General features: G+C 38.8%; 2 protein-coding genes and 1 non-coding gene across 3 annotated transcripts in view; 1 reads left to right on the forward strand and 2 right to left on the reverse strand.

Moving 5' to 3' along the window:
* Positions 1-2,882, reverse strand: part of LOC106074391 (uncharacterized) — a 9,421-nt gene extending 6,539 nt beyond the window's left edge. Inside the window, exon 1 of the mRNA XM_056005216.1 lies at positions 2,699-2,882. The gene's annotated coding sequence lies outside the window, so the exon portion shown is untranslated. The remainder of the gene's footprint in view (positions 1-2,698) is intronic.
* Positions 2,883-12,789: 9,907 nt separating this feature from the next.
* LOC129922168 (uncharacterized) lies at positions 12,790-82,279 on the reverse strand. The gene is made up of 3 exons (XM_056007049.1): positions 79,992-82,279; positions 75,865-76,038; positions 12,790-13,306 (listed from the first exon to the last, which is right to left on the reverse strand). Exons 1-3 carry the CDS (start codon positions 81,644-81,646, stop codon positions 13,111-13,113), a joined length of 2,025 nt encoding a protein of 674 aa, XP_055863024.1. The 5' UTR covers positions 81,647-82,279; the 3' UTR covers positions 12,790-13,110.
* Positions 71,367-71,438, forward strand: Trnad-guc (transfer RNA aspartic acid (anticodon GUC)). Its single transcript has one exon. It is a non-coding gene; the product is annotated as a tRNA-Asp (tRNA).
* Positions 82,280-144,179: the final 61,900 nt, after the last annotated feature.

Genomic DNA, 144,179 nt, shown 5'->3' on the forward strand with positions numbered 1-144,179 from the left:
TGTAAGACCTCAGACATAAGACATTAGACATAAGGCAAAAGACATCAGACGTTAGACATGAGACATCAGACGTAAGACATCAGACATAAGACACCAGACATCATACATAAGACATCATACATAAGACATCAGACATAAGACATCAGATTTAAGACAATCAGACATCAAACATCAGAAATAAGCACCAGACATCAGAAATTAGCGTTGTAAAAAGAAGCAAAGTAATCCGCTAAATTCTCCAAATGTGCGAAGTGTTCCGTTAAAGAAAAAGTTTGGGAACCACTGTAGGCCTACTATAGTACAGTAAAGTGAAAAAAAGATTATCTTTAAAGAAAATGTGATATATCAATTATCGCCAGCAGCTATCGCGCCAAAAGGGACCGCTTCAAAACGGCCTACTTCAAAATGGCTTCATAACAGAAAGATAGTTACGTTTCGATGACAAGAGTAAGAGTTTTGGGTGATAAAGATAAGATAAGATAAGATCATTTTTATTGGTCCGATCAAATGGAAATTCAATTTGACTACAATTGACCACTTCAGCGTAACTACTGTAACAATAACAGCATACATGCAAATATGAACAACATTCACACGCGAAACACATACACACTCACAACCAGCGCTTTATGAATTAGACTTCTATGGACTTCTCGATGACGACAGCTGATCTTGTAACACTCTGACCGATAGTGGGACGAAGGAGTTTTTTAAAATCTTTCTGTTTTAGTCCAAAATTGAAAGGAGACGACCACTTCGTTCAGATAGTAAAGTACTCTTTTCAGACCTTGGCGATCTATAGGGCAGATGACCACTTAGCCACTTATTATTCTGGACAATGGATCTCATTTTTTTTCTTAAAAATGTATAGGACAAACTGTAACACAGCAGGAGGGCGCAGTGTCTGAGTGGTTAAGCGCTTGGCTTCCGAAGCTGGTGTTCTGGGGTCGAATCTCGGCTAAGACTGGGATTTTGAATTTTAGGATTTTTAGGGCGGCTCTGAGTCCACCCAACTCTAATGGGTACCTTACTTTAGTTGGAGAAAGTAAAGGCAGTTGGTCATTGTGCTGACCACATGACACCCAACTCTAATGGGTACCTTACTTTAGTTGGAGAAAAGTAACGGCAGTTGGTCATTGTGCTGACCACATGACACCCAACTCTAATGGGTACCTTACTTTAGTTGGAGAAAATTAAAGGCAGTTGGTCATTGTGCTGACCACATGACACCCAACTCTAATGGGTACCTTACTTTAGTTGGAGAAAAGTAAAGGCAGTTGGTCATTGTGCTGACCACATGACACCCAACTCTAATGGGTACCTTACTTTAGTTGGAGAAAAGTAAAGGCAGTTGGTCATTGTGCTGACCACATGACACCCAACTCTAATGGGTACCTTACTTTAGTTGGGGAAAGTAAAGGCATTTGGTCATTGTGCTGACCACATGACACCCAACTCTAATGGGTACCTTACTTTAGTTGGGGAAAGTAAAGGCATTTGGTCATTGTGCTGACCACATGACACCCAACTCTAATGGGTACCTTACTTTAGTTGGGGAAAGTAAAGGCATTTGGTCATTGTGCTGACCACATGACACCCAACTCTAATGGGTACCTTACTTTAGTTGGGGAAAGTAAAGGCATTTGGTCATTGTGCTGACCACATGACACCCAACTCTAATGGGTACCTTACTTTAGTTGGGGAAAAGTAAAGGCAGTTGGTCATTGTGCTGACCACATGACACCCAACTCTAATGGGTACCTTACTTTAGTTGGGGAAAGTAAAGGCATTTGGTCATTGTGCTGACCACATGACACCCAACTCTTATGGGTACCTTACTTTAGTTGGAGAAAAGTAAAGGCAGTTGGTCATTGTGCTGACCACATGACACCCAACTCTAATGGGTACCTTACTTTAGTTGGGGAAAAGTAAAGGCAGTTGGTCATTGTGCTGACCACATGACACCCTGGCCAGAGAAACAGATGACCTTAACACCATCGACCCCATAGATCGCAAGCCTGAAAGGGAAATTTTACTTTTTTTTTAAAAGAGGCGAATTGAAAACAAACAATTTTGTAAAATGTTTTACATGTTTCGGATGTTCCTTCAGAGTCGAAGATAATTACTTCCTAGTCCAAACCTCCCGCAGGACGACGGGGGATGGGAGCGGGCAGGGTTTGAACCCTCGACCATCGATAAATGTGAACGACAGTCCAGCGCGCAAACCGCACGACCAGGTATCGAATACTTACAGGTTTTCGTGTGTAAGTTATGTATCTCTTCCTAGAACATGTCATTGCTTGAGGTAGATACACATTTTATAAGAATTGTATAACATTATAAGATCTATAACATTATAAGATCTATAACATGATAACATTATAAGCAAAACATGTGGTGTGGTAATTTTCGAGCCTCAAATGAAGGTGGCTTTTAGATATCTAGATCTATAGCATTATAACTTTATAAGATCTATAACATTATAATAAGATATCTAACATTATAGTATCTATAACATTATAATATTATAAGCAAAACATGTGGTGTGGTAGTTTTCGAGCCTCAAATGAAGGTGGCTTTTAGAAATCTAGATCTATAACATTATAACTTTATAAGATCTATAACATTATAATAAGATCTATAACATTATAAGATCTATAACATTATAACATTATAAGCAAAGCACGTGGTGTAGCACTTTTCGAGCGTCAAATGAAGGTGGCTTTTAGAAATCCAGATCAAGTTTCATTCTTGTTTTTTAAACCCAGCATACACAGAACTTACTTACACACCAACACAGGCTTAAGCAAGCGCACACGAGGAAAAGTGACTTGAATTAAACCTATATAAAAGTTGTATGTGTTTATTGATGTACAGTTATACATCTCTTTCAGTGTTTCCCACAATTTTTTCCTCAACGGAACACTTCGCACATTCTGAGTATTAAGCGGAACACTTTGCACATTCTGAGTATTAAGCGGAACACTTTGCACATTCTGAGTATTAAACGGAACACTTCGCACATTCTGAGTATTAAGCGGAACACTTTGCACATTCTGAGTATTAAGCGGAACACTTTGCTCATTCTGAGTATTAAGCGGAACACTTTGCACATTCTGAGTATTAAGCGGAACACTTTGCTTAATTTTTTTAGAGAGATCAATTCACCTTTTAGTTAATTATTCCAGTAGTTCTTGGAGCACCTATTCAGGCCGCGCGGAACACCAGGGTTCCGCGGAACACAGTTTGGGAAACGCTTATTTATTTGAGATAGTCGTTGCCTCCCCTTGACTAAACAGAATGTGTCTCGTGGTCTCCATTAAAGTCGTCATCAACTTGTCGGATGGAGTGCTGAATTTTTTTTCGGTGCGAGTGTTGATAATGTTGAATTGATCTGCGCGTTTGTGTTATTGGCCAGCTAAAGAATAAGGGATGAGGTGTGACGCTGTAGAACTCTTGGTGTATTCTTATCTTATCTTTTCTTATATAATACAGACGTTACTTATTCTCGGGTACAGGAAACCTTCTCTTGGGAGTCTTCAGCCCACTATTCAACCTTTTCAAACAAAAACAAAAAAAAAAAAAAAATTGAAATAAAAACAAGAAAAAAATACTTAATAATAAAAGCTGATATACGGGAAAGAACTGCACATTTACAGCAAATATCACTCGATACTGTAAGATTTATTTCCCTATTTCTATAACAAACAAAATTTATTAATTATCACTAATTTATAAATAACTTGGTTAATTTTTGGATCGATTGATGTTTTGTACAAATTCCAGGGCCGGACTTAGATAAATGTAGGCCCTAGGCGAAGTGAATTTGGTGGCCCCAAAGGAAATAGAAAACTAAAAAATAAACAGCGAAAGAATAAAATTACGGAATTTATTTTAAAAAATCAATTTCATCTTTTTATTTTTTTTAAATTGGAAATTGGACAGCGCAGACCAATTCCGCTCTTTAGACTAAATGTTGACTACTGGCAGAGGATTCAGAAACAACTGTGTACAACTGATAGCTATTGCTTTTGTTTATCAGACTAGCTGCCCATCATTTAATTGTTGAATGTTAATTAATTAAGTGTTATGGTGCGTGTGTGTGTGTGCGTTTGTTTAGACTAAGGAATTATGACGTAACATTGTGTACAATTGATTGCTGATGGGTTACATAACAGGAGGGAGTTCAAAGTTGGTGAGGACTCTTTTTTTTTTTTAAAGGACCTCAGCATTTGCGTTTCTCAAATTTAGCTTGGTCATCTTAGGTATCCTTTGGCCACTTTTGTTTGCCTCTTTTAAAGCCCTCCTGGAGAGGACTGTCACATTATATGTAAACTCTGTAAGAGTCCAGAATACAAGACGTAATTTCATTAAGTATTTTTACATAACTATACAATTAAATTAAAAGGTGTAAGCATTTATGAATAAAAATTTATCTTCTTTAAAAAAATTAGTTTTCAAGCTTTATGTAAGATTTTTAGATTTGCGTACCGTCAACGATTTTGCTATCTCATAATAATAATAATAATAATAATATGGGAACCTAGGCTTGGAGATTAAGCGTCTATGGAAATTGTCCAAAATAACAATATACCCCATTGTTATATCAACCGAGGGGATAATAACAACCGACCTCACAGACACCTTCAAGGCCCTTAACATTCCTAGGAACATCTTCGTTGCCTGTCAGAGGGCGGTACTGCTGCAGACCTGCCACATCACCAGAAAATTCCTCAGTGGAAACTGTTAAAGGGACTACGATGAATTTTGTTTCTCTTTAGCGAAACTCGACCCTGGCAGTGCCAGAGAATGACTACTCGTTCATTTCTAACATAATAATAATCTTTATTAAGCTCAAAACTGACAAAAACAATAATTCAACTTTTTTTTTTATATACACCAATAATCTGTAGTCTAAATACCTGTGCCTTCACATGCTGGTATGATAATACTTCACTGGCACAAAGACATCGACAGCTACCATCTCTTCAAAAAAATATGTCATGAACTTTCACCATGAACTTTCATGCCTTTACGAAACACATAAAAAAGCGAACAGTTTTAAAATTGATTCGAAGAATTATTATTTTTTTTTAAAGAATAGCTTTTATATTACGCAACTTTTATGCTTAAAGCGCCATGGTTCAATCTCATCTGTGCCCCCAGTTGGATTTGGGGGGGGGGGGGGGGTAATCATGTTTTTTCCATGATGCCTTTAGGCGCTCAGTAAACACAACTCTGCTCGAGTCGAGTGTATAGCTTCGGACCTCAAGCGTACTTGGCCACACATCCCATCTACAGACACCCTTTGAGCTAAATATAAGGTTCAGTAACCAAAAAAAAACAGAGGCGTAGACGGACCATGGAAGTCTGGGATGGGAAGGGGTTCAAAATAGTATTTAAATCAAAATTATAACTTTTAATGTGTGAATTTTTTCATTCTCATAGCAAACCAAAAGCAACAAAAGAATGGATTTTATGATGACTTAGACTGAAATTTCGAATTTTAATAATACAATACAAATAAATGATTAAAAAACAAAGATTTAAAACAAATACCTTTAAATCACAATGTACAAGATGTTTTATTCCAAATCGACTCAACATGTTAACACCAGTTATCTTCCTAACAAAACTAGAAGAAAACAAAAAAACTTTGCTATTTGCTTATCAGAAATTAAAATGATAATAATGGCAATGTCTTCGATTCCGAAGATTAAGGATGCGTGCAGTGATTCACATGACTATGTAGACCCAGTCGTGACCTACATATTTTCTCGCAACTTATGCAGACAAAGCCGTTGCCCTCTGGCGCCTATTTTAGCTTTTCATTACGTCTTCTGTGTCTGTCTTCAGGAACAGTACATCAATGAAAGGGATTTCGTTTTACAAGAAAATGAAACTAAGGCATTGTATTCGATTCTGAGGATGAAGGACTCTATTAAGTAACATCGTATCAATATAAAGTGTCAAAGTTTATGTTCCTACATTACTTTATTATGTGGAGTTTTTTTGTTGTTTTTTTTGTTTTATGATTTCATGGCTAAGTGCTGCCCATTCTTAAACTCCTTAACTCCCTTGTATCTAAACTTATCTTATAGCACGTGAGATTTTTAATTTCAGGATCTGTAGGGCGCCTCTATGAGTCCACCCTGCTCTAATGGCTAAGGAAAAGTACAGGGGTTTGGGCGTTGTGTTGGCTACATGACACCCTTGTTAACTTTGAACCACAGAAACAGATGACCTTTACATCATCTGGGTGGCTGGGTGGACTCTAAAAGTAAAAATCCCAGTCTTCACTAGGATTTGAACCCGGGACCTCCGGTTCAGAAGCCAAGCGCTTTACCACTCAGCCACCGCGCCTCATCCAGTCCCATTGAAGTTCTCAAATAGGTTAAAATAACGTTTTGGTACCCCCTTGTGCACCCCCACCCAATATGCCCCTCGACGTCCAAAGCAACTGTCCCACCGTCCCCTCCTCGTTACGCCACTGGTTCTACTTGTAAAATTTATTTACAAATATGTCAGTTAAATAGGAATTCTCTCCCTTGAGTCTTAGTTTCAACGCAAAGTGTATAAACAACAAAGAGAGCGTGCTGAGTGTCTCTAGGGAGAGACAAACCTGTTTTCTCTTGGTGACAGAAGTCTTAATTGTGTCTCTTTAGTACCCCGCTATAACATTGGTTTTTTTTTAAATTTAATAGGTTAGAGCTCTTCCATTCATAAAGATAATTATGTGCTACGCTTATCCAAACTGTTATGGTTTTTGTTTATTTAGGGAAAAACTGTACTGTTGGTTTTCTTGGCTGATAGTACTGTTGGTTTTCTTGGTTGATAGAACTGTTGGTTTTCTTGGCTGATAGTACTGTTGGTTTTCTTGGTTGATAGAACTGTTGGTTTTCTTGGTTGATAGTACTGTTGGTTTTCTTGGCTGATAGAACTGTTGGTTTTCTTGGTTGATAGTACTGTTGGTTTTCTTGGTTGATAGAACTGTTGGTTTTCTTGGTTGATAGAACTGTTGGTTTTCTTGGTTGATAGTACTGTTGGTTTTCTTGGCTGATAGTACTGTTGGTTTTCGTGGTTGATTCGGGGAACTCCATGTTTGCATTAATACAACTTGTCATAACATATAGAAACTTGAATTTGGGACTGCGTGGGATCGTATGTGTGTAAATGTGCTTATTCATGATTGTGTGTATGTCATTCATGATTGTGTGTATGTCATTCATGATTGTGTGTATGTCATTCATGATTGTGTGTATGTCATTCATGATTGTGTGTATGCCATCCATGATTGTGTGTATGTCATTCATGATTGTGTGTATCTCATTCATGATTGTGTGTATGTCATCCATGATTGTGTGTATGTCATTCATAATTCTGTGTATATCATTCATGATTGTGTGTATGTCATTCATGATTGTATGTACGTCATTCATGATTGTGTGCATGTCATTCATGATTGTATGTTTATCATTCATGATTGTGTGTATATCATTCATGATTGTGTGTATGTCATTGGGGCGTATATTTCTTACATTAATAATCTTTCTGACATTTCACATTACAACATCAACACACATCAACACATATCAACACACATGAACATATTAAAAATTATATTTCACAACCTTTCATAATTATAGAATCAAACAGACAGAAGTACAGTGTATATAACATCTACAAAACTGAAAAGATATTGAACCAGTGTAATTTTCACACACACATGTGTGCAGTATAAATCAATCACACGATATAAAGTCACATCATTAACTCTATCGATGTGTGTAGATCAATAAAAAAAAATGCATAGATCTACAGGCCAGGAAAGAATTGATCTTTCATTGTCATGATGATACAGCAGTAAAACACAATCTGTTGACCAAACATCGGGGGTCAATTTACTTACTGACGCCAGCTACACGAGTCATTCTTGTAACTGTCAGCCAGGTAAAATGTTATTACTAGGATCAAGCTGCCTGGTCGTGCGGTTTGCGCGCTGGACTGTCGTTCGGATTTATCGACGGTCGAGGGTTCCAACCCTGCCCGCTCCCATCCCCCGTCGTCCTGCGGGAGGTTTGGGTTAGGAAGTAAACTATCTTCAACTCTGAAGGAACATCCGAAACATGTCAAACATTTTACCAATTTCGCACATTTATTTTTTATACTTAACAACACAAGAATCAATAAAAAAGAATTAACCAATTAGTTAATTAACTATTGGTAATAAATTATTTTGTTTGGTATCTTGAACAAGGGAAAGAAGTGGTGGTGTAAGTTGAATTAGTCCCTTTAATAGGTCACCTCTTAAAAGTAAGTTTGAAACAAACAATACATAACTATACAACTTCTATAGTAATAAGCACCTCGCTAGCTGAGTGGTTAGTACGCCAGCTTGTGGAGGCGTGAGCCATGAGTTCTAATTCAGGTCGTCCCCCCCCCTTTTTTTTTATCTAAATGTTTTTTAAAACCTATTAGGGTAAAATGACCCAGGTATCTCTTCCCCTCCCCCACGTTGAACATAAGTGATAGGATGATGGCGTATTGAGAAAACTAAAAGCATGAATTAGCGCTCACCAAAAACAAATGGTAATTGCACAGATTTATTGTTGTTGGTCTAGATCTATTACAGATTTAATTTACATGACTGATCCAAACTAGTGGATACAATTACATTAATTTTTAAATAATATATTTTTAAAAATGTTTTTCTTGTTTATTCATTTAATGAAAAGCTGTCTTAAACAGTGATTGACTCTAGATATCAAGACATCATATCAACACCAGCTACAGCCTGCACTAGATAAGATGAGACTGTACACTTTAGTTTACATTGTATTTGTATCTATTGAACCGCTTTACAAAGTTAAACTAGTGCACCAGGATGACCTTAAAGATCATTGTAAACAAAAAACGCAAGTTTAAATGTACGATCATATCCCGACTTTCCTGCAGGGAACAGTACCAGGAGAAAAAAAAGGAGGAGGCAGACAACAGAAGCGATGGGACGACAACATTTAGGAATGGAAGGGCCTGTCTATAGAAGAGATTCTAATCCTATCAACAGACAGATTGATCATTCAGAGATTCACACATTCAGACTGTTGTCAGCAGTAGACGCCTTGGCTGGCTTGGACATGTACATCGAATGCCTTAAGTTCAGCTTCCAGAAAATATATCATTTGAAGGCGGCAGAACTGCGGGTCGTCCACTCCTAAGATACGCTGATGTATGACAGCGTGACATGAGTCTTTTGAGAAAAGAGAAAGCACAGACTAGATCAACATACAGGGCAATCATAAAGGAGGGAACTAACCTCAGAATCTTATGAACTGACCAGTAGTAGGACATAGGTTGAACACGGTGATCGCAGACGTCCAGCCTGTGCCCTTGGAAGTGTGTCAAATGCTGGTCTCTATAGTCACGCGAAAGGTAGCAAGGACAAAGATTGTCCCTCCCCCTCCCCCGAGACGTAAAATGCCATTAAAAAAAATTGTAGAAATGAAAGTAACTTCTCTCCTACCTCCAGGAGTTCCCTGTGGGATTTTACGTCTCGAGAGACGATCTTTTCCCTTTGCAACTTCTTGTGTGACTAAAGAGGCCAATCCTTGATATACAGCTGCTATCGCAAGTTGGGCATATGTTATCACCAGGCGCCATTGCATTTTCACCCTTCTTTCTGCTTCTGTTGTGTATGACATCTGCAATCTGTGACCTTTCCTTTGTGCTCTCTCTCCATGTGGATCTGTCCAGTGCCACCTCTTCTCAGTTGCCAGTGTCGATTTTGAAGAGCTTCATGTCGCGTTTGCATACATTCGTATAACGTAAGAGTGGGCGACCAGCGGCTCTTCTGCCTTCTATTAGATCTCCATACAGGATGTCCTGTGGAAGTCGACCTACTGGCATTCTACGAACGTGGCCAAGTCAGCCAAGGCGTCTGCTGCTGATAACAGAGCGGATGTCCTGGCACCCTGCTCTTTGTAGGAGGAGTTCTATTCAAAGAAAAACATACTCAGAAAATCAAAACTTGCTCTAGGGCAGCATGTAGCTAATAAAATATGTTGACTGAAATAAACTAAAATAAACTTTGAGCTATAACCAAGTAACACTTCATACATCAAAAACGCTAAAACATTCAAAGTTCAAGAAATCTGCATCCTGCACCAATTCAACTTACACCATTTCCCACATTCACAGAACATGCGTCTAAATATAGAATTGACCTTTGAACCTCCCCCCTGCTCAAGTACGGAGAGTAATAATAGAAATATCTTTACATTTCATATTAAGCTTGCTAGCCTACTCAAAATATAAAAAAAAATTAAGAAAGACAACTCATGAATACACAATAACTTTTCCTGAATTACTCCCCTTACTCCACTGCTTTTTTTTTTTTTTTTTTGGAGAGTGGGGGAGGGGGAAATTGTGCAATTCGTTCTACAAATTTTTACCCCCCGGCTAGCATCAGTAGCTTAACTCTGGACTAGCTGGACAAGGTGAAACTATGGGTGGCTCGTTTTCTTGGTACCCCCCCCCCCCCTTTCTCTGTTTAGAAGCGCTAACAAATGAAATCCCAAATTCGTAACAGGCCTGATCTAAATCTGTCAATCCATATAGATACATAATTTTGATCTATTTATAGCTTATAACGCAACTAGGTCTCTTAGAAAGGGAGATAATCTAATCATTATTTAAAACAAAACAAAAAAAAAACGGTGTAAAACAGTATTGTCACACAATGTTCCCATTTCAATATTTAGATATTGTATAGAATTAGATAACTGCTGCTGGTAAAAACATTTTAAGCATTTGTCTGTATTAGAGAACCTAATAGTCCACGGCCGTATGTGTAGTTTCCATGCATTTACTAAGCTTAAGTTTTCAATTGTGTATTTCGAACATTCATTTGGAAGTAACAAAGAAGTCTACACTATATACATATATGTACAGGACAGTAAGGTGGAAGTGTAACTGAGTTGTTTATTTTCTGCGTGTGTCCAGCGTGCCCGAAGGTCACGGTCATGTCCAGTATGTGTTCATAGTGGTTAAGCAATAGGGGAGAAAAGTCCTGAGAGAGGACCACACGAGCGGGCAGCTGTCCCAGTAATACACAAACAACCACAATCTCCCTCTACGCATGGCAGTGATTAGGGCAGATAATATAAAGATTACTGGTGTCAGGTAAACTAGGGTGTTGTGTCTCCTGCTCATCGACCCAATCGTCTTTACCTTTCACAGCAGAAGTCAGTAATTATGTCGAGTACAATGAACTAACAAGCCTAGAATCACACACACACACACACAAATAAAAAAAATCGTCAAATATTTAATATTAATAACCTAAACATATTTAATCAAATTCTACTAAAGAAGAGTTACACCAGCGGGTCTCAACCTTTTAAGCTCGGCGACCCCTTTTTACAATCCCCCACTCTACCGCGACCCCCCCCACACACACACACACAGTAATAGAAGAGTAGACAATAACAATCCATATTTTTATAGGCGACCCCTGGCAAATGGTCAATCGACCCACAAGGGGGTCGCGAATCACAGGTTGAGAACCCCTGGGTTACACCGTAAATAAACAAGTTTTGACACGGTATGAGAGTATGAACTATTTGTGTCGTTCCAAGAGAGATACGCAGCATCCCGAGCAGTATTAGATATCTCCACCATTAATAAAATCACTTAACTTAGAGACACTTCAGGACAGAAGAATACAAAAGTCAAGTAGCTATAATAATACATCAAACACTAAAACATAATTTACAAATAGAAAAACAAAACCTAATGAAATACCCAGAAAGACACAAATACAGAGGCGCATTTCTTATTCCATACGCTAGAACAAATTCTTACAAGTGCACCCGCTTCCCTAGTAAAGTAAAGTAAAGTTCCCCTTTCAGACCTTGTGGTCTATAGGGCAGATGATCTGTTTCTGTGGCCTACGGTTCACAAGGATGTCATGTGGCCAGCACAACGACCAACCGCCTTTTACTTTTCCCCAACTAATGTCAGGTAGCCATTAGAGCTGGGTGGACTCAAGAGGCGCCCAAAGATCCCATTAGAAAATGGAATGGGTAACCTGGAAAGGCCAGGAAAACCAACGACTTAGCAAGCCATTAACATGCATGGCTATATGGACACATGAAATGCATAGGACGTATTTATCTACTTTTTGAAACAACGTCTGTAATATATAAGATAAAATAAGACAAGATAAGATAAGATAAGATAAAATAAGATAAGATAAGATAAGATAGGGACACTGCGATATAGTTTTAATGACTTGCTACAAGATGCCAAAGAAGTGCCTAACTGTTCATATAAAGTGTAATTCTAACAGTGATGGGAGCAAAAACAAAAAACAAAATTAAAACGTCTGCTTTGATGACGATAGGGACCAACTCTGGTTCTTTAGTAGAACCAATCATTGGTTATAAAAAGATGGCGCCACCCCATTTTGTGTCAATGCCAAAGTCTTAATGAAGACGAGAAAAGGTGAAGGTCATTTCCTGTCACACGTTTGGTGAGCTTTGCATTCGTGGATACTTAACAGTTCGAGGCTGTGTGCAAAGGTCAAACTATCTCCTGGGGGAGTTTCTTGGTGTGGGAAGGTGTTAGAACATCTCTGTCGTAAAGACTTGAAGAGACGAGACAAATGCTTCAGGCTTGTGGAATTAGCTTCAGAAGTTCCATGAGAAGCACCTTCAGAAGTTCCATGAGAGGGACCTTCAGAAGTTCCATGAGAAGCACTTTCAGAAGTTCCATGAGAAGCAGCTTCAGAAGTTCTTTCAGAAATGAAGTTTATTCAGACTGTGGAGGGCAGCGGATAGGTTTCGAACTAGCGGCACTCGAGACGACAGTCCAAAACACATAGCACTTGTCCTGACAGCCATCCGTGAAGAAACGATAGTTTCAAATAAGATTCAGCAGCAGAGCCCCTTACCTCCAATCTGAGAAATTCTGTACACACAACTCCGCCCCTGCATACACATCTAATAATACCTTCAACGTTATTCAAACAGTTACTGAGTGTATGTTTCCTACTGAATGTATCCCAGGGGCGTTTCAAAAGCTTTAAACTTGTTGAAGTTTTGAACTGGGTCATTTAAACCGCCGCTGTCTCTTCACAAAGGCCACCTTCGTCTCACTCCACTCCCGACAGCCGCCCCACCAGAACCTCTGGACGCACGTCGTCTCCTGTCTGAACTTGAAGCACTGTGGGCCCACGACGTTGAAGAAAATCTGACCAATCAGATGAGCTAAAGGTGACTCCGAGGCTTTCAGGCACTTCCGGAACCTGGAAATAAACAAAATAAAAAAAAAAGTTCGTTAAGTTTAAAGGTCAACATCAATGACGATTGTAATGGACCTCATTCACCAATCGTAAACAAACAACAATTTGCTACGTTGTTCTCTATCTCTTCTATACAAAATACGTAATCCATAAAGGCTGTCACGTGATACGTAATTTTCATTGTTTTATCAATATTGTCACGTGGCTAAATGTTGTTTGTTTACGATTGGTGAAGGGGGTCCATTCAGAAATTAAGCTTTATGTTATTGGGGTGGGGTGGGGTGGGGTGGGGGGGGGTCTCACCGAGAGGAACGGTTATAGTGGCCTGAAAACAAACCTGTGACCTTTCAACGAACTATTGGTCTTCACTGACTTAAGGTAGCTACGGTCAAAGAAAAAGAGAGCTGTTAAGATAAATAGTCAAACTAAACAGGAAAACTAACCACTTAGCAGAGTTTAAGTAATTGATTAATACGCATGACTAGATTGACACGAAATGCGTAGGACATAATTATCTTCTTCTTTTTTGACGTAACGTCTGTAATATAATAGATGATAAGATAGGATAAGATCAGATAAGATTAGATTAGATTAGATTAGATAACAATGTCCTGGGTTTGAATCTCGGTGAAGACTGGAGTTTGAATTATGAGATTTTAAGGGCGCCACTGAGAATGGGCGCCCGATTTTAGTTGGGTAAAGTAAAGAGGGAAGGGATGAAAGGGAGGGGGAATTTTTACAAACAATGTCAAGGACATCATATTGAAAGGTCACTGCTTCCAACTAAGTATCAGATAATTAGTTTAGAACATTTAATAATACATTGCAAAATGCTCAGAGTGTATGGCATACTTGTGAATTACAAATGTGGACATTGGAAGTAGAAACACAATGGCCGTTGCGCCCACGGCGACCCGCTGACCGAAGACCCAAACGTAAACAGTATGGCCATATCACAAGGTCATCGGGGCTCGCAAAAACTTTCATACAGGGGACAGTACCAGGAAAAAAAAAAGAAGAGGCAAACAGAGAACACAATGGCAATAGTGCCCACGACGACCTGCTAACCAAAAGACCCAAACTTAAACAGTGAGGCAATATCACAAGGTCATCGGGGCTCGCAAAAAACTTCCTTCAGGGAACAGTACCAGGTAAAAGAAGAGGCAAACAGAGAAAGCGATAAGAAAACACAATCGAAAAAATGGAGGGACAGTTTTAGAGTTTCTAGTTAAGTTGAAAGACAGAAATGGAAAAAAAAGACGCTGGACAGATCATGTGTGGTGCCCCAACGGTCCAACAGACTAATGGATAGTGGGCGGTGAAGGTGGAGACAATTATCACTTCCTAAATCTTGTACATTGAAAACACGAAATAACTTTATAGGGTTTTCCGCCATAAATGTTTATTTGACGGGGTTTGTAACAGAAAATGTGTAACAAACACCAACTTCTCTTCTCCAGGCTTGATACATACATATTAAAGGGAAACTCCGATGGTTTTGACAATTTTTGATATAATATGTGTTTTGATTTACAGATAATGAATACATTCTTTTTTTTTAATTTGCAATAGTAACTAATTAATTGATGTTTTTTCTGACGTAATTTTCCTGCGCATCCAAAACAGTCAGACTTTCACCGGGTTTCTATTTGACGTCACACTAGCCTACTAATTTAATCTATTGACTTATTGTATAACAGGAGACCATACAGTAAAGTTTACATTCTCGTAAAGGAAATATATCTTCGTCTATGCAGTTAGAGCTAGGATCTTGTAAGCAAAGAAAAAATGCGTATTAAAAGTAGATTTACATGCTTGACTAACCACGGCAGTGTGTATCTTCTCGCTTGACCACTCAACACACAACAAACATTATCGCTTGGTTGTCTGGTCATGACCGACTACACGTAGTCTCGACTAGCCTTACACTGACCAGTTTGTTCGAATCAGTCAGACATGTGATCTATTTACTTCTTGGAACAGGGAGAGAGGCTTAGATGAAACTGTTACTTCAGTTGCTTATGCTAATTCTTTTAGATCTACCAATACATGTATTTATAACTGTACCATAGCTCTGGAATAGGCCGTCACTAAGCCCAAGAGCCTGTAAGAATGAAGCGATACGATTGGTTAAATCTAGTTTCCTTTTTAGTGTTGTTGATGGAAGTGACGTCTGCCTAACCTAAAAACAAAATATTAAAGAACCCGTTTTTTTTTGTTTTGTTTTTTTTTTGAGATGTCAAGAACTTTCTGTTTAATTTGTTAAATATAAATGTTTCTAAGCATTGAAATAAAAAATGGTAAAATGTTTACTATTACAACTTTTTACGCAGAATTCAAATATGTCAATAAATCAAATTTGAAAAACCATCGGAGTTTCCCTTTAAACATAAACAGCAGCACCAGGGACTAAGTTTTTAAATGTGGGAGGCGTGGTCGAGCGGCTAAGTTCACTTGAACTTGGCTTGGCTTGGCTACCTAGGAAGGGGGCTCGAGGTTCGACACCCAACTCGAGCAGAGTTGTGTTTACTGAGCGCCTTAAAGCAGCACGGAAAAACCTACTCCCAGATACCCCCTCCCTCCACTGGTCCACAAATAAGATTGGACCAAAGCGCTCTGAGCATGCTATAAGCATGAAAGTATCGCTATATAAAAGCTAGAATTTATTTTATCATTTCTTTCAGCACCTAGCTTCACTTCTATATCTACGTTCTCTTGGCTTTGGTAGATAAAATGCAAGAGTCTGTCACACGTAGGTGAGTTCAAAGACTCAAAAAAACAAAAACAACCGTCTGCAGATCGAAAACAAACTTATTTACATGTCAGGCACCCTCCAACCTAACGGGATCAACAACCAGCACACTTTTATTTAATACGCGATGGGGCACTAACACTACGGTACCCCCCTTTTCCCATTCATCTTTGCCTGACATCTCAGCCCCCTTCCGTTTTCCCGCGCTTTTACACCAGCGTAGCTCATTTCTTTTCTGCCTCGATAGAGAACAGCATCGGACATATAAGTTTAACTTAAGACTATTTTGTGTTAATTGTTTGTTATTTTTTGTTTGTTTTGAAGCTGATGAAGGCCTCGTGGCCCAAACGTCCTTTGTTTTACTTGGTCAGGCAGGGTTACATATATGCATGTTTTTCGTATTTTCCACACATAGGTGAAGAAGAAGATTTTGTGAAGAAAGACAACACGTTTCCTTGCTAGCTCAGAAATGTCTCTGGCATAGGTGGCTCCTTATGTATGTGGGTAGCTATAAGTGTGCACATATAAATTGTCCGTATAAGTGAGAGTATTTATGTATGTGTATCGGGTTGGATTTGATTTTACGCTATGGGGGAGCGAAAAAAAAAAAGGAGGGTGGTTTGGGAGGAAGGGTGTTGTCTGTTTGCCTCTTTCCGACCCGTGAAACACTAGAACTTCTACAGTTCAATATAACTCTCGGGGGTCACGTGATCTATCAATGAAACAGTAGCCGAGTTTCAACACCATCTGTGACTTAGCGAAAGTGACTCGAGTTTCTTTGTAAGCCACCCTCTCTTGAGCGTACCTCCCATATTGTTGTGCCTCTGTTCTCCTCTTTCAGCCTCTTTGAGATCTCTTCTTTCAATCTCTCTTTTCTCCCGCGCACGCAGCCAACACAACCAATCACGCAGACAAAGCCTCCCCCCCTCCACCCATTCTCACCTTTTTCTCTCTCCTAAGAGACAGCACTGACCCATATTGTCTCTGCCTTAAAACCACGCCCCCCAATCAAAACGTACAGTTCAACGTCCTAACAAAAGGGCGAGAACAATGCACGCAATATTACTGTAACTGGAGTGCCATCAAAAGTCCACAGTCTCACAGACGGGGAAAGTCAAAAGGGGGAGAAAAAAAATAAGATACGAAGATGATAGTCCGATTAACCCCCCCGAGTGTCATATGTCACAATGTGTGGGCATCGTCGAATGACAGTTGACATTGACATTAGCGTGTCTTCGTTCAAACTCTTCAAACGCTTGAGCCAAAGAGACACGATTCGTGTTCTGGACAACCCCTATGATTTCGAACGACTCACGTTTTGGACAACCCCTATGATTTCGAACGACTCACGTTTTGGACAACCCCTATGATTTCGAACGACTCACGTTTTGGACAACCCCTATGATAAAGAACGACTCACGTTTTTTGGACAACCCCAATTTCGATTCAAAGACAAATGTTGAAATTGCTTTGTAGTTTCATCACTTCATATTACTTCCTGGATCACACATCCCTGATTGACCCCCACTGCTAACCTCAAAAGATGCTGATTGGGTAGGTTACTAGAAAGAAGGGTGAAAACGCAACGGCGCCTGGTGATTACATGTGCCCAACTTGTGACCTCAGCTGTGTATCAAGGATTGGCCTCTTTAGGCAGACAAGAAGTTGCAAAGGGAAAAGTTCGTCTATCGAGACGTAAAATGCCACAGATTTTCTTAGTTCACAGCGAAAACAAAATAGAAATAACCAGCAACAATAAAAACATCACTGTAACTCTGTCTTTCTATCTGCTTCTCTCTGTCTGTCTGTCTGTCTGTCTCTCTCTCTCTCTGTCTATATATATAGACAAAAAAGTGAAATCTGTTCACATATATATATACTTGGCTTTCTAGAATTTAACAGATTAATAACCATAGGGAACAAGAGGAACACAAAGTAGCAGCATATAGTAGAAGGCAACGTTTAGGTAATGTAGCCTAGATGTGGCCAATGTGTAGCACTAAGCAATGATACTTGTTGCAATACAAATAACAATACGTTATAAAAAGGAAATATCGGAAGAAGACAGCAGGTTGCTAGCTCTGAGGTAGCTAGGGTAGCACATGGGGTAGCAGTAGCTCTGAGGTGGCTAGGGTAGCAGTAGCTCTGAGGTGGCTAGGGTAGCACATGGGGTAGCAGTAGCTCTGAGGTGGCTAGGGTAGCTCATGAGGTAGCAGTAGCTTTGTGGTGGTAAGTGTAGCCCATGGGGTAGCAGTAGCTCTGTGTTGGATGGGGTAGCAATAACTGCGGTGGCTAGTGTAAACACATGGGGTAGCGATAGCCCTGGGGTAGCATTAGCTCCATGGTGGATGGGAAAGCACCTGGGGGTAGCAGTAGCCCTGGGGTAGCATTAGCTCTGTGGAGGATGAGGTAGCAGTACCAGTGTGCTACAATTTCAATGTGCATTATTTAACACTAAAACACAAAAGAAAACCTGATTTTGAACTATCTACGTGTAAAGGTCAACTTCTATTCTCCAGTCTCCGACATAAACTTATACTACTGCGCCCTGATAACCTAAGCGCTTCAGTCAGATTTATGGAAAGAAATATGTCAACATTATGAGAGGGTAGATGAGAGATTATGTGCGTTATGTGTTTTTTTAATATGCACATTAAAATTGATGTAAAAAGATAGCTGTGTGTATTTCAAGAACAGAGAACTCCGTCGTGAAGTAGCGTTTATTGCCCTTGGATAACAATCGCATTAAGCCACGACAATGTCCCATTAGAAGACATATGTAAATGATATGTAATGATACTTCACTCCCGAACCAACTGAGCTCATGTATCACCTCCCTCTCTTCCCCTCTCTCTCTCTCTCTCTCTCTGTGGATTTTTATTGTAAACGATTGCAGTGGAGGACACTACTTAAGGGCTCTCGACGGCAGCCAGTGGCGGATCTTGGCGTAGAACTGGATCTTATTACTGTTTTTATTTTATGACTATTTTTATGTTGATGGTAATGATGATAGAGCCTAGAACTTTCTCGTGTAAAAACAAATATTGAAACCTTTGTGCTATTTAATACAATAAAACAAAAAAGTGAAATCTGATCATAAGAGGGAACAAACACAAAAGTGTTTCTTTCTACTAATTCAGAATAGAAAAAAAAAGTAAAAATACATTTAAAAATTTTTAAAGGCTTATATAATGGATAAAAATGTACATTTATAGCACGGTGGCTGAGTGGTAAAGTGCTTGACTTCTGAACCGAGGGGTACCGGGTTCGAATCCTGGTGAAGACTGTGATTTTTTTAAATTTCTAGATCCTTATGGCGCATCTTAATCCAACATGCCCTAATGGGTACCTAACGTTGGTTGGGGAAAAGTAAACTCGGTTGGCCGATGTACTGGCCACATGACACCCTCGTTAACCATGAGCCACAGAAACAAAATGACCTTGACCTGACTGCCCTATAGATCGTAAGGTCTGTAAAGAAAACTTTTTTATACATGAAATGATACAACAATTATATTAGTAAATTAATGAAGAATGATTGCTAAATATAGTCTCTTACAGATAAGGTGATGGTCAAGGCCTGTAATTATAGAGAAACCAATGAAAATGACCACAAAAAATATTGATTGTCGACAGATCAACATGACCGAGATCTTGACAACACTTTATCGGTTACTCCATACTTCACTTCACGGCAGATTGATCGATTACTTTATCCAGACGCCATCGTAATATGACCTTTACCTTTGTCACCTTACCAACAGGAAGTTGTTTTAAGCTTGTGGGAAGAGAACGCTATCACCCAAGTTGAAAAAAAAAATTAAAAAACTTCAAAGGCTTTGATGTGAAAAAAAATGTTTTCTTTTGTTTTAGAAATAGATCTACATAACGCTGGGATTTCTGACAGAATGTCATTCGAAAATATTTCACAAAGGGAAGCTTATCCATCTAAGTCCAAATGAAACCTCAGAACCTATTTTTCGTTGTTGCTGCGAAATGTTTATTTTTTTTAATGCCGAGAAGTTCTCACAAGTCTGAAGTAGTTTTGTGTTTCATACTATACTCCAAACTTAGGCTACACCGAGTGGAATACAAAGGACGCAATCCTTTTGGGCGGGAAACTAATCCAAGAATTAATGTCCTTGCTGAGCTTGCCAACATGGAGCACTCTAGCAGACGAGATGGGGATCTATGAAGGCATTGAAAATCGAGCACTGTTTTAACTTTCTGTAGACGCAAAGGTAATCTGATCAGGGGAGTATCTCTAGCTCCTTGTTCATGTTGGGTCTGGGTTAAACTTTTTAACATTTTGAATTGATATGGGAAAAAAAGTTTTTTTTTTTTTTTAATTATTTCGTATACAGCTACAGGGGATTCAATTTTTTAATAAAATTTCGACCTTGAAGTCATGTAATAAAAACTTCATTGAAAGTCAGCTAGACTATTTTTTTATTCGAAATATACAAATAATATCAAGTTCTGTCTATATATATATATATATTGATAAACTAATTGAACCACAACCACATAAACCTCAAACTACTGAACCTCACACAACTGAAACCCCATCACTGAACCCCAAACTACTGAACCTCAAACAACTGAAACCCCAAACAACTGAACCTCAAACAACTAAAACCCCAAATAACTGAAACCCCAAACAACTGAAACCCCAAACAACTGAAACCCCAAACAACTGAACCTCAAACAACTGAAACCTCAAACAACTGAAACCTCAAACAACTGAAACCCCCAAACAACTGAAACCCCCAAACAACTGAACCTCAAACAACTGAAACCCCAAACAACTAAACAACAAACATCTAAACTTCAATCAACTAACTTTAATCTACTAAACCCCAAAATAGCTTAGCCCAAAACCACTGGTACCTACTGAAGTCGGAATCTGGTCAAGGTGGTCATTGTGTTCAAATTTTTTATATCAAAGTAACTAAAGAAGCTTACGGGCCTATTACCAAAAAAGAGATTCTATCAAAGGCAAAAGACAGAGAGGAATGGAGAAAGATGGTCAACAGATCCTGTGTGGTGCCCCAACGGTCCAACAGACTAAGTGATAGGTAAAGCTGTAGGTAAACCAAAGAGGAAGGACCTTTGATTCATGATCTGTTTTTAAATAACAATAAGGCTTGTGTTCGAGGAATGCAATATTTCCTGTGTCTACGAAGCCCCAGCTGTGACCTACATATTTTGCCAGATCAAACGCAGGCATAACACTTTATTTAATAACTTTACTACATCTCCATATTGCATTTCTTTATTATAATTTTGTATTAGTTATTACATAACTTAACAGCAGCTCTGTAACATTGCTAACTAGAGCACTGGCTACAGTTACCTGTTGCATGGTGATCACATGACCCCCTGTGACCTTTGACCCGGGGCGTGGACTAAGCCTTGTTGACCATCAGATCGTTTGACGACTTTCTAACAATATCGTTTGGCTCGAGATCAAATATTGACGGATCGGATGTCCTCCCTCGGATACCCTCCCTTGGGTGTCCTTCCTCGTGTCGTAGGAGGGGCTGGGGCGTGGCAGGTACAACGCCTTGTCCCCTGAGATCTCCTTCCCCACCTTGTTGACCCCCCCCCCTCCAATATTTACACGTTGAGAGTTCTGAAATAATATGGAATGGACATTAAATGACCCTTGCCCCGTGACATTTATTATCACTTTGGCCTTTAAGGCGGGACATTTTTAAAAATGATTTATGATGTAGATACGAGCCTGGTCGTATGGAATGCGCTTTGGACGGTCATCACGGTGGTCCTAGGTTCAAACTCTGCCCGCTTCCAACCCCAGCCGCCCAACAGGAGGTTTGACCTATAACTTAATAGTGACCATCTCTGAAGGAACATCTTGACGTGTCTTGAACTCCCTAAACAGCTCAAGGAGCAGTCTGGGGAGTCTCTATCTATCTATCTATCTATCTATCTATCTATCTATCTATCTATCTATCTATCTATCTATCTATCTATCTATCTGTCTGTCTGTCTGTCTGTCTGTCTGTCTATCTATCTAACTATCTATCTATCTATATCTCTATCTCTATCTATCTATCTATCTATCTATCTATCTATCTATCTATCTATCTATCTATATATATCTATCTATATATATATATATATATATATATATATATATATATATATATATATATATATATATATATATATATATATATCTGTCTATATATATATTCTGATCACAAAAGTGGTTGAGCGTAACTGGTAACCTTCTGACCATTATTAAAGCCAGTGTGGCCAGATTGTTTCATGATATGCCAGGGCAGCGACCAACCACCTTTACTTTCTCCAGCTAAAGTCAGGTACCCACTAGAGTTGGGTGGACTCAGGTTCGCCCTAAAATATCCCGAAGTCTACACTGAGATTCGAACCCTGCTCGTTAACCGTTGTCCAAAGAAATAGATGAACTTACCATCATCGCATGGTCTGAAAAGAAAGGGGGTGGGGGCTTTCTCTACTTCAAGGCCAGATTACGAGATCCACGGGATTCACTAAGACCTTTCTGCAGGGAACAGTTCCAAGAAAGAAAGAGGCACACGGCATTAAGAAATGGAAGGGCCTGTCAATGAAAGAGAATTTAATCCTGGTATGACGCAAGGAGGAATGAAGAGAGATATTCAACAGATCATGTGTGGTGCCCCTACTGTCCAAAAGACTACGGGCAGAGGAAAGTAGAATATCTGGACACTAAAAGCCTACTTAAAGTTTCAGTTCTATTTTACGTCTGAACAGATTATCCTCTCCGTTCGTATCTTCTCATGTGACTTAAGAGACCAATCCTTTATACACAGGTGCTGTCACAGGTAGGGCACCTGTAATCATCAGACGCTCTAGTACTTTCACTTGAGGTTTAGCGTTCTGCAAATCATGTGCAAAGTCTTTCAAATCTCGTGTCATTAAGTACGTGTTAATTAAGCATCGTTCTAATTGGTCTTACGTTAAGGACGTCACGCTTGGCTGCACATTGTCCAGTAAAACTAGTTAACCAGAGAATAAACAAAACAAACAATATTAAGATCTAAAAAATCTAGTTGTCCAGCGAAGCTTCAGGCCGAGACCATGTCCAGTCGTAGCGCAGGTCACACTCCACTGCACTCTACGTTTACGAGCGTGTGAAAATGGGTCAGTGTTTGTGTGTTCAGTCAATCGAAACACGGAAAGAGATATTATGTAAACAATAAGCAAAAACAAACTAAAAAATACGTTAAAAAAAAAGAAAGTTTATATGAGGGGAAAAACGGCACATTTACAGTCAAAATATCATGATGTAAGATTTATTTCCCCTTTTTCTTCACCAAAGAAAACTTATTGATTGAAACCAATTACTTAATAAATTTTTTTTTTTAAAGGACAATGATGATGGGTAGCGTGGTCAAGAGGCTAACTGCGCTTGAACGTGGCTTGTCTTGGTTACCTAGAAGGGGGCTCGAGGTTCGACACCCGACTCGGGCAGAGTTGCGTTTACTGAGCGCCTAAAGGCAGCACGGAAAACCAACTTACAGACCCCCTCCATCCCACTGGTCCACAACTGAGATTGGACCAAAGCGCATGCTATAAGCATGAAAGTAGCGCTATATAAAAGCTATAAAAGCTAATAATAATTATGAAATATTGTCAAAGTTACAGTCAGTTACCCGATTACAGAATTGATTATAGAATTGAGAGAAAAAAACGTGTTCAATTAATCTATGAGAAGGCATGAAATTGCGCTCAACAACAAAAACCATTGGTAAAAATATTTCTAATCACACAGATGTGTAATTGTTAGTCTAGATCTATTACAAATTCGATCATATGACTGCTCTGTAGCCCCATGGATAAGGCACCGGCCTCCTAAGTAGGGGATCGCAGGTTCGAGTCCCGCATGACTTTTTGGAGGCGCGGTGGCTGAGCGATAAAGCACTTGGCTTTCAAACCGGGTGTACCGGTTTCGAATCCTGGTGAAGACTGTGATTTTTAATTTCGGGATCTTTGAGCACCTCTGATTCCACTCAGCTCTAATGGGTACCTGACATTAGTTGGGGAAAAAGTAAAGGTGGTAGATCATTGTGCTTCCCACATGACACCCTCGTTAACCGCAGGCCACATAAACAGATGACCGTTACATCATCTGCTCTACAGACCACAAGGTCTGAAAGGGGAACTTTAATTTTTTATCGTATGACAGATCCAAAATATATGATACAATTACACTTAATATAATCTTTGTTTTTGTTTTGTTTTTTAAATTATTTGTTTTGTTTTTTTCTTGTTCGTCTGCTAGTGAATCAACCAATAGGAACGTAGACAATGAAAAGACATCAGACGTCTAGACTTACGAGAAACGTACCCCTGCTTTCAAACTCAATAACTCTCGTACGCGCTTCTTAATGCGTCATATTACACCAACTAAAAAACAACACCAACAAACTATCAAAGTTCAAATCTATCCATAAATCAGTTATTAAAAACAAATTCCAAAGCATTAATTACACCTAAATGCAGAACTGCATCGGAAGTTTGGAGCGGCAAATGGCGACGAAGAGGTCGTCTGCTGGCGTCAAAAGGGTCAATAGTTGATTGGCGGAAACGCAATAAAGTAAAAAAAAAGCTGACACCGGTTTTGATAAAGAAACGAAGTTGATCTCCCCATACGGAACACCGTGAGAGTCAAGAATGAACTGGGGTGAAAAAAAAATTATACGGAGAGATATGAAACGGTCTATTGACACCGGTGCGTATAAAAATTGTATACTGAGTTTTTTTTTATTCTTCCTTGAAGTCCGTCTGCTTGATGCCCCCCCCCCCCGCCCCCTTTCATTTATCCACAACTCTCGCGAGATACAGGTTAACACTGTCAGAAAACATTGCAATACACACAAGGGGAAGTGATTCATGTTCATTCAATGACATTTTTTTTCTCCCCTTCTGTCAAAGAGGAGGTAACTCTCTAGTGAAATGAACTTTAAGATACCCTTTTTTTTTTGGTTTTGTAGTGTTCATGCCCTTGATTTCTCGAGTGTGGTAGAGTTGTGGGAACAAGGGCCGTGGTTCAGTTAAAACGTATTAACAATTCAAACGGGAACATGGGTCCACCGGTGGGAACCAATTAACATAGGACCCTCCCCCTGTAAAGTCTTTCTCCTAATAACCCCAATTTGAAAGACTTTTATTTCCCCTGATATTTCTACCCAACAGGGCTTTAAAAGGGACATCAGTGTCAGTAGTTTCCAATATGTGGGAGCTATCGTCTCAGATTAAAGAAACCAAACCCGAACTACAGGCCAGAATTGCACAGTCCACGGCAGCATTTGAAAAACTTAAAACAATAGGAAAGACAAAGGCATCTCCAGCGACACTGAAATCAGACTCCTTGCTCATGACCACATTCATATATCCCTGCAGAACTAGAGGATGAGGACCCTAGCAATAAAACTGAGATGTCTCGTCCGCATTTTCTGCAATTGTAACTCTAGAATTTGTAACGCCACTGAAACTTAAGGTTCTTCTCAATCCTTGACTTATCTGATACTTTCCCTTTTTGCGTAGATTACAACGAATAAGCTTATGTCTTTTAATGGTCACTCACGTTTGTCATAGATAATCCGATAATTTCAGTCCTATATTTAGTACTTTCAGTGATATTTTCCAGCTCTTCCTCGGTCTGCATATTTTGCAAACTGTCATTTTAAAACTTTGAAAGACGTAATTTAACTTTACAAACAAAGAGTTCTGGTGTCTAAATATCTGAATTAAAATGCCTTGAAATTTCAAAAGTCAATCAAAGCGTTCTCTCACAATTAAGCAGCCCATGTTTTATTTTTGGCATGCAACTGGGGCAGCACATTTTCAATTTCTTTAATAGCTCTTTCAATACCACCCCTGGCACTGCAAGGGGTGGGGGCTTCCAAAAGGTCACTCTGTAATATAGGTCAGTAATCTTTCATACTGTTTAAAACTTTGTTTTGGAATTCCTGACGCTTGTCCGTTTTAAAATCAATGAAGCATCAGACGATTTAATAAATCTATCGAGGTAAAAACTATATTGAAGGGGGTCAAAGAACTTGACGCTTGTCCGTTTTAAAGTCAATGAAGCATCAGACAATTTAAATAAATCTATCGAGGTAAAAACTATTTCTTGAAGGGGGTCAAAGAACGTGGTAAGATGATCCCCACAAGCCATAATAAACGTGTCTTTTCTGTCAGGATAGAAATAAAAAAATGATTGATCCACCTGCCAACTACAATTAAAATCAGAAGGTACCAAAAGATTCTGACAAGGAGTGTTCTTGTATTAGGAAACAAGCTCTATCCTAAAATAATAAAATCATTTTTAATGGATCTTTCAGACTTTACCTATACAAATATTAGCAGTGGCGTAGCAAGGATTTCGCCATCATTTTGGGGCCCGGTGCTGGCGGGCTTGACCTCTTTGGGGGACCCTTCATTTCGCGTAATATTTAATATTTAATGTAAAAAAAAAAAAAACTCGAACACTCACTTCTCCCCCCCCCCTTACCACCACCCTGGCTACGCCACTGAATATTAGTCATCCATTATTGAAGATTTTCACGATAAACTAGACATTGTCAAGGAAACTTAATTAAACGTCAACATTGACAACTAATTAAAGTTAACAATGGAATATTGTTGAAAATAGTTGATTCACCATCGCTAAAAATAGTTGATTCACCAGCGCTAAAAATAGTTGATTCACCAGCGCTAAAAATAGTTGATTCACCAGCGCTATAAATAGTTGATTCACCAGCGCTAAAAATAGTTGATTCACCAGCGCTATAAATAGTTGGTTCACCAGCGCTAAAAATAGTTGATTCACCAGCGCTAAAAATAGTTGATTCACCAGCGCTAAAAATAGTTGATTCACCAGCGCTAAAAATAGTTGATTCACCAGCGCTATAAATAGTTGGTTCACCAGCGCTAAAAATAGTTGATTCACCAGCGCTAAAAATAGTTGATTCACCAGCGCCAAAAATAGTTGATTCACCAGCGCTAAAAATAGTTGATTCACCAGCGCTATAAATAGTTGGTTCACCAGCGCTAAAAATAGTTGATTCACCAGCGCTAAAATAGTTGGTTCACCAGCGCTAAAAATAGTTGATTCACCAGCGCCAAAAATAGTTGATTCACCAGCGCTAAAAATAGTTGATTCACCAGCGCTAAAAATAGTTGGTTCACCAGCGCTAAAAATAGTTGATTCACCAGCGCTAAAAATAGTTGATTCACCAGCGCTAAAAATAGTTGATTCACCAGCGCTATAAATAGTTGGTTCACCAGCGCTAAAAATAGTTGATTCACCAGCGCTAAAAATAGTTGATTCACCAGCGCTATAAATAGTTGGTTCACCAGCGCTAAAAATAGTTGATTCACCAGCGCTAAAAATAGTTGATTCACCAGCGCCAAAAATAGTTGATTCACCAGCGCTAAAAATAGTTGATTCACCAGCGCTATAAATAGTTGGTTCACCAGCGCTAAAAATAGTTGATTCACCAGCGCTAAAATAGTTGGTTCACCAGCGCTAAAAATAGTTGATTCACCAGCGCTAAAAATAGTTGATTCACCAGCGCTAAAAATAGTTGATTCACCAGCGCTAAAAATAGTTGGTTCACCAGCGCTAAAAATAGTTGATTCACCAGCGCTAAAAATAGTTGATTCCCCAGCGCTAAAAATAGTTGGTTCACCAGCGCTAAAAATAGTTGATTCCCCAGCGCTAAAAATAGTTGATTCCCCAGCGCTAAAAATAGTTGATTCACCAGCGCTAAAAAATAGTTGATTCACCAGCGCTAAAATGTGCATGAAAAGTATTTCACTTGAGAAAACACCTAGCTTAGCAACACTTCCTTCCGTTTGTACACCCGATATACCAAATAGCTTTGCTTTGTATATGTTTTCCGCCATGTACGAGAATCTCAAAACAAAGTTTCGGCATTCTTATCTTGGCGTACTATACAATGGCTAGGCTAGGTATGAAATAGCGTAGCACTTTGCCTAAAAAAGAAAGAGGCAAAGATAAAGGCACATTCCTCGTTCCATATGCTAGGACAAATTTGAACAAATACTCCTAGTTTCTTCCCTAGTGCTATTAGAGCAGCGGTTCTCAACCTTTTAAGCTCAGCGACCCCATTTTTACAATCCCCAACTCTGCCGCGACCTCCCCCCCCCCCACACACACACATAGGCTACAACAATAGATGCATAGACAATAACTGTCCATATTTTCGATGGTCGTAGGCGACCCCTGGCAAATCGTCATTCAACCCCTAAGGGGGTCGCGACCCACAGGTTGAGAACCCCTGTATTAGAGCATGGAATGGGTTGCCTGAGCTAGCCAGGAAAACCAGTGACTTGGCAGAATTTAGGTCATTGGTTAATATGCATGACTGAATGCATGACGCGTAGGACGTAATCATCTTCTTTTTTGAAGTAACGTCTGTATTATATAAGATAAGAAGAGTCATTATTTAGATTCCATAGCCACTACACAAAATGACGGATTTCCTAATTTACCGGTAATATATATATATATATATATATATATATATATATATATATATATATATATACACACACACTATAAAATATGAGATAAGAATAAAAGAAAAATAGTTTCAAAGTTTTTATAGTAGAGCGAGCTAATAGCGCTATGCGACAAGCGAAACTTGGATCACTAGTGCACAAATACACAATGGCTTTTTAAAACGCCGTCCTCTTTTGAGATAAGCCCCCCAAATTAGATCATCTTTACGAAGCTCATATCAATTCTGTCTGTCTGGTACAAAGTTTGTACACGTGATTTCTCCCACACCCAATCTCGGAGCAAGCTGAAATTTTGCACAATTATTTCTTGTACCTGACAACACGAGAATTAACACACACAAAAATTAACCAATAAGTTAATTAACTATTCGTAATAAATTATTTTGTTTTGGTGTTTCAAACAAAGGAAAGAAATTCTAATTGACTGAAGTGGTGAATATGTTCTTTCTAGGTCTTCGTCTGAGTGTCAGCGAACACAAACCTGAAAAATAGGTCGAGACTATAGAAACATAATATAACTATACACTCTTCCATGTTCATAAGCACTCGACTAGCAGAGTGGTTACCGTGTTTTTTTTTTTTTTTTTTTCTTGTTTTGTATACGGTTGTCCCCCCAATACGACATAGGTGTCCGACCCAGCAAAACTGTGGAATGGTAAATATACTGTCCACACCATCCTCTAGTACAGCGGTTCTCAACCTTTTAGGCTCGGCGACCCCTTTTTACAACCACCCACCACTCTGCCTCGACCCCCCTCCCCCTTTCCGTATACACACACAGCAATAGAAGAATGGACAAAAACAATTCATTTTTTCGATGGTCTTAGGCGACACTTGGCAAATCGTCAATCGACCCCCAAAACGGTTGCGACCCACAGGTTGAGAACCCCTGCTCTAGTAGAACTTGGTAATTTTGTTTTAGATTAACATGCACGACTGGATTAATACATGTAAGACGTGATTGTTTTCTTCTTTGAAGGACGTCTGTAATTGATAAGATAAGATAAGAGTAATACAAAAAAAATAGCTTGTCCTAATTTAGTCATTAAACAAAAAAAGTCTTTACATAAGAACAAGCTAATGACGCTCTGCGACAACCGATACTTGGATCACTTGTGCACACATTCAGGATTGATTTTTTAAACGAAATAGGACAGTGTGTCAGGACACATTTTAAACTATCTTTGTATGCAGGTGCACATGGGGACAAAAAGTAGTGAATGAAAAAATATACATTTACACACACACACACACACACTCGTACACAAATATGTTAATAAATTCAGCTTCTCGTCTCCAATATCACGTGTCATTTCCCAAGGACCAATCGTCTCGTAGTTAACAAAACTAAGGACCAATCGTCTCGTAGTTAACAAAACGTTCAATGCACACAAAGGGGTAACTCAAGATTTCATGCAAATATTGATTCGTTTCATCTGCAGCCCAAAGTTTGAGTTTTTAGAAGCGATCATCTTGAACGAGGATTCTCAAAGTATTCCTTCGAGAGCCCCAATTGATTAGAACACTGTGACAATGAAGTAACGCGTTTACAGCAAAGCGCTCGTCTGCCGAATCGAGGTGTCTTAAGTTTGAATCCCTTAAGGACTGGAATTTCGATCTTGAATATTCATAGGACGCTCCAGAATCCACCCACCTCTAATTGGTATAATGAGTCTGATTGGTACAAAGTAATGTAAAGTTTCCCTTCCAGACCTTGAGATCTATACGGTAGATTCGGGTAGATGATGTAAAGCTCATCTGTTTCTGTGACCAACGATTAACGAGGTTGTCGTGGCCAGCACAACGACCGACCGCATTTTCTTTTCCACAAACTAATGTCAAGTACCCATTAGAGCTGGGTGACCTGAGAGGCGCCTAGAGCTCCCAAAATTAAAAATCCCAGTCTTCACCAGGATTCGAACCCGGGACCCCCGTTTCGGAAGCCAAGCGCTTCACAACTCAGCCACAGCGCCTCTCTAAACGGTATATGAAAAGTAAAAAGTGGCTGCTACAGGAATGTGCTAACGATGCCTCCACACAGCACTACGTAATTCCAATATTGCTTTTGTATAGTAGGTCTCCAGTGCTCATCTAGAATGCGTGCTATGACCCAATGGCTGCCTGGTCGTGCGGTTTGCACGCTGGACTGTCGTTGAGATTTATCGATGGTCCCGGGTTCAAACCCTGCCCGCTCCCATCCCCCGTCGTCCTGCGGGAGGTTTGGACTAGGAAGTAATTATCTTCAACTCTGAAGGAACATCCGAAACATGTAAATCATTTTACAAACATTTTACAATCCTTTTGCGAATGACAGTACATCAATTGGGTAACTTCATCTCAATACAATCGAACGTAAATGTTATAGCTTCAAACACATAAGGTCTCATCAACATTGTCATCATCATATTATTGTCATCATCTCATCTCATCATGTCTCATCTCATCGCCATCATCATCATCATAATCATCATCATCAGCAACATCATCAGCATCAACATCATCATCATAATCATCATCATCAACAACATCATCAGCATCAACATCATCATCATAATCATCATCAGCAATAACATCATCAACATCATCATCATCATCATCTACATCATCACCATCAACATCAACAACATCATCCTCATTATCATCAACAACATCACCAACAACATCATCTTATCATCATCATCATCATCATCACCAACAACAACAACACCACCATAGTCATCATCACCATCGTCTTATCATCATCATCATATCATCATCATCATCATCATCGATCGTTATTTTATCATTAACATCATAATCATCATCCTCATCATCATAATCATTATGTCCCTTTCTTGAGTCGTTAGGGTGCTGTGACAGTTTTCGAAACCAAATCCCTCCACTTTTCCCTGTCAGCAGCGGGTCTCAGAGGCCTGTCCATTCTTTAATGTTGTCCAGCCAGCTTTTCTTTGGACCATCCTTACTTCTTGCTCCATCCACTGTCCCTTCAATGTTGATATTCAAAAGTGAGTCGTGTCTTAAAAAATGACCTCACCAGCTCAGCTTTTGTCCCTGCACAGCTTGACCTATTTATTCCATTTTCCCAGCCAAAGTATTCACTTTATATTATAATTATTATACATGCGAGAGCTGCAACCCAGCAGTGTTCTGTAATATCTACTCTCAAAGGAATGAATTATCCAAGATCTATTATTAGATCTAGGTGAGACTAAATAAAAAGTATAACTCCGAATACTGTCGAAGTACTATAAATGTGCTTGTATATCGGAGGTGTTTTCTTTTTTCTTTTTAAGTTTACGAGTGTTTGTACCTAACATTTAACATTGTAAATATATTTTAAAATAATTCTTCATTACTATCTCTCCATTTTTTTTCCCTTTGCAAAAAAAAAAAAAAAGTTGACCTACTTTTGGTTGTGACCCGCGGGTCTAATTGGTCCTGATTTTGTCGAGTGTGTAAACAACAGTAGTGAAATAAACACATGAAATGAAACGGATATATTTGCGGGGAGTAGGGGAGGCTAACGAGTGCCCTTGCTCTCAGGACCGAGAGTTGTCGGTCTTCGATTCAGTGAATGAAAGAAATGTCAGAGCTATGCTAACGGGTTAGAAGAAACAAACCAGGGCGTCCCCTCCACCCCCCTCACGCCCCCCCCCCCCCATAATATTTTGTAGCGCCCTCAATCTTTCGACAGAACCATTAATAATTTCTTCGATTTTTTTTATTGTAATACAGTGTTTGAATGATGTGGTGGTAATTACTAAATTACTTTTAATTCAAGAATGCCTATGGATTAGTTTTCAAACTCGTCGGATGACGTAAAAGAAGTCACGTGCTCAGACAAGATGGCGACAACAAGTAGATTTGAGAGACAAAAAATCTTTTAAAAAAAAATGGGATTTGATTTGTATTTTTTGTTATAGTTCTACACTAATATTAATAGCTGCCCGGTTTTGTGGTAGGCGCTCTGGGCTGTCGAGTCGATATCGCGGGCTTGAACCGTCCCGCCATCGTCCCTCACCGCCCTGAGGTATGATAGCGATGTTAGAGATGTAAGGGATGTTAGGGCTAGGATGTGATCATCTTCAATTCTGAAGGAACAATCTAAACTCTAAACGTTAAAAATAAAAAAGCAAGCCTGTATATATTTGTAAACAAGTAAAATATGCAAAATACATTTTTTTTTTAAATTCCTCCCAACCAACCTTTGTAAGAGCGACTACTAGAGAGGAGGATCCTAGCAACGGAATTGAGATGCTACAGGAGGATCCTAGGTATCACATTCAAAGACCGCATCACAAACCAAGAGATTAGAGACAGGGTTACTGCAGCGATCGGACCCCATGATGGCCTGCTAGCTATAATAAAGAAACGCAAGCCAAAATCTAAGGCCATATAACAAGATCTTCGGGCTCGCAAAGACCTTCCTTCAGTACCAGGAAGAAGAAGAAGAGGCAGACAGAGAAAGCGATGGGAGGACAACATTAAAGAATGGACGGGCCTGCCATTGCAAGAGGTTCTGACTAAGGCAAAGGACAGGGAGGAATGGAGAAAGACGGTCGACTAGTCTTGCTTGGTGCCCCAACGGTCCAACAGACTAAGTGATAAGTAAAAGTAAAAAAAAAATATATCTACTGAGAGTATAAACAGGCCTCTAGATCCGGACGGCTTGCAAAATGATCCTGTGAGTTTATTTATTTATTAAACAATTTAATAATTAAGGCCTGTTATGCTTGCTCTGGATGTTGCAAAATATGTAGGTCACAAATGGGGCTGCGCAGCCACAGGAAATTGTGCCGTTTTCAAGAACCGTGTCCGCCCACCCAGATTCCATAATTTTGGCCTGATGAAGAGTTTGTAGCCTGATGCAGGGGAATTGTAATAGAAATTGAGTTTATTTTGTTCTTAAAGAAGGATTTCAAAATATTGCCAAACCTGGGCAACGAATTCATAAATACATCTACAGGGCAGACGCCAGCAACAATCCTACTTTTTGAGATCACTTCCTTTACACGGAACCAGACGACGCCGGTCGAGACTATTATATAATATCAAAGATTTTAGAATTTCACAAAAAAAAAAAAAAGTCTGATTATGTTTAGCCAGTTAAAACGGGAGTTTTATTACGTGGAGAATTTATGACAATTTTTTTTCCATTACTTTCATCTAGAGTTTTATGAATGAAATCTCGTGTAACGTGATCCAGCCCTAGTGTAACGCCACTCCTCAATCAGCAGACGATGCGCATACAAGATGCGCAAAGAACGTTTTCCAAAACACAGGTTCTCTGTGTTCCTCTGTTTGTTCCAAACTACCGTTCCCTTCTAAATCTCTCAACAAACTTCCACCGCTTTACGTTGTAATTCAAGTTTTTAAAAAACCCTCCCCCCTCATGAATATCTTCAAGGGCAGATAACTAGTATATCAGTTTCATTGACAGCAATCCCTGGCAGGCATTGGTAAGACATGTTTGTCTATATTTGCTTGCAGTACAAAACTTTTTTTTTTCCTCATGGGGAAATTTGTGGACATGGCAAATTTATGCAACACTTGACGTCAATACTAGCGTTTTATATATATATTTTAGATCGTCTGCATAAAACTTGATATATCACGGTGACTAATACATGTATAGTATATCCAACGGTGTCTACAAGTGCGAGTCTGGAGAGGAATATTTGTATATCAGTTTAAAACAAATGAAAGCGAGTTTACATTAACATTACTTGATGTTAGGTGAAGTTAATATCCGTGTATATGCGTGTCTATTACTATAGTTATATTTTTTGTATGGTTCTGAAACATGGAGAACAACTGAAGCAACAGCAAAAAAGTACAGACCTTTATCAACAGATGTCTGAGAAATATCCTAAAAAATACACTGGTACGACAAAGTAGAAAACACCAAACTGTGGGAGATGAGTGGACAGAAAAATATAGAGGTGCAGATCTTAGAGAGGAAGTGGAGATGGATTGGTCACACAATTAGAAAAGATACCAACAACAGAGCTAGGCAGGCCTTAGAGTGGAACCCCCAGGGAACAAGACGTAGAGGAAGACCAAAAAGAACGTGGCGACGAAGCCGAGAAGACAGGAAAGAGCTGGGAAACCATCAAAAATACTAGCAAGAGACCGTGGAGAGTGGCGTGTTTTTACTAAGGCCTTATGTTCCATGAGAAACGCAAAGGAAAGATGATGATGATGATGAGAATATAGCCAGAAGTTATACTGCATGTGTCGTATTGAATACAGAGCAAGAAATTGTCAAATCTTTTTTGTCTGGAATAATGATTGGTCAGCAGAAGATACGTTTGGGTCTAAGCCAATCACATTCATTTTTTCAAAGACTATAAGTTTGAATACTTATAAGCTTCTCGATCTGTATTTAGAGACAGTATATAATTGAAAAAAAACGCAAGCTTAAAATCTATGGCGATATTACAAGGCCCTCGGGTTCGCAAGGACCTTCCTTCAGGGAACAGTACCAGGAAAATGAAGAAGAGGCAGACAGAGAAAGCGATGGGAAGACAACATAAAAGAGAGGAAGGGAGAAAGACGGTCGACAAATCTTGCGTGATCTTGAATCGAAATATGATAAATTTCTCAAAATTTCATTAGCACACCAGAGATATTTTGCACACAAATGACGACTGCCTGGTCTTGTGGCAAGTGGTTTGTCGCCTCGAGGATCACGGGTTCGAACCCGGCCCACAGCAATCCTCTGTTTCCTTTGGGAGGTTTGAGCTAGGAAGTAGATTCTGAAAGAAACATACATGTAACACAAACAAACAAACAGACTCAAAACAGTAGGCTTCCAACAGAACAAACAATAGCCTAGGGAGTTAAAAATAAGCATGGATCTTTCCAGTAGAAAATATCTGGCTCTTTGTTGTCTATTTAAGAAGCTTATTTTTTGAGAGGTTACATGCATATAAAAAAAAGCTGGATCAGTCAGTAAGTATCAAGCTTCATGTTAAGTCTTCTTTTGTGACTCTGTCATTGAAATTAACTAAAGAAGACTCAACTCAAGAAAACATAAAGAAACAAGAACAGACACAAAATAGAGCAGTGAGATTTATAACTAACGAATATTACAGTTTGATTAGAGTAACGCCAATTGTGAGGTCACTAAGCTTAGAGACACTCCAGGAGAGAAGAATAAAGAGTAAGGTAGCTATAATACACAAAACGCTGAACCATAACTTACAAATAGACAAAAAAAATGAAATACACAGAAAGACACAAATATAGAGACACATTTCTTGTCCCAGACGCTTAGGATCAAATTCGTACAGGTGCTCCTTCTTCCCTAGTGCTATTGGAGCATGGAATGGGTTGATGAGTCAGCCAGGAAAACCAACGGCTTAGCAGAGTTTAAGTCATTGATTAACATGCATGACTAGATTGACACATGAAATGAGTAGGACGTAATTATCTACTTTTTTGAAATAACGTCTGTTATATATAAGATATTTCTTTACCTAAAGAACATTTAGCAGCATACATCGGTCTTTTGGTCATCAACTGTTACCATTCTAGGGAATTTTACTTATATTTTATTTATATATTTTGGATCAGTTCTATGATTTAGGTTTTCAAAATATGAATAAATATGAAAAGAATATGTCCCCATGTCGTCTACTGATATTTTGTCTGTCGCGACGCGGAACTCGTAACGAGTCAAATATTGACTCGATATTTCTGTGTATATATATGCAATCTTTAAAGGTCACTTCCTGTCAAACAGTTTGAAAACCAAACACACGAGCACATAGCAGTGAAACTGTTTGAATGATACAAAAAAATTGGAAAGAGAAGCCAATAGACAGGGGGAGGTAATGTACAGAGGGGGAGGTAATGTAAATATAATTATGACTGTACTTCCGTTTTAAACCAAATATTGACTTTTTTTTTTGATCACATAGCTTATTATATGTCTGGAAATTTTTTCTTAATTATTAACCTTTGATCTCGGGACAATTAGCTGACATAAATAATACGTACTCGGGGTTGAATAAACTTAAAGTCATCTTAATCCTTTTCAGTTAATGACTCATTAAACCAAATTGAATTTAAAATACTATAAAATATAAATCTGTATTCCTTCCTTTGAGGACCTTGATACCATATGTAAAACTGCCTGGGGTTTTTGACCCCCAACAGATAAACTAAACATATTTCTAAACTACTATAAAGTAGACTCCCTTCAAACCTTTGTTAGTGATACACTGTTGTTCTCGTTTTTATGTCCCAAGTATATAAGAGATATTTGAGATTAACCGCTCAGTGGTATCCAGCTCAGGCAGTTCTCCATATAGTTTTTCTTCTATTGGAGGATTTCGGGTCCGGTGTCTTGTCATGATAAAGTATGCACCTTGAAAGGGCATGGTAGGCATTCTCTGGTGATGCTCTACAATTGCAAGTTTTACTAGCAACAATGTTTAGCTTTCGGAATATTCTGTTGTGTTCGTTTTATGGTTATGTGCGCACTGTGTTGATCGTGTCGGAACAGTTTCTTATAGGCATCGCATTTGTTTTTAAAATGGTGTGATAGCTTGTCCATTTCTAGTTTATTCTAGTCTCTCATTCTCTACATTTTTTTCTGGGTAGAGAGATTTTTCATTTGTTTTTTTTTTCTCATCTTTGGCCAGTGTGTCTGCCTTTTTCATAACCTTCTATTTCAATGTGTTCTGGGTTCCATTCAGACCTTTGGATCTATAGGTCAGATAATGAAAAGTCAACTGTCTCAAGGGCCGGCTGTTAACGAGGGTATCAGGTTGCCAGTACAATGGCTAACCGTTTTTACTTTAACTTAACACAGCTAATGTCAGGTGCCCCATTAACGTCTGATGGACAAAGGGCGCCCTAGAAATCCTGAAAGTTTTCACCGAGATTCAAACTCGAGATCTCTAAACTCTAGGACTCATTACTACTATTGTTTCCCCTTTCAATAACCAGAGGTCACAGTATAAACACTTTCCTATTTCAATAACCAGAGGTCACAGTATAAACATTTTTCTATTTCGCTGTCAAAAAATGTGACATTTTATTTATTTGGGAATTATTGTCTTCAAAGCTTAGTGTAGATCCGTCGTGTTACTGGCGTGACACTGTCCCATTTGTTTGACATAATCTTTGGACTTAATCGTGTTTCTTGAACAAGGTATCGGGAATCGCCTCAATTCGTGTTAGTTTTAATGGCCTCAGAAATTAGGGACATGAATCATAGACGAATGTTAAAAATCATTAGAGTTGAGTATAGGGACTTTAATATCACTTTATGTACAGTGGCAGATAATGCTCACACATACACACTAACACACATGTACACAAACACACATCTACACAAACACACCAACCGAAAAAAAAAAAAACTCTCCAATGTAAAAAGGGAAACTACTCTTATAAATATTTGCCAACCATTTATTTATACAGGCCCTTATGTTTTATGAAATTGCACAACCAGTGCGTCACATGGGTCGTTACTGAGAGTATTTGGGTAGACACCCAGAATGTGTACTTCTATTCATGTACATGGCTATGTACACTTTTTATTGTTGATATTGTTTTGAGTACACACGGTGCACTATATATTTCTTAGAATAGCTACCGTTTAAAAAGAGGGGGGGGGGGGGTCTGGCGCGGGGAGTGGCTGAGTGGTAAGGCGCTTGGCTTCCGAACCGAGAGGTCCCGGGTTCGAATCCCCATGAAGACTAGGATTTTTAACGTCTTGATTTTAAGGGCGCCCCTGAGTCCACCCAACTCAAATGGGTGCCTGGCTTAAGTTGGGGAAAAGTAAAGGCGGTTGGTCGTTGTGCTGGCCACATTTCGCCCTGCTCGTTAAGCATTGGTCAAGGAAACAGATGACCCTTACATCATCTACTATATACCTATATTAGCATGTGCTCTTTTCAAGGTGGGTGTTAGGAAGGGGTTGTAAGGAACAATTCTTGCATTTATATAAATTTTATTTCGAAAACGACTCTTAACGATTATCCAAAAAATTTGACTGTATCAAGTTATATCTTTGGTATGACCGCTATAATTTTTCAGAAATATGAAATCATCTTAAAATTAAATTTGGTTTGCGACTTTTCATCAATGAAAATTTCCGAATAACGTAAAAAATAACAAGGATACAAAGACAGTTTCTTATCTCATCTTATATAATACAGACGTTACTTCAAAAAAGAAGATGATTACGTCCTACGCAAACTCAAAATCGGCCCCCGAAGTGGTCCACCCAGGCAAGTAAAAAGGCAGGTTTCAATAGTTTCAGAAAGAATATCAGAAGGAAATTCTATCAAAAGCTAATGACAGAGAAGAACGGAGAAAGAAGTTTGACAGATCTTGTGTGGTGCCCCAACGGTCCTGCAGATCAAGAAACAGGTAAAAGTGAAAGGTGTAGTTAGATGTGAACCTGCCTTAACTGATTTAATATAATGATTATCTTATTGATCTAATTGTTTTGTACATGGCAAATCTCTCATTCAAAGCCTCATTTTAAAAATCCTTAGGTGTCCTATGGATTAAGAACCGCTATGCAGTTTACGAAATTATACGAAATACTACTTATTAATTGTTGTTTTAAATTATGTTCCACTTATAGGCACATTAAAAAGATTGTTTCTGTTTGAAAAAAATAGTAACCATTTTTTTTTCGTAAATGTAATAGTAAGCATGACATAACGTATCTAACATTGCACTACATTTGTAAAACAAATGACCTTTAAATGTGTTTAAAATATGATAAATTGCTATCTCCCTTACTAAATAGCCTCCTGTGCTTGTTACTATTAAAAGTGAATAGTTGTAAAAATGGTGTATTTTTTATGAAAAATCTGCTTGCATATATGATTTTAAAAATTAAAATTTTCACCTTCAGAAAACAAAAAGGTAGCCGTTGCATCCGAACTTTAAGAAGGTCTAAAATATCATGATGTCGTATTTTCAATACCTTTTCTAGTTTAGGAGATCTAAACGGGACGGACGGACGGACGGACTGACATACCACACAAAGCTAATAGCTTCTTTTCCCCTTTCGGGAGCCGCTACAAATACATAACGTCACAAGGGAATGCTCCTTGCAAATAATGAAGCATTACTTTGTTTTTAATGTAGTTTATTCAGATTATTATTTCATTTACAATAACAGACATGACAGGCATGTTAAATAAGGCGCATCCACGTCCAGGCCATATGATACTGTTTGCTGTTGAGCAGTTTAGGTTGTTGAGAAATTATTAACAGTACAGGATCATTTGTGCTGTTTATATTAACATACCCAATGGAAACATAGAGTTGAAGCTAGGTGCTGAAACAAATGTGATACACACATATATTACACATAAATGAATAACAGCACCAGGGACCAAGTTTTTAAGAGAGAAAGTAGTGAATTAAAATGCTACGAAAAAAAAGGGCATGCGCCGATCCGGAGTCACAGGTTCGAGCCTCGGTCGGCGCATGCCCTTATTTTCGTAGCATTTTAATTCACTTCTTTCTCTCTTAAAAACTTGGTCCCTGGTGCTGTTATTCATTTATGTTTAATATATGTATATACACACACCCAATGGAGTACAAGAAATGTGACTTATAAATATGATGTAGAAGTAATACTTGTGATTATTTTTATTTCTTAATAAAATTATTTCATGATATAAAACTGGTAATTTAAAGTTTGTTTCCCCCAGGTTAATTACATCGCATGCTTATTAGATTTGAAACGCCTCTCGCATGAGGTCATAGGATACACCCCCCCCCCCTGATGTAAGTAATTTACGTCATCTATACTACGCCCAGGCTTAATTTTAAACGCATTGCAGTAGTACGAAGTGACGAAACTACTTTAAGATTCTGCCTGGGCTGTGGGGGTCTGACGTCATATTCCCAGCGCGGCAGGAACATGACGTCACCTGGCGAGACGGCCCCCCCCCCCCAACCACATGTGCGGACAATATGGTCGCGTGTCACAAGGGCTGCCATTGAGCGAGGCGGCGACCTTATCATTTGCATTAACGCCCCTGTCTTGCGCAAACAAACAACCAGGCATTTAGCGCGCTGTGGCCTTCCTGTTAAGTTACGATCCCAGAGATGCCAAAATTGGTTCTAGAAAGAAGGGAAGTAATGAAATCCGTTACGTGGAAAGAAAATAGTTACAGGGGCTCTATCTTAGCTATCTATAATTAGCTGGGCTCGCTAAACAGTATAGAAATCAAAATAGAGTCCACATTGAGTCTTAGTTGAGTCTATATTGTGTACCAGTAGAGTCTATTTTCAGTCAGTAGGTCACAATAGAGCTAATAATAGAGTAGACTCAGTAGAGTACTTCACAGAAGAGTCAATATTTAGTCTTAGAAGAATCTATCTTGATTTACAGAAGAGTCAATATTTAGTCTTAGAAGAGTCCATCTTGATTTACAGAGGAGTCAATATTTAGAGTCTATCTTGATTTACAGAAGAGTCAATATTTAGTCTTAGAAGAGTCTATCTTGATTTACAGAAGAGTCAATATTTAGTCTTAGAAGAGTCTATCTTGATTTACAGAAGAGTCAATATTTAGTCTTAGAAGAGTCTATCTTGATTTACAGAAGAGTCAATATTTAGTCTTAGAAGAGTCTATCTTGATTTACAGAAGAGTCAATATTTAGTCTTAGAAGAGTCTATCTTGATTTACAGAAGAGTCAATATTTAGTCTTAGAAGAGTCTATCTTGATTTACAGAAGAGTCAATATTTAGTCTTAGAAGAGTCTATCTTGATTTACAGAAGAGTCAATATTTAGTCTTAGAAGAGTCTATCTTGATTTACAGAAGAGTCAATATTTAGTCTTAGAAGAGTCTATCTTGATTTACAGAAGAGTCAATATTTAGTCTTAGAAGAGTCAATTTTGAGTTACAATAGAGTCAATATTAAGTCAGAGTAAAGTCTATTTTTTTTATTAGAGTCTATATTTAATCATAGAAGAGTCATAGTATAGTCATACTCGTAGAAAGGTCTATAATGTTATAACCCTATTCGCGACGCAAAAGGGTTAACTGTGTGTAATCAGCTGACATATGTGACACAGGCCAGTAATACAGTTTGGCGTGCTATATCGAAAGGCAAGGGACAGTACTGGCATGAACTTTGCACGTGAATAGCGCCCGTGTTATGGTCATCTGATCATAAGCCTGCGCAGACCAGAGACACAGTGTGTAGGAAAAGTGTCAGTTCAAGACCGGAGAGCGTTGAGACCGGGACTGTTAGTCAGCCATGAAGTCGGTCCTGGTGCAGTCCTCCAGTGAAACGTACGAGTCCAGGAAGAGACGGTAGAGTTTAGTAGAGTGATATACAGTCTAACGTTGTGTTAGTTGATTGTGTTGCCAATTGTGTCATATTGGCTGTTTGATTCGACCCTTATTAAAGTACCAGATTATTTGGAGCCTTGTTGTCAGGTTCTTGATGTGTTAATGTGTTGTGTTGTGTTTAGCAGTGTTTACAGAAGGCCTGATTAGGAGAGAAGATCGTAACAATATTTTCGAATCATAGAAAGGTCTAGAGTCATCGAAGAGTCAGTCTTGAGTCATAGTAGTCTATCTCGAGTCCCAGTAAAGTCTGTCTTAAGTTAAAAAAAAAAAAAGAGTAAATATTGAGTCATGGTAGAGTCTATATTTAGCTCTAGAAGAGTCTTATATATTAAGTCACTGTTTAATCTATCTTGTTGACTCGAGAGAATGTGCACCACGCTAATAACAGGCTTTACCAGGGGCAATAACAAACTTCACCAGGGGCAATAACAAACACAACAAATGATCTCTCCGACAAACAATGCAAGCAGTGTTCGGAGGGGAGAGGGGGAGGGGCTGACTACGTCCAGAAGCCCAAACCAATACACTGTATTTGGGGGTGGGGGCCTCCACAGCGCCCCGCCAACTGTCTTAACTTCACAAATTGACACATCAGTACCAAAGTCAAGAATAGTGTGTGTGAGGGTATGTATAGTGTGTGTGTGTGTGCGTGTGTGTGTGTGTGGTTTTTCGCTCCTTCTTTAACCCCCGTTTAACCCCCTCCCCCCCGCAGACCAACTTAGTTGTTCTCCTCACTACGTGCCAAATACTAAATGCTCAGAATTGGCAGCCCCCTTTGCATCAGCGCCCACTCGCGCCCCATCCCCCCCCCCCTCCTGCTTTTTCTCGTTGAAAACAAGGGATGACAACTGCAGCGCGTATTAGCCAATGTTAACACAGTTGATCTCCCCTTGTGAACTTATGGTGACGTCATTGTCATTGAACTGACATGACCCTCGACTGTCAAGACGTTAGACTTCCACCGCAATGAGTCATTTATTTTTTAGTCATTTTCTTAAAACCACAATTAGGTCAGCAATATAGCTAATATAACTTTATTTTCACTATAACTACTGTGTTGCACACAGGGAGCCTAGACCAACTACAGCGATCTTTATTTAAAAAAAAAAAAAAAAGATTTTTTAAATTTTAAATTTGTTTTTTTTTTTCAAAATCTCCTATTTTCATGTTCTTTCTTTTTTAAGGTCTATCATATCGCCCCAACATTTCTTCATATTGCTTGATTTCATTTTCCTCTCTTAATGAATTCTATTGCTTCAAAAACCTAAATAGATTTAACAAGTCAAAGTGTCAACAAAGATAACTGTGATTAACTTTTAAAGTGAAAATCCCACAATTCTCTAGCAATGTCAGGATCGAGATTCTTTAAACGGTTAAAGAAACACGATTCCTTGCAATTTTTTTAAATGTGTATACTAAAGAATGATCTACTAAAGTGGTAGTGACTGCTCCCTGATTGTATTTTAGTTCAATGGTTAGTCTGCTTACATAATACCAGTATTATCTAATAAAATACTCTGAAAGACACAAAGATAAAGGCATATTCCTCGGAATATATGCTAGGACAAATTTGTACAAATGCTCCTTCTTCCCTAGTGCTATTAGACCATGGAATGGGTTGCCTGAGCTAGCCAGGAAAACAAGTGACTTGGCAGAATTTAAGTCATTGGTTAACATGCATGACTATATGCATGACGCGAAGGACGTAATAATCTTTTTTAAAGTAACGTCTGTATTGTATAAGATAAGATAAGATCTACTATTTTTACCCTCCATAACGTGGTGGCTTATCTTATCTTATAAAATACAGACGTTACTTCAAAAAAGAAGATGATTATGTCCTACGCGTTATGCATTTAATAAATCCTAATGCTTTGTTTGATTTTTTTTTTTATAGTTTTTCATCAATATGTGGCTTATCTGATATTCATCTTCTCACTCTAGAAGGAATCAACGTGATATGCCTCGCCAGGGGCGTTATCGCACATTCATCTCATTTCATCTCTACATGTGGACACCTTGTCGATCGGGGACTGGTGTGGTCTCAAAAGATCTCTTTCAGCAGTTCTTTTTTTATGGTCCTTCCCCCCCCCCCGGATATTTCCCCCCTTTTTTTCCTTCTTCCTCTAGAAGGATCTACAGTCTACAGTCTTCTTCATCCAGGCGTCTCGGTTTAGGGTGAGTCTTTCCAACTGTTCCCACTTCTTGCCAATCTGCATCCGAATCTCGGCGCCATGCATTTCTGGGCTGCTCCTTCTTCCACAAGCGGGTTTCAGGTGAAGTCCTGTCTTGTCAGGTTGGATGCAAGCTGCTGCCAAGGGTGTCCTATGTATCGCCATAGTCTCTGAAGAATATCATCTTCAATCTGCTGTAGCTTTGTTCTTTGCTACAGTTCCTTATTAGTGAAGCTGTCTGCAGTGTACAGTAGCATAGCATAAACACAAGTAACAGAATGATACAAGATCAAGACCCCACACAGATCGTTCACACACCAAGGGGGGGCGATCAGGGCAAGTGGGGGAGGGAGGGAGGGAGGGAGGGAGGGGAGTTTACAAACACCTTACAAACACCTCCTTGTGCCCTGAGGAGACAGAAAACCGGCTTCTAAGAGCGTGTTGTTTCCCTTTGAATGTGAGAAATAAATAAAACATCACAACATCAAAACTGTTGTTGTTTTTTTTATCAACGCTACAATATCAACCATCTTTTATCAACTCTCCTCAGTGGGACAGATTAACTGCGCTCAACGACTACAATTGTGTCGCCATTAAAACGATTGATTATGGTAATTATGCTTGCAATTAAGAAAACAAGTCTCGCGGGAATCAATGCAAGTGGGCGGGGCTAAGCCCACTTAATGGAGTTTGACAAAATGTTTCTCCAGTGAGACTCTCAGAACGAGGCTATGAATGGACTCTTTTCAAACCCAGCAGACGATCATGTATTTAACCGCCAAAAGAAGTTGTTGCGCTTTCGTTCCCCCTTGTCGATCGGGAACTGTTGAGGTCTCAAAAGAGTTCTTTCTCTCCAGCAGTTCTTTCTATGTTCCTTTTCTTTTTTTCTTCCCCGGATATTTACCTTTTTTTTTTCTTTTTCCTCTATTAGGATCAATACTTCGTGTACCGTCAATGAAATGGGGTCAGAGGTGAAAACCTTCAAAGGTGTTTTCTCTTTTTATCGGCGCCATACTTAACCCTTGTCACCCGGGGTGTAATTAAATATTGGTCTTGTTCTAACCTTTGACCTTGCACTGCTTTCAACCGTCTTGGTGACATACCCCGAGCGCCCCCCACCCCTGAGTGGAATATGTTATGGGTATATGGATGGCTGCCTGGTCGTGCGGTTTGCGCGCTGGACTGTCGTTCGGATTTATCGACGGTCGAGGGTTCAAACCCTGCCCGCTCCCATCCCCCGTCGTCCTGCGGGAGGTTTGGACTAGGAAGTAAACTATCTTCAACTCTGAAGGAACATCCGAAACATGTCAAACATTTTACAAACATTTTTATATAGATATCTACATATGCATAAATAATATATAAAATAGTGCATTACACTTTAGATCCATGTAAATTAAGTATGTTTATAGCAATTAGGTTCTCTAGACGCCGAACTCCGACTTCTCGCTACTGTCATTAATGGATATTTATTATTCTCTCCCTAGAGATTGTACCGCCTTTGTTATTTGTAAAGAAGCTTGTATCAAAGCCAGAAAATTTGTTATTTAATTAGCTTGTATCAAAGCCAGAAATTTTCTTATTTAAGAAGCTTGTATCAAAGCCAAACATTTTGTTAGTTAAGTAGCTTTTATCAAAGCCAGACATTCTAGTTACACAAAAAAAAACGTAAATATTTTAGGAAAGCTTTTACAAAGATTATATTAACTCACTCTGTCTGTCTGTCTGGTACAATTTTTGTTCGGGTTATGTCTCCAACACTCATTATCGGAACAAGTTAAATATGTACACAAATATTTATTGTACCTAACAAAACACGAATCAATCAGAAAACTTAACCCTCTAGTTAATTAACTATTGGCAATTAATTATTCTGTATAGTAGTGAAAAAAAAAAGAAATAAATCATACTTATTGAGAGATGTGGCTGTATATGTACACATCAAGCAAGTTGTACTGAAGGGGCCCAGTATTAATATGAAGACTTGACTTGCTGTATGTCGCTAATTTCTCACTGGGTATAGGTTCAAAAGAGCTACTTTGACATTCTAATTTGCACTTCCAGTGTTGACAACACTATTTTTATTTCTTTTCTATTTTTATGCCAACATTTGGCACCCATTGCTGTCTCTGTTAGGACAATATGCAAGAGTGTTGTGTTTCGCTGTTCCTTGCAGTTAGTCCCCCTTACCCAGACCTGCACAAACTTAACCTGGTTTACAGACTGGATCTAATTGTGTCTGTAAAGTGGGGGCGGAGGGGGAGCATTGTTGCAGTTTTGGGGAGGGGAGTCATGATTTAAATGCATGTCAGTGAGTTAATGTGTGAATGAAAGTGTTAGTGTGTGTGTGTGTGTGTGTGTATTTGGTACGCATTTCTTAACAAGCTCTCTAGATCGGGCGGTTGAAGTATTAATTATGTGTGTGTATATATATTTGTGTTCGATTGCGTTACCAGTGTACCGTAAAGGTGAACATAATTGAATTTTTTTGAAGGCTAAATGTTTACATTTATTTTGGTGAAAGGGTAATGGCATAAAAATATGGTAACGTGGCTAATTTAAGCCGGGTATGTGTCAAGAGGTGCCTAAATGAATAGGCAGATGTGGTTACATGTGTGGGCAGATCAGCTAGATGTGTGGTTATATGCAGCCAATTGTGAGAGCAGATGCAGCTAAATGTGTGGGTAAATGCGAGTAAACGTGTGGCTGAATGTGTGTGTAAATATGTGGATTCGTGTGGCTGAATGTGTGTGTAAATATGTGGATTCGTTTGACAGAATGTGTGTGTAAATATGTGGATTCGTGTGGCTGAATGTGTGTGTAAATATGTGGATTCGTGTGGCTGAATGTGTGTGTAAATATGTGGATTCGTGTGGCTGAATGTGTGGATTCATGCGGCTAAATGTGATGTAATGATTTAGAACAGTGGAACCTTTTAAAAGCTTACATGTTCATTTCGGACACTTTCGTTTAGGCGAAACACAAAATTGTTGATCTGGCCAAAGGCATGACATTAAGATGTGGCCTCTCTCAGTGTGATAACATCAAGAATTCACCTATCAATGTCAATGACATCCAGAATTCAACTGTCAATGTCATGACATCAAGAAGCTCCCTATCTCAAATTTGAAATACACTGTAAGATATATACAATGAACTCTTTTAGTAAAAAAACGTTATCACAAAATGAAAATGTTTGGACTGTGTATAAGCGAACTGCACAAACTGAGTCTATACACTATCAACTTGTTTTGTGGTTTTTAAGCTAAACTTTGAGAGACAGGATTACACTAGCTTGGCTTGCGCCCACTTGGTGCACTAGACACAATAGGATTAGACCCGTATTATCATCTCTCATAACATAGACAAGCAAAGTGAGTCTCAAAGTTTGGAGATGCAGACCTAGATTCTGTATTAGTGTACCAATAATAATATCCCATATGCTAGGACAAATTTGTACAAATACACCTTCTTCCCTAGTGCTATTAGAGCATGGATTGGGTTGCCTGAGCTAGCCAGGAAAACCAGTGACTTGGCAGAATTTAAGTCATTGGTTAATATGCATGACTGAATGCATGACGCGTAGGACGTAATCATCTTCTTTTTTGAAGTAACATCTGTATTATATAAGATAAGATAAGATAATAATAATAATAAAAGACTTTTGTTTCTCTTTAATTAACGAAACTCGACCTTGGCAGCGCCAGCAAAGGAATACTCGTTCTTTTTCTTACATAATAATAATAATAATAATAATAACATCACCAGAAAATTCCTCAGTGGAAACTGTTAAAGGGACTACGATGATGAATTTTGTTTCTCTTTAGCGAAACTCGACCCTGGCAGCGCCAGAGTATGACTACTCGTTCATTTCTAACATAATAATAATAATGCGGAAAACTGAAATTGAAAAGCAAAGAATATATCCTATTCTTATATCAACTGAGGCCATAATGACAACTGGACTCAAAGATACCTTCAAAGGGCCTTACCATTCCTTCCTAGAAGATTCCCGTTGCCTGTCAGAGGGCGGTACTGCTGCAGGGCTGTCACATCACCAGAAAACACTTTTAAAGGGACTACAATAAAATTGTGTTTCTCTCTAACGAAGCTCGACCCCTGGCAGTGCCAGAGAATATGTGCATTACAAAAATATATGATAAATATAGAAAAAAATATTCGTTCAAAACTTTACACCCATTGTACTCAAACATCACACGTGAAATTTTTACCTAAGATAGATCAATGGACCTCATTCACCAATCGTAAACAAATAATATTTAGCCACGTGGTGCTCTATCTCTTCTATATAATTTACGATCTCATGTCTAATTCATGATGGTTGTCACGTGACAGTTTTTTTTCCCCATTGTTTTTATCAATAAGATCACGTGACTAAACGTTGTTTGTTTACGATTGGTGAATGAGGTCCATTCTGTTCAATGATTGGAGGGAAACAAAGGAGCTTTTTTTGTGTGTCTGTTCTTTGTAAACGGTGTCTTGCATCTCGTTTCTCCAAATCACTTGTCTGGACCAGTTGGAAAAAAGAGAGGAGGGGGGACGAGGAGAGAAAGGGGGGAGGGGGACGAGGAGGATATCTGTGTGAATATAATCGTGATCGCAGAAAGACCTAAACACGAGCTCCAGGGCTCAATTCTCAATACTCAAGCCTACACACTAACCACTCGGCCGGCGAATCGTATATGAAAAAAAAAGAAGGTTTATATTTATTTATTGTTAGCATCACACTTTAACGCGGTGACCTAAAACGTATAAAGAGAGCTAATTCAACATATGCCAGCACATACGTCAAGTACAAGTTCTTTCCCTTGTTCGAAACCAAAAATAATAATTTATTACTGCTATTTGATTAAACAATTAGTTATTTTTTTTTAAAATTGATTCTTGTTTTCAGGGGCGGACTGGCTATATGGGCATTTGGGCAAATGCCCGGTGGGCCGGTACCCAAATGGGCCAGTAAGGCCACCGAAATGGCTAGATCGATGCCACTTAGGCACATATCAAATTGTTAAAAGTTTTATAATATTCTCTTATTAAAAGGTCCATGAGCGTCGTGCTAAAAAAAATCTTTCACAGATTCTACAGTGAAATAGGCCCACAATTTTAATCTTATACATTTTCCGAAATAATGTAATAGCCTTTGTCACAGATTACATTATAGAATTGTTTGTACATTTCACTTTTGAAAGTAATATAAGCCCTCGACATGAGTCTCGGGATTTAATCCTCAAATTTAGACACTTGACATTCAAGTCAGGATTTACCCAAGGGACGTAATTAGTATGTTTAAAATCTATTGGTTGATTTGAATTTAAACAAAGACATTTTTGAAAAGAGTTAGCGCCAGAGAATTGGCGGTAGTAAGAAAGAAAAGTCAGTCGATAAAATAATGTTCTTGTAGTCAGTCACGTTTCTAAGAGCTCTATTTGAAAAGCCTTTGTACTGTGTTACTTGCTCATTGATTTGTAATTTGTACATAAACTGTACTTACGTTGTATTTAAATAAAGTTCCAGAGTTTTGTTTTATCAAAGAATCGTTAATTTGTGAGTCTAGATCGTCAATTTTGTTAACTATTGAATTCAAGTAAAATCCCCGGCATGACAACGCATCTCACCATCAAAATGTTGTCACAGCCTTCATCCGTAGACAGTGCTAGTAGTATGCTTCACACTTTTAGGGCCTACATATTTACCGATTAAAAAAAAGGCATATATTTCTTATAAAGATATAGAGTTCACTCTATGCATGCATATCGATACATTATCAAACTTAACATAATGATTTTGAGGACAGGTACACCTAGAATCGGGTGTCCAACGTAGGATATAGAATTAGTCGGCCGGATTGTATAGAATGCCAGGGCCGATTTTGATACCCAGTTCGTTCCTGCTTGTTTTACCAGGTAAAAGAAATAATTGTGCGAAATTTCAGCTTGATCCGAGATTGGGTGTGGGAGAAATAACATGTACACATTTTTACCAAACAGACAGATGAGTTGACTTTAGCTTTGTAACGAAAAAGACAGATCCACTGATCCACTGAATTCAATGTCAGACCGAGACATGGTAATCCCGTAAATGTTTTTAGCTATAAGTACAGTCTGTCAAAACTTCCTCGCGATGCCGGCGTAACAAAATAGCAAACTAGGCGTCAGCATTTAAAAAAAAATATATTTGTAGTTGATTATGTTTTTTTGCCAAACAAGTTGAGCCTCTAAAGACATGTGTAAATCCCAGAGTTTCATCTTGTTTCAGATTTGGACAATTACTAAACATGCATTTCATGCGAAACTTTTCAAGGACTGGTCGTTCTTTGTCCGACATTTCAATTCTCAAATGTGAGGAGTCATAAAAAACCACTTTTTGGGAGGGGGAGAAGGGTTAATAGTATAACTTAGCGGTATTTTTTAAAAGTGTGTACACGTTATTTCTTCAACACCGTTCCTCGGATCAAGGTGAAACTTTCGCACAATTATTCATTGACACAGACGGTTTGCGCGCTGGACTGTCGTTTGGATTTATCGATGGTCCCGGGTTCAAACCCTGCCCGCTTCCATCCCCCGCCGTTCTGCGGGAGGTTTGGACTAGGAAGTAAACTATTTTCAACTCTGAAGGAACATACGAAACATGTAAAACCTTTTACAAACTGCTAATGATATTACTGTTAATGATTACTGTTTATGATTGTTGCTAATGATTACTGTTTATGATTGTTGCTAATGATTACTGTTAATGATTACTGCTAATGATTACTGCTAATGATTACTGTTTATGATTGTTGCTAATGATTACTGTTTATGATTGTTGCTAATGATTACTGTTAATAATTACTGTTAATGATTACTGCTAATGATTACTGTTTATTATTGTTGCTAATGATTACTGTTTATGATTGTTGCTAATGATTACTGTTTATGATTGTTGCTAATGATTACTGCTAATGATTAATGCTAATGATTACTGCTAATGATTACTGTTTATGATTGTTGCTAATGATCACTGCTACTGAGTACTGCCAAAAACTTCCAAAACGAAAAAAAAAAAAAAACGTGATAAAAAAATAAATGAATAAAAATATTTTGAAAAATAATTTATGAGACAGCTTCTCGGGGCGTTATCGTGAGTCTAAAATTAGACAGACTAAATCGTTGAGTTTAATAGCAGGATGAGCAGAAATTAGTGTTGGTAAATGACTTAATATCTGGGACTTCTGCGTCCGGACCAGTAGCTGACATTTATGATTAGAAGGTCGAGGTCGTGAAGTTTTAGACAGGCGGAGGGCGTTCACGCCCTGTGATATAAACTCAAAAACTAAGTAGGTCTTTTGGTTTTCACCAGCAGACGTCAGTCTAGCAAGGAAAAATAATGGTTGAGAAAACAAAAAGAAATAAAGGACTAAAAAATTTAAAAAATAATAATAAATAGCAATATAGATGAATAGATGAGTGGAAAAATAGACAGACAGACAGTCAGTCAGATATATAGATAGATAGATGGATAGATGGATAGATGGATGGATGGATGGATGGATGGATGGATGGATGGTTGGTTGGATGGATGGATGGATGGATGGATGGATGGATGGATAGATAGATAGATAGATAGATAGATAGATAGATAGATCAGGCCTTAAGGTGTCGCCTCTATTTTTTTTTTATTAATTAACCAGGGCCGAATTTAGACTTGATCAGCCTATTTGAGAACAGTTAATAATTATGTTATAGATTACAGACGCTACTTTAAAAAGAAGATAATTACGCCCTACGCATGTCATGTGTCAATCTAGTCATGCGTGTTAATCAGTGAGTTCAACTCTGTTAAGTCGTCGGTTATCCTGTCTGATTTAGGCAACCTATTCCATTCTCTAATGACACTAGGGAAGAAGGAGCGCTTGTGCGAATTTGTTCTAGCGTATGGAATAAGACATGTGTCTCAAACTTGTGTGTCTTTCTGAGTATTTATTAGACTGATAAACAATAAAGAAAAAGATCTTTATAGATTGGGAAATGACAACCATTTAAACTTCAAATCATCAATAATAATTAAGGCTTGTCTTCGAGTCCGAAGATTAATGAGGAATGCAGTATTTACCATGGCTACGCAGCCCCAACTGTGACCTACATATTTTGCCACTCCAGGGCAAGCATAATCATTGTCAGCCGGTGGTCGATTAAAATTTTCTTTTCACAGTCTGCGTCTGTCCTCGGCAGCGGATTGTCTTTTGGTCTCAAATGTGTATCCCGCGGCCTTTGTGTGTGACATCCATCTGTCTCGTTCTGAGACAGCATGCAACCAGGTGAGCCAAGGAAAGTTGGCGCCTATGCTGGTCTTTGAAGCGTTTCCGCGGGGCACCTCTGTTACATCGACCACCTTTTACCTCACCAAAAAGGATTGCTTTTAGCAAACGTTCGTCCCCCATACGGGACACGTGCCCTGCCCAGCGTAACTGTCGGACCATAAGAAGTCCCTCTATACTGTCCTTACCGGCGTTCGCAAGGACAACGCTGCTTGAAGCGCACTCAAAAAATAAATATTTTTTCTGACAGGGGACGCCCTAAGCTACAGCTCTTGTGGTCTGTACATAAATCCAGCACTGCAGACAACATGAAGCTCAATCTACGTAAGGCGGGTGGTGGGGCAAGGTTGGGGAAGGTTGGAGTAAGGTTGGGGAATCTTCTAAACAAAAAATTAAAAAAAAAAAAAAAAAAAAACCAGCTCAACAATCAGCACAAGTCAAGAGTATTAGCCTTTAATGTTACTGTATCCAAACGAACGTTCCTAGACCTATATATTTTCATTCTATTGTATTCATCACTTACCTACATATCTTCACTCTATTGTATTTTTCACTTACCTATATATCTTAAAACAGAGATGAAGGTGTAAGGCACTTAAAAGAAACCAACAACAACAAAATATATGAAAGAAAAAGTGTTTAAAAAATATTTCTAACAAAAAACTCACACGAGACAAACTCCTTGAATGAAAGAAGCGATACCGACAACATTAACAATAGATGAAAGGAGGAAACACAACATTAAATCAACACAAAGCCTTGCGGGAAGAAAAAGGTTAGAACGAAAAGAGTTTACGTTGATTTACAGAAGGAAAGAAGAAGGAAGAAAAGCGTAAAGAGAGATGGATAGAACAGATCAGTTTCTAAACAAAGTCTTCAGTAGTGTCAAGATAGCAAGACCAAAAAACAAAAAAGAACAACAACAAAAAAAACACAGAATTTTCAAGATTGGTCCCAGACAAAAAAACAAACAAAAAAAAGACACATTTTATTAAAAAATTTAATTATGGCTTTTATATAGCGCTACTTTCATGCTTATAGCATGCTCAGAGCGCTTTGATCCAATCTCATTTGTGGACCAGTGGGAGGGAGGAGGTATCTGGGTGAAGGTTTTTCCGTGCTGCTTTTAGACGCTCAGTAAACACAACTCTGCTCGAGTCCGGTGTCGAACCTCGAGCCCCCTTTATAGGTAGCCAAGCCAAGTTCAAGCGTACTTGGCCTTTCGACCACGCTTCCTTACTCAGTAGAGAAAGTAATGTTCCCCTTTCAGACCTTGCGATCTGTAGGGCAGATGATATAAAAGATCATCTCTTTCTACGGCCCACAGTTAACGAGGGTGTCATGTGGCCAGCACAACGACCAACCGCCTTTACTTTTCCCCTACTAATGTCAGGCACCCATTAGAGCTTGGTGGACTCAAGGGCGTCCCAAAGATCCCGAAATTAAAAATATCAGTCTTCACCAGGACCCGAACCCAGGACCCCAGTTCAAAAGCCAAGCGCTTTACCACTCAGCCACAGCGCCTCCCATTTTCATTCAGTAAATCAAAACAACTGTTTAATCAAAAGCCAGGGACTGTAAAGATAATGATAGCAAAGATAAGCCAATCATATTGAAGATCAGCATGTGATATGGAAGATGGATAAATAGTAAGGATAGTCTAGATAGTAAAGATAAGCCTGAGCCTGATATAGGAAAGATAAGTCGGATAAAGTGATGATAAGCCTACTCAAAAGGGAAGATAATCCTTGAATATGAAAGGTAGGTCTTGGATAGGGAGGATATGCTAATCAAGAAGAGTTATAGCTCTGAGGCAGTGAGGATAAGCTTATGACAGGAAGATAAACGAGTCATAGCGATGATAAGTCTGATAAAGGGAAGATAAACCTGGAACAAGGGCGATTATTCTGGCTAAAAGATATGACAATTGAAGATAAGCCTACAATAGGTAAGATAATGCTATGATAGTAAGGATAATCCTGGGATTGGGAAGATAAGCCTGAGGCAGAATGATACAAACATAAACATGGAAAACTAGAAAACAGTTAGAACTAGTGGCATGACCTTTGGCTTTTGACCCTCAGTAACATCAGAGAGTGTGCTTATGCAATCAACAGATAATTCAATTTTTTAAACTGTATTCACTCATGAAGTACCATTTCTACAGTAAACATTTTATATTTATCTTAACATACATTTTAAATTTCTTAATTTTCGGATAACCATGTTGGTTTGAAGGAAAAAATTCCAATGATGATACAGCTAAAATAGAATAGCGCAAATTCTGAGGTTCTTTGAAAAAAAAAAGTAATAATTTGTATTTATTTATTTAAGAAAGAAGGCGTATGGGTGTATTTACTCTTAATCCCGGTTAGTTATTTGATTTTGATATGCAATTCTTATATCACATTTATGGCTCTGAGTAATCCATCACATCTGAGAGTATTAGTCTCTATTTACTAAATCTTTGCTTTTAAATTATAATTATTTAAATGTTGTTATTATAATTCTTTCTAATAGTAAGGAATTTAATCACATGCGATGCATGGTACTGAATTATATTTTTAAATTGTGTTTTGTGTGAGATTTATTAGCAAGGTTAGAGAGGCAAGTGGAGCTTTGTTTTGTTCTTGGACTATTTATAAAAAACAAAAATGATTACTCACAAATATTATATTTTATCTTTCAGTCTGCTGGTATAGTAATACTTCACTGGCACAAAGACTTAGACTAAAAGTCTAATTAAAAAAGCATCGAATATCACTCAAACACAGCTACCATCTCTTGAAGAGCTATTTCATGAAAGATGCCTTTCCAAAACACTTAAAGACAACCTGCACCCATTAAACCACTGTTACATAAGATCTGAACGAAGTGGTCGTCTCCTTTCCATTAGGACTAAAACAGAAAGATTTTAAAACTCCTTTATCCCACTTTCGGTCAGAGTGTTACAAGATCATCTGTCGTCATCGAGAAGTACATAGAAGTCAAATTCATAAAGCGCTTGGTTGTGAGTGTGTGTGTTTCGTGTGTGAATGTTGTTCGTATTTGCATCTATATTGTTATTGTTACAGTAGTTTCGCTTAGGTTGTTAATTGTAGTCAAACTAAATTTTCATTTCATTGGATCAATAAAAATTATCTTATCTTATCTTATCTTATTCTAACAAAACTCCAGGACCTCTCGGTGTCAACTGGTGAAGATTAGTTGTCCCGGGGTTTCATTGGGGGGGGGGGGGAATTATCGCCAGACCAGACTTACTTGTAGTCATGACCTACTTATATCTAGTCCACTGAATTCCTCATGAGCTCACTGTAATGCTGCCTAGCTTCAATATTTGATTTGATGACAGCCGGTGGAGTTCTGCCCACTCGTGGAGGTTTCTCCGATGGTAATAAGAAGACTACTGAAGTTCCTTTGGACCTGTATCCAATAGCGCCGAACTCACGTCTTATCCGCAACGTGAGGATCACTGAGTGATGTCCAGGAACATTGTTGATTAGCTCAGCTTTAACTCTTTGTCTCCTAACTGACGATACCAACGTTGATTCCATCAGAACGTGTTAAATAATAACGGAGAGAAAGAGTTAAGTATTTGATGTTGAACATAAAAATCTCAGGCCAATAGGATTTCAAGCTGATCAGTCAGCTGATAAACGCACCAACAAAATCCATTAACTATGAATAATTTTGGATGCTCGCTCTCTGTAATGAACATGAAAAACTGATCTGTTTTGGACCACTCACTTATGCTCCTATATCTGCGACTATGACTTTATAACAGGGGTTCTCAACCTGTGGGTCTCGACCCCTTTGGGGGAGGGGGTCGATTGACGATTTGCCAGGGGTCGCCTAAGACCATCGAAAAAAAATGAATTGTTTTTGTCCATTCTTCTATTGCTGTGTGTGTATGCGGAGGGGGGAGGGGTCGCGGCAGAGTTGGGGGGGGGGGGTTGTAAAAAGTGGTCGCCGAACCTAAAAGGTTGAGAACCGCTGCTTTATAATGACAGGACTCAAGAGGGTTTATTACAATGAACAGTGTATTTGATCATGACCTATATACAACTTCTCAATAACTGCTCTACAGTATCATATGGCCTGGACGTGGAAGCGTCAACCTGTTTGTCTTGTGTGTTATTGTAAATGAAAGTATAACCTGAATAAACCACATATTAAAAAAAAATAATTTTTTTTTTTGCATTTAGCATATGTTAATGTCATTCTACAGGGTCAAGGTTGAAACAGTGGATCAATAAGGTCAAGGGCAACACATTGCTCCTGTTTCTGATTGTTTACGAGGTTGCTAATTCTCGTCGACTGATTTTTAATTTAGGGACAAGGGACGCAATCTCCAACACGAGACTGAGTTAATGAACAGTTATAATTACATTTCAAACCTTCTCCCCCGCCACACACACACACAGACAAGCCTACGATCACATAACAAGTTTAACCTACCATCACACTCACACACCAAGTCTAGACCGCCACCCACACATTTCACACGCAAAAACAATTAACTCTCCGTAGGATCCAGGTCAAAGGCTGACACTTTTGCGGGATTCGTGATTGTTGTCCTCCTGGTGTTTGTCTGTCTTTTTGTCCGTCAGTTGATTAGATAATTGGCTAAGAAGCAATGAATAAATGACGCACAATGGCTCAGAAGTTTAACAAGAATATAGATGTTGAGTCTGATAGAATGAAGAAGGGCGTACATAAGAGGAAGTGGCAGCAATTATAAATATAAGTTTAACAAGAATATAGATGTAGAGTCTGATAGAATGAAGAAGGGCGTACATAAGAGGAAGTGGCAGCAATTATAAATACAAAGAGAGAGAGAGAGAGAGAGAGAGAGAAAGGGCGAAGGTGTATGATAGAGGGGGGGGGGGCGCGTTAAACGAGAGAGAGAATAACAACAAAGAAAAATACACAGGTAGTGAGACAACTAAAGAGAGAGCGAGAGAGAGAGAGAGAGAGTGAGATACTTTGAAAGAAAGTGAACAAGCAATAAAAATACAAAGGTAGTAAAACAAACAAAGGAAGAGAGAGAGAGAGAGAGAGAGAGAGAGGGAGTGAGAAAGAAAGAAAGAAAGAGAGAGAGAGAGAGAGAATTAGTTGTTTTCCTATTTAACAAAACAAACAAAAAATAATTTCAATTACAAAGCCTGCTAGAAACTAGCCAGTGTTGCTATTTGAATATCAGACCCACCGCTTGTATCATTTTACAAGATAGCCCTATTATCATTAATAAACAGTATTTAATTAGGCTGTCCACTGAAGTACATAACAGCGGCAAAAAAAGTTATTGCAACCGTTTAAACAACAATCATGTTGTTAAGGTCAGTGCACTAGAACTGACTGGTCCTTCTAACCTCGTATCTGTTACCGCAAATAAAAGGCACTCTTAAGTCCCTCCCCATCCCCCCCCCTCTATTAATTAATGAGCGAACCCCCCACGTAAGCCTAAATACCAGGTAAACACAAAACTCAGGAGGAAACGATGAAATCAGCACAACAGGCTTGACCTAATTCACAAAGCTTTCAAACACAACAAAAAAAAAAAGGTGTCTAAAAATCAATATTAACTTTTAGCTATGTAGACCAAGTCCATGCCGAGAGAAAAGTGGGAGGTTGGAAGTACTCTAGACCAGGTCCTCGAAGGGTGGGCTAGGTTTCTAGGTTTTTTTGTTTTGTCAGGAGAGCGTGAACAGTCTGTTGGGTTTGTGTGTGACCTTTAGAGGATAGTTGCCGTGAATGCATTATGGGATCGAAGGAACGCTACATTTGAATATGTAAATGAGGCGGGGCTAGCGATGATACTCTCCTGGGGTGAGGTTGACAGTACTTGATGTCAGTACTCAGTCACGGTACTCTAGCACTTCAAAGCTAAACAGAGGTGGTAGGGATCTATGCTGTACGTGAATGACCCAAATTGCATGCTTGATTGGAAACTAGAAAGTACAACCGACGAGTTATACAGTTTAGTAGAAACAAAAAAAAATCTGTTTTAACTCTTTCTCTCCGTAATTATTTACCACATTTTGGTTGAATCAACGCTGGTATCGTCAGTTAGGAGAGAAAGAGTTAAGAGTAACATTTGGATAATGTGTCTGCAAACTATTTTTACTATTTTAACTGAATTCCCATTTGATTGGATCAATAAAATTATCTTATCTCATCTCATCTTATCTTATCTTATCTATTACTACATTTGCTGCTGGTACTTTCTCGTCTGCTACTTTCAATGCCACTACATTCACGCCTGCTACTTTCTGAACTGCTACGTTCACTACCGCTACTTTCTAATCTGATTATTTCTCATCTGCTACTTTCGTAACCACTACTTTCACCAATGCTACTTTCTTAACTGCTACTTTGGTTACTGCTGCTTTCACTAATACTACTTTCACCAATGCTTCTTTCTCTACTTTCTATACTGCTTCTTTCTCTGAGGCTACTTTCTCTGAGGCTACTTTCTCTGAGGCTACTTTCACTACTGCTACTATCTCTACTGTTACTTTCTCTGAGGCTACTTTCACTACTGCTACTACTCTACTGCTACTTTTTCTGAAGCTACTTTCTTTACTGCTTCTTTCACTGAAGCTACTTTCTATACTGCTTCTTTCTCTGAGGCTACTTTCTCTGAGGCTACTTTCTCTGAGGCTACTTTCACTACTGCTACTATATCTACTGCTACTTTATCCGAGGCTACTCTCACTACTGCTACTATCTCTACTGCTACTTTCTCTGAAGCTACTTTCTCTGAGGCTACTTTCACTACTGCTATTATCTCTACTGCTACTTTCTCTGAGGCTACTTTCACTACTGCTACTATCTCTACTGCTACTTTATCTGAGGCTACTTTCACTACTGCTACTATCTCTACTGCTACTTTATCTTTTATCTGAGGCTACTCTCACTACTGCTACTATCTCTACTGTTACTTTCTCTGAGGCTACTTTCACTACTGCTACTATCTCTACTACTACTTTCTCTGAGGTTACTTTCACTACTGCTATTATCTCTACTGCTACTTTCTCTGAGGCTACTTTCTCTGAGGCTACTTTCACTACTGCTATTATCTCTACTGCTACTTTCTCTGAAGCTACTTTCTCTGAGGCTACTTTCACTACTGCTATTATCTCTACTGCTACTTTCTCTGAGGCTACTTTCACTACTGCTACTATCTCTACTGCTACTTTATCTGAGGCTACTTTCACTACTGCTACTATCTCTACTGCTACTTTATCTTTTATCTGAGGCTACTCTCACTACTGCTACTATCTCTACTGTTACTTTCTCTGAGGCTACTTTCACTACTGCTACTATCTCTACTACTACTTTCTCTGAGGCTACTTTCTCTGAGGCTACTTTCACTACTGCTACTATCTCTACTGCTACTTTATCTGAGGCTACTTTCACTACTGCTACTATCACTACTGCTACTTTATCTGAGACTACTCTCACTACTGCAACTATCTCTACTGCTACTTTATTTGAGGCTACTCTCACTACTGCTACTATCTCTACTGCTACTTTCACTAGTGCTACTTTCTCAACGGATACTTTGTTAACTGGGATGGACTGATAAATGGTAATAACATACTTTTGTGGTAAAATATAAACAAATAAATTTTTCACACTTGTATCACCAATAAATGTAACAAGCCTAAGTATAACATTCACTTCACTAAATATCTCTCGGATGTGTCATTCCAGCTGCGGCCGTGACTGTACAGCTAAATATAGACAGTCCTATAGATGCTGTAAGTACTTTGAAATAATTCCGACATTACGGAGACAACAGACTCGCAGAGAATGCGGAGAATTTTTTCCTGAAAATGTCAAAATTTGCCATCGTTTAACACATAGCTGACCCGATGACACGTAACCAACTATCAGCTCTATAACCAACAATAAGCAGACTTTACTCAGTTTGAAGCCAGACAAAACATAAGACAGAAATTACATGCTGTACTCTGCCTTAAGTCAGTGTCTGTTAAAAATGTAAAATCTTAGCAGAGTTTACGTCCCAAATTATCATGTTATCTTATCTTATATAATACAGACGTTACTTCAAAAAAGAAGACGATTACTCTTAGTATGTAATTTCTTTTTTTTTTTTAAATAGGAAATCTCAGAATTTGCGCTATTCATTTTTAGGCTTGTCATCATAGGAAGCCTTGGGCCAAGGGCCTCTTTTCTTTGCCTCTTTTTTGGGCTTTTTTTGGGCCTCCTGCCTCTTTTGTGGGCTTTTTAAAAATGTATTTATTTTATAAGTTCTCAAATGTCACAAATATTAAAGAATTAAAATTAAACTTTGAAATTGTATTAATCCATACCTAATTAGTAATTAAAATAGGGAATCTACATAAATGGTAGGTAGAAAGTTCGATGGAAAGTTTTACCAAAAGTTCAAGATTAATGGAAAACAAACATAACTTGATGTGTCTTGTGAAGATCAGTCTCCGGACTTACTTGTCTGTTGATAAACTTTCATAAGATGAATATCCAATGCTGTTAATGTTTATTAATAGCATGTCAATTATTATTGGAGAAAAATTTATACTTCTATCAAGGAAATAAATATTGTATCAGTATTAAGCTACACATTTATGTTATTAAAAAGCTTGCAGTATGTTGAATATAAATGTGTTCTCAAAGCAAGAATTACAGTTTGTTCCCCCTCTTTCCCTTTGCCCTTGGTCCTAGCTTCCCTTTAGAGAACTATTAAAATATCACTCCCGCTAGAGGTGTGCCTTCGTCCAATGTCCCGCCCATCTGAAGAGCTGTCTTTAATGTAATATTACTCACCACATTCACACAGGAGCGCGTGCTTCTAAATATAGCCGTCACCTCGACTCTCTCGTCAGCCGTGTGGGGTCGGGGCGTGCATGTGGGGCTAAAAATAGCAACAAGCGCAGTCAGACTAGAGAGCGGGACATTGGAAATGTGTCACACGAGTAACTCACGCAGCACAATCACACACTCTCACACATACGTACAAAAACACATGCGCGATCAAACGAACCGTTAGTCACGTGACTTTAAGGTTTACATAATCAAATTCTTGTGTTTGAAACAAACGTGCTTTTAAAAGGAAAAAAACCCAACAACGCTGTTCTAATTATCTGCCAATCTGTTCGTCCGTCAATCTGTCACAATTAGATCTTAAAAGTTGAAAAACATTATATCAAACAAATACCGTTTCAAGGTTTTTGTAAAACTAAGTCTACATATTTTATGCACACAATTATAAACCATTTTTAAAACAAGGTGAAGTCCAAAAGACCAAAAGTCCCATCATTAACTATTGCAATAATGCAAACGTATAATTATGTTGAGCACGAGGGTGAAATACGATTTTTCACTAGTGCCTAAAGTTTTTGAGATTTAAATTTGACGGCCCAATATCAATAGAGGCTTTTCCCTACGGACACAAAAAAAAAAAACATTTTATACAACTCAAAATTTCTCGGTGTGACACTTTCTGTGCACAAAAAAAAATATTTTTAAAATAACTAATAAATAAATAAAACTTAAAACCTCATGCACTATGTATGTCGTTTTAACGCTTCGTTTCCAAATAGTTCTCAATAAGCCGAATAGAGTTGAAACATCTACCAACATTTATTTGACATGTTAAGTACATTCTATAAATAATTCCTCCTGAACAAATGGGTATGTGTTGGTGCACTCAAGGGCAGCAATTTTTAAACATATTTATCTGACCAAGGGGAGAAAAAAAAATAACTCTTTGAGCTTGGCTTGCAGACGATAACATAATGTGAACAAAGTTTATCGCCAGGTTATATCCGAGCTGCACCAGTCAGCTACTCCCTCAACGAGTCGCCCTTTGCCCCTCATTCTACGCCCTATCAAACGCCCTTTACAGTGACGCCACAAGAGTGAAATACTGTAGTGTTTATTTTGAATCCTTTACGTCCAGTAAATTATGATTATTTTTTTTTTATCTGTACTGCTGCAAATTCTGAAATCCTTGCGAAAGTGCTTTTTAAAAAAAAATATTTCAAAGACGTGTTTGGTAAAAATACAGCTTGTAAGCGTCATGCTTTTTTCTTAAGTGTGGCGTCTGGTCTTCTTCAGAGCGACCGACCCCCTAATCCCCATTCAATCTTTTTTTTTTTTTAAATTCAGATTATACTTTCACTTACAATAACACACAAGACAAAGAGGTTAACGCATCAAAGTCCAGGCCATATAATACTTATGAGCAGTCAAGGTTATTGAGAAGTTATATATAGTTCATGATCATTTACACCAGGGGTTATCAGCCTGTGGATCGCGACCCCTTTGGGGGTCGATTGACCATTTGCCATGGGTCGCCTAAGACCATCGAAAAAATGGATTGTTATTGTCTACTTTTCTATTGCTGTATGTGTGGGGGGGGGAGGGGGGTCGCGGCAGAGTGGGGGATTGTAAAAAGGTTGAGAACCGCTGATTTACACTGTTCATTGTAAAATACTCGCTGGAGTTTCATCAATTAAAAAGTCTTTTTTTTTTCTTGGTTTATTCAGATTATAATTTCATTTACAATAACACACAAGAAAAACAGGTTAACGCAGGGGGTTCTCAACCTGTGGATCGCGACCCCCTTAGGGGTCGATTGACGATTTGCCAAGGGTCGCCTAAGACCATCGAAAATATGGATTGTTTTTGTCTATTCTTCTATTGCTGTGTGGATGGGGGTCGCCGCAGAGTGGGGGATTGTAAAAAGGGGTTCGCCGAGCTTAAAAGGTTTGAGAACCGCTGGGTTAACGCATCCACGTTGAGCAGTTCATCCATTATAAATTCATAGTCGCAGATATATGAGGGTATAATACTGTTGAGGGGTCAAAGGTTATTGAGAAGTTGTAGGCCTATATAGTTCATGATCAAATACACTGTTCCTTATAATATACTCGCTGCAGTTCATCAATTATAAAGTCATAATCGCAGATTTAGGAGCAGTAGCCGGTGGTCAAAACAGGATTAGTTTTTCATGTCCATTACAAAGAGGGAAGATCCAAAATTATTCACAGCTAATGATTTTATTAGATCGTTTAACAGCTGACAGATCAGCCTGAGGTCCTATTGATATTGTTATGATTCTCTCTCCTACTCAGCCTTCTGTAAACACTGCTAAACACAACACAACACATCAAGAGCTTGACAACAAGGCTCCAGATAATCTGGTACTTTAATAAGGGTAAAATAAAACAGCCAAAATGACACAATTGGCAACACAATCAACTGCTACAACGTTAGACTGTATATCACTGTACTAAACTCATTAACTCTACTGTCTCTTCCTGGACTCGTACGTTTCACTGGAGGACTGCACCAGGACCGACTTCATGGCCGACTAACTGTCCCGGTCTCAACGCTCTCCGGTCTTGAACTGACACTTTTCCTACACACTGTGTCTCTGGTCTGCCCAGGCTTATGATCAGATGACCATAACACGGGCGCTATTCACGTGCAAGGTTCATGCCAGTACTGTCCCTTGCCTTTCAATATAGCACGCTAAACTGTATTACTGGCCTGCGTCACATATGTCAGCTGATCACACACAGTTAACCCAATTGCGTCGCGAATAGGGTCATAACAATATGATGTTTTTATGTCCAACATATAAAGCTGGGCTAATCAACAATGTTCCTGGACAGACCGGTACGGTTTCCAGAAGTTAACTTATAGTCAACCCAAGACAGCATTGCAGTGAGCTCATAAGGAGTTTAGGGTCTAGATAAAGTCTAAGATTGGTTATTCTTCCCAGTTTGTCTAGTATGGCGATATTTTTCCACCCATCAATTTTAAAGACAAAGTCTTGTCTCATGTATGTATTATTATCGTCAACCCAAGACCGAGATAATAAATGACGGAAAAAATGACTAACTATACATTTTTAAAACCATTTAATAGTTTGGTTTATACAATTTTGAATAAAATTAAAAATCATTTTTTTTTAATCTTCAATGTTTGCTGTGCTAATTCTAGGTATATAAGTTATTAAATTAAACCATTGTATAACTTATAACAGATTTACCGCGGCCTCCTGTCGATTTACCTGGAGCACCTGGAAATCTCCTGAAATTGCAAAATATACGAAAAAGTCCTGGAAATATCCGGAAATTATTAAAACCTTTAGAAAACGCATTAGAATCTCCTGAAATGTATAGAAAAAAATTGTCATTTTGGGGTGTCATTCAATATGGAAAATGCCAATCCGATAAATAAAAACGGCATTATGCATTAACGGTAATTGTGTAATATGGTGAAAGAAGCTTCTCGCGCATCAAACTAATGAAAAAATATGGATCACCTCATGAAAATAAGGTGAATGCCTGGGCATAAGCTGTGGTCGGAACAATGTCGCCCACACATCAGTTCCTCCTTCTCCACACAGTTGATGTACCCAAAGGAATGGCAAGTGACGATACAGTCTGAAGTCAGCGGCGTCGCAGGCTCTGCCAGGGTGTAGCACTGTGTGCTGCAAACTGCCTAAGGGTCGCCTGCTTCTGATTTTCCTCAGGGTCGAGTCCCGAAGCCTTTACCATGATGGGGTATAGCAGCACGGAATTTAATATCAAATTTTAAGACACACATTTGGACACACATTTTAAGACACATTTGTAATAATAACTGCACTAAACGAAAGTGTCTTTTTAAACTTAAAAAAAAAATCATTTTAGTTTTCAACCGATCTTCATAGAGAGATAGGTATACACTCAGGAAGAGGCGCCCTAGATATCACAAAATGATGTAATCAAAACATGGCGCCGTCGCTCTGTAATGAACTCTGGTGTGATTCACGTGTAATCTATTACGTAACCATGTGAGGTCTCTTATCTTTTCTACCTGGTAACACTGCGGACACCTGATCAACTAGGTTCACCAAGGTGTGTCAAAATAAGCCAAATAAGACTGAAGCAGTGCCGGTTATCAGTTGGTTGATACACACAAGCATACAAACATACAAACATAGAAACAAACATATACACAATGAGTTTACTTTAGGTAGAACACAAGAGTATTTTCAAGTGAATCTTAGTGTTACAATGGGGTTAAGTGTCTATAACGTCTGCGCATTTTTCAAAATATTAGGTCCAATGTCGAAAGTACGCCGGAGATCTTTCTTCAAGTTAAGAAATGACAGAAGTCCTCTTTACGAAATAAAATATTAAAATTCTTCAAGTAGAAATTATGAAAAAAAAAAGAAAAGACACTATGTGGCAAGTAATAATACACTTTATTATTGAAAGTCAATAATAAATTCACAAAAGTAGACTTGACATGTAGCTTAAAACTTATTGACTGACAAGACAAACCCTGAACTATATATAGGTTTTAAAACCGTCAAGAGATTAGAGACAGGGTTACCACAGCGATTCAACCCCAAGATGCCCTGCTGGCTATTATAAAAAAAACGCAAACTTAAAATCTATGGCCATATTACAAGACCTTTTGGGGCTCACAAAGACCTTCCTTCAGGGAACAGTACCAGGAAAAAGAAGAAGAGGAAGACAGAGAAAGCGATGGGAGGACAACATAAAAGAATGGACGGCCCTGCCATTAAAAGAGGTTGGTTCCAACTAAGACAAAAGAGTGGAATGGAGAAAAACGGTCAGCGAGTCTTGCATGGTGCCCCAACGGTCCAACAGACAAAGGGATAGGTAAAGGTGAAGGAGATTGCGTAACTGCGTTCAAGATAACTTAATCTAAGTTAAATAACATAACTCTACATATGACTAGATAGTTTTAGACTAGACAACTCTACGTCGCTAAATTAAAAAAGATAACTCTTGGCGATTTCTAGCTTTAAGTAGAAATACAGATTACGAATTCTGTACAACAAGGGAAGGGGGAATTAATACAGAAATACTACTGTTTCCTAGAGCCGAATACATTTGACCAACTGTCATTAAAAGCCAGACTAAGCTATTACTTGTTCTCTCTCATTAAAAGACTGTTTTAGTAGTAGCTAGTATTTTACTATCTCATTAAAAGCCGGGCCATTAGAAGCTAATATTTTACTATTTCATTAATAGCCGGATTATTAGAAGCTAATATTTACAACGTCATTAAAAGCCGGTACGTTAGAAGCTAATATGTACTATGTCATTAAAAGCCGGGTTTTTTTCGAAGCCAGTATTTCACTATCTCATTAAAAGCAGGGTCATTAGATGCTAGTATTTACAATGTCATTAAAAGCTGAGTCGTTAGAAGCTAACATTTTACTATTTCATTAATAGCCTGGTTATTAGAAGCTAGTAAATACTATTTCATTATAACCCGGGTCATTAGAAGCTAGTATTTACTATGTCATTAAAAGCCGGGTCATTAGAAGCTAGTATATACAATGTCATTAAAAGCTGGGTGGTTAGAAGCTAGTATTTACTATGTCATTAAAACCCAGATCATTAGAAGATAGTATATACAATGTCATTAAAAGCTGGGTCGTTAGAAGCTAGTATTTACTATGTCATTAAAAGCCGGTTTTTTCGAAGCCAGTATTTCACTATCGTATTAAAAGCTGGGTCATTAGATGCTAGTATTTACTATCTTATTTAAAGCCGGGTCATTAGATGCTAGTATTTACAATGTCATTAAAAGCCGGGTCATTAGAAGCTAACATTTTACTATTTCATTAATAGACTGGTTATAAGAAGCTAGTAAATACTATTTCATTATAACCCGGGTCATTAGAAGCTAGTATTTACTATCTCATTAAAAGCCGGGTCATTAGAAGCTAGTATATACAATGTCATTAAAAGCTGGGTGGTTAGAAGCTAGTATTTACTATGTCATTAAAACCCAGATCATTAGAAGCTAGTATATACAATGTCATTAAAAGCTGGGTCGTTAGAAGCTAGTATTTACTATGTCATTAAAAGCCGGTTTTTTCGAAGCCAGTATTTCACTATCGTATTAAAAGCTGGGTCATTAGAAGCTAGTATTTACTATCTTATTTAAAGCCGGATCATTAGATGCTAGTATTTACAATGTCATTATAACCCGGGTCATTAGAAGCTAACATTTTACTATTTCATTAATAGCCTGGTTATAAGAAGCTAGTAAATACTATTTCATTATAACCCGGGTCATTAGAAGCTAGTATTTACTATCTCATTAAAAGCTGGATCGTTAGAAGCTAGTATTTACTATGTCATTAAAACCCAGATCATTAGAAGCTAGTATATACAATGTCATTAAAAGCTGGGTCGTTAGAAGCTAGTATTTACTATGTCATTAAAAGCCGTTTTTTTCGAAGCCAGTATTTCACTATCGTATTAAAAGCCGGGTCATTAAAAGCTAGTATTTAATATCTTATTTAAAGCCGGATCATTAGATGCTAGTATTTACAATATCATTAAAAGCCGGGTCATTAGAAGCTAATATTTTAATATTTCATTAATAGCCTGGTTATAATAAGCTAGTATATACTATTTCATTAAAACCCGGGTCATTAGAAGCTAGTATTTACTATGTCATTAAAAGCCGGGGTTTTTCGAAGCCAGTATTTCACTATCTCATTACAAGCCGGGTTATTAGAAGCTAGTTTTTACTATCTCATTAAAAGCCGGGTCATTTGAAGCTAGTTTTTACTATCTTATTAAAAGCCGGGTCATTAGAAGCAAGTATTTACTATCTTATTAAAAGCCGGGTCATTAGAAGCTAGTATTTCACTATCTCATTAAATGCCGGGTTTTTCGAAGCTATTATTTACTATCTCATTAAAAGCAGGGTCATTAGATGCTAGTATTTCACTATCTCATTAAATGCCGGGTTTTTCGAAGCTATTATTTACTATCTCATTAAAAGCAGGGTCATTAGAAGCTAGTATTTCACTATCTCATTAAATGCCGGGTTTTTCGAAGCTATTATTTACTATCTCATTAAAAGCAGGGTCATTAGAAGCTAGTATTTCACTATCTCATTAAATGCCGGGTTTTTCGAAGCTATTATTTACTATCTCATTAAAAGCAGGGTCATTAGATGCTAGTATTGTTCTCTACAAAGCTTTGAGAAGTGGGTGGTGTGTGTGTGGGGGGTGGGAGGCATGAATACAACAGGTAAGCTCAACACTTGACTTACACACACACGCGCTTAGTGCTACCTTTCATGTATTCCAGTCGTTATTCTGACGGTGCTCTAAGGTGCTCAAGATATTACCTATATCGATAACGAAAAAGGTTATTCGCCATTTAGCTGACCTAGTCTGACGTTTGACCTTCCAGATCTCGCCATTGTGGAATTGGGTCCACGGGTCGCGAACGCAAGAGAACTAGATCTATTATCAAATAGTCCATCACCGTTCCACTATAAGGCATTTGGGTGTTGCCCCAGTAAATCTGGGGCGGTTTTTTTTTTTTGGAACCCAGCAACTTACCTTTGACCATGTTGTGTACAACCTTAACACTCAGGCTTTCATGTGTAGCCCCGCGAGACCAATTAGGCCCTAATCACGGAACTACTTTTTTCGGCTGATGTAGACAATATGCGATCTAAGAACTTGAGCCAACGCCTGGAAATCATTACGACACTATTGTAAGGGACTTGATGCCTTCAGAAGTGGGTTACTAAAAATAGATTGCCCGACGGTATTAAAAAAAATACACATATATAATAATTCAGAAAATGCACTTAGCGATTTGGATCTTAGCAGACGATGTGCCAGGAACCACAACTCCTGGGAATCGCTCTGTGATAACGCCTGCAGACGTGGTTATGACTGAAGTTCAATGTCAGGTAGATTGGGCACCCTGGCGTATGCACGACTCAAAATAACAGAAAATATATGGGGTGCCCGGGTGTAGGGAGCAGCCGAGATAAGGCTATTCAACCATGAAAACTGCTATAGCAGACGTGCGTGGGTTATCTCCCTCGACTTCTGCAATTCGAATCTTCCGTTCGGGAAACTTTAGTTTATGTCTTTTCGAGTTTTATGGGCGCTGAGCAGGAGGGGCGAAGGGGGGCTCGAGGGCGGAGAGCTCAAGGTGGGTGATTTATGACAATATGTTTTTTTGATCGTAGTAGCTGAGTACATATGGTAAATCTCACCGGATTTGCAGATTATAAAGTGTGAATATTTCAATAATCTTTAAACAGGTCGTTGTTCAAACGTGACAACGGGATTGAGCGTACAATACGATTTCGATACTCAGACAATGACTACATGTTTACACACATCAAACACAGCGCCCTTACGCCCTTGTCTTGTACCCCCTTGTCCTTTTTTTTTTTTTATTTTTTTTTTTTTGGGGGGGGGGGGGACCACCAGCAACCGTCAAGAGACGATAGATAAGCCATGTTTGCTACTTGGCGTGAACAGCCCGACACCTTGGAGCTGTCGAACAGGGCTGTAGTTGCTTCCCGAGTTAGCAGAGAGAGAAGGGGCTGGGCAGACGGGGAACCATAATGATACCATTTTGTACCTGAAGTGGATAATTTAAGTCGTTTTAATGTGATTCATGGCTGACTAGTAAACCGGTGGTAGATGTGTGTGTGTGTGAGAGAGAGAGTCTATGTGTGTGTGTGAGTGTGTGTCTGTGTGTGTGCGTGTGTAAATGTATGTGTGTGATATTAGTATATTTTATAGAGATGTACAGACATTTTGCTACGTACGCTACAGCTCTATCTTTCAGTACATTTAATAAACGAATTTATAAAAATATGCAAGATCTTGTTTACCACTAAAGCATAAAACTTGAAAAAAAAATAGACCATTGTGACATACTCCTATTTCTGAATGACAAACATATATAATTATAATTAACTAGGAATTTTCACACACAAATTTAATCTTAGTTATCAGATCTTTGTTTACATTCTGATTTTTTATTTTAAAATTTCATTTACGTTCATTAAGTAATACGATTCAGTAAGAGGAAAAGTAGAGAAAGGGATACGAAGAAAGGTGTTAACACTATAATGGAAACTAAAGAAAAACGTAATATTGGATTTTTAAGATTAAGTAGGCAAAAAGATAATGCCAATGACGTCATAGTGAAAGATGGCAGTTGCCAAGTAAATAATAAAAACACAAAAATATTTTCAAAAATACTTTAAAAAACATAAAAACAAAGCCTATATCAATCAAGCTTACATGTATTAATTAGTTGGATCAACCATGTAATTAAAATTGTAGTAGATCTAGACTGACAAAAAAAAATATTTATAAAACTAAAAAAAATAAATGATGGAAATGACCTGAATTCGAATTCATGGCTCAAAGCCTTCTCAAGCCAACACGGTAACCACTCTACTAGTGGAGAGCTTATGAACATGAAAGATTGTATTATGTATTGTTTCTATAGACTTGACCTATTTGTTCAGGTTTGTGTTCACTAAGACTCTGACGATGACCTATAAAGTGGACTAAATTTAGCTTATAACACCACTACAGTCAATTACTATTTCTTTCCCTTGTTCAAGATACCAAATAAATAATTTATTACCAATAGTTAATTAACTAATTGGTTTTAAAATTTTTTATTGATTCTTTTGAGGTTAGGTCTGTTTGTTTGTTTGTTTTACATGTTTCGGATGTTCCTTCAGAGTTGAAGATAGTTTACTTCCTAGTCCAAACCTCCCGCAGGACGACAGGGGATGGGAGTGGGCAGGATTTGAACCCTCGACCGTCGATCAATCCGAACGACAGTCCAGCGCATTGTGCAAAGTTTCAGCTTGATCCAAGATTAGGTTTGGAAGAATTACTTGACTGGCTCTCAAAAACAAATTCCATTTTGTTTTATTTATTAATCAAAATTTCAAACACATTACACACTATTCCGATATACAACATATACATAAATCAGGGGTCATTAAATCCGAACATTAGAGATAACATCAATAGTGATTTATAGATAATAATTTATTAATATATCGATGTCCTCGCTAGTATAGTGGTAAGTATCCCCGCCTGTCACGCGGGAGACCGGGGTTCGATTCCCCGCCGGGGAGGTTGTTTTTTTTAAGGGTTATTGACAAACAATATTAATATTATGTAGATCATATAAGAACTAATAATTACGATATTTCACATTAATAAAGATAGATTTTAGATTTATTTTGTAAACAGACGGTATAAACAAATTAATGTGTAAAATAACTTTTTCATCTGCTTAGCTCCTATATCATTTCAATATCCTAAGGTTCGCCGATGACGAACCTGTTCTCTGGTTAGCTTGGGTCTGCCCAATTTTCTCTTTCCTTGCAGATCAAGTGCCTGGCTTGCTACATTCGTAGCTGGCTTTCGCAGAGTGTGTCCTATCCAGTGGGATAGCTAGGGTCGGTGAAGGAGATGGAGAAATTGAAAAATCCCTTCGTACACCCACTTGAGAGGGGCCCCAAAATGAGTGTTTTTTACATTAAAAAATAAATATTACGCATAATGCAGGGCCCCCAAAGAGGTCAAGCCCCGGGCCCCAAACGATTGAAAATTCCTGGCTACGCCCCTTGTCCTACCATCTCTTGAAGAGCTTTTTCATGAAAGACGCCTTTCAAAAACACTCACGATTCTTAAGGACAACCTGCACCCATTAAACCACTGTTACATCAGATCTGAACGAAGTGGTCGTCTCCTTTCCATTAGGACTAAAACAGAAAGGTTTAAAAACTCGTTTATCCCACTTTTGGTCAGAGTGCTACAAAATCAGCTGTCGTCATCGAGAAATACATAGAAGTCTAATTCATAAAGCGCTGATTGTGAATGTGTATGTGTTTTCGTGTGTGAATGTTGTCCGAATTTTTCATCTATATCGTTATTGTTACAGTAGTTTCGCTGATGTTGTCAACTGTAGTCAAATTGAATTTCCATTTGATTGGATCAATAAATTTATCTTATCTTATCTTATCCAGCTCCGCCTTAGCTCTTTTAGCTCTTTTTTTTTTGCTTCTCCCCCCCCCCCCACACACAAGTTGACAGTAGATATCCTTTGGGGCCGCCTTATTCCGGTACATTAAACTGTTTGTGAAGTTTGGGAGCATAAAAGAGCCAACTTAAGTTAAAGATTCGTATATTGTTCTGTTGAAACAGCGCTTTGAAGTCCCATGTAGTTTGAAGAGTGATCAAGAACAAAAACCGAGTTTTATTAATGCGATTTCCTTAGCTCGCATAGAAGAGAGCACCCGGTTGCACGCAGCCTCAGAACGAGACAGCTCACAACGTCCGCGGGATACACATTTGAGACCAAAAGAAAATCCGCTGCCGAGGAGAGACGCATACGGCGAAAAGAAAATCGTAATTGACCACCTGCGAACAATAGTTATGCCTGCACTGATGTAGCAAAATATGTAGGTCACAGCTTAGGCCTGCGTAGCCAAGGGAAATACTGAATTCCCCATTGATCTTCGGACTCGAAGACAAGACTTATCATTATTATTGAATACCCCCATGGTCACTTCAGATATTCTTTGACAGAAGACAGAAATTAGGGAATACAATTCGCAAAGCTTCCTCCATATTTAGGTGTTTTATTTTTGCTACATCTTCATCTGTCAGGATTCGCACAATTACGCAGAATAGAAACAAAATTCTCGTGTGTTAGAGGGAGGGGTGATTGTGGGGTACTAGGATGAAGCAGGTACAGTAGAGGTGATACTATCTTGACCGCCCGCAGAGAGTAATGACTATCGGGTACTTATCACAATGGTGCTATCGGGAGTCTCGCCAGTCCGCTAAGCCACCGTGGCATACCGCGAGCAGTACGTCTGCTGGCTTGTGAACCAGCTACCTGGCCAAAGTGTTACAGTGGCAAGAACGTAGCGTGCCGCTCTCGTAAAGTTTGTCAATGGCCTGGAGCCGTAATTGTTAGCGAACCGTCGTCAGGCTACGGAGAAAGCAAACGGGCTATTTACCAAACTAGCAGAAGGGGCCCCCGGTGTGATGCCAGCGGTCATGGGCCATTCACTCTCCATATCCCTTGACAGTTTGAAAGCGCAAGAGGAGCGCTAAATGTCTGATTAGCTTAGAGTCGAAGAGTACTATTGAAAGATGTCTTCAAATGTACTATACAATGCCAGAAGAGCGCTCAACTATGAACTGATATTAAAGAAAATCGACGTATATTTTCGTGGAAATTGATTACAAATTTTAATTTTAAAGCTAATGAATAAATAGAAGAAATTGATAGATGGATGGAATGGTCGATGGGTAAAAGATTGAATGAATTGATGGATGGAGGGATGGATAAGCGGCGAATTAATGAAGAATTGAATGGATAGTTAGACAGAAGGACCGAAGAATAAATGGATTAATTTATTGATGAATCATTCATTGGTGAATCAGTAAATGGATGAATAAATACGCGGATTTGTGAATTCAAGAAAGGATGGAAGGATGGATAGTCAGAATGATGGATTGATAGATGGATGAATAAATGGATGGATGGGAATGATGGATGTAGTGAATCATCAAATGATTAATGGTGAACTGTGATTAGTCTGACAATTTAGTGATCTGTGGTGAATCTGCCAAATAGTGAACGAGGGTGAATCTGAAAATTAGGGAATTGTGGTGAATCTGACAATTAGTGAACTATAGTGGATCTTACAATTAGTGAATTGTAGTGAATCTGACAATTGGTGAACTATGACGAATCTGACAATTAGTGAACTATGGTGGATCTTACAATTAGTGCATTGTAGTGAATCTGACAATTGGTGAACTATGGTGAATCTGACAATTAGTGAATTGTAGTAAATCTGACAATTGGTGAACTATGGCGAATCTGACAATTAGTGAACTATGGTGGATCTTACAATTAGTGAACTCTGATACATTTTAATATAGTTGAATACGATGTATCTGACAAATAGTGAAATACGATGTTTCTGACAAATAGTGAACTCTGACGAATGAATGATGATTCTAACTCTCATCACAAATGTTTCCCTACACCACGACGTCCACTCTGTTTACACGAGTTCGGATCCCTCCAACAAATGACCCCAACTTGACTTCACCAAGATAAAGCTGAAAAAAAACAGAAAATCACTTGTGTTTGTATAGCTGGGTTTGGAAAGCCCTTACAAACTCCTTCGCGCCCCCTTCTTTTGTTTTGTCTTCTTCCGAACTGACAATTTATTGCAACCAGATCAAAGCCCCAAGCCCAGCTATCAGCTGCTACTTGAGCCCGATCTAATCCTATGGACAGATAATACGTGAAGGAGAACCGTTTTTTTTTTTACTGTATAGTACTTCAGTAACGAAGACGCCCTTGAATTATACTAGTCAAAACGCCCCCCCCTCCCTTTCAGTCACAACGCCCCCCCCCCCTCTTCCAGTCACAGTACCCTTCCCCCCCCTTCTCTAAATTTCGTTCCCAATCGAATTATCTTCTCCTCGACTGTCCCCACCCTCGTCATAAAACTACATTTTTTGTTTTGTCCTACAGAGTGGGCTTATAGGAGAGCATCCATTTATGACGACCACGCCGTTGGCGATGCGTGTGTGTAAGCATTTAGGAACATCTGAATAAGTATGCTTACAGGAAATGAACAAAGTGTCCCCACCTAAAAATGAAGTCATTGTCAAATCAATATAAAGTATTATAGACCATTATTTAGACAATACTACAAGATGCGGTAAATTTTCATACCATATTGGTAGATGCATTGTTTTCAAAACAATAGCGAAAATAAACAAACGAAAATAGTCGTGTAAATAGAATCCAGGTTTGTGAATAAATAAACACTAAAACCAAAGTGTGTGTATGTGTGTTTAAGTTGTAAAACAATGGCGACAACTTTTGTTGTAAGACACGCGAATGCAATATTGTTACTCTGTCGTTCAATGTCTTGATTTCATTTGATAGGTCGAAGTGTCTTGGTCTAATAATTTGAAGACTTATGTCACGAGACGGAATACTCATAGACGCCAGAAGACATGTCTGGATAAGACACATATAAAGAGACACCCCGTGAGACAGAAATTGTATGAGAAAGATTAAACAATTCGTAAGAGACAGGTAAGACAGTTAGTACGAGACAGGTAAGGCAGTAAATAGAGACAGGCGACACATCAAATAGAGACAGGTGAGACAGCGTATATAGAAAGCTGGGGCAGCAAAGGAAGACATCTGAGAGCTAACGAAGACAGCTGAGACAGCAAATGAAGACAGGTGAGACAGCGTATAGAGACAAGTAAGAAACAAAATATATGAAATAGGTGAGACTTTATATAGTAAGAAATTGGTGAGACTTTATATAGTAAGAAATGGGTGAGACATTATATAGTAAGAAATTGACTTTATATAGTAAGAAATTGGTGAGACTTTATATAGTAAGAAATGGGTGAGACATTATATAGTAAGAAATTGACTTTATATAGTAAGAAATTGGTGAGACAATCTATAATAAGAAATAGGTGAGACAGGTGTTCACTTACTTGCGGTCACACCTGCAGTGTGAGATGGTGTGTAGCCTGTAATTAAACATCCCGTACTTCCACGAGAGCCTTGGAATGACCAGAGGGCAAAGGTCGTGTCGGCGGCAGCACTTGTCCAGTTCAACATGGTGGCCCAGGTCGTGCTTGTTCTCTGCAATATCACCATCGCCGCACCTGAGAATCGAACCCATACCTTTCATTATCATCTTTTGTCGTATCGGTATAGGCCATTGAAAAATGTTAAAACTATTCAAACTTCCTGCAAGTATTCTGTCTGCAGAGGGGAATCGAATCCTAATTTTGTTTGTCCGATACCAGCTTCCCCCAATGTAAAGATTATGTTGACGATTCGATGATGCCAGAGGCGTAGCTAGGGGAGGGAAGGGAGGGAGGGGGAGAATTTGAAAATCCCCCCCCCCCCGGGAGTGTTTTTTTTACATTAAATATTACGCAAAATGCAGGGGACCCTAAAAAAGTTCAAGCCCCCGGGCCCCCGACTGATGGCGAATTCTTAGCTACGCCCCTGAATGATGCACTACTTCCCAAAAGGACAACAGTACCCATTTCAGATCTTGCGATCTATAGGGCAGGCGATGTAAAGGTGATCTATGGCCGACAGTGGCCAGCACAACGACCAACCGCCTTTACTTTCCCCAACCAAGGTAAGGTACCCTTTAGAGCTGGGTGGACTCAGAGGCGCCCAAAATTAAAAATGCTACTCTTCACCTAGATTCGAATCAGGGGCATCTCGGTTCTGAAGATAAACACTGTACTACTAAGCATTCCCGCTTCATCCCAGGGGACAATGCATTGGGTCAAGTGTCTTTTGATAAAAGCAATGGGTTATGGGAAAAAATTACATAATAGTTATGTACAATTATGGTGGGCTTTGGCCAGTGGGGCCATATAAAATGGACGACACGCATATAGCAGGCCACCTCATTGAAAAAAAGAATGAGTCACGGCCCAATGGGATCGATCGATCCCAAAACGCTTCATTGCGCAATATCGTCAGATCGGATTGCACTACGTTACGGGCCGGATAGGGCCCACGGGCTGTACTTTGCGCACCACTGAATTAAAAATGAATTTCCATGTATTTGAACCAATCAAACTATCTTATCTTATCGTGTCTTATGCATTATACTATAACCTTTCTCATTTAATTTGAGAACAACTTTGATCCAAAGTGAAAACATTTTGCGAAATTCATTAACAAAAGCTCGACCTTAAAAAAATAATCTCTAACTCTTCCAATAGTTTTGTTCAAAAGGTCAAGGTAACAGACGTAAGATGATTAGCTTCAAGTTTGTTTTCCCTTTTCACAGATATTTTGTGAATGAAATAATACTTCGGGCTCTACAAGGGGAAATGATTAATTAATAAGTTTATTCTTCATAGTAGGCTACCACAGTGAAATGCTTAGAAACCTCAGAATTTGCGCTATTCAATTTTAGCTTTATCATCATAGGAATCCTTGAGCCTTAGGACCCCCTTTTTTTTTTTTGGCTTTACATGCCTTTTATATGGGATTTTTATTTCTAAGTTCTCATTCTTTATAGACCGATTTGCTTGATTTCAATGACATCAAATACCATTAAAATAAATTTTGAATATTTACATTATTTATAATAAACCTTATGTACTTAGATCGGGTGGGAAAAGTTTGAATATTTGAGACGCGTTCATTTAGGCTAAGATGATAGGTTACGTCACGGAATTTTTGGGGTTCCAATAGATGAAAAGGGAGAGGCATACTTCATTGTTCACGATGACATCCGATGACAGATCGGGGGGCTGAACACAGGCAACTAGTGTGTAGTAGACTTACTGTGTTGTTTGCGTCTAGTTGTGTGTCTTAGTTGGAGGAGAGGGGGTGGGGGTGGAGACGTGCTAGCCAGTAAAGCTAAAATAGGGCCTGAAGTGAAAGGAATGTTTAGTAGAGAGAAGAGCTGATTGGACTGCATAAAGCAGGGGTTCTCAGCCTGTGGATCGCGACCCCCTTGGGGGGGGGGGTCGATTGACCATTGGCCAGGGGTCGCCTAAAACCATCGAAAATATGGATTGTTATTGTCTACTCTTCTATTGCTGTATGTATGTGTGTGTGTGGGGGGGGGTCGCGGCAGAGTGGGGGGATTGTTAAAAAGGGGTCGCCGAACTTAAAAAGGTTGAGAACCACTGACATAAAGGAAGAGACAGACTTGCCTCCTGACACAGTTCTGAAGCTGGATTCTGGCCGAAAATATGATCACAGAACCCAACTAGGGGACGCGAGTGGAGAGGTGGGCGGGGGTACAGCGAGGCCAATCGTTAGAGAAGGCCTGAACACTGACCTGTGACGTCACAACTTGTGGGCAGTTTAGACTCGTACAGATGAAAGCTTGGTGGAAACATAACTTTAACATTAATTTTTTTTTTTTTTTTAAGAAATTACGAAAAAATTGAAAAGCACTTTTTAGGCTAGACGCAAAGAGGTCATATGTCCATATCATTAGCTTCTTTTCTATGCTCATAATGATTATGTAGACGTGAATTTACAGGTTTTCTTGAGAGTTCTTATTGTTACGTATCTCTCTCCTACTCAGGCTCCCTTCAAACTGCTGCACACGACACAAGGAACCTAAAGAACCTCACAACTCAGGGCTCCAAAGTATCAGTCAGTTTAATTTCAAATACATCGCAATTTGACAACAACATTAACACTGTCTTTACAAAAACCTAGTCTCTGCTCCGCACTGACTTCACACACCGTGCTGGTTCTCGCCTCGTACTGGTCACATTGCGAGGTAACGTGAAGTGAAGTCTTTCTGACACACTCGCTCTTATATAGTGTCTCTACTGGCCTCGAACCTTCTTGACCACTCCAGTTGATCACTTTCGCCGTGACTTGCGTGCGTAATATTTACGACACTGGTCCTTGCCGAACTGGCGTGTACTGTCACTGGTCTCGGTTGACCGCTCGTCCTGCGCTGGACTGTGGCGATTCGGGTAGGCTAAAAACACACAGCACTACCCCCATCTGTGTAACCACCAGGTTTACAACTAAATGGACCTCATTCACCAATCGTAAACAAACAACATTTAGCCACATGGTGCTCTATCTCTTCTATATAATTTACGATCTCATGTTTAATTCATGATGGTTGTCACGTGACAGTTTGTTTCGTTGTTTTATCAATAAGATCACGTGACTAAATGTTGTTTGTTTACGATTGGTGAATGAGGTCCATTGTATTGAGTTTAGTTATTGTATTAATTCTAATCAAACATTACCAACAAGAACGAAATAAAAGACTACTGATTGCTTTAAAACCTCAGCTATCTAATTCGCGAAATTGGGCCAAGTTCAGTTTACAATATGTAAAAAACACTTCTTGCTCTAAAGAAGTATCAAAGTAGTCTTCCGTTATTTGTTTCCTAGTTTTTCCGCGTAAAGTTTTTAATCAGCAGTCATGTCACTAAAGAAATTCCCTATTATCACTAAGTTATTGAATAACTTCACTGTAAATGCAGGCTTATCACTAATGGAGTCCACCAAACAGCGCAGTGTCATCTACAAAACTTCCGGTCCATGAGTGCAGGAAAAATAAAAATAAAACTATGGCTACAAAAAAAAAATCTATAGAGAACTTACTGAGTAGAGCTGAGAAAATTAATGTACCAGCAAATACAAATAAATAAAAATGGCCAAAACTGAAAATAGGTTTGCATGAGTTGATTAGGCCTGGAGTAGGTATTATGTAAAGTTACAGAATTGATTATGTTAAGGTATATATTTGCTCTCTCAAAGTAAAGTTCCCCTTTCAGACCTTGTGGTCTATAGGGCAGATGATGTAAAGGTCATCTGTTTCTGTGGCCTACGGTTAACAAGGGTGTCATGTGGCCAGCACAACGACCATTAGGTTTTTATTTTTCCCTAACTAATGTCAGGTACCCACTAGAGCTGGGTGAACTCAAAGGCGCCCGAGGATCCCGAAATTAAAAATCCCAGTCTTCATCATGATTCGAACCCCGGTCCCCGGTTCGGAAGTCAAGCGCTTTACCGCTCAGCCACCGCGCCTTTCTCATAGAAACGAGCTTAATACATCTAACTATAGATATTACCCTACAATAAAACGATTGCTTACCATTTTGTTCCCGGAAATATCATCCATCCTGTCAACAAATCCCTTTTCGGCCTTGACCTTGATGTCATCTCGCCTGTCGTGTCGGGACCAGATGTTGCATTTATGGGGTGAGTGGCCTCTGCATCATGGGATTGGAATGAGACGTCAGATCCGGGAAGCGTTTCACTGTCTGTAGTCGAGTGCGCTGTCTTAAGTCTGCTTTCAATGGGATCCGTTGCTCTAGACACATGATCATTGGGTAATAGTCCGTTTAAAGTCTGTTGCGATGCATTCTGGGATGATAATGTGGAAAAGGAAGACATCAACGATATGTTTGATATGGATGAATTAGAAGATAATATCGACGAATTCGAAGTTGATTCTTGGGAATCCGATGTCGGTGCTGATGAATTGGAAGATGAAATCGATGTATCCGAAATTGGTTCTGGATAAATAAATCTCGATGTCGATAAATTGGTAGATAATGTTGATAGATTTGAAGTGGATTGGTTGGAATCTAATGTCGGTGTTGATGAATTAGAAGATAATATTGATGGATTTGAAGTGGATTCGTGTGAATCTAATGTCTGTGTTGATAAATTAGTAGACAATGTTGATAGATTTGAAGTTGTTTTGTGGGAATCTAATGTCGGTGTTGATGAATTAGAAGACAATATCGATGATGATGTTGATGAATGAGAAACTGACGACGATAAAGAAGCAGCAGTCAACGAAGTTTCGTTAATCCACATCTGGTTCTCTGCCACATTAGCAGACGACAGCTTAGTGTCATTGTTCCAATCAAGTCTGTCTGCTGGCGAAGACGTCCATACTCGGGAGTCTACAGATGTCACCTCTTCAAATGAGGGATCCGTCAAAGCAGACGTCGCGTTGATCATGGAGGCACCGGCGCCATTCGACAACTCGTGATGCTGTGGGTGAGGGTGATGATGCCGTCGTCGATGCTGCCTTTTCCCAAACAGCTTTCTTACGCGGGACTCGTCCAGGTGCAGCCTCAAAGACTCTTGCTCCAAGGCTTCAGAGTTCTCTACGAGCAGATTCAGCGCCTCGAGGCGGCTCTGCGCCTCTTGGTAATATTTATTGCAGTCACTAGCTAGTCTTTTTATACGAAGATAACGAAGGAATGAGGACAGAAATGTGCTGTTGGACACAGCGCCAAGCTTGGCTGTTAGTTTTTGCTTCTGCCATTTAAGATCAAGGTTTTGGGACGTCTTTTGTGGATGCGGTCTGTCAGTGGGATGTTTGTCATGAGAGTACAAAGTAGAGAAGTTTCGTATTCCCATGTAAACATCCATCACTTCCGACTCGCTCCGAAGTTTGATTTCCGGTTGAACTCGTTCGAAGTCGGTCGTGAAGGAAGCTACGTCGATAGACGATGCCAGCACGTTACAGTCCTCGATCAGCCCGTGGCGTGACACGGTCTCGACCAATAGCTGCCCGTCCGTGGCACGGCTGAAAACAACGCCGTTGGCCGAGGGGACGTCTGCTAGCGATACCTCCATTACCAACTTGTTTTTGTAGGCTATGCGGACTTCTCGAAGGCCTTCTTTGGAAATGGACAGAATGACGTAATTGGCAGTCTTGCCGCTGGCCAACAGAAGCAATAAAATTAGAATCGAAATTAAGAAGTTGAAGCTGACCATGAGAAATGTCATTGTTTTATTTTTGGAGTGACACAAGGGAAGCAACTCATTGAATACATATAGTATTTCAAAAACGAGTTTGTTTTAATTAGCCCACACTGTAAACATTTATCTAGGAATTAATTTTAAATATTTTTCTAGATTTAAATTGATAATTTTAGTTGTTACACTGTTTCTTCTTTAAAAAAATATTTACAAACAGCAATACATCTATATATTAAAGGTTGAGATCTCTTTCGTAATGTCTAAGTTAGATTTTTTAATGGATGACTCCATAGCACGCGATAATGTTTGATAATGCCTATCATATATTAATATCGAAAACACAATTTTGTGTCTGCATTTTAATGTGTTTCAGCCTATGGTGCCCTGTTACATAATCAACAGACTTCTCGGTGCCCTGGCACAAAATCAGCAGACTTCTTGATGCCCTGGTACATTACAGGCTTAATAGACTCAGCAGGGGCGTGCCTCAACTGTCAACACTGGAGTTTGGGTGACACCTGACTCTCGTCTGGACACGTTGTGAAATACTGTGACATTTCTTTTTTTAATATGTCGTTTTTTTCCAAATAGGTGACAGTCCAATCACGTGACATATATTGTGTATGCCTCTTTTCCGCGGGCGGTCTTTCACGGCGCTAGCTTTCTGGGGAGAGAGAGAGAAAGAAGGAAATAAAATCAGGTTGACTTTTTTTCAAGATTGGGTTCTTATGAGGACACGTGTGTGGAGGGGGGGGGGCGTTCATTTGTAGGCCTTTGCAGAGGTACTTGAGGTGACTTACCAAACAGATTAAAGCAGAAATACAAACATTAGCAACAAACTATTGGCTACAAACAGACTTGCTTATTGGGGACGCTAAAGACCACGGTAGTGAGGATCGGTCTGTTGAAGAGCCATCTGTTGGCATTCGAAGAAAAGTCATTCAACATAACGTCATAACAACATTGACAACAGGCTTATCAACCTTTTCAACCAAACACGTGCTCAAAGAAGACAGTTCTAGTACCTCGCGAGTATGAGGTGGTTGAGGGATAATGCGTCTTGGCTTCAGAACTTAGAGGGTATGACATTCGAATCTAATCTAGCCTAATGGCTACCTGGAAATTGTTGAGGAGATTAAATACTATTGGTCGTGAACTGGTGACAACAGAAACAAATGAGCATCGTTTGACCCCCCCCCCTCTAAATTTACTACCACATTAGAAAGGTCAGGGCTAGGGTCAAGGTAAGGGTTTAATTAATGATGCGTAGCATGACAACCGTCTTACTCCATCACAGCTTTTAACCATTAAACCAGCCGCTTCATTGGCGAAAGGATAGACCTTGGTACTATGGTTCCAGTTCAACGACATATCTGTACTGTTTATCGCCCCTCCCAATCATGGACCGGTCGCAGTACTTTATACACCTGACATTAAAACTTGGAACCTCAGTGGCGGAGTGGTAAAACGCTTGGCTTCCGAAGCGAGAGGTCCCGGGTTCGAATCCTTGTTTACTGGGTAGTTTTAATTTTTGGGGTCTTTAGGGTGCGTCTGAGTCTGAGTCCACCCAACTCCAATAGGTACCTGCCATTAGTAAAGGCGGTGGATCTTTAAATCATCTGCCCCATAGATCGCAGGGTCTGAATGGGTAACTATACTCACATTACAATGTAAATATTAACATTGTTATATATGCTATTTATTCTATTTGAGCTGACCTAAAACGAGATTATCCTTTTTACATTCATAAAGTCATAAAGTAAAATTATCTTTGCTACAACCGTGGTTACATAAATTCCAAAACATCTGCACACAAAAAATAGAATAAATATGCACATTACAGCCTGGATAGCAGGTAACAGTTTATTCTCTCACTCAGTACGATTTTATAATAAGTACACAGGGTTGGTTGACCAAGAAGTCGCCGTGGTCATTATTATTAATGTTGGTTGTCTTACTAATCTTTGGGGGCGGGGGGGGGTCACCATTGTTTAGTCAGCGCACGACTCTCTCCAGCCAGGACCAGGCTTGTTAATTGTACTTCACAGTCAGGGGCGATAACTGTGGATACTTCTACCGATGAAAGTTATTACAAAAAGAATGTTACGTTATAGCACAAGAAGTTATAGCACAAGAAGTTATAGCACTAGAAGTTATAGCACTAGAAGTTATAGCACAAGAAGGTATAGCACAAGAAGTTATAGCACTAGAATTTATAGCACTGGAAGTTATAGCACTAGAACTTATATCACAAGAAGCTATATCACTAGAAGTTATAGCACTAGAAGTTATAGCACTAGAAGTTATAGCACAAGAAGTTATAGCACTAGAAGTTATAGCACAAGAAGTTATAGCACTAGAAGTTATAGCACAAGAAGTTGTATCACAAGAAGTTATAGCACTAGAAGTTATAGTACTAGAAGTTATAGCACTAGAAGTTATAGCACTAGAATTTATAGCACTAGAAATTATAGCACTAGAAGTTATAGCACAAGAAGTTATAGCACTAGAAGTTATAGCACAAGAAGTTATAGCACAAGAAGTTATAGCACTAGAATTTATAGCACTAGAAGTTATAGCACAAGAAGTTATAGCACAAGAAGTTATAGCACTAGAAGTTATAGCACTAGAATTTATAGCACAAGAAGTTATAGCACTAGAATTTATAGCACTAGAAGTTATAGCACTAGAAGTTATAGCACTAGAAGTTATAGCACTAGAAGTTATAGCACAAGAAGTTATATCACTAGAAGTTATAGCACAAGAAGTTATAGCACTAGAAGTTATAGCACTAGAATTTATAGCACAAGAAGTTATAGCACTAGAAGTTATAGCACTAGAAGTTATAGCACTAGAATTTATAGCATTAGAAGTTATAGCACTAGAAGTTATAGCACTCGAAGTTATAGCACTAGAAGTTATAGCACTAGAAGTTATAGCACAAGAAGTTATAGCACAAGAAGCTATAGCACTAGAATTTATAGCACAAGAAGTTATAGCACTAGAAGTTATAGCAATAGAATTTATAGCACAAGAAGTTATAGCACTAGAAGTTATAGCACTAGAATTTATAGCACTAGAAGTTATAGCACTAGAATTTATAGCACAAGAAGTTATAGCACTAGAAGTTATAGCACTAGAATTTATAGCACTAGAAGTTATAGCACTAGAAGTTATAGCACTCGAAGTTATAGCACTAGAAGTTATAGCACTAGAAGTTATAGCACTAGAAGTTATAGCACTAGAAGTTATAGCACTAGAAGTTATAGCACTAGAAGTTATAGCACAAGAAGTTATAGCACTAGAAGTTATAGCACTAGAAGTTATAGCACTAGAAGTTATAGCACTAGAAGTTAAAGCACAAGAAGTTATAGCACAAGAAGCTATAGCACTAGAATTTATAGCACAAGAAGTTATAGCACAAGAAGTTATAGCACTAGAAGTTATAGCACTAGAAGTTATAGCACAAGAAGTTATAGCACTAGAAGTTATAGCACTAGAATTTATAGCACTAGAAGTTATAGCACTAGAAGTTATAGCACTCGAAGTTATAGCACTAGAAGTTATAGCACTAGAAGTTATAGCACTAGAAGTTATAGCACAAGAAGTTATATCACTAGAAGTTATAGCACAAGAAGTTATAGCACTAGAAGTTATAGCACTAGAAGTTATAGCACTAGAATTTATAGCACAAGAAGTTATAGCACTAGAAGTTATAGCACTAGAAGTTATAGCACTAGAATTTATAGCATTAGAAGTTATAGCACTAGAAGTTATAGCACTCGAAGTTATAGCACTAGAAGTTATAGCACTAGAAGTTATAGCACAAGAAGTTATATCACTAGAAGTTATAGCACAAGAAGTTATAGCACTAGAAGTTATAGCACTAGAAGTTATAGCACAAGAAGTTATAGCACTAGAAGTTATAGCACTAGAAGTTATAGCACAAGAAGTTATAGCACTAGAAGTTATAGCACAAGAAGTTAAAGCACTAGAAGTTATAGCACTAGAAGTTATAGCACTAGAATTTATAGCACTAGAAGTTATAGCACTAGAAGTTATAGCACTTGAAGTTATAGCACTAGAAGTTATAGCACTAGAAGTTATAGCACTAGAAGTTAAAGCACAAGAAGTTATAGCACTAGAAGTTATAGCACAAGAAGTTAAAGCACTAGAAGTTATAGCACTAGAAGTTATAGCACTAGAATTTATAGCACTAGAAGTTATAGCACTAGAAGTTATAGCACTTGAAGTTATAGCACTAGAAGTTATAGCACTAGAAGTTATAGCACTAGAATTTATAGCACTAGAAGTTATAGCACTAGAAGTTATAGCACTCGAAGTTATAGCACTAGAAGTTATAGCACTAGAAGTTATAGCACAAGAAGTTATATCACTAGAAGTTATAGCACAAGAAGTTATAGCACAAGAAGTTATAGCACTAGAAGTTATAGCACTAGAAGCTATAGCACAAGAAGCTATAGCACTAGAAGTTATAGCACTAGAAGTTATAGCACTAGAAGTTATAGCACAAGAAGGTATAGCACAAGAAGTTATAGCACTAGAATTTATAGCACTAGAAGTTATAGCACTAGAAGTTATATCACAAGAAGTTATATCACAAGAAGTTATAGCACTAGAAGTTATAGCACAAGAAGTTATAGCACAAGAAGTTATAGCACTAGAAGTTATAGCACTAGAAGTTATAGCACAAGAAGTTATAGCATAAGAAGTTATAGCACTAGAAGTTATAGCACAAGAAGTTATAGCACAAGAAGTTATAGCACAAGAAGTTATAGCACAAGAAGTTATAGCACAAGAAGTTGTATCACAAGAAGTTATAGCACTAGAAGTTATAGCACTAGAAGTTATAGCACTAGAAGTTATAGCACTAGAATTTATAGTACTAGAATTTATAGCACTAGAAGTTATAGCACAAGAAGTTATAGCACAAGTAGTTATAGCACAAGAAGTTATAGCACTAGAATTTATGGCACTAGAAGTTATAGCACAAGAAGTTATAGCACAAGAAGTTATAGCACTAGAAGTTATAGCACTAGAAGTTATAGCACAAGAAGTTATAGCACTAGAAGTTATAGCACTAGAAGTTATAGCACTAGAAGTTATAGCACAAGAAGTTATAGCACTAGAAGTTATATTTCATTATAATATTATATTAGTTCATATTGATATGTCTAGACGTGGAAAACATTGAGGGAGGTGGACGTTTAGTATATGCGCGACTCTAGGGCCGGCCCTAACTATTGCGGGTCCCTGTTTGTACTAATATTATATGATATTACGTCATTGTTTGTTGATTATGTTTTGTGCGAAAGCAAAGGATCGGACGGAAATAAAAAGTTAGTTATATATGTCTACCTTGATAAAGACAGTCTCGTTATTATCATTATTAATTAGTAACGTCTACACTAATTTATTATTAATCTGTGACAACAGAACACTTTTCCAAACGGATTTCGCGGAATCCAGACAGGGTAGGAATAAGGATAATAAGTGAAAATTAAGATTTCGTAGAAGAACAAAATATTGGTCTTTGTTTTACACTTTTATTCCATGAAAGTTGGCAATCATCTCCCCCCTTTTTTATATCACGCGTTGGATCGATGTTTTCCATACTGAATGACACCCAAAATGACAATTTGGTCAATTTTCCAGGAGAGTTTTAGGAATTTTCAGATTTTAATAATTTGAGCAAATTTCCAGGACTTTTTCGTATATTTTGGAATGTCTAGGGATTTTAAGAAGCTGCTGTTGATAATAATAATAATAATTTACCCCATTGTTATATCAACCGAGGGGATAATAACAACTGACCTCACAGACACCTTCAAGGCCCTTAACATTCCTAGGAACATCTTCGTTGCCTGTCAGAGGGCGGTACTGCTGCAGACCTGCCACATCACCAGAAAATTCCTCAGTGGAAACTGTTAAAGGGACTACGATGAATTTTGTTTCTCTTTAGCGAAACTCGACCCTGGCAGCGCCAGAGAATGACTACTCGTTCATTTCTAACATAATAATAATAATAATCTTTATTGTCCATATGGAAATTATAATGGCTTAACTTAATAATTTACACATAGAATTAGCGCGGGGCCCACTGCGGTCGCATTCGATGCTGTTGACTATGGCCGGCCCTGCGTGACTCAACATTAATTTGGGCCTACATATAACTAGTTGTGTTTTTTTGTATGCAGTGCCTTTTAAGAAGCTAAATATGAGACGGTAACCCACATTAAGGTCCGCCATTGCCCACGACAAGAACGCCTAGTCCATAATTTCCGGACATTTTGATTTATTGTTAGTCCACGCGTCCAGCCGTATACATAAATAATGACCACCCCGCACCGAAACGTGGTCAGCAAGTGCATGCAGTCAGCATTCTTAATGGCCTCGTGGCCTGCGGACGTTTAAGCCCACTTAGTAATCCAGGGATTAAACATTACATGCTCACTCAGACCGTGGGCTAGTTAGTAGGTAATCATGTCAAGTAGTTGACCCTCAGTGGTTCTCATACCATCAGGCCTTATGATATTTAACATAGACTAACCATTGACTAATAACATTGTTATAATTCCGTTATTTTTTTAAAACAACATTTTTAAAAATTCAATATAGAACCGTGAGATTTTTAACAAACGAGTGTACACATTTGATTACAGAAACACCATGAGTAAAATCACATGTCAAGTAGTTGGCCCTCAGTGGTTCTCACGCCATCAGGCCTTAAGATATTTAACATAGACTAACCATTGACTAATAACATTGTTATAATTCCGTTATTTTTTTTAAACAAAATTTTTAAAAATTCAATATAGAACCGTGAGATTTTTAACAAACGAGGGTACACATTTGATTACAGAAACACCATGAGTAAAATCACATGTCAAGTAGTTGGCCCTCAGTGGTTCTCACGCCATCAGGCCTTAAGATATTTAACATAGACTAACCATTGACTAATAACATTGCTATAAGTCCGTTATTTTTTAAAACAAAATTTTTAAAAATTCCAAATAGAACCGTGAGATTTTTAACAAACGAGTGCACACATTTGATTACAGAAACACCATGAGTAAAATCACTAAATTTAGAAACACTTCAAGACAGAGGACTAAAAAGTAAAGTAGAAAAAATGCATAAAACACTGGGTCATAATTTACAAATAGATAAACTAAACCTAATAAAATACTAACTCAGAAAGACACAAAGATACAATTTCTTGTTCCATATGCTAGGATAAATTTGTACAAGTTCTCCTTCTTTCCTAGTGCGGCTACACCATTGAATTGGTTTCCAAAATCATCAAGAAAAAATAACGATTTAGGAGATTTTAAGTCACTGATTAACGCATGGCTAGATGCATGACGCGTAGGACGTAATAATCCTTTTTTTAGTAACGTCTGTATTTTATAAGATAAGATAAGATAGATACGCGTAGGGCGTAATTATCTTCTCTCTTGAAGGAACGTCTGTAATTTATAAGATAAGATAAGATCATTATTTTAATCCACTGACAGGACTCAACATTCTTACGCTTGGCGTTACATAGAAAATCAGAGGCGTAACAAATGGAGGGTAGGTATGAGCAGTTGCCCCCAACGCCGAAGTGTAAGGGGTCGCCAAAATGATAATTAAGGCAAAAAAATTATGTCGCTACGTCGATTCTCTTTGTTTACATTTTATTTCGCTTACGTGTGGGCTTACGTGTGGGCTTATGTGTGGGCATATATGTGGGCTTACATGTGGCTTACATGTGGTCTTACGTGTGGCTTACATGTGGGCTTACGTGCGGCTTACGTGTGGGCTTATATGTGGACTTACGTGTGGGCTTATATGTAGGCTTACGTGTGGCTGTTTTTATGCAAATATGAATTACGTAAACGATTGGGAGATGGGGAGCGGTGGCGCCCGCCGTATTTTAATAAAATACTCTGAAAGACACAAAGATAAAGGCACATTCCTCGTCCCATATGCTAGGACAACTTTGTACAAATACTCCTTCTTCCCTAGTGCTATTAGAGCATGGAATGGGTTGCCCTGAGCTAGCCAGGAAAACCAGTGACCTGGCAGAATTTAAGTCATTGGTTAATATGCATGACTAAATGCATGACGCGTAGGACGTAATCATCTTCTTTTTTGAAGTAACGTCTGTATTATATAAGATAAGATAAGATAAGATAAGAGAGCTGGATTCCCTTGGTACGCCACTGGTACAAGTACACCGACCTCCAGACATTCCTGTGAGAGCCTACAGCGCTCTCCTAGGTCCCCCAGCTAGCTAAGGGAAGCGCGAACAAGATTCTTCTGATTTGGGGAGGGGGCCGCCACAGTTTGAGAAACACTCGTTTAAACAGGTAGAGGCATAGGCTGTGAAGACTTGTTTCAGTGGGTCCCAAATGTTATATAGATGAATCTATTCTCGATTAAGGTCGTAAAAGAAACTCCTTATATATAGTCCCATAATCATTTTTCTAGGTTCAGAGGCGGATCGAGGCGGAACAATGAGGGCTATAACTTACGAGCTATAAGTTGTAACAATTGATCGAGGCGGGACAATGAGGGCTATAACTTACGAGCTATAAGTTGCAACAATTGATCGAGGCGGGACAATGAGGGCTATAACTTACGAGCTATAAGTTGTAACAATTGATCGAGGCGGGACAATGAGGGCTATAACTTACGAGCTATAAGTTGCAACAATTGATCGAGGCGGGACAATGAGGGCTATAACTTACGAGCTATAAGTTGTAACAATTGATCGAGGCGGGACAATGAGGGCTATAACTTACGAGCTATAAGTTGTAACAATTGATCGAGGCGGGACAATGAGGGCTATAACTTACGAGCTATAAGTTGTAACAATTGATCAAGGCGGGACAATGAGGGCTATAACTTACGAGCTATAAGTTGTAACAATTGATCGAGGCGGGACAATGAGGGCTATAACTTACGAGCTATAAGTTGTAACAATTGATCAAGGCGGGACAATGAGGGCTATAACTTACGAGCTATAAGTTGTAACAATTGATCGAGGCGGGACAATGAGGGCTATAACTTACGAGCTATAAGTTGTAACAATTTCGAGACTCATTTTGGTGTGCGGCGAGGCTTCTTAAACCGTACAATTGTAGTTCGAATCTCTCTCTCTCTCTCTCTCTCTCTCTCTCTCCTTATGTTTCTCATCATTTAAAAATAGATGGAGCGTGGGAAAGAAATGATCAGCAGATCAAACCTAAGACTATAGTATAAAAGAGCTTCTATGTCCAGATTAAGCAGTGTCAAGGTAAGGCGTAGTCTTACGATGAGGTAATCTGTGATTTTGGGAATTCTTGAGCGTAAAGAAAATCTTTACTTTGAGACTTATTAGACCGCAATCACGCAAAGACAGTGGCGTAGCTAGGTATCTGATGGCCCGGAGGGAAGGGGGACTTGAGCTTTTTAGGGGCCCCTGGATTTTGACATTCGATATCATGACATGAAATAATGTAATTCATAATTATATAAGTCTAAACTCAAATTGGTACAGTATATAAGTAAAATTAATAAAAAAAAATTAATTATTTAGACTCTTTTCATGAATCTCAATTCATATCACCTCACATTGTGATTTCTGTGTAGTAAAAGCATCTATAACATCCTCTATAACATCGTCTATAACAGCGGTTCTCAACCTTTTAAGCTCGGCGACCCTTTTTTACTATCCCCCACTCTGCCGCGACCCCCCCCCCCCCCACACACACACAGCAATAGAAGAATACACAAAATACAATCCATATTTTCGATGGTCTTAGGAGACCCCTGACAAATCGTCAATCGACCCCTCAAGGGGTCGCGACCCACAGGTTGAGAACCCCTGATCTATAACATCATCTATAACATCGTCTATAACATCGTCTAGAGTCTAAGACTAAGACTAAGACTAAGACTAAGACTGCTTTATTGATCCTTACGGAAATTTGTTGTGATTACAAGGACTCGTTTCTCATATTAATTACAACACAACAGAAACATTCACATAAATACAACAGACAACATAAAGAGTTCATTCAGCGACTACACACGGGTATCTTGGTGCATTTCATGTTCCCTGATCAATGAGTGGCGGTGATAGAGTCTGACCGAGTGAGGTACGAACGAGTCTAGATCAATGCTGTCTAATATTCTAGACTCCACGTGAATAGCAAGAGTACATGGCAGTGGCGTAATATACCACAAATGTGGGAAGCGTGGTCGAGAGGCCAAGTGCGCTTGAACTTGGCTTGGCTTGGCTACCTAGAAGGGGGATCGAGGTTCGGCACCAGACTCGGGCAGCAGAATTGTGTTTACTGAGCGCCTAAAGGCAGCATGGAAAACCAACTCCTAGATACCCCCTCCCACGCACTGGTCTCACAAATGAGATTGGACCAAAAGCGCTCTGAGCATGCTATAAGCATGAAAGTAGCGCTATATAAAAGCTATAATAATAATATTCAATATTTAGTGTTAAAATAAATTTAGGATTTTTCTTGAGTGAGGGGGAGACTCAAGTGGGACACTTTCGAATTCAAATCGTCCTGCCCCAACCCAAGCTACGCCACTGCGCAAAGATATACTTGAAATTAAATAAGTGCGATATATTGAACACTGACCTATAAATCACACATATTTTCCCCCCTTTCAAAACTTAATTTACCACCAAGTTTAGGACGCTAGACGTAAACCTCTTTCACGCCACTGCAAGACTAATCCCAGATTTTTTTTTGATGCGACTCTCCTGTGTACAAAGATTGGTTTCATCTCTGAAAGATATCCCAGAAATCTTAAACAATTCACGTCATAGTCTGATTTTAAATTGGATACTACAAAGGACTGATTGAAGAGATCTTTCAGGCGGCTTAAGATGCGCGCTTTTCTTTTCTTCGCCCCTAGAGGTAGATTTATGGCAGTGGTGTCCAACCTTGATCGACCGGGGGGGGGGGGGGGCGTTCAAAATTTTCGAGACTTTGTCCAGAGGTCGTAGCACCGCAAAATCGCCGTGTCCCAAGGAAACGATTCTTTGCGGATTCTCGATGCACTGGTGTAGAAGTCTCTATAGCATGATTTTTTTCGGGTAGGGCCACGTCACAATGCTGAATATGGCCCGAAAGTCCCAGTTTGGGCAACACTGATCTATATATATAGCATGTTTTTCCCAGGTTTACTGAGACTGTTTGGCGCCAGGGTTATAATAGAACTGTATCTCATGTCTAATCTTAACAAGCTAAATTTTTTTAAAAAGTACCTATTTTGAACTAAGCTTATATAAGACAAATAACTGCACATGTACTGCCTTTTCGCTCAATACTGTAACATATATATATATATATATATATATATTAACCAAAAAATCAACTAATTACAATACATTAATTATCCCTTATTAATAGATAAAACATAATCAATTAACGAATTAATTATTTGGTTATTTTTGTATATTGTTATTGGCAGTGCTGTATTGTGAAATGTCTTCTTGATCCCCCGAGAATGGGAAGTGGGAGAATTAGATTGTACACAATGTGTTCCAAACAAACAGATGCAGTGAGTATTGTACAAAATGTGTACCAAATTAACAGATGCATTGAGCAGTGTACAAAATGTGTACAAAACTAACAGATGCATTGAGCATTGTACAAAATGTGTACCAAACTAACAGATGCATTGAGTATTGTACAAAATGTGTACGGAACAAACAGCTGCAGTGAGTATTGTACAAAATGTGTACCAAACTAACAGATGCATTGAGCATTGTACAAAATGTGTACCAAACTAACAGATGCATTGAGCATTGTACAAAATGTGTACCAAACTAACAGATGCATTGAGCATTGTACAAAATGTGTACGGAACAAACAGCTGCAGTGAGTATTGTACAAAAGGTGTACCAAACTAACAGATGCATTGAGCATTGTACAAAATGTGTACCAAACTAACAGATGCATTGAGCAGTGTACAAAATGTGTACCAAACTAACAGATGCATTGAGCAGTGTACAAAATGTGTGCTGTGAGTATTGTACAAAAGGTGTACCAAACTAACAGATGCATTGAGCATTGTACAAAATGTGTACGGAACAAACAGCTGCAGTGAGTATTGTACAAAAGGTGTACCAAACTATCAGATGCATTGAGCATTGTACAAAATGTGTACCAAACTAACAGATGCATTGAGCATTGTACAAAATGTGTACCAAACTAACAGATGCATTGAGCAGTGTACAAAATGTGTGCTGTGAGTATTGTACAAAAGGTGTACCAAACTAACAGATGCATTGAGCATTGTACAAAATGTGTACGGAACAAACAGCTGCAGTGAGTATTGTACAAAAGGTGTACCAAACAAACAGATGCAGTGAGTATTGTACAAAAGGTGTACCAAACAAACAGATGCAGTGAGTTCATGTAATCTTTGTAAATACCGGACGAATCATTTAATTTTTCTTTTTCTGTTTTGTTTCACAGCTACTTAGATCACAGCGGGATGCATTTAAAATTAAAAAAAAACTATTCCATTGAAACACATTGTCTTTGATTCCACAAATTAATTCTGAGTGCAGAATGTCACATGACCACGAGAAACTCAATGCGGCCCACATATTTTATCACATCTGATGCTGACAAAGTTGTTGTCCGCCGGTGATCTATTTATGATTTCTTTTCGTCGTCTGCGATTGTCAGAGCCCCCCCCCCCCCCTTTCCTATGGTCTCAATCATGTGTTCCACGACCTTCCAGAGATCTCTCCAGCTGTCTCTTTCAGAAACCATCTGCTGCCAGCTATTTTCCTATGTGCCAGTGTGGGCAAAATGGCGCCTGATTGATCTTTATTGAAAAAAAAAAATCTGGGCTAACGTTAGCGCTTCACGAAACCTCGCAATGGAATGAGCCTGGATCGGTTGCCTAAATGACACCTTGAGGAAGTCGGCGAGTATTGTCTACTTCGCACTGTTCAGGCAAAACACCCACTTCCCACAATGCAGCGAGGAAAAGTAAACGTGAGTCTCACGTTGTTATGAGTGTCTCCAACTTCCACCATCCCGCCTCGCCATATCGAGAAAGTTACTTCCTCTTGACCTGTTTCTAAAAAAATACCACGGGCTTATACAGAGTGAACCCTTCTGGACCTAAGTAAAAACCAAGGACGTTTCAGACACGAGGCTTACATCAGCTTCAAACAAACGAAGAAGGCAAACAATGAACTTAAAAGCCTTGTGGCACAAACGTCTGGCGTTTTTACTTTGGTCCAGTAAGGTTTTAGGGGCGAGGTGGCTGAGTGGTTAAGCGCTTGGCTTTCGAACCTAGGGTCCTGGGTTCGAATATCGGTGAAGACTGGGTATCTTTAATTTTCTTTAATGGGTAGCTGATTTTAGTTGGGGAAAGTAAAGGCGGTTGGTCGTTGTGCTGGCCACATGACACCCTGCTCGTTAACCGTTGGCCAAAGAAACAGATGACCATAACATCATCTTCCCCATAGGTCGCGGGTCCTATGAAAGTGCGGGTCCTATGAAAGTGAGGGGCCCCCCTGCGATCGCATAGTTTGCAGTGGCCTAAGGCAGGCCCTGCAAAATAGCGGCGTATGCTACGTCGCGGGTCGACTAGTTAAGGTTTATTTCTTAATTTTGAGCGTCTTAACCTGTTTGCAAACTATATTACAAACTAACATTATACACTCAGGCTGACTTGTTAGATGGGTATTTGGGCAAACGCCCGTTTGGTGGGCACTAAATAGGTGGTCAGTGTCGCCTTCCATTGGGCCGCCTGTAAAAGATTTTAGGATAATTTTTTTTATAAACACCAGAGAGCCTTATCTTTTAAAAAAAGATCTTTTACAGACTTGACAGTCAGTGGAGTAGCAGCCATGGCGAAAGTTGCTCTATGCGACCTGGCTCAAGACTATAATATGGAAGGAGATTTTGTTGGCCGGACTGTATGCTGATGCCAGGGCAGATTACGAAGCACACAGTACATTCAGCGCTGTTAATGTGTGTATTTTTTAAATTAGAGTTTGCTCAAGGGGACTAATTCAATTTTACCACATCTGTCAAGTTTGTTAAATATACGAAACCAAATAATTAATTAATTGCCAATAGTTAATTAACTTTTTTTTTAAAGTTCCCCTTTCAGATCTATTTAACAGATGATGTCATCGTTTCTGTGGCCTACGGTTAACGAGGGTGTCATGTGGCCAGCACAACAACTAACCGCCTTTACTTTTCCCCAACTAATGTCAGGTACCCATTAGAGCTGGGTGGAATCATCATCATTATCAAACTCCATTAGAGTGAGGGCTTGAGTGGCTCAAATCCTCTCTTGCAAAAGCCCTGGACAGAAACCCTGCTGTCTTGCGTAGTGCATAAATGTCGCCATACAGGTCGAGAATTTTGGGTTTCCTGGGTGGAATCAGAGGCGCCCAAAGATTCCGAAATAAAAAAAACCCAGCTTTCACCAGGATTCGAACCCGGGACCTCCAGTTCGGAAGCCAAGCGCGCCTCCATTTAACTAATTAATTGGTTAATTTTTTATTGAATCTTGTGTTGTTAGATAAAAGAAATAATTGTACAAAATTTCAGCTTAATCCGATATTGGGTGTGGGAGAAATAACGTGTACAAACTTTTTACCAGACAGACAGAGGGAGTTGATATAACCTTTGTAAAAAAAAAAGCTAATAATGTCTTTATGAATTGATTGATTTACATTTTCCTAATGTTGCGTCAAAAATTAAGTTATATACTTCCTAGACTTAACTCACTAACACAGCGGCAGGTAAATATCCGCGGAAAGGATTCGAACTTTGGACATCGAGATTACAGTCCAGAGCGAATCCCATGCAGTCAGTCATGATTGTTAAAGACTGACATCCTCAAAAATGTTTGTATACTAACGAGTCCATATTGAAAAGTGTGCTCATTTTGACTGTCGTCTGCTAGACTGATTCAGTTAGAATACAGACGTGTGCATGGTTGAGTTATTCGTGAGCGTGTGTTTGCGAGTTTGTGTACATGTGAGAAGCAGTGCGATTGTGTGTATGTGTACCAGATCTATCCGAGGAAGAGAATCGATTGTAGTAGTCATCGCGCTTCGGACATGAATCTAAACATCGAAGAGTTCACACATAATCTCACACTTCAGTGGAATAGATCGATTCGGATCATTGCCATAGATCTATATTAGATCTTACCTAGAGAATCACTTTCAAACTCAAGTTACCTCCGAGCGAGTCAAGCAATTTAACTCATTGCCTCATAGTTATCTTCTACTGTAAATCAGCCGACTAAGAAACATGACCTTCTGGTCGTGTCAATGTGCAAAAGCTCATACAGGCTGATGTAGGCTACTTCTGCTGAGCTAAAATTTGCTGTAACACATGTGTTACGTCTGACCCAAACAAACAACGCAGACACTCAGAACTGACACAGCGCTCACTTATCTAAAGGCGCGTTCAACACACGGGAAACGTGTGCTTATGTGTATTTGTTTATGCGCATTTGTTTATGTATTTGTTTGTTAGGTGTCAATTTAAGTTTGGACTTTTAACGGACGCTAGTAAATCTATTCTTTGGTTATACGCTTTAGTCTTGTAGGCTTAAAATGTTTGTAAAATCTTTTACATATTTCGGATGTTCCTTCAGAGTTGAAGATAGTTTACTTCCTAGTCCAAACCTCCCGCAGGACGACGGGGGATGGGAGCGGGCAGGGTTTGAACCCGGGACCATCGATAAATCCAAACGACAGTCCAGCGCGCAAACCACTCGACCAGGCAGCCATCCAGGCTTAAAGGAGCGTGATGATAGTAACAGGGCATGAATGCGTAGCCCCCGGAACCGCATCTATTGCTCAGCATTTCAAAAAAATATACAACTTGTAAACAAAATTATTGCAAATTAGAATAAGAAAGTATGAAACAAAGGTTCAATTTCTTTTCTTTACATAAATGACAAGCTTTCATATTTATAAAGAAACATAAAGGTGCATTAATATTGAAGCGTGAGGACGGTAGAGGCCTCCACAAATGTAAACCCGGCACTAAATGCACATTCAACACTCGAAGGATGTGCGTACACTACAATAATAGCTAATCAATTATTCCGGTTTATTTGTAAGGTAAACATTAAATGACTTAAACAGTTGTTAAGAATGCTTAGCTTCAGACAGAAAGTAAGAAGATGAAGTTCGATGGTAAACTTCCTATGAATTAAGAAAAAAGATTTATCAACAGATGTATATAAGGCAAAATTAATTGAATTGAATTTGGTTTACTACATAACAAATAATACTGATAGGCTCAAATTAATATTTGGCTTTTTAAACGACCCAGGCAATGATTTTCAACCTCAATGTCTGGCTCAGGTGGAAACGGTCGTTTGAGGAGACGATTATGCCAATATGGAAGCAAATAGAACCCCCGTTGGGTGTCCAAGGATCGAGTCCATTGCCTTGGCGGGGATGGAAGAAAGCCCCAAACAAAGATGTCACTATTCAGGCATCGATTCACAAGGGACTGTTTTTGTGGGTTTTTTTACTGACACCTTCACGGTGATGTGGTACAGAGAAAGAATATGGTCGAGTTTCTTCGGTGTGCTCAGCCTTTGACCTCGCTTTTGACCCGAGCGTCTTGAGGTACGAGCCATCGGTAATATGGATGTAAACATTTTCATCTGCTTGGATCTTGCCCAGACAGAAGTTTGTTCAGATAGAGGCAAGCTTCCATTGGCTTAGAGTTCCATGAGTCATAGACTCAATCTTAGGACAATTACAAAGATCTTACATTACATAAATTCAACGCTGACATTTGAAAAAAAAAAAAAATTCGTCTTTTAAAGTATAGATATGTCTAAAGCGTTCGTAGACATAAATTCGTATAATTAAAAACTTATGATATTTCAATTATGATATTTAAAAAAAAAAGCGAATATCCGTCTTGCAACGTGCATAGACAGTGGGAATCATGTTCATAACGGTTAATATACACGAGCATTAAAAGATAAGAAAAACTAAATAATTAAAAGATAAGATAAACTAAATAATGTTTTGTTTGTACGGACAGAGAGAGAGAGATAACATAATGTGCCTTGCTTACAGGTGACGTTTTGAAAATATAGACTCTAATGACTTTATAGAATAAACTTTCAAAGTTTTTATGCAAATTTCAGCTACCTAATTAGTTTCTTTACCTTGTAAAAAATTTTTTTTAAATCCGGGCGAAATTCTAGTACGGAGTCACACACATTATCCACATTAATCCAAGAGTAGAAAAATTTGCATCAATAATCCGAGCGATGAAATGTCACGTTTTGATCTACGCTAATGTCAGTGACCCACTTGCCGCCTGAGCAGACGACTTCACTCGCGCACCTCCCAACCGCCACGCCGATACCGCACAACAGACGAGAGCGCCCCCCACCCCAGTCCGTGCTGAGTGCGCAGACTTTTTTTTTTCTCTTCTTCTTTTGTCGAGTTCACGTTTTGAAAGAAATTTCCACGATCTATCGGATGTTTCCGAAAAATAGAAAATAGCGTTAAAAAAAAAGGCAACGAAGATAGAAGGAAATTGCTACCAATACATTTAGTCAACTTATATGAATGGAGAAAGTGCGAAAAGGGGAGGGGTAGGGACGCGAAGAGGGGCGGAGGACAGTTTTTTTTTCTTCTCTTGTCTATCTTATCTCTAGTCAGCGAAGTGAACTTGTAACTAATTCCAGCCCGGTGTAGATCCACCTTTTTCCCGTTGTTGGCTGTCTGTCAATCAAGGGAAGATAATCTCAATTCAGGTAGTTGGTGTCGTTTGCAAGAGGTAGCTAGGCCTACCAGAGGGGTTGCAGCCAGGGGCGGGTAATAGAAACAATGCTTTACGTTTAACTAGCGGATCAGTGGTTATTACGTTATGGCCATCTTACACACACGGACAGGCAGGTCTGTTCTAACTTTAGCTGCTGGTCACACCATTAGAACAGTAACACGTTCCTGGTTCAAATCTTTGATCAGTACTGAAAGAAAGCTAGGTGGCCGAGTAGTAAAAGCTAAGTTGTCTAACCGAGGGTATCGAGTTCACGGGACTGATCATCTTCATCATCATCATCTTCATCATCATCATCATCATCATCATCATCATCAACATCATCATCAACATCATCATCAACATCATCATCATCATCTTCATCATCATTATCATCAACATCATTATCATCAACATCATTATCATCATCATCATCATCATCATCATCATCATCATCATCATCATCATCATCATCATCATCATCATTATCATCATCATCATCATCATCATCATCATTATCATCATTATTATCATCATCATTATCATTTGTGTTCCTCAAGGAACATCACATTCGGCTTCACGCCTGTCCCATGGTCTGACGAGCCGCTGGGGCACTACAGGTGATCTGTCGACCATTCCTCTCTGTCTTTTGCCTTGGATAGAATCTCTTGCAATGACAGGCCCGTTCATTCTTTTAGTATTTTATTCTGTCTTTCCTTGCTTTCTCCGAGGAAGGAAAACAGTAATCTATCCGGGGCCCCAACAGGAGGTTGGGGGGGGGGGTGCCTTGACGCTTTTTTTTTAATTGTGTGTACGTGTTTGAAGATTTTTCACATGTTGGGGGGGGGGGAGGTTGTCTAGGGTCAAAATATTTCTGGCTGCGGGCATGAACCTCGATATGAGCATTAAAGAGAGAAACAGTTTAAAATGATCACTCTCTCTCTCTCTCTCTCTCTCTTCTTTCACTCTATCTATCATTCTCTTTTCTCACTTTATTTTTCTCTTGATCTTTTCTTTTTCCCTTTCTTTGTTCTCTCTCTTTCTCTTCTTGTTCTATCGTTCTTTTTTTTTGTTCTTTTTCTCCTTTTCTCTCTCTTTCTCTTTCGCTTTCTCGTTCTCTTTTCTCTCTTCTCACTCTCTCATTTTATCTTTTTATATGTCTCTTACTCTCGGTCTGTCTTAAAGCGCTGGGCTTCCAGAAACTGGGATTTTTTTTTTATTGCTCCGTCTTTTTGAGGCGCCCTAGCCACCTAACAACTTAGCCACCTAGCCACTTAGCCACCTAGCCACTTAGCCACCTAGCCACCAAACTACTTGATATTCACAGTAATATCATTAGGTCGTGCGTGGAGACGAAAGGCCCAGGAGAGATCTGAATTGAGGGATGTGTTGAAGCAGGCCAGAGCCACTGGGATGGATGGATGAATTATTATGTCGTCGCAAAGTAAAGTTCCCCTTTCAGACCTTGCGATCTATAGGGCAGACGATGTAAAGGTCATCTGTTTCTTGGCACAACGACCAACCGCCTTTACTTTTCCCCCAACTAATATCAGGCACATTTTAGCGCTGGGTGGACTCAGAGGCGCCCGAAGATCCCGAAATTAAAAATCCTAGTCTTCTCCAGGATTCGAGCCTGGCACTTTACCGATCAGCCACCGCGCCTCTTTTAGGTCGTTGTGCTGACCATATAATCTCATCGTTTATCTTGACCGCTTGAAAAACATAAACATTACATTATCTGTTCTCTGTTTTCATCTTCAAAAGTTCCTCTTAACCACCCCACCCCCCTCCTCTTTTTACACCAAGAGCACCCCACCCCCGTCTGCCATTTACATCATTAAGTCTACATGACAGTGAGCTGCCTGTTGCAATGTGTTTATTTCATAAAACTGTAGTTACTTCCGCAAGTCATATTTTCGTAACCGCAAGTTCAAGAGAGCGGCATCCCGTGTGCACGCTGGGTGAGTCACTGAAGTACGGTTGCGAACTTGGTTGCAGAAGTGAGCAGATATTGCTATCACGTGCGTATCACATCAAAGGGCGAGACTTTCGTCTAGACTTAAGTCATAGGACCAGATTTAGTAGCGCTGACCACAAGCCGTGACTTTGTTTACACCTACACAACCGAGGAGACAGAGATACGGTATGACCGACAGGTTCGGCTTCTAAAAATAGATTTTCGACGCCATGTTGCTAATAAAGGTGTCGTTTGATAACGTCATAAGACTAATATTTATAAACTAGATGTTTTGAGTCTTTTATTTCATAATCTCCAACCCAAATTCATTTGAGTCAAAGCCTTTAAAACAGATTCATTCATTTCAATCTAGCAGCTCAGACTGATTTATTTAATAATCTCAAACTTTACATTATTTATTTGATAGCCTCTAAATTAACAATAACATATATAGTTCGTCCATCGTGGTTCGATGATGACCACTTTTGTCATCCAGAGGGCTGAGGGCTTTGCACTGGGGTTTGGTGCCACCTCATGTGGCTGGTGAGACCTATGTGAGCCCGGAGGTTCGGCTGCACACTGGGCAGGTTATTCCAGCTAGAGCTAGTGTCATTGGCCTTGCTTTTCTTCTCTGGCGCTTTTCTTCTGCCAGCGTTGTTCTCTTTTCCTCAGATAGATAGATAGATAGATTAGATAGATAGATAGATAGATAGATAGATAGATAGATAGATAGATAGATAGATAGATAGATAGATAGAAATAGATAGATAGATATATATAGATAGATAGATAGATAGATAGATAGATAGATAGATAGATAGATAGATAGATAGATAGATAGATAGATAGATAGATAGATAGATAGATAGATAGAGACAGACAGACAGACAGACAGACAGATAGTTCTCTGATTTTTTTTAAGCTACTTATGGGAATGTTTTGTTTATTTTAATTGACGTTTCTTTTAAATTTGAAGATGATTAGACCCGAACCCAAACCTACCGAGGACGGTGGTGGTGGCAAGGTGCGATGTCGGTGCCACAAGACCAAGCAGATAAGCACCTCCCAACTTTGGCTTTTCTTTAATATATCCAGATTTAGCGAAGAATTGTAAACTAGCAAAATTTTTTTTTTTTTAAGTGTAACAAACCTCTCGAGTACCTCAAGCCTCACCAAGGGGGAACACTTCCTACGGGTTGAGAATCTCTATTCTATTTTCAAAAGATGATACCACCACAGATACATACAATTATTATTAATATGTTTTTTTTTATATAGACTCTAAGCCATAAAATTAGAGCGGCAGCCACAAACCCGAGACACAGAGAGAACGCTGTGTTACGCAAGAGGAGGTGTGGAGTTGGCAGCGATTCAAGGGGAAGATAATTCCATTCCTTAATCTCGAACGAGAGTTGTCGTCCCGATACAACTTCACAAACAAAGAGCGGATAAGACACGCTCAGAAGCGAGGATTGTCTGCCGCTGGCTTAAATCGTACATCATGTAAGATCTGTCATAGAGGGAGATAGGTATCTGGCTATAGATAGATCGGGAGGGGTTGTGGATGTGGGAGTAAGCACCCGGTTTGGGAAAGGGAGGGGGGGGGTGGAATGTTGGTACGCAGGGCCGGTCCTACAGGTTGCGGGGCCCTATGCGAAACGGATTGCGCGGGGCCTAATTTGGGCTGTGATAAGGATAATAAGTGAAAATTCAGATTTTGTATTAGAAAATAAATTCGTCTTTGCATCTTATTTATAGTTTACTAAGTACAAAATCACTGTCAAATTAACTTTACGAGCCATCTACAGTAGATAGTAGTTTTCCAACAAACAGCCGATAAACATTCAGATCTGCCTTTTAGATTTACTATCGACTAGCAAAATATCGCTTTTGATGGGTTTTTTTAAGAGGTCGAGATAGATTTAAATCTTTATTTGTATGCCAGTGACTATTGAAGTAAATGAAGTTTTTTTGGTTAAAATTCATCTTATTATTACATTGTTATTAAATGAAAGCTGACAATGCCGTTTATATTTAATCGCGAGTAGGATTGGTGTTGCCACATTGAATCCCCGAAATGCCAATTTTGTCTGTTTTAAGGAGAGTTGCATCAGTTTTCAGAAGATTTTAATAATTTCAGGAGATTTACATGACATTATAATTTCAGGAGATTTTCATGACTTCATAATTTCAGGAGATTTTCATGACTTCATAATTTCAGGAGATTTTCATGACTTCATAATTTCAGGAGATTTTCATGACTTTATAATTCAGGAGATTTTCATGACTTTATAATTCAGGAGATTTTCATGACTTTATAATTCAGGAGATTTTCATGACTTCATAATTTCAGGAGATTTTCATGACTTCATAATTTCAGGAGATTTTCATGACTTCATAATTTCAGGAGAATTCCGACAACCCTTTAATAATAAGTTACAATGATTTCATTTTATAATTTACACCTAGAATTCGCATCGCGCGGGGCCTATGAAAGTGCGGGGCCCACTGCTGCCGCATAGGTTGCAGTGGCCTAAGACCGGCCCATTTGGTACGGAAATAATGTTTCACGGTTCTGAAACCAATAAGATTGAAACAGACTCAACCTGTTACCTGATCATATGTCGTCTATATTAAATTATATCAATATTAGCCTCCTTCAGTAGTAGAGCGACTATGGTTCATCTCGAACACTTTTTCATGTGACAGTGGAGCCCTATTTTGGAGAGACACTCCGGTCCACAAATATCTCAGGACAAGGTGGCTTTCGCTGGTCCTTTTTCGTATGACACGCTTTTCTTCGAGAGCTGAGGCCCATGTTTTCTCGCTGACCATAGCTTTCTTGGTCACTGTCTCTCTCCATCTGGTGCGGTCTAGGGCTATATATTTCCAATGGTCAGTATCAAGTTACACTAGTTCCAATTTTTAGCTTCTAGAACATAAGTCGTTTCATTCTGTTGTATCCGGTGGCGAAAAATTACATGTTGGTCGTGTTGCTTGTAATAGGCATCACTTGAAATAGGGGGTGTTTTTAGGTCCCTATATACAGTTTGTATTGCAAAGACCTTCCTTCATGGAACAATATCAGGAAAAAAAGAAGAAAAGAACGCACAAATAAAAAAAAAATACAATAAACATGACAGAGATTGACTTTCTATATTCGTTGTTACATGGAGAAGTTCTCCATTTTGTGAAGCGACTCGATCTAGTTCAGGGGTTCTCAACCTGTGGGTCGCCACCCCTTTGGGGGTCGATTGACGATTTGCCAGGATTTTTTGGGTCTACTCTTCTATTGCTGTGGGTAAGGGGGGGTGGTCGCGGCAGAGTGGGGGATTGTAAAAAGGGGTCGCCGAGCCTAAAAGGTTGAGAACCGCTGATCTAGTTGGTTCGGTCAGATTTTAAGATTTGGCTCAACTTCTAATGTCACCCTTCTTGGTACAGTGCAAGGAGCACGAAGAAAGGGTCGTCCGAAGAAAAACCGGCTGGAAAAAGTGACAGCGTGGACCGCCTCTCGGAGGACAGCAGTTGATAGGAAAAAGAGGAATGATTTAATTACGCAAACTGTCACTGAATATCTCATACTGTTACAGTATAGGCCTATGGTGTTAAATCATTCTTTTTTTTTTTTTTTTTTTAATTCATGTAACTTAGCGTTGGTTTCTTTTTTACAATAACTAAGCATGGTAATATTAATATCAACATCCAAAATATAAACTCGAGTACTGACTTATCAATTTGATATATGAATAGTCCTATAGTTGTTTTTTTTTTTTACAATCCCACTAATATTAAATTACAATAATACCATAGACCAAGACTAATGGACTCGAGTTTGTACGATCCTCCTAATAACAAATGTGATCAAGACCATCTACTCATGATCATTGTGAAATTCAGAATTCTCTCCTCTTTAACCTTGGATGATTGCGTGTGTGTTTGTAACAAACATGAAGGGGGGCGTGTCTACCTCGTTCTGGTCAACACAGCAGACGTAAACATAATGCATTCAAGTGGGAGAGGGTTAATATAGGAAATACAGAGGGGTGAAGAGGGACACGATGAGAGAGATAGGGAGAGACATATTGAGAGGGTCTGGGAGAGAGTTCTTCGTGTGTGGGATACTGGGCTATTTCAACGTCACGTGAACATGCCTCTAGATGTTTTCTGTTCAAATCCTGCACGTCACGAAAAGAAAACAAAGACATGCATACCAACTTTAAATCTTTAAATCTTCTATTTTATGTGTCTCGTGTAACATTGTTGTTGACACGCTATACACGCATAACTCGCACCTTCGTGGAAACTTCTGGGTGGACACGAATCTCACAAAACGGTTCTAACGATTTTCCAAGAAATTTGACAGATGCTGTATATCTTTGAGAAAAGGTTTACTAGCCCGTTGGCCACACTGGGCAAACTCAGGTTTGACAATATATTTAAAAGAACGAAAAGAAATTTATCTTTAACGTCTTGAGGTATTTCCCCATGAAGGCACTCTTCATTCGAAAGTTTAATAAGGTAATGTTTAGGAACAATCGTTATGTACGTATCTCTTTTTCAGGTTTTAAGAGAAGTCATCACAAATCTAGGAAATCGCTTTTTTCCCCCCTAATTATCATCAATATCTGGTTTCCAGATGAGAAATTTCTCAAGATAGTTTTTCTTCTATTGGAGTGTTCGTCTTATCTTATAATATTACAGACGTTACTTCAAAAAGAAGATAATTACGTTCTACGCATTGCATGTGTCAAATCTATTCATGCATGTTAATCAATGACTTAAACTCTGCCAAGTCGTTGGTTTTTCTGGTTAATCTGGCCACATTCCATGCTCTAATGACACTAGGGAAGAAGGAGCACTTGTACGAATTTGTTCTAGCTTATGGAATAAGAAATGTGCCTCTTTGTGTCTTGGGAGTGTTTCGGGTCGGGTGTCTTGTTTTGGGCCGCTGTAGTAGTTTTGCAGCTTTGAAGGACATGGTCAGCTCGGCACCTTTGACATAGGTCACGGAGGTCATGGTCAGCGCGGCACCTTCGACATAGGTCACGGAGGTCATGGTTAGCGCGGCACCTTCGACATAGGTCACGGAGGTCATGGTCAGCGCGGCACCTTCGACATAGGTCACAGAGGTCATGGTCAGCGCGGCACCTTCGACATAGGTCACGGAGGTCATGGTCAGCGTCCTCTAGTGAGGCTTAACAAAAACAAGTTACACTAGTTCCAATTTTTAGCTTCCGGAACATAAGTCGTTTCATTCTGGTGTATCCGGTGGCGAAAAAAATGACATGTTGGTCGTGTAGGGACAGCTTGTAATAGGCCTCACTTGAAATTTGGGGTGAGAGCTACTACACTAATAAGGGAAACGCAATCTGTAGAAATAGGATACGATTCTAAGTGGTTACATTATAGTTTATTTTTAGATCAAGTAGCATTGAGACTAGGAGAAAGAGAGATAACTCAGACAGACAAATGCCTTCGAGAACGTTTAGATTACGATGTACCGAACAAAAGAGAATCGGCAGTTACTTCCCCTTGTCATCTTTGTAGACCCACGGACGATAAGGCAGCAAGGGGAAATAACTTTCACTTTTATCCCTGTTGTAATTTTTTCTTGCATCGCAATCTTACCTGCGCATCAAGAAGCTACAAGTAAAATCTACAAAACAGACACTTACCAGACTTTATAGGAATCCACAGCTACAAGAATATTATTTTTATGTAGAGAAATGATTTAGTCTCCGGTCTAACATTAATAATAATACTAATAATACTTATAAATGCAAAAAAAGGATACCATTTTCTCTACATACATTCAAAAGAAACCACATAGTTACAATAGTAGGCTATTATGAGGTACCACACCTACACCAGTATATCTACCACACACAATATACTAACATGATAAATAAAAAAGATTCCTAGTATTTTTTTTTTTAAATAATTAAATTATTATTAAATTAACTAAATAAAATGTTTCTTTATATTACATCTGTTTATTCTTGTAAGACTAATGAATTTAATTTTTTTAAACTGATATTCCATAGATTTTGATTACTTATTATAAGTATTGAGGACTTTTAACTCTTTCTCTCCTAACCGACGATACAAACGTTGATTCCATCAGAATGTGGTAAATAATTACGGAGAGAAAGAGTTAATAAATATATATATTATTACTAAACTATGCGTTTGTATGCAGTTGTGTGTCTTGAAGTTTGCTTGTGTGTCTTTCCAGGGCCGGCCTTAGGCATAGGCAAACTAGACCTCCGCCTAGTGTCTCGTACAGTACTAGAGATTATTCTTTTTGGATATGAAATAGCGAAACTTGTACCCAATGTTATTGGTGTACACTAGTCTGACTAGGTTTTAAATAGATTGTGTAATTCTTATTTTTTTCGCTGTTTATGTTTTATTTTTCTATTTTATTTGGGGCCACAAAACTTCACTTCAGCTAGGGCATCCAATTATCTAAGGCCGGCCCTGATGTTTCATCTTTGTAATGGTAATTGAAGAAGGGGGCCGTACAGTAATCTCAAATGTAGAACTGTCCCCAGCTGTCTATAAAAAGCTCATTTTAAAAATGAATGGATGGACTAAACAGGGATTTCATTACATCCTAGAAAGGGGCGCCACATGGTCTTAATTGTACTGATGTTTTATTAATCTAAATACTGTAGAAACATGTGTCGTGATGCGATGTGACGCAATGTAACGTGACGTGGCGATTCGTGACCTTATGTGCTGCAGCGTGACTTCCCATCACGTGGCGTGACGTGTCATGACGTGAAGTGAAATGTCTTCACGTGACTGTATATGCGATGTGACGTAGTGCGACGTCACGTGTCATGACGTGAAGTGTCATGAAGTGACGTACATGACACGTGACGCGATGTAACGTGACGTGACATGATGTGAGGCAATATTTGACTTTATTGACCCTCATAGACTCTCTGTTATCTCTTCAATTAACTCTTGGAGGGAGCTAATGCAGTGACGTTACTGAACTGATCACCCCCATATGTTCCTCAGAGAGCCCTGCGCTCCATGGACTCAACGCTTCTAGTGGTGCCACGTTTCTCCCTCAAAAGCTACGGTCTGCGGGCCATTTCACTGCACGGACCAAAGGTTTGGAACTCACTCCCCATTGCTCTCAGACAGACAGCACGCTGCACTACATTCAAGAAGAACATTAAGAACTATCAGTTTACATCTTTTTTTTTTTAGATTTGTTTGTCCTTTTAACTCTCTCGCTCCTGTTTATGTTTGTAATGTTATCACAACGCATTAGGCTTACATTATACTTCCCAACTGGTCTAGACAGTGATAAGGTCATAGCGCACTGAGAGAGTTAAAAACATGAAATTTCGCTAGATCCATGGGTTAGTGGATAGGCTACTAGAAGAGATCCATGGATAGGTGTATAGGCTACTAGAGGAGATCCATGGATAGGCGGACAGGCTACTAGAGGAGATCCATGGATAGACGGACAGGCTAATGGAGTAGATCCATGTATAGGCGGATAGGCTACTAGAGGAGATCCATGGATTAGAGGATAGGCTACTAGCGGAGATCCATGGATTAGTTGATAGGCTACTAGAGGAGATCCATGTATAGGCGGATAGGCTACTAGAGGAGATCCATGGATTAGTGGACAGGCTACTAGAGGAGATCCATGGATAGACGGACAGGCTAATAGAGTAGATCCATGTATAGGCGGATAAGCTACTAGAGGAGATCCATGGATTAGTGGACAGGCTACTAGAGGAGATCCATGAATAGACGGACAGGCTAATAGAGTAGATCCATGTATAGGCGGATAGGCTACTAGAGGAGATCCATGGATTAGTGGATAGGCTACTAGCGGAGATCCATGGATTAGTGGATAGGCTACTAGAGGAGATCCATGTATAGGCGGATAGGCTACTAGAGGAGATCCATGGATTAGTGGATAGGCTACTAGCGGAGATCCATGTATAGGCGGATAGGCTACTAGAGGAGATCCATGGATTAGTGGATAGGCTACTAGAGGAGATCCATGTATAGGCGGATAGGCTACTAGAGGAGATCCATGGATTAGTGGATAGACTACTAGCGGAGATCCATGGATTAGTGAATAGGCTACTAGAGGAGATCCATGTATAGGTGGATAGGCTACTAGCGGAGATCCATGGATTAGTGGATAGGCTACTAGAGGAGATCCATGTATAGGCGGATAGGCTACAAAGGGAGACCCAGGGATAGGCGTATTGGTAAGACAAGGAGACACAGTGTGTCCACGTTAAAGACATTGACTTGTAAATGAGGATCAGATTACCTGCTAGATTGAGATAGTTGACAGCAATGAAAGTGTGTGAACTAACGGTAGCTTAGTACTTGACCTGGTTACGGTGTAATTAGGCCAGAGCGTATCCCCGGGCGTCAGAGTGACCCAGTTTGTCTTCTCTACTTAATGACCGAAAAGAATCCAGGGTCGGATCTACAACAGTGCAGAGATTGTGGCCCCTCAGGACTTAGAAAAAAAAAGCCTCCCCAAACTAAAGAATTTTTTTAAAAATTAAAAAAGATATATGTATGTTGAACATACAAATATGTGATTAAATGACAGCCTGGACTGTCAATCGATGGTCTCGATGAAGCCTGGTTTGAGACCTGCTGCTGCTATATTCTAGATCTGTCGTCCTGCGGGAGGTTTGGGCTAGGATGTAATTATCTTCAAAAATTTCAACCAACACCTGACATACGTATAACATTAAACAAAACAATGTACAAGTGATCCAATGTGTAATGAAACTAGCATTGAATGAAGTCCATTCTCATCTCAGTCTAAAAAGAGTCTTCACAATTTTTTATCAGGGCCCCTACTGACTTGAATCCGGCCCTGGCAGAGATCAAATAGAAAAGATTTAGTTAAACAAGTCATTTTATTATCAGTATGAGTTCCACTAAACACTGTAGTTCGCTGTAATTTTCTGCTCTTCAGTGTACTTCTCTGTTCTCCACTGTACTTCTGTGTTCTCCACTGTACTTCTGTGTTCTCCACTGTACTTCTGTGTTCTCCACTGTACTTCTGTGTTCTCCACTGTACTTCTATGTTCTCCACTGTACTTCTATGTTCTCCACTGTACTTCTATGTTCTCCACTGTACTTCTATGTTCTCCACTGTACTTCTGTGTTCTCCACTGTACTTCTGTGTTCTACACTGTACTTCTATGTTCTCCACTGTACTTCTGTGTTCTCCACTGTACTTCTCTGTTCTCCACTGTACTTCTATGTTCTCCACTGTACTTCTGTGTTCTCCACTGTACTTCTATGTTCTCCACTGTACTTCTATGTTCTCCACTGTACTTCTATGTTCTCCACTGTACTTCTATGTTCTCCACTGTACTTCTGTGTTCTCCACTGTACTTCTGTGTTCTCCACTGTACTTCTGTGTTCTCCACTGTACTTCTGTGTTCTCCACTGTACTTCTATGTTCTCCACTGTACTTCTGTGTTCTCCACTGTACTTCTGTGTTCTCCACTGTACTTCTGTGTTCTCCACTGTACTTCTATGTTCTCCACTGTACTTCTGTGTTCTCCACTGTACTTCTGTGTTCTACACTGTACTTCTGTGTTCTCCACTGTACTTCAATGTTCTTCACTGTTTCTATGTACTTTATTCTACTTCTCTGCACTGAACTATTTTCAACAGTGTCGAGTCGTATTCTGCTCTACTACTCAAATGGTCCAACTGTACCTAGCGTACACATTTTTATGAAACTCTATTTATAACCAAATGGTCTTTTTTATTCGTGGTTTTATCAGAATCTCTTTAACCAATACAAACAGGCATACAACAACATCACAAAGATTATACGTTTTTTTTTTTTAACTACAGGATAGGGCATAAAGATCTCCCACATTTGGAGGGGGCTCCTTATGGGCCGTAGTGGCAGTAGAGATGTGGAACTGGTTGCGTTCGTTAGGCCAGGCTCTACCATTTTCAATCATTATTAAAATTTTTTTTCATTCTTTTTCACAGGCCATCTTGAATAGGTGAATATCGTGACTTTGTTAGAGGCATATAATTAAAACAACCTATCTGTAACAGCGACGCTTTCGGCTCAATCAACATGTAGCCGTACCAGACCCAACAACAAATTTGAAAACCCATTACAAAAAGCTGTTGTTTTTTTAAAATAAACTTTTCAAAATCATAAGCAATGTTTTCTAGATAGTTGGGTTCTTTTTGTAGAGTCATTTAAAATGTGGGAGATCTTTATACTCTCCCCCTCCTGTATTTAGAGTGTCGATTGTTCAATCCGCTTTCTTTTTAAACAAGCATTGCCTTGAAATAAGTCTGTCAGAGGTCTGCAAGAGTTCGGTAATTGTAAACTAAACAGAGGTAGGACCCACGTGATAATACTAGACAACCAAAAGTTGTGGCGCCTAGGCTGAGTGGTTAAGCGCTTGGCTTCCGATCCCAGCGGTCCCGGGTTCGAATCTCGGTAAAGACTAGGATTTTGAATTTCGCGATTTTTAGGGCTCCCCTGAGTCCAACAATCTCTAATGGGTACCTGACTTTAGTTGGGGAAAGTAAAGGCGGTTGGTCGTTGTGCTGGCCACATGACACCCTGCTCGTTAACCGTTGGCCAAAGAAACAGATGACCTTAACATCATCTGCCCTATAGATCTGAAAGTGAAACTAAGATTGCTGTTACATCAAGGCTATCAGTTGAAATTAACCGAAAAACGCCGTCGTAACAAGCAGCCAATCAAATGTAGGTATTGCTACTGACAACAACTGAAGGCCGAATTAGATTCGCGGGCCAGCGCGTGAAAACTCCCCGGGTTCACGTGACCTTTGCCAGTCAGTAGTAAACGATAAAGCGATTAGCAAGGAACAATAAGCAAGCAGGTATATAGGAAATAGAGCGAGTCTGTGGTGCATTACTTTCTGCTGGGGAAAAATCGCGCCAGGCCGAGAGGTGCCGGTGAAAGGCAGACGTGTTACGAGAGATTGCTCTCGTTTGCCAGGGTGGATAATGTCAACAGAAGTGAATATTAGGTAATGGCCCCCGTGTTTCATCCCCTTCTGTAACGTCACTGGCCTTTATGTTGTTTCAACTCCTTTGGTCTGTACGTCGTATAGCATAAAGCAACGCCCTAAGTTTTAACCTGACTTGCATTTTCTAAACTGTGTTTTGTGTAAAGCACTATAAGCAGTGATAAGTTACGAGGGAGGCGCGATAAAGCGCTTGGCTTCCGAGCCGGGAGTCCCGGGTTCAAATCCTGGTGAAGGCTGGAATTTATAATTTCGAGATCTTCGGGCGCCTCTGAGTCTACTCCACACAGCTCTAATGGGTACCAGGCATTAGGTGAGTAGAAGTAAGGCGGTTAGTCATTGGCCTGGTCACATGACACCCTCGTTAACCGTAGGCCACAGAAACAGACCTTTTGCATCAGCTGCCCTATAGACCACAAGGTCTGAAAGGGGAACTTTTTTTACTTTAATAAGTTACGCATAATTAAGAAACCACCTCCGTGTATTGCAGACACTGCTTCCGGTGACATGGGCTGGATCATAATTATCTCAAATTACCGAGTAATGAAACTTACTTACTGAAGTATCTCAGTTGCCTAAAGTATGACAGTGGAATAAAGTATGACAGTTGCCTAAAGTATGACAGTCGCCTAAATACTGACAATGGCCGGAAGTAAGGCAAATGCGTGAACTATGAACAGGAATTTTACAGAACTATGAACAGGAGCGGACATATGCTTATTAAGTTATTTGAGATATGAGGCCCTCTTATGGTGTGTGTGTGTATGTGCGTGTGTGTGTGTCTTTGGTGACGGTGAGTAGAAGTTACCGATTGGTTGGTGTCTTATCTTATCTTATATATTAGACGTTACTTCAGAAAAGAAGATAATTACGTCCTACGCGTTATGCATTCAGTCATGCATATTAACCAATGGCTTATTAAATTAAAGTCACTGGTTTTCAAGGCTAGCTCAGGCAACCCATTCCATGCTCTAATCTTTGTCGTAAGCTGTCTTGGGCTCGCCAGACGACTCCAGACTGCCAGAGTGAAAAGACGTGTTTTTTGTAGTAAATTAGATTTAATTCAAAATACCATATTTATATTACAACTAAAGTCTACCACATTTATTTCATTTCATCTCAAGTTAAAACTGTCATAATTAAAATAAAAGTTATATACACATCCGCTGTCGAAGAGAAACTAAGAGAAAAAGAGAGAGACAGACAGACAGACAGACAGACAGAGGGAAACAGTGATAGGGAATGGCATTATGAAAGGAACACATTAGCTGAATTATTTGGGGAAACACCCGCCCCCCCCCCTCATCCCAAAATAACATGAGCGCGTATGTAATACAAGATGTATTTTTTTTTCTCAAAATGGAACAATGCATTTCGTTGTCAGAAACGTCATTAATTATAAGATACAATAAGATAAGAGATATTAAGTTCATGGTCATCCCAGGAAAGCTCTGTGGAAGATTTTCGAGATACGACGCTAAACTTGTCATTTAGCTAGGATAGAAAGTCCAAATCGTTTTTAATAAAAAAAATTTCTCTGTTCGACTGTAAAACAAAGATGAAAGGTCCTGCAATTTTTTCTACAATTTTTTTTTTAAGTTGAAAAAGACAGACGTATTCTCTTATATCTGCTTTATGTATCAACACATGTCCCACCCACATTCAGCAATGAAGGGCCCCCTACGTAAGAGAAAAAAACAACACAGGTAGCAGATTGTTCGACCACCAAGGATCATGATGCCAACTCTGAGCCAACTCTCTGCGAGCCAACAATAAACTTTCTTTTTAGAGCTCCGCTCGGATACGCAAGTCTGTACACAGACGTCAGAGAACAATGCATGTAAATACAGATGTCAGAGCTCACCTTGGGGGTCACTGGGGATCAAGGGGTCACGGGGTTTATTTTGATGTGATGAGCCATTTGTACAGGTAGACACCTTTGAGAGGAAGCCGAAGACGATTTGCAAGGTAACTTGAACAGAAAGATTGCTTTGAAACAACCTGTACACTTTGTTCTCTTTTTTTGTTTTCAATTGAAAATATTTTACAAGGGGAACGTAACTACAGGTGCCACACAGCCGCATCAAGGCGTCTATATCCATGAGCGTAGCCAAAGGGGGGGGGGATTTGGGAGTTCGACCCACCCCGCCCCAAATTTGATATTGGACCTGCGTTTTATTTTTTAGAAGAATGGCAGGATATAGCTGTACTGTACTTTACAATTTGTTGAAGCTCAGGTGAAAGGAAAAGATGCTTGGCAATATCAACATCTGTTTAAAATGATTCACTGTATCCTTGTTTCTTATAAAGTTTTAATTATATAAATTACTGCATTGCCTCCAGAGTAATTTCAAATTGATAATTGGTCCGCGCAGACCAATACCACTCTTTAAACCAGCGGTTCTCAACCTTCTAAGCTCGGCGACCCCTTTTTACAATCCCCCACTCTGCCGCGACCCCCCCCCCTCCTCCACACACACATACAGCAATAGAAGAGTAGACAATACCAATCCATATTTTCGATGGTCTTAGGCGACCCCTGGCAAATGGTCAATCGACCCCCCAAAGAGGTTGCGACCCACAGGTTGAGAACCCCTGCTTTAAACTGAATTCAATGGGTACCAGCCCATAAACAACTAGAAGGAAGTGAGAGGGCTGACGCACTCGCCAGGAGTGGGAGAACTAACTCCCAGATAGACTCTGCACTCTATCCAGAAGAAATGAAGAAATTAATTGTAAACAAAATAAATGAGAAATAGACGAGCTCTCATCCAAATCATAAGAAAGATGACGCTTACTATAAGCTATCCCGACAAGACCAACGTCTAATCTTTCGACTCAGGACCGGACACAACAGAATGCGACAATACAATGCGACCGGAAGCTCAAAATTGGAGCCAGTGAAATCTGCCCATGTGGAGTATCACCAGAGAATGCCGACCACGTCCTCCAAAACTGCTCTCTCTACCAAGAGGCCCGTATAAGACATTGGCCCCAAATCACCCCAATAGAAAGAAAACTATATGGAGAGCTCCCTGATTTGGAAACCACTGCGCAGTTCATCTCATGTATTGGTCTAGTCATATGAACACTCCAACATAACAATGAGAACAATGAAGAAGAAGAAGAAAACTGAATTCAGCTCTCAGTAGCACAGAAGTCTGAGACGGCTGTGGACAACAGATAGCTGTAGGCTTTATATCACTGGGGGTTGCGTAGCCACGGGAAATACTGCATTAACTCTCATTAATCTTCGGACTCGAACACACGCCTTATTATTATAAGGTTTCAATGGAGGTCTATGACAATGTATTAATTTCTATATTTAGAACAATTAAAGGTAAACAACTCTGAAACAATTTACATCCCCCAGCCTCCTTCAAACTCAAATTCATAAGTAAATGTGTCCTTTTATTCAATTAAATTATGACCTCTTACTAAATGTAAAATTGATACATTTAAATTCTGACAACACCACTTTTATATTTTGCTGGACCGGTGTCAGTTTTCGTAACGTGACACCTAATTTCTTGTAGCCTATGATTGCTACGTTAATTGGGAGATATGGATTAACTATGTTGTTGTTTTTTTCAACCAGGGGCGGACTAGCATCAATTTGGCCTAATCCCAGGTGGGACCACAGTAAGCATCTGGTGAGTCTGGTATGAATGTACATTTTGGTTTCTTATAGTTATAGCCCAAAAAAAGAGGCAAAAGCCCAAGGATTTAATCTGACATATTTTCCAAAATGTTGTGATAGCCTACATAGGTAGAGCTTCATCCTTTTAGGGCCTATACACCTTTCGATTAAAGAGCAACATAAAGCCTTTATTCCTTATAAGGACACAGTGTTCATCGTAAGCATGTGTACAGCTACCGAAACATTATCAAATTTAACAGAATGATTTTGAGAACAGGTAGACCTAGAACTGGATGTCCATCATAAAGTATACAATTTATGGGCCGGATGGTATAGAAATGCCCGGGCCGATCTTGATATCCAGTCCACCCCTGTTTTCAACACAGCGACGTTGATCGCATTTTCGTTGTGTGGTATGCACCTCTAGCTGTCTCTCCTGAATCTTACAAAAATTTAATATTCGGCCGTTCCGGGTATAATGTACCTCTAGTGCAGCGGTTCTCAACCTTTTAAGCTTGGCGACCCCTTTTTACAACTCTGCCGCGATCCCCTCTCCCGGAACAAACACACAGCTCTGGAAGAATAGACAAAAACAATCAATTTTTCGATGGTCTTTGGCGACCCCTGGCGAATTGTCAATCGACCCCCAATGGGGGTCGCGATCCACAGATTGGAAATCCTTGCTATAGTGGTTTGAAACATTGAATGATCCTAAAATACGTGATTTAGAAAGGGCTATGATGAATGTTGGTTTAAAATGTTTTAATAATCCATAAAACAGCCACTTACAGTAGAATTACTTCATGCTTCAACTAAGGGGCGTCACTCAGTACATTCTCATACATTCCCAAAGGTATTTTTGTTTTATGGCAAAGGGAGACGATGAGGGTCTGGATAAAGCTGACAATTACTAATGACCTTCCCTTGGTATCACAACGATCTCAAAATTCAACGAGATTTTTGCCGTTTATTTCCCCTTGCGCTTCCAAACACACCCTTTGAATGGAGAGTCCAGCATGAATTGTCTCTCTTGTCCATTGATTGGAAAGTTTGATAACCAGTCAAGGTCTAGGCCAAGTGAAAAAGATCTAAAACGGAGCTGATGATAGAATCTATGATTTTAAGAGCGCGGCCCCCTGACATGGAAATTCCACAATTGAATGTTACCGATGGCGTGATAGCACCGGAGTGACATGGCGAGTAAGGCGACGGAGAAAAAGGACCTCAGATAACCAAGGAAAGTAGCAGATCTAGAGGTGGCGGTACAGCCTGTAAGTGTGGTGTATACAATGGGTCCATATTCATTGATTACAGTCTACGGCAGTCTGCGGCAGTCTACGGCAGTCTACGGCAGTCTGCGGCAGTCTACGGCAGTCTGCGGCAGTCTACGGCAGTCTACGGCAGTCTACGGCAGTCTGCGGCAGTCTACGGCAGTCTACGGCAGTCTGCGGCAGTCTGCGGCAGTCTACGGCAGTCTACGGCAGTCTGCGGCAGTCTGCGGCAGTCTACGGCAGTCTACGCTAAATCATACTTCGTCGATTTAAGAGTAGACTCAATACTTGAAGCACCAAAATGTAAATCTTGATATGACAATAGCCATGCCTTGTAACTAGTAACCCGCTTGATTTGTAGACCTTCTCCGTTCCTCTCTGTCTTTTGCCTTAGGTAGAACCTCTTTCAATGGCAGGCCCGTCCATTCTTTTAAGCTGTCTTCCCATCGCTTTCTCTGTCTGCCTCTTCTTCTTTTTCCTGGTACTGTTCATCGAAGGAAGGTCTTTGTGAGCCCCTGCAGGATTAAGCTCCTTTTTTTTTTCACAATACAACTAAATTTTTTAATTACCGCTAATTGATTGACTAATTGGTTAATTTTTTTATATTGATTCATATGTTGAAATCGATGATGAATAATTATGCAAAATTTCAACTTGATCCGAGACTGGGAAGTGGGAGAAAAAAAACGTGTAACAATGTAATAAGGAAAATAACTCCACATATACAGCCACATCTCAATAAGTAGCATTTTAAAAACAACAAAACCCGAAGTACAGTCCATCCAGTCACTGTCTGACGACGCTGTTTTACAGCTACAAAGTTGTCTGGAGCAGATTGGGACATGTTTGTATACAACTGCCCAGTCAGATGAACTTACCACAACTGTTAATTCGTACATCCAGTTCTGTGAAAACATAATTGTACCAAAGAAGAAAATTAAAATAATTCAGAAATAATAGACTCTGGATGACCAACATTAAAAATTGACATTCTGTCGTCATCGAGAAGTACATAGAAGTCTATTTATAAAGCGCTGGTTATGAGTGTCTATGTGTTTCCTTCGTGAGTGAATGTTGTTCGTATATCGTGCATCTATATTGTTATTGTGCAATAGTTACGCTGAAGTTGTCAAATGTAGTCAAATTGAATTTCCATTTGATTGGATCAATAAAAGTGATCGTATCATATCTTATTTCCCTTTTTAAAAACCAAACAAAATAATTATTTGCTAACAATAAATTAACTAATTGGTTATTTTTAATTCATACATGTTTCGTTAGGTAGAACTTCTACTTCTTCTTCTTCTAAGTCTTCTTCTTCTTCTTCTTCTAGCCAGCTTTATTGCTGCTGAGCTGTGAGCTCTTTTGCAGACTGTGCCAAGGAAAAAAAGTGTGCTGTTTTCTTCAGTTGTTCAGCACTGCCGTACAGGGTGGTTGGTTATGTTGGGCTGGAGTGGAAGGTAGAACAAATAATTATGAGTAGTTTCAGCCTGATCCGAGAATGGGTGTGGGAGAAATAACGTGTACAGATATTGTACCAGAGTGAGCTGCTATAAGCTTGATAATAAAACGATAACAAAACTTACATAACCAGTTAAAGCAGGGGTTCTCAACATGTAGGTCGCGACCCCCTTGGGGGTCGATTGACCATTTGCCAAGGGGTCGCCTAAGACCATCGAAAATATGGATTGTTATTGTCTACTCTTCTATTGCTGTATCTGTGTGCGCAAGGGGGGGGGGGTCGCGGCAGAGTGAGGGATTGTAAAAAGGGGTCGCCGAACTCTAAAGGTTGAGAACCGCTGAGTTAAAGGCATACAAACGGTTCTCTCCCATTGACTCCCATGCCCAGTTTCTTAATCTTTAATGACAATCTCATCTTCTCCATAATTTAATAGCTGAAATGAGTGGTTAAGCGCTTGGCTTCCGAACCTGTGATCGTGGGTTAGAATCTTGGTGAGGACTGGGATTTCGATATTTGGAATTTTTATTAGGGCGCTCCTGAGTCTACCGAAAACTCTAATGTTTACCGACTTAAGTTGGGGAAAGTAAAGGCGGTTGACCGTTGTGCTGGCCACATGACACCCTGATCGTTAGCCGTTGGCCAAAGAAACAGATGACCTTAACACCATCTGCCCTATAAATCGAAATGTCTGAAAGGGGAAACTTTTTTAAAACTAAATTGATGGACCAACCAGATATTAAGTACAAAGTGAACCTGCTGGCCAAGCAATGGCCTTGTCTGCCAAGTAATGGCGAATTTTACCTTGACCATCGGAAACTTAATAATAATTTTTTTTAAAAATACTAGCAATTCTATTAAAACTACCCCCCTTCCCCTATTCTCATTCTGAATTTCCTTTTTTTTTAATTCCCAGGATACCATCAAATGGGGTGCACCTGCAGATGCTTGACCTGTCCAGAAAGATGGACAACGTCCACTGGGGCTCTTTGATAAGGACGTTTAATGGTAAAAAAAAAAAAAAAAATCGCGCGTGCGAGCAAACTAATGACCCGATATTGAGACCGTTGGAGACGCCATCAAGGGCGCCAGTGGAGCGATGAAAGACGAAGGCCCAAGCAGAAAGCAAGCCCCAGACTTAGTCATCGGTCCCGCTCTTCAATTAAAAAGTCATTTTCCTGACGAATGGCAGTACTTAATAGTGATTGCCAAGCTTATTAAATTTGCAGCCATATTCAGAACGTCTAGTCTGTGGGGGTTGGGGGGTAAACAAGATGGGGGTGGGGGTGGGGCGTTCAGGGTATGCCTGGAAATCACTGACCCGTTAAGGTCGAACCATTGACGCCGCGGATTTTTTTTCCCCCCATCAAAGCCAAAACGCAACTCGCTCATAGAATTCAACATTTATTTATGTCAGTGCGACCGAGAGCTCTAGCTGATTATTCCAGTTCGTTTGACATGGTTCTTGTATTCTAAGTCCAGTCTGGTCTTTAAAGGGAACTTCGACCATACGAGGCGATCTAGCAGCTTCATAATTACAAGGTGTGGGCTCGATACCATTGTATGAAAGATCCATGCGGCCAGGTTAATAGGTCGTTGAAGGCGACACAATAAAAAAAAAAAAAGTAATTAGATGTTCAGAAAGAGAGCATGTTTTGGAAAGGCCAGGTAATAATTGCACAGAAGGTTACAAAACAACAACTTTATCTTATCTTATCTTATCTTATCTTATCTTATATATTATCTTATCTAATCTTATCTTATCTTATACATTGCAGACGTTACTTCAAAAAAGAAGATAATTACGTCCTACGCATTTCATGTGTCAATCTAGTCATACGTGTTAATCAATGACTTAGACTCTGCTAAGTCGTTGGTTTTCCTGTCTGATTCAGGCAACCCATTCCATTTATCTTAGATTTAGGTCAGTGTTTCCCAAACCTTTTCTCTAGCTTCGCGCATTCTGAATTTTTAGCGGAACTCTTCGCACAATCTGAATATTTAGCGGAACACTTCGCGCATTCTGAATATTTATCGGAACACTTCGCGCATTCTGAGTATTTAGCTTTAGCTTAGAACACTTTAGAAAGATTAATTGACCTGGTGGCCTTCAAGTTAATTACAGAATTCCAGAAGTTCGTGGAATACCTATTCAGGCCTCATGGAACACTAGGGCACCGCGGAACGCAGTTTGGGAAACACTGATCTAGGTAAATACTTCAATAATTCATTTATTTGTCTTACACGTTTGTGATATTAATTGAAATTTGAAATTTATGACAGCCTAGCATTCTAGCCATAACCTACCCCGGGAGGGGGGGGGGCATTCTGCGAACATGTCCAAGCCACCTGCCAAGGCCCATAGCCGCGGATATATTTTTCGCGAAAATACCTCATTGATTATTTTATCTTGACATCTTATTTTAAACATCCGCAATAGCATCTTAGTCCCAGTACATCTATTACACCACACACACACACACACTCCCTAACAGTTATACTGATAGGCCTACTATAAATATTATTATTATTATTCAAAACTATTAATATGGAAAGACAAAGGCATTGCACTCGGCACCAAAATCCCCTCCCCCCCCCCACCCCCTGGTCATGGCCACATTCTTATATGCAGAGCTTGAGAGGAGGATCCTAGCAATGGACTTGAGATGCTACAGAAGGATCTTAGGCATCACATTCAAAGACCGCATCACAAACCAAGAGATTAGAGACAGGGGTCACTGCAGCCATTGGACCCCATGATGACCTGCTAACTATCGTAAAAAAAACAAAAACAAGCAAAAAATCTATGGCCACATTCCAAGGTCATCGGAGCTCGCAAAGACCTTCCTTCGGAGAACAGTAACAGGAAAAAAAAAAGAGGCAGACAGTGAAAGAGATGGAAGAAAGCATAAACTGTTTGTAAACTGTTTTACATGTTTCGGATGTTCCTTCAGAGTTGAAGATAGTTTACTTCCTAGTCCAAACCTCCCGCAGGACGACGGGGGATGGGAGCGGGCAGGATTTGAACCCTCGACCGTCGATAAATCCGAACGACAGTCCAGCACGCAAGGGTTAGGGCCAACCAATGGACGAATGGACGGGCCTGCCACTGAAAGAGGTTCTAAGGCAAAAGACAGGGAGGAATGGAGAAAGGCTATCGACAAATCTTGCATGGTGCCCCAACGGTCTATCAGACTAAGGGATAGGTAAAGGTAAAATATACATAGTATGTAAATAATTAGTATGTCAGAAGGAAACATGTTGATTTAAGTAACTTTAGCTGCATATAAAATAATTCTTCACACACAACAGACTACGTCCTGGGTATACAATCACAATCACACTACGATCAGAGTGTAATGCCCACCTTTTGATAAACATAAACACAGCTTCAATTCCGACAAAAATGGAAACAAGAACGACTACTCATGGCATACAGAACGAAGTCATCCACATCAAAGAGTTTTTGCCCTTGTGTCACCTCGGCGTCGTCATTAGTTTCACACCGAGTCCGTCTCCCTCCCTCCCCTTTCCCCAAACACACTGCCCCAGTGACCTCCATGAAGGTGCCGCTTGTGCCCGCTTACCAGACAACAGGACTGACGTAGCAACACCTGCCCCCCCCCCCCCCCCCCACACCTAACATGTTCCCACTCTCTCCAAATACAAACACAATCGCCTGTCACAACACGACCTACGGATTTGAACTACAACTCTATGGCCTCAACTAATACGCTCTGCCAACTTAACAATAGTTGAATAAAATGATAAAACATTTAAAAACTCCTTTATCCTCCTTTAAAGGCACATTGCTCGTCCCATATGCTAGGACAAATTTGTACCAACGCTCCTTCTTCCCTAGTGCTATTAGAGCATGGAATGGGTTGCCTGAGCTAGCCAGGAAAACCAATGACTTGGCAGAATTTAAGTCATTGGTTAATATGCATGATTAAATGCATGACGCGTAGGACGTAATCATCTTCTTTTTTGAAGTAACGTCTGTATTATATAAGATAAGATAAGATCCTACTCCCAGTGGGAGTGTTACAAGATCATCTGTCGTCATCGAGAAGTTCATAGAAGTCTAATTTAAAAAGCGCTGGTTGTGAGTGTGTATGTGTTACGTGTGTGAATGTTGTTCGTATTTGCATCTATATTGTTATGGTTACAGTAGTTACGCTGAGGTGGTCAAATTGTAGTCAAACTGAATGTCCATTTGATGACCATTTGACTGGACCAAAAAGATAATTATCTTATCTTAAAGAATTTCAAAGAACAAGAAAATATAATATTAAGCGTAGCCTACTTGGTGTGATGATTTCTGTTTCTTTATTGTTAAATACTTATTAATGATGTAATATTTATTATTATTTCATACATTACTTAATTTTTTTATATATTAATAATGGTACAAACAGAATCCTTTTGCAGGATAGATAGATATATTAAATTGAAAACACACTAATTAAACTTAATAGCCCTCTTTTCCTACTTTATCAAACTTCTTTAAACTATACATATAGTTAGATTATTTGCAGACGATTGCGTAATATATAGAACAATAAAAACAACACAAGACACAGATATTTTACAAAGAGAATTAGATGAATTACAGAAATGGGAATCAAATTGGAGCATGTCTTTCCACCCAGAAAAATGTCAGTTGTTAAGAGTAACAAAAAAACTAAAACAAATTAATTCCACTTATCTTATTCATGGCAAACCAGTAACACAGACTAAAAACGCAAAATATCCAGGTGTTATAATAAATGAAAAACTGTCATGGAATTCACATATTGATGAAACTATAAAAAAAATCAAACAAAGCATTAGGGTTTATTAAAATAAATTTCTATAAATCAAATAAGAAAAATAAAACTAAAATGTTATTTAACCTTGGTTAGGCCAATAATAGAATATGCATCCTCTGTTTGGGACCCCTCAACTCAAGAAAACATTAAGAAACTGGAACAGACACAAAATAGAGCAGTGCGATTCATAACAAACGAATATTCACATTTGACTAGAGTAACACCTTTAGTAAAATCACTAAATTTAGAAAGCCTTCTGGACAGAAGACTTAAAAGTAAAGTAGCAATCATACATAAAACACTGAACCATAATCTTCAAATACAAAAACAAAATTTAATCAAATACTCAGTCTCAGAAAGACACAAGGATAAAGGCACATTCCTCGTCCCATATGCTAGGACAAATTTGTACAAATACTCCTTCTTCCCTAGTGCTATTAGAGCATGGAATGGGTTGCCTGAGCTAGCCAGTAAAAACAGTGACTTGGCAGAATTTAAGTCATTGGTTAATATGCATGACTAAATGCATGACGCGTAGGACGTAATCATTTGTAGTGTTTGTAGTAACGTCTGTATTATATAAGATAAGAAGAAGATATACGTCGATTTTCAAGTCCATACCAACTTGAATTAAATATCTTCATAATATTCATCCTTCTACTAATACAACTTCTACTGATATAACTTATTACTGAAACAACTCAATGATACAACTATAACTAGTGGACCCGCAACTGTTTAAGTACTCTTTACGACAAGAAGACAGTTACAAAGCAGAGGCTAAGACTTAACTTGTTCCCCCCCCCCCCCCCCCCAATTCATACATTCTAAAAATATATTTTCCAGAATCCTAAAATCTTCTATTCTTAATATTCTATCAACTACGACCTCCTATTAACTGACTAATGCAACTTTTTCACCCTGACCTCTTTCCCTGATTGGATGATCATAATTAATACGTGTTTGTTCTGGGACTTTTTTGACCTGACCCGGTTTCTGGAAAGAGGTAGAATTATTATCGATTCTTATCTTATCTTATATAATACAGACGTTACTTCAAAAGAAAGATGAGTAACGTCGTACGCGTCATGCATTCAGTCATGCATATTAACCAAGGACCATGTCCTACATTCTGCCAAGTCACTGGTTTTCCTAGCTAGCTCAGGCAACCCATTCCATGCTCTTGTAGCACTAGTACAAATTTGTCTCAGCATATGGGAGAAGGAATGTGCCTTTATCTTTGTGTCTTTCTGATTATTTTATTAGATTTTGCTTTTGTATTTGAAGATTATGGTTCCGATTATAAACAACAATGTAGCTAAAATGTATAAATTTTTTTCATGTAATATTTCAAATACCTAGACTAAGTTACAAAAAAAAACCAAAATAACTGAAAAACAACTTTAAAAGAAAGTACTAGTGCACCATTCATGTAAAAGTTCATTATGCATTGATGTGGTTGTTTTAAAATATGAAACACAGTAACAGGGTCAACAATATCGAATACCTGATATGGCTATATAAAGTTAGCTTTGGGAAGGTGTCTGAGAAAATTGAATACTATTTGTTAGCTTGCTATTGCTGTAGCTTAAACAAGCTCATTTTCTTTGTGATTTAAAAACATCACTTTATCGATTACAAAATGTAATCTTATATCCTGACACAATAAATTAAAAAAAAACAACCTCAGAATTTGCGCTATTCAATTTTAGCTTTGTCATCATAGGAATCCTTGGGCCTTAGGCCTCTTTTCTTTGCCTCTTTTTTGGGCCTTCCTTCCTCTTATAATTTAAGTTCTCACATTTTTTTTATTTTACTTTTTTTTTAATTCAGTACTGAAGAGACGACATTGCCAACAACACATAAGACACTAACAAAAGTTTACGGTTTACACAACAGTTCACGTTAAAATTGTTCATAAACTGTCTAAACTTGACGGTCACTGGAGTGTCCGTTGTCCTGTGTTGTAGACGAACGAAGATATTGGGATTCTTTGGGAAGGACCTGTCCTTATTTCTTATGGAAGCCCAAAGGTTCAAAGAAGTACAGTGGTATTGTCTGGAGTTTACACATGATGATTGTTAATATCATTTTAAAGTAGTACAAATTTATTGTTCTATATTTGGTGCACTGAAATAAAAAACAAAAATTTACATAATATTTATGTAAAAAGAAAGTATATAAATTAGCAAGGTGAAATAAATGTTCTTGTATGTATAAGCATTATGTGACTTTTTTTCTGTTATTTTTTTTAAGCTCACTAAATTAATAATTAATTCAGGGCCAGATTTAAGGGGGGGGGGGGGGCAGGCAGGGCTACGACCTCGTGTGGCCCACAAGAAAGTGACCTCCACAAGATATAAAAGTATATCCAGATTTTTTTTCTTAACATTTTTTTAAACATTTTTTTCTTATCATTATTTTTTCTTAAATTTTATTTTCTTAACATTTTTTTTTCTTAAATTTTTTTCATCACATATATTTCTCATAACAACATATTTTTTCTTAAATTTTTTTTCTTAACATTTTTTTTCTTAAATTTTTTTTCTTAACATTTTTTTAAACATTTTTTTCTTATCATTATTTTTTCTTAAATTTTTTTTCTTAACATTTTTTTTTCTTAAATTTTTTTTCCTAACATTTTTTTTTCTTAAATTTTTTTCTTAACATTTTTTTTTCTTAACAACATATTTTTTGCTTAAATTTTTTTTCTTAACATTTTTTTCCTTAACATTTTTTTTTCTTAAATTTTTTTCGTAACATTTTTTTTTCTTAAATTTTTTTTTCTTAAATTTTTTTTTCTTAACATATTTTTTTCTTAATTTTTTTTTTCGTAACATTTTTTTTCTTATTTTTTCTCTTAAATTTTTTTTCTTATTTTTTTTTCTTAACATTTTTTTTTCTTAACAACATATTTTTTGCTTAAATTTTTTTTCTTAACATTTTTTTCCTTAACATTTTTTTTTCTTAAATTTTTTTTTCGTAACATTTTTTTTTCTTAAATTTTTTTTTCGTAACATTTTTTTTTTCTTAACATATTTTTTTATTAATTTTTTTTTTCGTAACATTTTTTTTTCCTTATTTTTTCTCTTTTATTTTTTTTCTTATTTTTTTTCTTAACAACATTTTTTTTTCTTAAATTTTTTTCTTAACATTTATTTTTCTTAACATTTTTTTTTCTTAAATTTTTTTTCTTAACATTTTTTTTTTCTTAAATTTTTTTCTTAACATTTTTTTTTCTTAACATATTTTTTTCTTAATTTTTTTTTTGTAACATTTTTTTTCTAATTTTTTTTCTTTAATTTTTTTTCTTAAATTTTTTTTCCTAACATTTTTTTTTCTTAAATTTTTTTCTTAACATTTTTTTTTCTTAACAACATATTTTTTGCTTAAATTTTTTTTCTTAACATTTTTTTCCTTAACATTTTTTTTTCTTAAATTTTTTTCGTAACATTTTTTTTTCTTAAATTTTTTTTTCTTAAATTTTTTTTTCTTAACATATTTTTTTCTTAATTTTTTTTTTCGTAACATTTTTTTTCTTATTTTTTCTCTTAAATTTTTTTTCTTATTTTTTTTTCTTAACATTTTTTTTTCTTAACAACATATTTTTTGCTTAAATTTTTTTTCTTAACATTTTTTTCCTTAACATTTTTTTTTCTTAAATTTTTTTTTCGTAACATTTTTTTTTCTTAAATTTTTTTTTCGTAACATTTTTTTTTTCTTAACATATTTTTTTATTAATTTTTTTTTTCGTAACATTTTTTTTTCCTTATTTTTTCTCTTTTATTTTTTTTCTTATTTTTTTTCTTAACAACATTTTTTTTTCTTAAATTTTTTTCTTAACATTTATTTTTCTTAACATTTTTTTTTCTTAAATTTTTTTTCTTAACATTTTTTTTTTCTTAAATTTTTTTCTTAACATTTTTTTTTCTTAACATATTTTTTTCTTAATTTTTTTTTTGTAACATTTTTTTTCTAATTTTTTTTCTTTAATTTTTTTTCGTAACATTTTTTTTTTTTTTTTTTTTCTTTATTTTTTTTTTTATTTTTTTTCTTAACATTTTTTTTCTTAAATTTTTTTTTTACGTAACATTTTTTTTTCTTAACATTTTTTTTTCTTAACATATTTTGTGCTTAAATTTTTTTTCTTAACATTTTTTTTTCGTAACATATTTTTTTCTTAATTTTTTTTTTCGTAACATTTTTTTTTCTTATTTTTTTCTTTAATTTTTTTTCTTATCATTTTTTTTCTTAACATTTTTTTTTCTTAAATTTTTTTTTTTCGTAACATTTTTTTTTCTTAAAATTTTTTTTCTTAACATTTTTTTTCTTAATATTTTTTTTCTTAACATTTTTTTCTTAACATTTTTTATCTTAACATTTTTTTTGTTAAATGTTTTTTTCTAAACGTTTTTTTTCTTAACATTTTTTTTCTTAACATTTTTTTCTTAACATTTTTTTTCTTAACATTTTTTTTCCTCACATTTTTACGGCTTGCAAAATAGTGAATGATTTAGAATTGTACGCTTGCAGCAAGCTAGGAATAAGTACATACAGCTCCGGATTTACGACAGGGCTTCCAAGGGCCCTACCCAGTGGAGTAGCTAGGGTGTGGGGAGGAGGGAGGAGAATTTGAAAATCCCCCCGGGACCCCACTTGAGTAGGGCCCCAAAATTAGTGGTTTTTTTTATATTATTTAAATATTACGCATTACGCAAAATGCATGCCCCCTCCCCTCCCAAAGAGGTCAAGTTCCCCGGGCACGAAAATAATGGAAAATTCCCTGCCCCTACTCTCTACACACTTTAACAAACAACTGTTAAAAAAAAAATTAAAATATTGTAACGATACTCACTATCCAGGCTCTCGGCTAACTGCTGCACACGACACCACCAACTTAAAGAACTTGACAACTCAGGGCTCCAAAGTAACGTAACAGTTTAATGTCCAATAAATCACAGCCAATACTGTACAATTAGCAACACGTAACACAAGACTGTACAAATATCTCTCCGTTGACAACCGTACCGAGGTATCAACTCTTGCACCTCCATATTAACTCTTGTACCTCTGCATTAACTCGTGTACCTCTGTATTAACTTTTGTACCTCTGCTTTAACTCTTGTACTGGCCTCTCCGACTCGTCCCGGACTTTCACTGGGTTCAACTGTTCCGGACATACTTCACACACTGTGCTTAATTTAGCATGACTTGATCGCCTAGATCAGTGATGCCCAAAGTACGCCCTCGGGCCATATCCGGCCTGCGACATGGTGTTAATCGGCCCACCGAAACATCGGACCAAAATGTACAAAAAACCACATAAAAAAAAAGATTGAAAAATGTATCTGTCCCTAAGTTAGGACTCTCACTGTTTTTTTTTTTATTTTATGCATTTCATTCCTGCTATTCTAATATGAATATTTTTTGTTTTGTTCTTCTGAGGAAATAAAAAACAACAAATTTTAATCTTCAGTTATTTTTAGTTCTTTGAAATGTCCGCTGCTGTCTTGAGCTAGCCTTATATGTGACATTTTGTGTGTTCAATCCAGGGCATCTTTTTGGAATCATTTTGCTCATTTTGGCATCATTTTGCTCATTTTGGCATAATTTTGGCACCAATTGGCATCATTTTGCTCATTTTGGCATCATTTTGCTCATTTTGGCATCATTTCGCTCATTTTGGCATCATTTTGGCATCGTTTGCTCATTTTGGCATCATATTGTTCATTTTGGCATCATTTTGCTCATTTTGCTCATTTTGGCATAATTTTGCTCATTTTGGCATAATTTTGCTCATTTTGGCATCATTTTGGCACCAATTGGCATCATTTTGCTCATTTTGGCATCATTTTGCTCATTTTGGCATCATTTTGGCATCGTTTTCTCATTTTGGCATCATTTCGGCATCGTTTGCTCATTTTGGCATCATATTGTTCATTTTGGCATCATTTTGCTCATTTTGGCATCATTTTGCTCATTTTGGCATCATTTTGGCATTATTTTGGCATCATTTGATACATTTTGGCATCATTTTGGATCGTCTTATTATATCAACCCAAACGGTGCCATATTTAAAGGAACTTTTTTTGAACAAAAATGTCTAAGAAAAATGAAAAAAATCTTGGAAGCCAACGGCCACCCGCTCCACCAGAACTACGTCAGGTCGTCGCGAAGTGGGCGACTGCTGTCAATCAAAACAAGAACAGAGCGGTACAAAAACTCGTTCGTACCTCACTCGGTCAGACTATATCACCGCCACTCGTTGATCAGGAAACATAAAATGCACCAAGATACCTGTGTGTAGTCGATGAATGAACTCTTTATGTTGTGTCTGTTCTATTTATGTGAATGTTTCTGTTGTGTTGTTTTTATATGTGAAAAGAGTCCTTGTAATCACAACTAATTTCCATAAGGATCAATACAGCAGTTTTAGTCTTAGTCTTAGTACCATTCACTATGTGTGCGTTAATGAAATGGGAGATTCGAAGAAAACATAAAAAAATTGGCTGAATGGCATCAGAAAATGTTTTCAATTCATTTTTTTTTTCGTTGCTATGGCCCGCGACATGAATATCGGAAATCAAAATGGCCCGCGAGCCGATCTTGGTTGGACTTCATTGGTGTAGGTCATCACCAAGACGTCGTCTCGTGCTCAGAAGATGTCTTGACTCTACTCTGCACCGATCCGACTTAATGTACAGAACCACACCGCTGAACCACACTGAGCCAAGTCGTCTGTAGTAAACCTTCTTGCCTGGGACACATTCGCTATTTATATAAAGGTACTTAATGACCTTACAGAAACCGACGGAGCATCACTCGAACATTCTGGTTGGTTCCCATGACTACATCCGGCGTGACTGGCTTGAATAGTATCCACTTAAGATGTTTCTTAAAACTTCGCCAGTCATCTTATCTTATCTTATATAATACAGACGTTACTTCAAAAAAGAAGATGATTACGTCCTACGCGCCATGCATATTAACCAATGACTTAAATTCTGCCAAGTCACTGGTTTTCCTGGCTAGCTCAGGCAAGCCATTCCATGCTCTAATAGCACTAGGGAAGAAGGAGTATTTGTACAAATTTGTCCTAGCATATGGGACGAGGAATGTGCCTTTATCTTTGTGTCTTTCAGAGTATTTTATTAAATTTTGTTTTTGTATTTGAAGATTATGGTTCAGTGTTTTATGTATGATTGCTACTTTACTTTTGAGCCTTCTGTCCTGAAGGCTTTCTAAATTTAGTGATTTTACTAAAGGTGTTACTCTAGTCAAATGTGAATATTCGTTTGTTATGAATCTCACTGCTCTATTTTGTGTCTGTTCCAGTTTTTTAATGTTTTCTTGAGTTGAGGTGTCCCAAACGGAGGATGCATATTCTATTATTATTATTATATCGTAGTTGACCATCGTCATTCGCTGGCCTGGGGCGATTTGTATCAGCTGGCTACACTCCCACAACTACCCCTATCCGCATCACTGTCAATAGTTATAATAATGTGCATATTAAATATTTTTTAAAAGGAAAGTCAGATTGAAACTGTACAAGAACTCTAGTTCTTCTAAAATATAGCATGCTTTCATATATAATTATTCATGAGTGGCACTTTATTCAAACTTTCGAAAAATTGTAGGGGGCTCCACAAAAACTCTGCCTCTGGGCCTCCATAGGCCTACACCTAAATCCGGCTCGGACTATTATTTTATTACAGGCCTATAATTCTATAACTATGGCTATTTTAACAATGAAAATACTTTTACAAATTTGATAAAGGGAGACTAGCACAATTAGTTTGGGTAAAAACAACAACCAAACAATGACATCAACAGTAATCGTGTTACTTGTAAAAAATAATATTTAGACAAAAACATATTTTCATATCTATATACACCATGCTAGAGTTGGGGTTATTTACATGTGTTAAATTTTACTTCTAAAAAAGGAACATTTTATTTTTATATATTGATAACTTGTTCATCTGTAATTTAAAATAGTTTAAATACTTCAGAATAATTAGTTTGTTTTAGGGTATCACAGTCAAATACGGATTGTAACTAGATGGCCCATAAAAATAGGCAAAGAAAAGAGGCCCAAGGATTCCTATGATGATAAAGCTAAAATTGAATAGCGCAAATTCTGAGGTTTCCTTTTACAAAAAAATAAATAAATTATGAGAACTTACATAAAAACATTAAAAAAAAGCCCACAAAAGAGGCAAGACGGCCCATAAAAGAGGCACATAAAGCCCAAAAAAGAGGCCTAAGGCCCAAGGATTCCTATGATGATAAAGCTAAAATTGAATAGCGCAAATTCTGAGGTTTCCTAAAAAAAAAATATAAAAAAAATAATAATTTCATGCGACTTAATAATTTCATATATGTTTACATAATTCTCCACCACCATTGACAATATAAATGTCCAAATGCCTATGTTCGCATGAGTGTGTACACACATAGATGTACACACATAGAAGTTAATATAAAGAACTGGGGTAATGTAGCCAAAGTACAAGGGAAACAACCCTAAGCAACGGAGACATACTAGGAATAAAACGTGACTAAGAGGCTTAAAATGTTATAATATCATTTAATGTTCTACTTTAACTTTTGTTTGTTTCTATATAATTACATATTGTTGACATTCTCACTATATATATTTTAAGTACCTTATATTTAAAAAAATATTCATTACATGCTATTAGAAATAAAAAAAATGTACAAAGCTATTTAAAACGTTAAAATATTATGACAACCTCAATGTAATTATTTGTATTGCTATACCGACTGCTTTTGTATATTAAAAAATGTAATTTTATAATTTCTACGATTACTAATAAAATATGTATCTTTTTGTTTAAAAAAAAAGCCCAATAAAGAGGCCGATAGCCCAAAAAAAAGAGGCAATGCCCAAAAAAGAGGCCAATAGTCCAAAAAAAGAGGCAATGCCCAAAAAAAGAGGCAATGCCCAAAAAAGAGGCCAATAGTCAAAAAAAAGAGGCTGATAGCCCAAAAAAAGAGGCAATGCCCAAAAAAGAGGCAATGCCCAAAAAAAGAGGCCAATAGTCCAAAAAAAGAGGCAATGCCCAAAAAAGAGGCCAATAGTCCAAAAAAGAGGCCAATAGCTCAAAAAAAAGGCAATGCCCAAAAAAGAAGCCAATAGCCAAAAAAAAAGAAGAAATGCCCAAAAAAGAGGCCAAGAGCCCAAAAAAAGAGGCAATGCCCAAAAAAGAGGCCAATAGCTCAAAAAAGAGGCAATGCCCAAAAAAGAGGCCAATAGCCCAAAAAAAAGAAGCGATGCCCAAAAAAGAGGCCAATAGTCCAAAAAAAGAGGCAATGCCCAAAAAAGAGGCCAATAGCCCAAAAAAAGAGGCAATGCTCAAAAAAGAGGCAATGCCCAAAAAAGAGGCCAATAGCCCAAAAAAGAGGCAATGCCCAAAAAAAGAGGCAATGAAAAAGAGGCAAAAGCCCAAGGATTCCTAGGATGTCAATTGCCCATTTGAAGTCAAAAGCTAAAAAGCTGAGGTATCCTAAAAAAAAAATTAATTATGTATAACAGCTGACTAAAAGTTAAATAATTGAAAAACAAAATATAAATGTCAAGACATTATTCACTTCTTCTTTGTTCATGCAAGCCAGTGATCCCAAAATGGTCTTTATAGACGATGGACTTCCAATCGGCGTACGAGATTGAAAAAAAAAGTAAATTGGGGGTCTATGAAATTTTAACGGGGAGTTTTGATAGTGGATCTCAATTAAGATGATCGAGTCTCTTTTATTTCCTAGTTACTAATGGTTTGTACCTTAGTTGGTCCTTTGAGTTTCAAACTTCAATGAATTTGTAAATGTTTAACATCATATTTAATATCTTAATTGTGTTTTACATGGTACTAATAGTAAGCCTAAATAAAAAAAAATATATAGCTTTTATATAGCGCTACTTTCATGCTTACGCAGGTCAGGTCTCAAACAAGGAAATCCTATGCCGAACTGGGAGTCGAACACTTAGTGAGGTTGTGACAGAGCGTCGCATGAGGTTTGCGGGACATGTTCTACGACGAAATGAACTAAGCATACCAAGAGTTGCGATGACATGGAGGCCAATACGAGGAAAGCGCAAAACAGGGACGTCCTCGTATTACCTGGCGCCACACCTTCATGGAGGACCTCAGAACAGTGGACACCAGGTGGGAGGAGGATTCAGACGACAGATCCTTATGGAGACAGCTTGCTGCCCAATGCGCCGAACGGCGCGGGAGGACCTAACTAACTAACTTTCATGCTTATAGCATGCTCAGGGCGCTATGGTCCAATCTCATTTGTGGACCAGTGGGGGGGGGGGGGAGGGGGTATCTGGGTGAAGGTTTTTTTCTTCCTGCCTTTAGGCGATCAGTAAACACAACTCTGCCCGAGTCGGGTGTCGAGCCTCGAACCCCCTTCTTAAGCCAAGCCAAGCCAAGTTCAAGCCTACTTGGCATCCCACATTACCTACTCCCAAGAGAAATGCAGACAGTACAGTGTTGAGTATAGGGCTTAATTCCTTCCTCCGTTGAAAAATGCCCTGCAACAAGGTTTGAACTAACGACGCCATGAAACCATCTCACTGACTATTCTCACTACCCACCTCAAATTAATCCGCCTCTGGCAGCTCCTCTTCTGCATTATAACAATTCCGCCTCTGGCAGCCTCCTTTTCTGCATTATAACAATTCCGCCTCTGGCAGCCTCCTTTTCTGCATTATAACAATTCCGCCTCTGGCAGCCTCCTTTTCTGCATTACAACAATTCCGCCTCTGGCAGCCTCCTTTTCTGCATTATAACAATTCCGCCTCTGGCAGCCTCCTTTTCTGCATTATAACAATTCCGCCTCTGGCAGCCTCCTTTTCTGCATTACAACAATTCCGCCTCTGGCAGCCTCCTTTTCTGCATTATAACAATTCCGCCATTATCCAACTTTCCCCATTAAAAAAAAAAAGAATTACCTGCCGCTGGAAAGGGCAGTCGGTGCAGATGTGTGCTTGGAAGAACGGGAGGCATAACAGACAGAAGGTGTGTGGGTGGGGGTGGGGGTAAGGAAAGGTGAACTGGGAAAAAAAAGGGGGGAGTTGGCTAATAAGGTGTCGATAATGAGTATTACTTATGACAAACAACATTAAGCCGTAACCAGACTGAGGGGCGCAGGGCACCCATTCACGCAACCCTTGTCAGTCGGTATAGTTCCTTCACTCCATCGAGTTCTATCGCAGGGTTTTGTTTGATGTTCCCTGGCGCCTCTCTTGAGTTTCTCCCCCCTACTTTTACCTTTCCACCCCCGCCCCCCGCGTTCATTCCATGGAGTAGAGATCGGATTTTTTTTTAATGTCAATAATATCAGAGAGAATGAGGGAGAGAGAGTGAGGGAGAGAGAGAGGGGGAGAGAGAGAGTGGGACGAGAGAGGTGGAGAGGAAGTAGTTTTTGAGAAAACAATTGTTATATGTGTGTAAACATTTGGGGTTTTTATTTCTACAGACAAAATGAGAGAGTGAGAGAGAGAGAGAGAGAAAGAGAGAGAGAGGGAGAGAGAGAGAGAAATGATAAGTATTTATAATAGGCGTACTCACGACTCAAGTTTCATTATTTCTATCTTTTTCTGTCTCTCTTTCGCTGTCTCTTTCCTCCTCCTCCTCCTGTCATTCTCTCTCTCTCTCTCTCTCTCTCTGTGCGTTCTTTAATTCACGAGCTGCTTTCAGCAATTCTCCTTTTATTCTCTTTCTCTCTCTCTTTCTCAGGTATGAAGGTGTATAACCTGAATTTCTGGGCGTACGACAAAGCTATACACCTGTCAGCAACTAAAGAATTCTTTGGATATGTCTACAGATAGGTCTTCACATGTATCTACAGATGGTCTACAGATAGGTCTACTGACAGGTCTACAGATAGGTCTTCACATGTATCTACAGTTTACCTACAGATAGGTCTACTGACATGTTTACAGATAGGTCTTCACTTGTATCTACAGTTGAACTACAGACTGGTCTACTGATAGGTCTACAGATGGGTCTTCTGGTAGATGTTCAGGAAAAAATTCGGACCCAAACAGATGGTAGGAAAGGTCTACACAAACAACTAAACTTATTATCGCACGTAGCATAATATAAACAAACAACAAACAAACAAACAACTGTTTGTTGATGACATCATTACAAAATGTTAAAGAACAATTAAAAGGAATCCACTCTTTTGTATCGTTGATACGGTTTACTATGCGCGCAATTATAGCTCTTTACAGACTCGACTCCGCCAGGTCAATAGCCAACTCTCATCGCATATCAATAGACAGGCCGGTCGACTCCTTCACCCTGTCAGAACAGCTGGCCGTAGCAGACGTCGTAGCAGACGTCACAATTAATAGTGACAGACGAACAATTAATAGTGGAAAGTCAAAAGGAGGAGGACTCGCAATCTATATAAACAAGGAATACTGCAACGCCAATAATGTGAACATCAGGAATAAAATTTGTGACCCTAACATTGAACTTATGTGTGTCACACTTAGGCCCTACTACTTGCCTAGAGAATTCACCCAGGTGTGTGTTGTTGTTGTGTACATACCACCGACGGCTGACACAGCGACTGCGTCGGAAATAATTTTTGATGTGTTACACAATGTACAATCAAAACACCCGGACTCTGTTTGTATCGTAACTGGAGATTTCAACAACCTAAATATTGACAACACACTGTCAAACTATTGCCAGTATGTCTCCCTCCCCACAAGGCAGGGCAGAACGCTCGACAAATGCTACGTAAACATTAAGCAGGCTTACAAATGTAAAAGTTTGTTCCCACTTGGAGAATCTGACCATGTGTTACTCCATCTTATACCAAATTACAAACCTACTCTTAAAACTACAAAGAGAGTTATAAAAACGGTCAAGATGTGGTCTGAAGAGGCTGTAGAAAAACTACGAGGATGCGTTGAGAAAACTAACTGGGAAATCTTTATTGAGAACTGTCCAGACATTAACGAACTAACAGAAACTGTTACCTCATATCTATCATTCTGCGAGGAGTTAACAATTCCAACAAAAACAATACAAGTCTATGGAAACAATAAGCCCTGGATGACCAAAAAAATCAAACACCTTATTACTGAAAAGAAAACAAAGTATAAGGCTAGCAACGAAGAGTTTATAAATGCTAAAAATAAACTGAGAAAAGCAATAATTGAAGGGAAAAAAACATACAAAGAAAAAATTGAGAATTTCTTTGCAAAGAACAACTCAAAACAATGCTGGGAGGGATTAAAGAAAATAACAGGCTGCGCCTCAAAACGAAAACAAATTTTAGTGGCTGATGATGAGAAATTCGCCAACGAACTAAATTATTTCTATTCTCGTTTTGACAAAGAAGATTTTGTTGAACTACACAAAGAACTTTTCAACACTCTGTCCAAAGGAAAACAAGAGCCCTACGTCAATTTTGTAACGGAGGATGAAGTGACATTGTTATTTAAGAGAGTAGACGTAACAAAAGCTTGTGGACCGGACAAAATTAGTGGCAAGCTGATCAAGCTATGTGCGGAGCAAATTTCTTCTATCTTCTGTCATATCTTTAACCAGTCATTGCAAACGTGCGTAATTCCAAACATCTGGAAAACTTCAGAAATCATACCAGTGCCTAAGAAACCAAAAATAGATTGCTTAAATGATTTCCGCCCAGTAGCTCTAACACCTATTGTTATGAAATGTTTTGAAAAATATATTCTTAAACAACTTGTAGCAAAAGTCAATAACAGCCTAGACCCTCACCAATTTGCATACAAAGCAGCTAGAGGAACTGAGGATGCCATTCTATTGCTTTTGGACCAGCTTTATAAGCATCTCGATATACCCAAAACATATGCACGAGTCCTCTTCGTAGATTTCTCCTCGGCTTTCAATACCATACAGCCACATCTAATGATAAACAAACTGAGTAACTTAAATGTAAGCCCTTACTTGCAAGCATGGGTTCTAAACTTTTTAACCCAACGGCCCCAGTATGTTAAAGTCAACAACACCAAATCGTCAACTCGAGTACTATGTACGGGTGCTCCACAAGGTTGTGTACTTTCTCCTGTGCTATACACTCTTTACACTAATGACATAAGAAGCATCTATGACTCAGTTAAACTCATTAAATTCGCTGATGATACTGCCATAGTCGGTCTTATTTCAGGAGACGAAACCCAGTATCGAAGCTCGATAGAAGAGTTTACAAACTGGTGCACCGACAACTTTCTAGAACTGAATGTAACAAAAACTAAAGAACTTATAATAGATTTTAGAAAGAAAAAACAAACTATACGTGAACTGCAAATAAACACTACATCTATAGAACAAGTAAAGGCATATAAATATCTAGGCATTATCATCAACAACAAGCTTTCATGGGAAGACCACCTTGGAACTCTGACAAAGAAAACAGCCCAGCGACTCTTTTTTCTATACAAACTCAACAGTTTTAAATTAAATAAGAAGATCCTTGAGACATTTTACGGCGCGACTGTACAAAATCTGCTAACATACGGAATAAGTTGTTGGCAAGGCAACGCCTCATCTAAACTGTTGCAACGTCTAGAAAACATCATTAAAAAAGCATCAAAAATTACACTCACAACATTACCACATTTAAAGGAACTTTTTGAACAAACGTGCCTAAGAAAAATCGAAAAAATCTTGGAAGACAACGGCCACCCGCTCCATCAGAACTACGCCAGGTCGTCGCGAAGTGGGCGACTGCTGTCAATCAAAACAAGAACGGAGCGGTACAAAAACTCGTTCGTACCTCACTCGGTCAGACTCTATCACCGCCACTCATTGATCAGGGAACATGAAATGCACCAAGATACCTGTGTGTAGTCGCTGAATGAACTCTTTATGTTGTCTGTTGTATTTATGTGTATTTTTCTGTTGTGTTGTCTTTATATGAGAAACGAGTCCTTGTAATCACAACAAATTTCCGTAAGGATCAATAAAGCAGTCTTAGTCTTAGTCTTAGTCTTAGTCTTACAATGAGTAAATAAATGTATACATTTTCGTAATTAAAATACAATTATTACAAAAGATATCAGTTTAAAATAGTAAAAATATGTTGTAACTCCAGTGGCGGACTGATAGGGTTGATGTGTGTTTGACCTAATGACACACGAGACTAAGGCGAAATCACACAGGTCAAAGGCTGTTGAACAAGGGACATTACCGCTAGTGCACGCAAATATGACCCGGGATATGGTCATGTGATTGAAAGCCTTTACGGTCGAGAGACAATGTGTAAGAAAGGACAGTTGAGTCCAGGACAGCAGGGCAGTAAGGACAGTGCGGTACAAAGTGAGTCCTCGAGAATGTAGCTGGAGTCTAGAAGTAGACAGAGAGAGACTTGTAGTGTTTAGTAGGCAGTTCTCTTGTGTTAAAGAATTTGAAGTTAGTGTAGCCGATTGTCTTTGTATTGGCTGTTGATGTATTTGTCATTAAACCGGCACATTGTTACTTGAAGCTCTTGTTGTCAAGTTCGTGTGTTAGATGTGTTGTGTTGTGTTTAGCAGTGTTTACAGAAGGCCTGATTAGGAGAGAACGTAACACTATGTACATGGAGGCGACGGGGCTGAGTGGTAAAGCGATTGGCTTCCAAATCGAGGAGTCCCGGGTTCGAATCCTGGTGAAGACTGGCGTTTTTAATTAATCTTTAGGGCACCTCTAGGATGGCTGCCTGGTCGTGCGGTTTGCACGCTGGACTGTCGTTCAGATTTATCGATGGTCCCGGGTTCAAACCCTGCCCGCTCCCATCCCTGCGGGAGGGAAGTAATTATCTTCAACTCTGAAGGAACATCCGAAACATGTCAAACATTTTACAAAGTCCAAGCAGTTCTAGTTGGGTAAAAAAAAAGTAAAGGCGGTTGGTCGTTGTTCTGGTCTGGCCACACGACGCGTTCGCTAACAGTGGACAACGGAAATAAATGACATTTACACCATCTGACCTACAGATTGCAAGGTCTGAAAAGGGTATAGTATTTTCAGCAGCGACATTACTGAATACCTAGCCAGGAAGTATTGCCAACTAAAAAAAAGAGAAAGTAAAATTTCTTTAAAAGTTACATTTTGCGTGTCTCTATTTTGCATCAACCATTTTATATACATAGAAGAACAAAAAGGGGAGGGGGAGAACAGAAAGATAAAAAAAAATGAGAGAAAAAGTGAGTGAGAGGAAGAGAGAGGGAGGGAGGGAGAGAGGTAGAAATAAAGAAAAGAAAAAGAGAGAACAAGAAAATGATGGAAAGAAAGAGATTGTAAAAGGAGTAAGAGTCAAGAGAAAGACAGAGAGAGAGAGAGAGAGAGAGAGAGTCAAAGAGCGAAAGAGTCAGAGAGAGAGAAAGAGAGAGAAAGGGTCAGATAGTCAGAGAGAGAGAGAGAGAGAGAGAGAGAAAGAGAGTCAGAAAGAGAGAGAAAGAGTCAGAGAGAGAGTCATAGAGAAAGAGTCAGAGAGAGAGAAAGATAGAGTCAGAGAGAGATAAAGAGTCAGAGAGATATATAAAGAGAGAGAGAGAGAGAGAGTCAGAAAGAGAGAGAGAAAAAAGAGAGAGAGAGAGAGAGAGAGAAAAAAGAGAGAGAGAGAGAGAGAGTGTCAGAGAGAGATAAAGAGAGAGAGTCAGAGAGAGAAAGTGTCAGAGAGAGATAAAGAGAGAGAGACTAAAAAGTACAACAAAAACATGATCACGGACGATTAAAAAAATGAACATCACTTCTCAACTCTTTATTTCGTACACCCGGGATACCAAAAAGGTAAAAGCCATCAGAACACTTCCCGCCGTTTTATGAAAATCTTCATGACTGTCAATACAAGCATAACAAAATATTTACGAGCATCCTTCAAGCTACAAATCTATGAGACAACCTTTATCATTTCAATATCTGTATGTATCCATCAAAGTATCATTAGATCGGTCGCTACTCTATGCTGTGTTGTTCCCTCAAGTTTTGGTGATATTCAAGATGGCGTCAAGTAAAGCGTAAATCTCATATATTAACAGCACAGTGTGTAAACATCTATGTTAGGAACAGGTTTATAGAGTCAGTTTTGATGGTGTGAGGTCACATGATTTTAAGCACGGGTCTCCATGGATAACAATGATATCCAAGGAAGGCGCGGTGGCTGAGCGGTAAAGCGCTTATCTTTCGAACCGATGTCCCGTGTTCGAATCCTGGTGAAGACTGGGATTTTTAACTTCGGGGTAATTGGGTCTTTATGCCACCCCCTCCCTGTATTTAGAGTCTTGTTTATTCAACGCTTAGATTATCTTTCTTTTAAAACAAGCATTCCCTTGAAATAAGTCTGTCAGAAGTCTGCAAGAGGTCGGTAATTGTAAACTAAACAGAGGTAGAACCCACTTGACAATACTAGACAACCTAAAGTTGGGGAGCCTAGGCTGAGTGGTTAAGCGCTTGGCTTCCGATCCCAGAGGTCCCGGGTTCGAATCTCGGTAAAGACTAGGATTTTGAATTTTGCGATTTTTAGGGCTCCCCTGAGTCCACCCAGTTCTGATGGGTACCTGACGTTAGTTGGGGAAAAGTAAAGGCGGTTGGTCGTTGTGCTGGTTACATGACACCCTCGTTAACCGTAGGCCACTGAAACAGGTAACCTTGACATCATCTGCCCAATAGATCGTAAGGTCTAAAAGGGGAACTTACTTACTATCCAAAGTTATGTAGAGTAAGCTTGTTGTGACAGGTGGGGAAATGTGACGTGTGTTTGGCACGTTTTATGTCTAGGGGATGATTATTTTTAAAGCTATCACACCCCCACTTATCAGCATATGAATCGGGAGCAGACACGCAACGAGACAAAGCAATGAAAGATAGATACAAAAGTTAAAATAAAGGATATTTATTTACATAAATATACATATAATAATAAAAAGGGGGAGGGTTTGCATCTATCTCTAGTATATTCTATGTTTAATCATCACTCTTGCACCTAATAAGAGAGTATGTCACTTTGTCCTCTGACTTAGCTGGTATTCCTGTTGATGTCGCAGCTGGCTGTGTCCTGGCTTGAGGTTCTGCAGCTGGAGGTGGCGCTCTAGCGGATAGAGGGACGCCGGTGATATAGTTCTTGTGGAGTCTCAATCCCCAAAATCTAATATCTGTAGTGGGCACAGTAGGGCGGGTGGCCGGCTACCGTGGGCACAAGGTTACTGCGGGCAGAGCTGATCTGCCGTGGGCAGCGTAGTTGACAGGATATGTCCAGTGAGTTGCAGAGGGTTGGCGTAGCTATGACGTCTCACACAGATCTGAATCTACGGGAAGTCGCGCCTAATAGCTTGACAGGTGGGCTGTCGAATAGGCGGGCAATGCCGATAGCGCCAGGTGGTAGAGTTGAGTAGATCTCAGTAGGCAAGTGCAGCGCTGAATAGCACTAAGCACAGCTGCAGGTAAATAGATCGTTGATCCAATAACTAGGCAATCTCAGTAGGAGAGTGCAGTGCTGAATAGCACTCAGCATATAGCTAATAGGTAGGCAGTTGACTAGGCAGACAATGCCAAATAATTAGGCAGGTAAATAGGCAGACACCTGAGGGAGGCTGCGGATAAATAAAGACAAGTTAGGACATGTCTCTCATGCATCTTATCGATGCCCTCGACTGAGGTGCATTCGTCAGATTGGTAAAATTGCTTTAGAGCATAAAGGGGAGATGATGACAAATGGGATTTGGAAAATAGATGGCAGGTAGTAGCAATATAGAAATGTACATAAAAGATGAAATAATAATATAAGAATGTACATAGAAGGGGAAATAACAATCTCAAATAAACAACACAGGTGGATAGAGAAAGAAAAGGGGGGGGGTGAGTTGGGCGGTGGTCAGCGACCGAGACGCTTTGTTTGCATATGACCGTGGGTCGAGAACAATGGAGCGCGCTTGAATGGAGAGAGCGCAACTCTCATTAGAGTAAAATGAGTAAAGGGGAGATAATTCAATACAGGGGAGATAACTCGTATCTCTTTTCTAGACGCAGTATCAGTGCGCTAGTAAAATTATCAAGGCGATCAACCGAGATAAAGGAAATAAAATAAGGTGTACAAATATATACATGGTTGCATCAATGATCAATTGAGCAACGTAGCATTAATAGATTAACGCAATACATAAAATATACATTAGCCATGTTCATGTTTTCTACTTACGCCAGTGAGAAATACACAATGCACTAATTAAATATAAATGAACTAAATCCATTGGAAATATACACAGAGTAATTAAGATGGAACTTGTGATTAAGTTCGGCTTACCACCAGGTATTCCTCTAGGAGGGAGAATAAATGATATAGTCCAGACTCGATCGACAGCGATAGAGGAGTGAAAGGGTCTGGCTTGATTTGAATCTACTTATATACCGGCCTGGAGAATGTGGGCGGACACAGGAAATGGCCTAGGCTAAGATTTATCTTACACGTGGGTGGATTTGACTCGAGGTGGGAGCCGCACCTTGGAATATCACGCGGTGTGTTGACCAGGGTAATCTCTTAGATCAAAGAGAGACGTGAGAGAAAGGGGGGGGGGGAGAAGGATTAGCTTGCATTCAAACCAAGGTGGTGTCAACCGCGACCGTCCTTCAGACATCCGGCGGGCAAGACAAAAGAGATTGGGTGTTTACCTTTCCCCGATCAAGGGCAGATAAATGAAAGGACGCGCCTTCGCTATCTCCAATGTGGTCAACTAAGTCTAGCCTGGAGGAGAAAAGGTGGTGCGGGTGGAGAATTCAGGGGTAGGATGGGGAAATAATTAAAATAAAATAAATAAATAAGGAAAAATAATAATTCATGCTGTGATAATTTTGAGTGACTCTGACAGCGAGTTTTTGACTTGTCACACTTGTTCAGTGTTAGACCAGAAACTAGGTAAGAACGAAACAGTGTAGTTATATCTTCACCTGTTGCTTGATACGTTGGGGCACCACACATGATCCGTCGATCTTCATCTCCATTATGTTTTCTTTTGCCACGATTAGAATCTATAAATGGTCTGTCCACCCTTTGTTTTTCCTGGTTATGATCATACATTTATACTGTATAAATCGACCACCTGCGGGCAATGGTTATGCTTGCCCTGGATGTAACAAAATATGCAGGTCACAGCTGGGGCTGCGCAGACACGGGAAATACTGTATTCCTCATTAATCTTCGGACTCGAAGACAAGCCTTATTATTATTATACTGTATAGCACTACAAGTAGAAAAAACAAAACCTAATGAAATACTCAAAACGACACAAAGATACTTAAGATAAGAGGCGCATTTTTTATGCCTTATACAAGAACAAATTCGTACAAGTGCTCCTTCTTCCCTGGTGTCATTAGAGAATGAAAGGGGTTGCCTGAATCAGCCAGGAAAAACCAATGACTTAGCAGAGTTTAAGTCTTAACATGCATGACCAAGATTGACATGAAATGCGTAGGACGTCTGTAAAATATATGAATTCATATGTTGGCCTCCTTCAGTAGTGGAGCGACTATGGTTCATCTCAAACAAAGCGATGTCGCCCCCCACAGCA

This window comes from Biomphalaria glabrata, chromosome 12, assembly GCF_947242115.1.
Source record: "Biomphalaria glabrata chromosome 12, xgBioGlab47.1, whole genome shotgun sequence".
In the NCBI taxonomy this organism is placed as follows: Eukaryota; Metazoa; Mollusca; class Gastropoda; family Planorbidae; genus Biomphalaria; species Biomphalaria glabrata.

Coding starts and splice junctions, on each gene's coding strand:
- LOC129922168 (XM_056007049.1), bottom strand. CDS start 81,646: ATGACATTTCTCATGGTCAGCTTCAACTTCTTAATTTCGATTCTAATT. Junction 76,039..79,991: donor ATATTTCCGGGAACAAAATG/GTAAGCAATCGT, acceptor TTCGATTCTCAG/GTGCGGCGATGGTGATATTG. Junction 13,307..75,864: donor CACTGCAGGTGTGACCGCAA/GTAAGTGAACAC, acceptor GTTTATTTCCAG/GTTCCGGAAGTGCCTGAAAG.